General features: G+C 32.0%; 8 protein-coding genes across 15 annotated transcripts in view; 6 read left to right on the top strand and 2 right to left on the bottom strand.

Annotated features, from left to right (window-relative positions):
- LOC148602824 (apolipoprotein D-like) overlaps positions 1–935 on the top strand; it is an 8287-nt gene extending 7352 nt beyond the window's left edge. The window contains exons 4-5 of the mRNA XM_088553799.1: positions 263–358; positions 664–935. Coding sequence (XP_088409925.1) covers positions 263–358; positions 664–920 — 353 coding nt within the window. The 3' untranslated portion in view covers positions 921–935. The remainder of the gene's footprint in view (positions 1–262; positions 359–663) is intronic.
- Positions 936–11046: 10111 nt separating this feature from the next.
- Positions 11047–14789, top strand: LOC148602825 (apolipoprotein D-like). Its single transcript, XM_088553020.1, has 5 exons — positions 11047–11265; positions 11631–11761; positions 12510–12589; positions 12882–12977; positions 14528–14789. Exons 1-5 carry the CDS (start codon positions 11149–11151, stop codon positions 14710–14712), a joined length of 609 nt encoding a protein of 202 aa, XP_088409146.1. The 5' UTR covers positions 11047–11148; the 3' UTR covers positions 14713–14789.
- A 2656-nt stretch (positions 14790–17445) lies between these two features.
- LOC148602826 (uncharacterized) lies at positions 17446–24598 on the bottom strand. Its single transcript, XM_088553103.1, has 5 exons — positions 24449–24598; positions 23418–23554; positions 21648–21727; positions 20963–21058; positions 17446–18219 (listed from the first exon to the last, which is right to left on the bottom strand). Exons 1-5 carry the CDS (start codon positions 24566–24568, stop codon positions 17678–17680), a joined length of 975 nt encoding a protein of 324 aa, XP_088409229.1. The 5' UTR covers positions 24569–24598; the 3' UTR covers positions 17446–17677.
- A 3584-nt stretch (positions 24599–28182) lies between these two features.
- Positions 28183–77203, top strand: LOC148602827 (integrin beta-PS-like). 6 transcript variants are annotated; one of them, XM_088553104.1, is made up of 25 exons: positions 28183–28291; positions 31067–31141; positions 37034–37137; positions 39173–39277; positions 40073–40154; positions 41751–41882; positions 42468–42564; positions 45931–45948; positions 48246–48330; positions 48745–48831; positions 51258–51341; positions 51960–52037; positions 53684–53869; positions 54516–54592; positions 55746–55803; positions 57188–57343; positions 59239–59259; positions 62547–62692; positions 63863–64020; positions 64927–65036; positions 65853–65951; positions 67514–67640; positions 70793–70900; positions 72879–73045; positions 73766–77203. In XM_088553104.1, exons 2-25 carry the CDS (start codon positions 31084–31086, stop codon positions 73829–73831), a joined length of 2409 nt encoding a protein of 802 aa, XP_088409230.1. In that variant the 5' UTR covers positions 28183–28291; positions 31067–31083; the 3' UTR covers positions 73832–77203. The 6 variants fall into 6 exon arrangements, with proteins under 6 accessions (XP_088409230.1, XP_088409233.1, XP_088409232.1 ...); XM_088553105.1 differs by lacking the exon at positions 28183–28291 and adding an exon at positions 28606–28666; XM_088553107.1 differs by lacking the exon at positions 59239–59259.
- A 1327-nt stretch (positions 77204–78530) lies between these two features.
- On the bottom strand, positions 78531–86295 carry LOC148602828 (uncharacterized). The gene is made up of 8 exons (XM_088553111.1): positions 86241–86295; positions 85329–85470; positions 84336–84459; positions 83480–83655; positions 82019–82103; positions 80545–80723; positions 79063–79207; positions 78531–78783 (listed from the first exon to the last, which is right to left on the bottom strand). The coding sequence occupies exons 2-8, from the start codon at positions 85454–85456 to the stop codon at positions 78673–78675; spliced, it is 948 nt and encodes a 315-aa protein (XP_088409237.1). The 5' UTR covers positions 85457–85470; positions 86241–86295; the 3' UTR covers positions 78531–78672.
- A 77-nt stretch (positions 86296–86372) lies between these two features.
- Positions 86373–93362, top strand: LOC148602829 (C-type lectin 1-like). Of its 3 annotated transcripts, XM_088553113.1 has the most exons (4): positions 86373–86514; positions 89697–89786; positions 91140–91322; positions 92783–93362. In XM_088553113.1, exons 1-4 carry the CDS (start codon positions 86508–86510, stop codon positions 93016–93018), a joined length of 516 nt encoding a protein of 171 aa, XP_088409239.1. In that variant the 5' UTR covers positions 86373–86507; the 3' UTR covers positions 93019–93362. The 3 variants fall into 3 exon arrangements, with proteins under 3 accessions (XP_088409239.1, XP_088409240.1, XP_088409238.1); XM_088553114.1 differs by lacking the exon at positions 89697–89786 and having other exon boundaries at positions 86388–86514; XM_088553112.1 differs by lacking the exon at positions 86373–86514 and having other exon boundaries at positions 89464–89786.
- A 5724-nt stretch (positions 93363–99086) lies between these two features.
- On the top strand, positions 99087–103808 carry LOC148602830 (ependymin-related protein 1-like). The gene is made up of 5 exons (XM_088553620.1): positions 99087–99277; positions 99611–99721; positions 101014–101098; positions 102614–102861; positions 103298–103808. The coding sequence occupies exons 1-5, from the start codon at positions 99140–99142 to the stop codon at positions 103355–103357; spliced, it is 642 nt and encodes a 213-aa protein (XP_088409746.1). The 5' UTR covers positions 99087–99139; the 3' UTR covers positions 103358–103808.
- A 32860-nt stretch (positions 103809–136668) lies between these two features.
- On the top strand, positions 136669–141426 carry LOC148602831 (uncharacterized). The gene is made up of 3 exons (XM_088553547.1): positions 136669–138428; positions 138931–139135; positions 140998–141426. Exons 1-3 carry the CDS (start codon positions 137604–137606, stop codon positions 141414–141416), a joined length of 1449 nt encoding a protein of 482 aa, XP_088409673.1. The 5' UTR covers positions 136669–137603; the 3' UTR covers positions 141417–141426.
- Positions 141427–144179: the final 2753 nt, after the last annotated feature.

The following is a 144179-nucleotide window of genomic DNA, read 5'->3' on the forward strand; positions in this document are numbered from 1 at the left end:
AAAAGTCAATAGAGTCTACGTATGATCTCAAAGACTTCGAATTTTACATAGTCTTGTGCATTTTACAAAAACGCACTATGCATCAAAGGTAACTTATTTTTGGTTAAATGTGTATGATTTTTCATAAGGGCCTTTACTTAATGCAAATGTGCTCTTTCCGTTTAATTGTACACATTAATACTTTTTAGTATTTCCTTATTACAGAAAAGGAAGTGTGTTGGTTCTTAGTGAATGTAAAATATGACTGACTTTTTTGTTGCAGGTGGAACTCCCGACGGTTATGTTGTTCCAGATACAGATTACACTAATTATGCCGTTGCTTATTCATGTAAAGAAAATGGACGGGGCTTGTTGGCAGGTAACGAAAGTTTAAAGAATCATTCATAATGTCGACGAAGAAACAAATATACCCTGAACAATGGGGTAATATTTAAGCGGAATAATGGAAACTCAACGCATAGAAACAATAACAATTTGTTTTCCTTTACCTTCAAATACAATTGTTTAAATGTTCTAAGTTATGCTACCATTTTTAGGGTTATTTCTATTGCTATGAAGTATGCAGAATTAAAGCAAATTTTGAACTTTTTCAAGAACAGTTTTCATTCACAATTTTAATCAAAATGAATTAATGGAAAATACACTATACTCTTTTTGTTACAGAGCAAGCATATATTCTAACTCGACGACCATTTCCTCTGTCAAAGAAACTTCAGCATCGCATCTATTCTGATTTAGCAAGACAGGGAATTGACCCAGCAAATTTTATTACTGTTGACCAGTCATTTTGCCCTTCGTATGAACAGATTCAAGCTGCTCCTTCCTGTTCAGTCATACCACAAAGGCATGGTATATCGATTGGACCCAATATAATGCATTTTATTTCAAGACAGAACATCGGCAAATGGTTAAAGCTGTAAATAGTTACTATTGAATAAAATAGTTTACGCAGTTGACTTCATATATAAAATTGTCTATGAAAAAATAATGACAGTTTTGTCATTCTTGTTAGCCAGTGTCCTTTAATCTAACCATGTACTGCTTCTAAGTGTGCTAAGAATTTAAAACAGATCATGATTATTGCTATACAAACGTATGGTTATACCTTTTTGGTTCCAATGCTGCTTACGAGAAGGTTACTCCATGAAACACGTGTACCGAATGCCGTTCGAAGTGTCCGTCCATATTTACATTACGTACTGTTTTCCTTCCAAACGAGTTATTTAGGAATCCTTAATTGAGATTATATTATTATTATTATTATTATTATTATTATTATTATTACAAACATTTATATAGTGCATTATCACGACTAAAACAAATGATAAAAATGATATTATGGATGCATAAAAAAATTATATATTTACACAGACCAATTAAAATGAATCTTAAGGAAGAATCAAGATCAAGAAGCCATTAATAAAAATGATATGGAAACTGTCATACAAAATTATAAAATTAAAAATATAATTATTCAGATAAAAATGAATAAAATGTATGTTATCTAAAAAGCAAATTTCAAAAGATGAGTCTTGAGATCTTTTTAAAACGTCCAGGGAAATCATATTTCGTGGTTTGGAGGGCAAGCTGTTCTATGAAGTGGCCGCAGATTTATCAAAACGTCTCTCTCCGTAGGATTTACTTTCAGCACCTGTAGTAGGTTGCTATTTTCAGAACGCAAGGTTCGTACAGGTCTATAAACAGATATAAGTTCTTGGAGATATGTTGGTGCTTTCTCATGTAGAGCTTTGAAAACATACATTAAGATCTTGTACTGACAACGAAACTCGACCGGAGGCCAGTGGAGAGCAACAAGAACTGGAGTTATATGTTCATGGTTTTTCGTTTTTGTCACTAGTCTTGCAGCGGTATTTTGTATTCGCTGAAGTATCGTTATAATCCCTGCATTAACACCATACAATAGAGCATTGTCGTAATCCAGACGAGAAGTTACTAACGAACAGGCTATAAAGTTGTACAGGCGTCCTCTGTTATATGAGATCGGGTACGACTAATATTACGCATATGATGGAAACACGATCTGCTGATGGCACATGATTGATTTCCCATACTCAATGTATTGTAAAAGAAGACACCAAGGCTTTTAACACATGGTACATCAGTCAGTATAGTCCCATCGAAAGCAAGCCGAAATTCTGACAAGTTGGTTAAACGATTTTTCGGAGAGAAAATGATAAATTCAGTTTCGTCTTTGTTTAGTTTAAGTAAATTTGAGCTTATCCATGCACTTATATCGGAAAGACATCGCTCTAATTTCGCAGACACCTCGGACCAGTCATCAAGAGGCTTTATTATCAAATACACCTGAGTATCGTCAACATATCCGTAAAACGACATGTTGTGACGCCTGCGAATTTCGCCCACCGGTTTGGCAAACATGCAGTAAAATTGATGCCCAATACTGAGCCTTGAGGCACACCAAATTGAAGTGTCATATCATCAGAGAGAACATTACCAACGGCTACACATTGAGTTCTATTAGATAAGTAAGACCGAATCCATGCAAGAGCACTGTCAGAGAAACCATATGCAAATTCAAGTCTTTTGAATAGAATGTCGTGATTAATAACGTCAAAAGCTGCAGATAAATCGAGCATTAGAAGAACTGTACAGCAGTTGTTGTCCAAAACAGTTGTTATGTCATAATGGACCAGTATGAGGGTGGTCTCGGTTGAATGATAAGCTCTATAAGCTGATTGTAGTCGATCATTTAGGTTGTTTGATTCCACATGATGCTCAATTTGAGATGCAACTACATTCTCGACAACTTTCGATATGAAAGGTAGGTTTGAAACAGGCCGAAAGTTTTTGACACCTCTTTGTCTAGATCCGGATTCTTCAGCAGTGGTCGTACTATAGCCCTTTTAAATGTGGATGGAAAGATTGCGTCGGATAGCGATTTATTCACTAAGCTAGTGATGGTCGGAAGCAACGCATCTAAACATGGTTTAATTAAGGAAGTTGGCATCGGGTCTAAATCGCATGATTTACTTGGATCAGATAGTATGATCTGACGAATTTCTTCGCATGACGTCGGTGAAAACGAAGTTAGTGTTTCGTCTGTAAATTCGATGTCAGCTCGAAGAACATTATCATCAGTTTGTTTCTCACTAAGTTCTTTACGCATAGCTTCAATTTTTCCAAGAAAGAATTCTCCAAATTTATTTGCCAAGTCTTTTTCACTCGTGTGCGATGGAAGGATCGTTTCTCGCTTATTCCCCATTAGATGGTTCCTCGATCTTGTTTGAATAATAATCTCGCTTACATTTGAGAAGAAGTTTGTTTGTTTGTATACACTGTTCTTTATATATTTCATTCAAATTGTCTCCTATGTCCGCCTCTTCTCTCACGATTATTGACTGTTTTAAAATACATATATGACCCGGCAGAAATACCAAACCTGTGACGCAATATCATTCTCTTTACCTTCCCCCTTTTCCATCTTGCACATTTACGTTCGTATATCGCTCCGCCGCCGATCAATATGTGATGCTTTATTTTCCGTAAGAGATGGAAGTATTATGACATCAAAGCTTTTGTAATATTTGTTGAATTGCAATATTTCTATGATTATGTGCTTATCTTAAATTATTTGAATTTTGTCTTAGCGAGCAGGACTATTTTTCTATCAAACAATATCTATCAAAAGAGGGATATCTAGTAAAAAATTAGATATGTATATGTGCTTTTAGAGTATAAAGAGTCCCCGCTTATGCCATTACTGCTGAAAGTTTTCCTAAATACGTTAAAAACGATTTGATTACATTTTTATTGTATTAGAAATTGCCCCATTCTCAAATTTTCAATCATTATCATTGTGGCTGACCTTTGATTTAAATACCCTATATCACACCCCTAGACTTATATTGCATACCCTAAATCACAAGCCTAGACCTATTTTGCGTATCCCTAAACATATATTGCATACTGTACAAATGTATATCACATCTCTAGACCTATATGGCATACTGTATATCACACCCTTAGACCTACATGTATATCGCATACCCTATATCACACCGCTGTATTATATCACACCCTTAGTCATACATAATATGCACATCATATACTGCATATCACTCCTCTAGACCTACATATATATGGCATACACTATATTACACCCCTAGACCTATATGGCATACTATACACCACACCCTTAGACCTACCGGGTATATGGCATACCATATATCACACCCCAGACCTATATTGCATACCTTATATCACACCCTACACAGAACACACTTGAAGTATAATTAAGATATATGCTTTGATGAACATGATATGCCAAAATCTGTATCTGACGGGGTATCAATTCTCGACCTATATCACCCCGCGACCAATAGCCCTAAGTGGGTTGACATAAAAGTCTTTTGTTGATACCGCATGTGATACAGATTTTGGCATGTAATATTCAGTATGGAATGTACATGTGTATTATATCTATATACATGTAAATCATAATTGATTATGAATATGATTCTTTTTTGTGCATTGTCAAGATATACATTTGGAATGCAGATCTTAAAGTTAGATACAGGATTCTCATGTCACATGAAGGACGCAGTCAATTAGGTTAGAAAATCTGTGTCCATGAAAGTGGATTGAAAATATGATGGATATCAAGGTACCCAAAAGTAGACCTTTCCTAAGAGCTGATTTTTCAGGGACATTCATACAGGTACAATTTATTAGGTAAGTGAAGGTATACATAAGTTTGTTCATATACTTCCAATGTACACAATGATTTAAAATTTTCAGAACTGGTGATAGGTATACTGTAAACATTGCTAGTGTAGAACAGTTGTTATATGTCTTAGTAAAATTTGCATTTTACATTTGTAAGTCTGTGAAAAGGAAATGTATACTGAAAACTTCAAAAATACATGTGCATGTACTCTAACTATGGTTCCTGGCATATGCAGTACAGTATTAAAGATTTCATACATGAAATTATGATATTTGTAATATAATGGTATATGTATCAAATTTGTTATTTACTTTACAGTGTGACATTAATTGCTCATAAATAAATCAACATACAGGGATTGATCCAGATATTGTGAAATGGGGGTCCAGATATCATTATAAATCATAAGGTAACTAGAAACCGTACATGGGAGAATCCCTAAAGCAATACCATTAGTAAACTTTCCAGTTTCTGTATTTGGAAGTTTTATCTAGTTCATGAAATGGCTGTAATTTATTGTTTTAAACTCATCACTTCACACCACTTTAATGATCTTCCTGGTTATGAGGGGATGTTGTTTTAACAATGACCACCTGTCAGTCAGGTGAAAAGTAACCTATTCTACTCTTACTTATGTTACCTGTTATTAACAGTTATTGAAACAAAGATGTGCTCATGAAGTACACTGTACTACATTTTTGTAAAGTTTGTTATGTTTTATTTAAGATAAATTTGAATTATTTTAGAGAAAAAGTGTTTATTTTTTCTTAATTAAGAGAGCTGATAGAGATATTTTAAGAATAACATTTCAGAACAACCAGTACTGACTAGGTGACTTAAAAACCAGTAAAACCCTGGGCCAACGATAACCACCCAACCTCTATTTTTGACTGATTTTGCACACAATTATATGTACATGTAAGAATATTTCTCATCAAAAGGAGGTTTCTGTACTTCCTATAGTGTGGCTAAAATACATGTATATTTTCATGCATTTACATATTGTACATTTTACATTTTGCAATTATCAAAGGCACGGTTATCGCCCAGTATAAAAAGGTCCGAACCTGACAGCAGATCGGACACTGTGCTGTCTTGTAAGTATGTGGTTTCCCAAGATGGGAATCTTAGCACACTCAAATCTGGTATGGAAAGTGCCCCGACCAATTCAACTAAAAGTACTCAATCACACGTTCAGTCTACAGCCCATCTATTCCAGTACAAATATTCTGACTATTTTAAAATAATCAAAACATGTTCCATCACCTTAAACGATATATTTGACTACAACGATAACGAACCACATTGTACCATATCAAAATGTGGCATTAAAAATTTCAAACCATACAACATTCTTATAACCGACCCTTACTTCTCCAGTTCCCTTACAAACAAAACCTTCCATAAAAGAAGTCACGATGACTTAAGTTGCAAATCAACAAACTTAATATATGGATTAGAATGCAACTTATGTGGTTTAATATATGTCGGAGAAACACAAGAACGATTAAATAAAAGAATCTGCGGTCATCGTTTGGGAATTAACACCACCAAATTCCCGACAGTTTATCAACACTTTAATCAACAAGATTATTCAATCCACTCCATGAAAGTTCGTATTTTAGAAAAAAAAAATACCATCCTACGAACAGTCCCTCTCTAAGTAAAAACTATCGTAGGGAAAGAGAGGAGTACTGGATACGCAGACTAGGTACTGCAATACCTTACGGATGCAATGACAACATCAAAAGTATAGGAAACCTTTCAAGCCAATATAACAATAGCATGAATGTGATGAATTTATTTGACAAAAATCCAAGACGGGAAAGGAGTCATGGCCATCGCCACTATACGTGACCTAACTTACATGATTTCTCCATAGATGGTCTCCTTCCTTCCATACAAAATCCTCTTGGACTTCATCACATTAGAACCAAACTTTATTCTATACCTCTCACTCTACTACACTCCCTTTACAAAACAAGTCTTGACAGTCCTGTTTCTGACCCCATCTCATCATTATACAGACTTGCTGCCATCATTTTGGATATTAATTTCCACAGACTCTTTAGACCAGTTTGTGTGAAAAGTCAAGATGAAGAAAAACGATCATTTCTTCCACTACCGTTTGTCAACAAAGGTATAGATGCAATTAATTTGGCTAACATCCTCCATCACAAAAACGTTATCAACAAAATTCCCCCATATTTCAAAGACAAATCCATACCAATTATTTCATATTCCTACACTTTACCCATTGCATCCAAAATTTTCAATTATAAAAGGCTATTGCAGAACCTCGAGACTGAGGACTTAAAGGCTAAACCAACTGACTGTTCTAGCAAAACCTCTCCATTCAAGTATGGTCCTTCTAGTCACGTCGTTACGGGAGATTTAACCATTATCGAAAATGAATCTCTACGTAATATCCTTTCTAAAGGTCCCAAGTACCGTGAACCACGCTCCATAAATTGGAATTATAACTTTAAAGTTCTTATGGATGCCGACGAGGACTATGCAAGAAAATGGATAAAACGAGAACAAGAAGACATTGATTCTCTGTCAGAGTGGTTAAAGGCCGTGAGGTCTTTAATTTTGAAACGAATGAATGTTTTAAGTAGGTCAATGAGTGCCAAGGCTACATCAGTTTTCAAAGACCCCGATGTAGCAAAAACATTGTCTACAATACATGACAAATATGTTGTCGTACCAGCAGACAAAGCCCAAAACAACATTGTTTTTGTCTGCAAAACGTTTTATATTCAATGTTTATTATCCGAGGTAGACGTAGAAAATAATAGCAGTGATAAGACCTATACTGCTACCACTCTCTCCAAAGAAGAGATTGTGGAAAACCATAAATCTGTGCTATCCTCTTTTGGTCTCTCTACCAAGGACGATGATTGTGATTTACCGTCTATGTATTGGATTCCTAAACTTCACAAGAATCCATACAAACAACGTTTCATAGCTGGATCTGCAAAATGTACCATCAAACCTGTTTCAAAACTTTTAACTTCTATACTCATAACTGTCAAAGAGGGTCTGCAGTCGTACCAAAACACTTGTTACTCCCGTAGTGGTATTAATTCAATGTGGATCCTGAAAAATTTGAAAGATCTTTTGGAGACAATCAGTTCAAGACTATTATCAGAATATAATAGCATTAAAACCTATGATTTTTCAACACTGTATACTTCTATTCCCCATACTCAATTAAAATCCCGACTTAAAAACATTATACATCGTTGTTTTTCCAAAAAAAAAGATGGTACACCTAGATACAAATATATAGTTCTTGGTAGAGATTCCTCATACTTTGTAAGAAATACTTCCAAATCATCTTCCAAATATACAGAGGAAGATGTTTACAAATGCTGGAATTTTCAATCGACAACATATTTGTCCAGTGTGGTTGACGTGTTTTTCAACAAACGGTCGGCATCCCAGTGGGAACAAATTGTGCTCCTTTACTTGCTGACCTATTTCTTCACTCTTATGAGGGTGACTTTATATCTGATTTGATAAGAAAGAAAGGATATCGTTTGGCTAGATCCTTCAATCTCAGTTTCCGCTATATAGATGACGTATTATCTTTAAACAATCCTAATTTCGGGGATTTGATACATCGCATCTACCCAAAAGAACTTGAGATAAAGGATACTACAGACACTGTGAAGTCAGCCTCATATATTGACCTACAATTAGAAATCAATGGTATGGGAAAACTATTGACCACATTTTACGACAAACATGGTGACTTTTCATTCAGAATTGTCAACTTTCCTTTCATCTGTGGCAACATCCCATCGGCTCCTGCGTATGGAGTGTTCATATCACAACTCATACGTTATGCCAGAGCTTGCCGAAACTACGTAGACTTTTTGTATCGCGCTAGAACTCTAACAAATAGGCTTCTGGAACAGGGTTATGTTGCTACAAGATTGAAGTCATCACTACACAAGTTTTATGGTCGTCATCATGAACTCGTGGATCGTTATGATGTATCCATCAGCACCATGAAAACTGATTTATTCAACGGGTCATAGTTTACCTTTCCTCGTTTGTCTACCCCGGACTTGATTTTTATGAGCAACTCGGCGGGTGTTTTTAGAAAAGCAGAGGACGCTTACCCTACCGGTGCACCTGGTCCATGCTCCCAGTTTTTAGTGGAGTCCGAGTTGCTCATTTACTTTTGTTACTTTGTATGTATGATTTTAGTTACTTTATGTTCTTTGTTGTGTATGTCTGTTTTCCATGTGTGGTTTTTGTCCCTGGATTACATTCTTTTGATTACCTCTATAACCTTGGTTCCCTTGATTACTCTTTATCATCTTTTCCTTGATTTCTTTTCAGTGGGAATCCCTTTTAAAGTTTCACTAGATGTAGCGAGAAGAAAGCAAAAGCAAAATGAACTATTTTTGTGCTGGGACATTATTTAGGCATGAAACAAAGTTCATGATTCTCAAGTGCTGGTAGATGTCAACATCTTTTAATAAAAACTACAAATATGAAGTCTGATTTCGTAGCACTTATTTGTTGGCAAAACATAAGAGTCACTTGTATTTTAATATAATACATATCGGTGAAACAATCATGCAGAAAACAATGAAAGAAATGCACATACATTACTGAAGGCAGACAGGTATAAAACACTCTGCTTAAGCGCAATAATGATTCATCATAAAAAGTGGTACTCATGGGGTATGGGTTCACAAGTAACCTTTTTGTTTTGGAAAGTAGAAAAGATGGATTTATATTCAAAGTGCATTTGTTATAAAGAAAGACAAAATATTTCCTATTTATTTTTTAGTTTAAACATTTTTAAACTGCATAGTAGTTTTGATAACAAGAGTTTGTATTCTTGTTTGATTTGAAAAATTCCTAGGGAAAGGTAATTATTTATTGTAAAAAAAGTGTATAGTATTGATATTTTCAACACAGGCCTAATCTAGACAACAATGATAAGGACAAGCTTTAGTAAATTCTATTTAGAAACTAACAATATTGACATATTTGTTCATGTAATCTATTACAAATCGCTGTCAAAGGGAGCACAAGCAAGGAGAAGTTTTTTTGCTCATTTCCCCCTTTAGATTAGGTCCTTGGTCAACCTATCTCCCCTATTCCACAGGATTCATTTCTACTTCTTCATGCATCTCCCACCCAGAACTTAAAAGTGTGGATTTTTTCTTACTTTGAAAATCCATATAATATTGATAGTCAGTGATTCACAGTGGAGGTAATACTTTTAAGGAATGCTGGTGTAGGTGTAAAGTGTCAAGAAATTTGAGGACTTTGACGTACACAGCCAGAAATACCAAAACCAATAAAAGAAAAGAAGATTCATAAATGCATTAATAAACAAGCAGTATTGATATGCATTTCATTAAAATAGATGGTTGTCTTTAAAATGACTAAGTTTTTCATCATTTTTTTGCTTGCAATTTGGTTACATGATAATTCATGAGGTCTTCCTTGACTCAGTGCCTCAGGACTTTGATTATATACCTCTTGACCTGATATCTACTTAACAATACAGTAAAACCTCTCTAAACCGAACCCCTTTCGGACTGTAGAATTTTGTCGGTTTGGACAGGTGCACGAAAGAGTAATCAAGGTTCAAAATACAAAATACAACTGGCAATGGAACTTCAAAAGTTGTCTGAGGTAGGCTGGTGTTTGGTTATTTCATGGTTTGGATTAGATAGGTTACACTGTATATGCAAATCGTTTTACTTTTTAGAGAAGGTTTTATATGAAGTAAGTTCATTCTATTTGGGGGATGTTATTAAAAGCTGACTATTAGATGTATTCAGAATTTGGTTTCTATGATATTCTGTGGCACCTTTTGTGCAAAAAGATATTAAGGTTCATAATTCACTATATTTTTTTTATCATTTAGAAGTTTCCGGTTTTTACTAAAAAATTAATTTATCGGATCTTCTGGTTAAAATATCAAATTATTATACATGTATAATACAACATTTATTGAAGTCACTATAAATGTACAGTTGCAGAGTAAATGTTCTTTGTATACAGTAAAACAGATCTAATGTTTGAAGATCGACATTTTATAAATGGAAAAAAAACTAATGCTAAAATAAGAATTCTGCGCTTTTTAAGAACATTATAATATCAGAAATAAAACAAGTGACATATATGGCTACAATTATATAATATAATATACTATAATAAATATTTCAAAGCTATTCTTTGAAGTACAATTTAAATGCACGTGTTGCACAAGCAACGATTCAATCAAAGAGTCTATTGCCATTAAGGCCTTCTAAAGCTTTGATCACTTGCAAATTACATATAGTCCACTCAATCAAACAAATGCAAGTATACTAGTATCTCAAGTAGGAAAAATGTAAAAGTTGTTGGAGTATTCTATATTCTATACAAGTCATCACTCTTACCTGCTGGGAGTTGTAATCATGTTCCTTCCCATTTTTGTTTGTTTAATTCTCAATCTGCAAATTGGTGTCGGTCAAGTTGCAAGGAAATGTAAATGTCCGGACATACAAACTCTGCCAAATTTTGATATCAATAGGGTAAGCATTTAATTTGCATTGTTAGAAATACATTTAGAGTTTATATATTTGGTGTAGAATATTAAATGTGAGAGAATTTGAATTTTAAAATACATTGAAAATTTGTATGCGTTTTTGTCGCTTATTATATATATATTTAAAATGGAGCTCTTTAGTTAACAATCCTGTCTATTCTAAAGTTTAAAGTCTCTCTGATTCTTGAATTTGATTGATTTGTTTTTGACAAACAATCTGATTTATTTATAATATTACGGACTGGGCACGATGATTCATGAAAACAAGTAAAACTACTTTGTTACTTCATTCGGTGAAATACACCTTACTTTTTTATTTTGAGTCCTAGCTTAGTAGGAAATATATTTTAGTTTGCAGATGGAATCTGGTTGAAGAATCAGAATTCTTTCGTAGACCCGGAGTTTACACTGAGATGTACATCGTTCATGTTGACCTTACAAGATGGCACTATTGACGAGAAACTTGCAGGAATTGATTGGAAGTATGTTGTATCACATTATTGCACAATGACAAAAATTTAGGAGATTCTATACGTGTCCGCTGTTGCCCGATAAAAATGAATTAGTAAGATTAAAATTCGTCTTCTGTCCGCTTTACAATTTCTTTCTCGTTACGTTTTTCTCTATTCTGTTTGGAACTAAAAACTATTTGAATATAGATTGGTAAATGGATGATTTTGAGGTAAAGGGAAATAGTTTCTTTTTGATTCACAAAAACTAAATTTACTGTTGTTAGTGTTTTTTCTCCTTTTGATGGTCAGGTCAATACAAGACAAAACACTTTGTATCCATCAGACACATACATGCACAAGGGGCATCAGCGAGATACAAACACAAGCAACTACGTCAACAACACATAATCTTTCCTGAAGTGCATATACTAGTTACCACACAAGTAATATCAATCTAAAACTCGAGAAAATGTAAATAATGCAGAATAATCGAAATTGATTTTACTGTCAAACTAAATTGTGGTAATAAATCATTGTAAATATTCTTTGACTTGTCTTGTCTTTTTTTTTATCTTTTGTCGTTGTTGTTGTTTTTTCTTCTTCTTTTTTTTTATTAAAGTAATTAGAAATCGGTTCATTTCAATTTGTCAGGAAGGCAAAGCAAACAACGCTAATCACTTTGTTTTTAACATTCTATACCTATATAAAATCATGCTATGTTCATTTTCGGAAAATGCAAAAAAGCATTAACGAAAAATCATACTATTATTTTCATTAGTACAGGAAAGGTCGTGTCTTTTCCGCGTCAGTATGTAATTAAGCCAGAAGAAGGAAAGTTCAGAGTCTTCTCATTAAAAGGTAACTCACCAATTTAACATAAATAGTAATTTATAAGTACGATATTTCCTATGTCATTCGGGAAGTAAAAAGTGATGAACTAAATACAACTGGAATTGAGAGGTATCTGGTACTGCAGATGATATTTAGAAAATTAGAATCCTGCAATGAATATACAATGTATTATTGGTGTGTTTGTCTTTAAAAAAATACAAACATAAAATAGTTTAAAAATCAACGCAACCATAATATAATATCGGCATTTGATGAGATTTTATAGATATTATTAGTATGTTGCTATATATGGTTATAGGTGCGACACCTGAAGACTTTGTCATCCCAGATACAGACTATACCAACTATGCTGTAGTATACTCCTGTAGAAAAGGTGGAAACGGTCTCATTTCAGGTAACTGCTTTTAAAGGAGAAGACCATGTTATTATGCAAGTCGTATATATCAAAACTAACCTGTTAAATATTCATGAAAATTAAATTGAAACAAATAAATTTCCTTTTCTTAATTAATAAATCGAGATTTATAATTAGTAAATTTGAATTTCCCGCGTCTATGGGCGCCACCATGACCGGTTGAACTGTGACGTCACGAATTCGGTTTGTAAAGTTAAAGTAAGTTAATTGATTGTGATGTCCGAAGAAATCGCCAATTTGGGACTTTTCCCCTATAATTTCAACCCAAAATGAATAGAAGAGATTGAGGAACAACATGTATAAGCAAATGTCAGACATCACCGACGAACAACAGGATTTGCAGTCAGATGACTGGTATTTGTAGGGAAAATCTTATGGCTACTTCCGAAGAATGTTCGTGTTGCTGGTAAAAAAAAACTTTAAGAACATTTCTCTTTTATCATTCGTGCAATCGTAAGCTTGACAAGTCATCGTGTTTTTTGGTGATTAGATAAATATGATCGTAGAAATATTTACGGAATATTTTTGTTTACATATTATTTGCAGTATTTGTATCAGCAAATCCGACTATGATCTTCCTTCAGATAGGGGAGTTCTGCAAGATGGCTATCCATTTATATTTCAAGGATTTCGAACTTTTCATAGCCTTGAACATTTTATAAAAGCGCATTTTGCATTAAAGGTTTTTTATTTTTGTTTACGTGGGTATAATTTATCATAAGAGCCCAATTTAATGCAAAGGTGGTCTTTCCGTTTAAATTTGCTGTATACATATCTCAACAGACAATGTACCAAATGAAACAAATCCTTGCTTTGAATTACCTATGATGAGTGTTATAATAAACTTGTTTGTGCTTATATTTAATCCTCTTGACCCTAATCTTTCAAGGAGAAACCCTTGGACAACACAATACCCGAAACGCACAAAACTAACATACAAAGAACAAAGCGTTTAGTGCACAAACAAAAAAGAACAACTAAAAATTTAAAAAACAGAAAAAACAAAAAGTTCGACTCCTTAGACAAGCGGCATAAATTCGGGTGCTCCGGTAACGCAACAATGTTCTGCTTCATTTAAGACACCCATTGTGCTGCGCTTTAAAGATTAAGTCCGATGAAAGCGAAAAGATCTTAACGACAGCTAAATGTAGTTGTCATAGTAAACGGACATGCAGTCATATCAGTCATACGATGAAAAATTAAATTAACCTCTGAAAAACTATAGCAATGGTTGTTGTATAGTTGTACACAACGACTACAATGAAGTAAAAAGAATAATTTCAGATCATTTAATTCCAGAAGTAACACGCTTCCTGATTGGATAAAAAAAAAATCGGTCTATTTGAAATAACCTCAATCACGTAGTGCACAGTTGAGAATAACCTGTTACGTAGGTTATTTAGTGTGCACCACGTGATTGAGGTTGTTTCTTAATAGACCGAAAAAATATAAAAGTCATTCATTAACTGAATTGACATTATTGTCAGTAAACGGCACTTATATATGCACGTTTTTTCTTTTTATCATAGAGAAAGTCTACATTTTTTCACGGAAACCACGTAAGCTGCCAGAAAGGTTTTTGCGCCGAATTAAAAGAAATTTAAAGTCACATGGAGTGGATACTACCAACTTCTTAACGATTGACCATTCGCATTGTCCTCCGTATGAAATAATATTGAGTGCTCAGCCGGGATCAATGATTATTGTTCAGTAACCTAAGTTCAATTAAGTCCATGGCCAGTTGTCATGACAAATACTCGGTTTATAAATGAAATAAATCTTAAAACATGAGACTCTATTATTCTTTTTATAAACCATGTACCAAACTGGGATTTGGTATCGTTGACCAGGTAGTGTTTAACTGTCGAGTGGTTGATGATAACAGATTACTCCTGTAAACACGTGTAAAACATACAGAACTTTGCCTTATTTGGATTACAAAAGTTCAACAAATGAAGCTTCGTTCATTGTATTGCACATAGTAGAACTTTTAGGTGTTAGATTTGCTTTTAAGCATTTCATAATTATATCTATATTTCACTTTCATATTCACAGCTGTCATTAAGGGTATTCTGTCTTACCACGGCATTTGCTACTCCCGTAGTGGTATCAATTTAATGTTGGTCCTGAAAAATGCGAAAGATTTTCTTTTTCTTTCAGTCCTTTATACTACTATTTTCCATATTCAGTTAAAGCTCCGACTTAAAAACATCATACATCTTTGTTACTCCAGAAAAGACGGTACACCTGGATACAGATACATAATGCTTGGTTGAGATGCCTCATACTTTGTAAAACACCCCTTTCACGTCATCTTCCAAATGTACCGAAGATGATGTTATCAAAATGCTGGAATTTTCGATCGACAACACATTTGTCCAGTTTAGTGGAGGTGTTTTCCACAAACGGTCGGCATTCCAATAACAACAAATTGGACCCCGCTACTCGTTGACCTCGTATTTTCACAAAATATTGCTAGTTTTCGGAGATTTTATAAATCACATCCACCCTAACGAACTTGAGATAAAGGACACTACAGACGCTGAAGTCAGTCCAATATCTTGACTTGCACTTAGAGGTCAATGGAAAAGGAAAACTATTGAAAAAAGAATTATTCGACAAACGCGATGACTTCTCATTTCGTATTGTCAACTTTCATTTCGTCTGTGGCAACATCTTTTCAGTGCGAGCGTATGGGGTTTTCATATCACAACCCATATACGATTTGCCAGAGCTTGCCGTAACTATGAAGACTTTTTGTACTGTGCTCGACTTCATATAATTAGGCTTCTGAAACAGAGTTATGTTGCTGCAAGATCGTCATGATGAACTCGTGGATTGCACCCTGAGAACGGTTTTCAATTCTATGAGCAACTTGACGGGTGTTTCTATAAAGGCAGTGGACGCATACTCTACCGGCGCACCTATCCATCCTCCCATTTTTAGCGGCGCTCAATTACTTTTTTTACGTGTTATTTTGATTATTATATGTTCTTTGTTGTGTGTGTCTGTTTCTTTCTGACTAGTCTTTATCCTTGGAATATATTCTTTTTAATTTCCATTTGAATCTTGATTCCCTGGATTAATCTTTCCTATGGATTTAGATAAGTGTATTTATTTAGCTCTAATGCTGCGGGTGATATGTTACGCCTTAAATCACGAAATTTGTAATATTTATAACGAGCACAAAGTGAGCTCAACAGCAACGTATGTGTATGTGAAAATAGCATTTTGAGATGGTCCCCAGTGATAGCTATCAGCCTAACTGGAGTACGTTCGGTAGTCATTAGAAATAGCCTTGAAATAGAAGTTCCGCAACAAGAAATTCAGAAATTTACACTCATTTGGATCAATAAACAAAAATAGATGAGAATTGATTTTTATCATTGAAAAAATACACAGTCGTTTTCAATGCATTCCTGCTTCATGAAATATTCATGAAAAAGTTCGGGAAAGGTTGCATGCGCTGACAAGTGTACCTACGCGTCTCTCTTCGATGTTCAACTTGCTTTGGTAAAAAATACATTATACAAATTTTGATTAACGCTATAACCTTGGTTCCCTTGATTACTCTTTAACGCATAAGCACAACGTGTGTTATAGGAGGTATCGCAAATTCCCGTTGGTAGAGACATCGGCGATATAACAATATAGGGTTGAAGTTATCAACAGTCTTAAAAGTAAACATTAGCTCCGTCTCTCACCCTACCCTCATATTAAAAGGTAAATTGCATCATTTCGATAATTTATCATTCGTAAATGGCCGGCCCGTGGTAAAACAGTGATAAGATGGAGTTTCCGTGATTTATTTTTTTAAATAAACATAGATAATTAAAGGTCTAAAACGGTTTAAATACAAATAATGGTAATGTGGTTGATATAAACCTAGGTCTGATCTTGGCTACCGTCAATATGCAAGTGCAAAATGGGTTATAAAAGTAATTTAAAAAGTAATGCTTACTTAATGTGACAAAGAAATTTCTGCCTTTCCATCTGAAAAATAGCTCTGACAGTTATTCATTGCTACCTAGTTTTCTGACGGATTGTTATAACATTCAATACGTAACGTACTTTAAAGTTAAACAAACACTGATTCACATTGATCAAGGTCACAATGTTGTGTAAATCTATGGAAACATATTATATGGAATGAAGCACTTTAGCGCAGAATACCTTAACGACGTTTTTAGCATAAGTAAATGTAGTCGCCTTTTACGGTTCTACCTGAAGGTTGTTTGTCAGATTCTCTTACGACGAATAAAAGTAAAATAAAATAAAATCTTCTTTAGTTAGATTCCAGCTTTCCGTGTGATCGGGTTCATGATTACGTTTCTGTTTCATGATATGCAGAAAATCCAATTTTAATGTATCTTGGTCTTTTTGTTTGTTTGTTTTATTTTTGTTTTTGGTTTGTTTGTTTGTTTGTTTGTTTTTTTTTTGGGGGGGGAGACAAATTCACTTGGATATTTGCTTTATATTTCCATTAATTAAAAACCTAAACAGGAAAGTATTTTGGCATTCACATAATCATCTTTAATTATAAATCCGACCTTGACAACATGTACAATGCAAATTATGGATATGTCAAGCTCAATCTGTGCTGTTAGAAGTCACATTATACAAATCGTAACAGACTGCCCAACGTTGTTTATTGGTATACTACGTGGGATCATAGATTTTTATAGGAAAACTGTTTGCTTGAATATATTATTTGAGTTTTGAGTAATTAAAGGCGCTAAAGCACCGCCCACTCCTGTAGAAGGAGAAACGAAAATGTTTTCTCCCGTAACAGGTAATGCTTGTTCGAGTACTGATCCACCGAAACGTACGGAACCCAAAGATGTTGCTTTTTCATTTCCTGTTGTTCCTAATTCAATGTCTACAGCTCTATCAATCCCATGTGAAGAACCAATGCTTATTCGAGGAGTGAACATGCCCCCTACTGATCCTCCAATTGATAAACCAAATCCTCCTCCTCCCGCTCCAAATACTGGACCATCGTCTGCTCCTGCTCCAAAGCCTGATCCATCTCTGATTGCTACTCCAAATACTGCTCCACCTCCGCCTCCTATCACATTCGGCACCGGAAGTTCACATCCTGCTTGATGAACCGGTATTAGATTCTTTGGATTGATTCCATTTTCCATTAGGACATTGTACACTCTTTTTCTGATAGATGGACTAAAACCATCTGGCTGTCTGGTCACAACAAACGCATGTTCTAGAAGATTATTGAAATTAGGCAAACTTTGGTCATTTCTTGAAATTATGAGGTATAAATATTTGGATTATGCAATTAAATGTATGCGTTTTTTTTTCTTCATGTGCCACACCTTACACGCATTTTGCCTTAGATAGAGAAGTACTCAAATATTTTCCTATGATGTAATCTTTTTTCATGATATTCAGGAGATAAATGCAATATCCAGAGAAATTTTCATGCATTGATATTATTTTAATAAGAATATCTATGCGGATTAAAGGTGTTGGTGTTTAAGCTTCTAACCGGTCTAAATATGTTCATGAAATATAAAAATCAATATTAGTATTGAATGTTTAGTGCCAAAACAAATTTGATGAATGACCTATCTGTATTCTCTCTTTTTTTTCAAGGCAAAATTTCCATTGTTTGATTCAGAGGTCCTTTTCACAAAAAAATCGTAAGTGTAAAATTAGTCGTAAGTTATGACGCCATAGTAAATCAGAGTATTGTGAAGTCATAACTTACGACTAATTTTACACTTACGATTTTTTGTGAAAAGGACCACAGATTTGTAATGTGAAAAAGGCTACACAACAATCCCCTTAATTTCCAAATATATAAATGCTTGATTTATACGACAAAACACAAAACAGCTTCTTGTATATACTCGCTGGGTTTGCCTTCCTACTTTTGTTTGCATGCGTGCTTCTTAAATACAATTCAATTTTGAATCTTGAATTTCCTACGTGTTTAGTTCTACGTGTAAAACTGCTGATAAGAAGTTACTCCTTGAAATACTGTTTTGTCTATATTATTTTCCGTATATACTATATTGTTTTTGGGGTGAAAATGCAAACAGTATGTAGAAAGAAATGTTTGAACTTCTGTTTCAAAAAAAAAAATCAAGTCGAGATTCTACTCAAATCTGATAAGATATATGAGTGTTTTACAGAATTTTCAACTTATTTTTCTTCGACAATTAGCAATGAAATCGACAAAAGCTTTTTCTGTTAAGTACCAGTATAAAAGTCCGACACTGCCACAGAGGTTCTTGTTGCACAAAAGGAAAACCTCGAAGGCACTGGGCGAAACGATCTGTCTGGATTTTGACCGATCCGGTTCTAAGGTTATATTTAAACCGGGTGAATTTTAACCATCACTTTTTTTCTTACTTATTAGCTCCTTGCTTCACGCCAAAATTCTTGAAAGAGTCATTATTCTTTATCTCTAGTTATATGTCACTATTTTTTAGCGCCAGCTGATGGATAGAACTATTTTGATTCGCTTATGACTACAACTCCGGCAAATTTTCTACGAAGAAATTCTCCTTTGTATCCGAGGTTATTTTTTAGTTTTAATGGAAATGGACGAGTAGTTCCGATTGCTCAAAACGCTGGCTCCGAATCCATTGAAACTTTTAGGTTACAGACCACCAATTCAACCAATGAGCATTTGGAATGTACGCAAAAATAGTCCTACGCAGAAATTACCCCTGTTCCTCATAGTGCTGTGAAAAAAGTTCTCATCTTATTTAAAAAATTTAAACAGTTTCTGAAAGGAAAAACATTTCTGTACATTTTATAGGTGCATTTTGCTTCTTGTGATGTGAAGCCTAATCTCCATAATGATTTTTAAATATACCCCTATCTTGTGAAAACACTGGGATTTCCCATGCTATTTATAGACCCTTCACTTCCGGTGACCAGTACTGCACTGCAAGTCTGCTAACCCCACATGACATTCTGAGGATTGTGAGCTGACATATGTAGAATCATGCTGATATATAGTCCTCTGCTGGTTAAAGTTAAGGTAAAGTCCAGAGAAGCCATTGAATATTGTGAAATTAGCATAGAAGCCTATGGAAAGTGGAATTAGTGGTTTTTAGCCAAAATAAAGGAGTTGGAAGCTTAAATCCAATTTTTCGTTTTATTTTTGAGTTATTTGAATTTTTTTCATGAAAAGGATGATGCTTCCGGTTTCCGCACAAAAATAAATAAATAAACAAATAAGTAAATAAAAAACGCTTTCACAAAATACTGTGAAACTTATAGAAAGTGTATATAATTAAATCCATGTGAGAATCTCTCTTTATTTTCTTTTTGAAAATATCATTTAATTTGAAAACATGCACTTGCAGCAACTTATGCGATACCTATGACTTTTCGTGATAATATTTGCTCCAAACCAGCTTGAAGAAACAATTCGGTCTATTTTTTAAGTATAAGAATTTCAATTTTATATAGGTGTTTTTCTTCATGCACATGTTAATGATTATGGAGGACTGACAGAAAATCTATTTAACAGCTATGTGCAGTGTTGTTTCTTTATTGTATTACCTAAGTGTCAATACAAATCTTTCGAGTGCGGGGGCATTGCTTGTGTCTGTGTCTCCCAGACACGAAGATGTTTCTGTGGTAGTCCTACTCTGAGTAGTCTGGCTTAGCCTAGCTAAACAGCTGTGACCATGCGGTGCATCAAACTTTTAAACAGTTTATATTGATACACATGTAAAAGCAGAGGACGCTTACCCTTCCGGTGCACCTGGTCCATGCTCCCAGTTTTTAGTGGACTTGCTCATTTGCTTTTGTTACTTTGTACGTATGAATTTAGTTACTTTATGTTCTTTGTTGTGTATGTGACTTGTTTGTTTTCCATGTCTGGTCTTTGTCTCTGGATTACATTCTTTTGATTACCGCTATAACCTTGGTTTCCTTGATTCGTCATGTATAATGCAGCAATTTTATCATGAAAATATACAAACCTGCAATCTGTTTTCCGTTTCCACGGCAGCTGTACATGACTAGAAAGTTCACAACATCAGTGTCTAGTAGTATTAATTCTTCGTCAAGATATGCAGCTGCAATCACAGTTAACAAAATAGTCGGTATATAATGGTCAGAAATGACGGTAACATTAAAATGAAAACATCAACACTTGAAGTTAAACCACAGCTTGAAAATTAAACAGCAAGACAAAACTTTGGAATCTAAGCAAGAAATAACGTCGAAAAACTTTGAAAAAAAAAGAAACCGAAAGTAAATTGGCCAATGTTATGCTTGGAAAATGAAAACATACACGAGTTTAAAAAATGATCTTAAGGGTACCGGTGGAGACGGTAATGTAATGTATACCCGCATCAAAATAAAAACGCATATGAAAGATTCGGAATAAAATGTCACTGTCGCTTGATTCAATAGGGGTAATATCGATTGAAGTTACTGTTCCTAAAAATCTACTCACAGAGTTTGATTAAAAAGAAAGAAAAAATGGATTTTCTGGAATTAGTACTGTAGGTCTATCGCATTCATGTAAAGGAATAGTGTCCCGAACAGATAAATGCACGTGTTCCCCGAAGTTTTGAGAGTTTACATTACGAACTACCAGAAAATTCATTGCATAACGCGTTGGCGTCCCATATTGACGAGAGACGAAAGAAAATTACTTACGAACGTTGAAATTTAACCTCAGTCCTGCATTTCCTGATAATGCATATGCCACTGCCGAGTACGACTTCCTTTTCTGTGCACTGTAATTATATATTATGAGAAACTAAGTCAAGTAAGCATACTAATTTCTTTGAAGCCTTCGAATCGAGTTACAGTGTGTTGGTAGAACGGTTTAATAATTGAAGTCTGAGGAACTACAAATATTCCGTTTTTATATGTAGTTTGGCATGTCGCTAGTTTTCTAGAATCATTTTTTTTTTCGTTTTCCTTTTATAAAAAAACTTTTTTTGTTCCTTTTCAATTTAATCATTAATTTTATTTTCATTTTATTTTGATTTTAACATAATTTTTGTTTTGTTGAAATAAGTCGAGATTGCTCTATTGGATAAAAATAGTGCCGTAACTCCAACATTACAAGAGGAAAAACATATCTCCAGTATCATATTTTAATTTAAAAAATAATGATATGAAGAAAAAATAAGAAATAGCGATAAAAATGAAAAATAAAACAGTAATAAATAATGCAGGAAAGCTTCCACGAAATAATCAGTGCCCGGTTTCATAAAACAAATCTCAAATTGAAATTTTTCTCAAATCCTTCCTCAACTCAAATTTGGATCAATCAAATTACTTGAAATTGAAAAACTAAGAGATGTGAGGAAAATTGCAATCTTAATCTGACATTTTCCATGAAACCCGGGACTGATTTACCTTATTCATATCTTGTTGAAATTTAAATTAATATCAGCCAAAATCACCGATGCATCAAAACAGACAATTCAGATTGATCAAAATACCAAAACGTAGAAACAAAGAAGAAATCATTTAGAAGACAGAACAAAGTACAATCTCATATAAAAACTGAAAAAAAAAACACAAACAAACAAACAAACAAACAAACAAACAAACAAACAAAGCAGCGTGAATTTGCCATGTGAACTCTCATGAAAAAAAATAACAAGGACAGTGCAGTGTCATCAGGTGCTCATTCAATAATGAACCTCTCTCTCCCAAAATTAACAGGATCTTTGAAAACTATCCAAAAAATATCGGCTAATTGCTGTACACAAATACAATTGTATATTGTTACATACGATAGAACCAGAATAGGTATGGTGAATATGTCAAAGAGACACCAATGCCATATAGGCTATATAAAAATATAGATTTCGCTGGCCAGATCATTCCTCCTCGTAGGATTCTAGGGCTTTCAATTAGTACACGATGTATGGTAGTACGGGACAGTTCGTCTAGGTGTTATTATGTAGGATAGAGGATCAAATTAATGATGAATGTCACAACAAATTAATATTATACAAACGTCTCAGAATATGACGACTCTATTCGCTACATTGCTCCATCAGATAAATTGATACGGGGAAGATAATGTAAACTTATAGAAGGGTCTGAAAAATTCTCAACGATGTTAGAACTGTTACATTGTATATATCTGGCTGTTTCGAAGCGAGTACAAATAAATGTACACCATATTGGTATTTTCGGCAATGTTTTGTAAAATAAAACATGCAAAATTTGTCTAAAATAGTTTATTTTTTCAGCAATCATTTACATTTGTTACCTGTTTCCTGTTTTTAACATTGCTCATAACTGAAAAGGTAAGCGGGAGACGATATTATTAAAAAAAAGCTTTGCGTTATTCGTTATTACCCTTTATTTGTATAGTAGAAAGCTTAGTTGCAGGATAATTTGCGCTATTGTGATATGTAGTTACTGCATAATGGTACTGATGAAGTTATATATTGTACTCACATGGGGTCGTATCCACCGACTCTTACATTATATACAGACCCGGGTTCTGTCCCGGCACTGACATCGAAGGTAACACATTTCAGTCCATAGTCAGGTCCGTAAAAGAATTGCTCTGCTTTATACCAAGTTCCATACAGCTTAAGCAGATGATAAACAGGATTAGAATATTCAACGACGAGAGCACAACAAAGGGACAAAGAAAATAGACAGAATAGACAGAGAACACGTTATAACCAAACTAAATGAATAACCTGGACTCGGTTATCATAAAACAACTAAAACATTATTATTGTCTGCGGCGATCTTTACAGTATGGAATTAGATATATTTAAACCAATGAAATTGCTTTGTTTTGATTTGCTCAATGTCAATATTTTCCTAAAATAAATGCGGTATAGAGCAAATTCAATTACTGCATGAAATACATAATATTAAGGCCTAAAACAAATATCAGTGTTTCCGCTAACCCTATCGAGCCTAATGTTTTGTGCCTACCATAAAATTTCTTGTCCTTTATTTGACCAGCACTTTAAGTCTAAATATGTCTCCAAAGCAAAACAGTCAAAATCTTTAAAAAAAAATGAAAGTTTTGACTATACCGACTGACCCTAGTATTTAAGAGCATATGTCAGCGGAAACGTGTATATTTTTTCTTGGTCTATATGAGATATATATGCTAAAAAGTTAGAATGATAAATATGTCATATTAATGTCTTTTTTCTTTTCCTAGAATATGGGAAAGTGTTCGAACCAAATTGGTTCTATGTGTTAATCCAGAAAGTTTGGAAAGGGATGTTCCACAAAAAAAAAAATCATTTCTTCATTTGTTTTAAATTGTGCAAAAGATTTTCCAACAAAAGTGAAGTCTTATCTACGAAACTCGCTGTATTCTGTATTTTGTGATTTTACAATTAGTTATTACTAAAAAAATAATATTTATCTCAAGTCTTAGTATCTGGATTCGAATTTCTGTTGATAATCTTAAATTACTCCACATTCCAATCTTCACGGCCAATTAAATGAATTCTTACCCTTGTCGGATCTCTCCCTCGAAAAGGCCGAACTTTAGGACATTTTCCTTCGCGGACGACTTGGGCTTCTGTAAGCTGAGATAATCCAGTGACACAAACTAGAAAGAGCAACCAAAACATGGTAAACTGTTCGCTGCTAGTACATTTGTCCATTCGCTAGAACATATAAAGGGTCAAGTGTAATTTATGCAGTAATATTGACAGATCCATATAACGGTCTAAAGTGACACGACTGAGTGGATTTAGTAGCAGTCTTTCTACACTCAGGCAATAGGTACAGGGCTCCGAATGGGACTTTTGTGGTTTTGTACTCAAAATTCAATTTTGTACAGACAAAAGTGCGTTTTGTTCTATAAAAATGAGTTCAGATTAACAAAATTATAGCATACTATAAATTTTAATTTTGTCATACTAAGTAACCCAAATTGAATATTTAAATTAGGAAACAAAAGTAAAGTTTGTGATACAAAAAAAAGTAAATTTTGTCATGACAAAAGTAACTTTTTGTATCACAGACTTTACTTTTGTTTCCTAATTTGAATATTGGGTAACAAAAGTCAATTTTGTATGCAAATTAGTATGACAAAACTAAATTTTAATAACCGCGGGTCTCGCAGACGTAGGTTTCCGATTACATCGAGCAAGGGCATATCATATAGGTGATGAGCTATTTTGCAAAAGTAAATAATACCTAATAAAGTATTACTTAATTTTGCAGAATAGCATATCAACCATATGATATGCCCTTTCCCGAAGTAATCGGAACTGCGAGACCCTCGGTTACTATATCCAGTGAGAGGACCTTTTTGCAAAATCTTGAAGAGAGAATTCATTTGCATATCCAAATGATTCTGTAAACTAGTTTGCATACAATTGACTTTTGTTATAAATTTTCACTGTCTCCACAAAAATTAATTTTAATTACAAAATCACAGGATGCTAACTAATTTAATAAACATTTTGCATACAATTTCAATTTTGTCTCACAAAATTGACTTTTGTTATTTAATTTCCATATCAGGTAACAAAAATCGATTTCAATGCAAATGAGTTAATATTTGCATATCTATTTGACAAAATTTCAAGACAAAAATGAATTCTGTCTACAAAATTGAATTTTGTCATTACAAAATTGGGTGATCATAAAACAAGTCAGTGTAACATATTTTTGTACGAAAATAATGATTTTGTTATGACAGAATTCAATTTTGTGTAAAAGATCAAGTCCCATGCATCCAGCGCTACGTAATAGGGGAGTAACGAGATTAATCTAAAAGCGAGGGAAAGTTCTAAATATTTGGCATATAGTGAAAAATTAAGTGAAAAAAAAAAGTTATCTTAATTTCAAGGGAGGGGCGTAAAACATGCCTGCCTCCTATGAATTAGCTCCTTGTATTCTAAAGGGATCGAATCGTACCATTGACTGGTCATTGACTCTATGTCACAGTTGTCCATGCATTATTCTTTAAAGGAGTAATACTAAAAGGTCAACCATAAGTCATAGCTAGTATATCTCAATACATTATTGTCAGCCTTTATGGGACTTATGAATCGACTTTATTGTTCTTCGAAATCAATATTCCAAAAAAACAGTATCAAGGTTTTGGAAACTTTACCTCAAGTTGTCCTCATTATGTTACGCATTGACCATAACTACAATTTATTGAATACTTACACTTACTGCTCCTATCTGTGTCGACCTCATGATTTAATTAGGGTGATAGCATAGGCAATTGAAATTTCACATATATCCTGACATTACAGCGAATAATATAGCAGTTATAATTTTCATACAATTAAAATGCATGAACTTCCTTGATTACAGTTACCTAGACAATGGACAAAGGGATTAACTTTCTATCAAACTTACAAAGTTGAAATCCCCTAACTGACCACTTAAGTACCATTCTGTGTAAGAATCAGGCAATGGGTGGCACATCATATTTCTAAATTTGGTCTGTTTAGCCTCAAATATATTCAATTCATCTAGAAGGCAACTGAAAAGCTATTTAAATTTATCCTGAAGCATCCGTGAAATATATATTTTTTGACTGCTTATATAAGGAAAAAGTGCGGGAAAATTTTCCTGCCATTTTTCTATAGTGCATTTTAACTAAATTTGACCTGTCAAGTTCTTAAAAAGGCAAATTTTACAAACACTTTGATGGTCATTTCTGGAGGTTATAGGGTATAAATACTTGGTTAATGCAATAAAATCTCTGTTTTTTTCCTTCATGTGCAACACCTTATACAAGTTTTGCCTGTTTCTTAGATGGAGAAGTACTTAACTACCTAAAACATTTCATCATAAAATGGTCATTTAATCAAAAGAAGCACATTAATCTGATATTGGTTTTGTTCCAAGCTTGATGTTTGCTTCCCCAGGTTTCTTTCGATCCTCATTAAATGAGAAATTAAGGAAACTGTCGAGATGGAAAGTTTCTATCATTGCTAGGAATAACCACCTCTATAAAAAGCCATTTCTGTATGAACAGGGGACATTTACTGAAGGAAAACGCAAGAAGGATGGACAGATAAAACGGGAATTAATTCAACAATTTTTTTTTCATTTCCACATTATATATAAACTGTAGACGGAAAGGGGGACCTTACGTGTTATAAAAAAACATAGAACCCGGAACGTTAACAGAGACAACAGTGTCAATACATCTTTACATGGTATAGTAAGTAAACTCTACCTGCTCCCGATTTATGACAAAGCGAATCATACATGAATGTGGGTTTGCATGCCATGCTAGAAATCCTCGGATAAATTTCAGGGCTGCTAATTTACTTACAGCACGGGATAGTACAGACAAGAGTTAGCAAAAGTTCAATAATTTGCTCAACGGGTTTCATTTACTTCTGATCGGAGCGGATTTTTACCAACACTTGTATACCAAAGTAGGATACACATTTTTAAAGTCTTCTGTAAAAAAAATATTCGAATTCCTAATAATTTTTTTGGGAACACAGTCACATAGAGAACAAAATATATGTCTTTATACAAGACTTGAATAGTAAAGAATTAGCAAAACATCTTTTTTCTAATGGGATTGCCCGACGATTTTGTACATGGGCCTATCTATGGGTGAATCTATGGACAATTAACCTAGCTTGCTATTATGAGTACACTGTAGTTTATTCCTTGTCAGTTAATGTTTTAAGTTGTTCCAAAAAATTCCAAAAAAAAGAAAAAACAAAAAAAACAAAAAAAAAAAAAACAAAAAAAAAAACAAAAAAACAAAGAAAAAGAAAGAAAGAAAGGAAGAAAATTCATGGAACTTTGTTTCACTTGGTCGGTACTCTTAATTAATTTCCTACTTAGATTGTTCATAAAGGTTTCGGGAGACCAATTATGCGGACATACACATATATATCTGTGATATTGCACACAAAATAACAAACGTCTAATTTCCCAAGGCATGTAGCTTAATCGTCTTAATTTTATAGTCATTAAAATTAATTACTTTGGTGGTACCTCTCATAAAGCTGATATATATTACTGTATGATAGACAGTGCATCGTGTAAATTCTGCTGTTAAAGAACGCAAACTTTGCATAAAGTAACAATTGAGTTATCTTACGCCGGGGTAATTGAAAAAACATTGGCAAATATATACAAACAATATTTAAATCCGTTATGGTTCGTTCATGGTTCATTTCAATATAGTCGCAAGGACTGGTCCCGAGCTTAAAAACTTACGTCCAGGTAATAGGTATATCACCTGAAAGACATTTCCTGTTACGTCATAAAACCTAAAACCGGAAACGCCATATTTAGCTTTGGGGTGACTAATTTTAGCTATACGGGAGGAAAACACTGTATTTAACAATAAAAAGGTATGCTATTTATGTACTAAATAAAGTTTTAAGGTCGCAAAGATATTGTGAAATAAATATTTTTATTTAAGCGTGCAAAGAAAGCATTCGTTTTTATGTGATGTTAGAGAAAGAAGCAGGTGTTCGTTTAACAGACGATGTCTCTTTTGTTTTCAAACATGTATTTATATTTTAAAATAGTTTACGTCTATATATTTAGATGTTTTTGTCTGGTAATGTGTTTAATAAGCAGGAGTATAAAAACGTGTTCACTCTTACTCACAAATGAAAGGGTGTAACCAAACAATTATTCATCGATCACCACTCCTTCTGTCTTAATGCACTTGGATGCCTGTTCATAATAAGAGAATCTAAGATCAGTTGGACAAACATTGGGTAAATAATGCTTTAGTATTTGTTTATTGAACCCATTTTCAATTTTTGATGTCATTTCTTACAATTGACTGAGCTGAATTTTCACTCACTTTCTCTACAGAGTAGCATTACCTCAGTAATTTTAACTGAATAAACAGTCATTGTTTTTGTTGTTGTTTTAAAAGTAAAATTAAGGCAGTGGCTGCTCATCCATGCATTAGTGGACAGGGAGCCAATTCAGGCTTATCGTGCCATGTACATTTTTGTCCTAAGATTTTATTACAAATTTTTAAAACATCTGGTTAAGACAACACATCAACTTTGGCACTAGTCATCATAACTTCTGTGACTTGTTCTGTGTCTGACCATCATAAAATCCATTTATTTTCAAAACAGGACATGCTTGTACTATCAAATATGCAGTCCGACTGTAATATATAACACGAATAGGAAACTTCAGTTTTATTAAATGTGAACACTGTTCACGAAGCCATCAATAGTCATACATTTGTGGATAAGTTTTTAACAATATTTTCGTAACTAATTGGGCATTTCCATCACGATTCCATATGTTTTTGACACGAACTGGATGTGTGGACAATTAACCTGATGAGGCTCCCTGACCACCAGTGTGTGGATGAGAAGCCACTGCCTAAATTTTATTTACTGAATTAAACCATGTTCAATGTAGGTTATTACATGTGCCTTTGAATACTCCAGAATTTTGAGAATTTCTGTTTCCCATGTGGAAAAGTTTGATATGTCACACATGTTGTAAATTTGCTCCACATAGCCCAAAAACTTTCTCCTTATGACCTTCTGACATCTGATCAAAGAAACAAATAACATTTTCAGTCTATTAGCTGAAGGTAATTTCAGAATGAAAACAACAGATATTTAAGTATTATATGTATTTTCCACAATGGCGTCCACAAGGCACTACCATAAATATAATTTACATATACATCCAAAATCAACTTACAATGTACCAAATACAGTACAGTGTACATGTACTTGCACAATGTAATATGAGACAGGTGAAACTTGAAGGGTTCCTGAAGAAACCTAAATTTGATACTACATGTACATGTACCTTCATTTTTTTTTTATCGTAATTATCTCAGAATACACTTAAAATTAAAAAATAATTAAGTTTAGTCCTGTGCAATTCTCAATGACCACCACATTTGTTATTTTATCCAAAAAATTCAAGATCGAAATTTTATGGGTTGGAATGATTTGGGATAAAGAAGCATATCATTGGCATGCACAGTATGAACTTCTGGTTTCTAGTCTATGTTCAGATTGGGGTAACAGTAAAAATCACTGTCAAGGTAAACAAATACACAGTATATGAGTGTAACTTTGGTCTGTGTAACTGATTGGTTAATATTGGACCGAACTCCTGTGAAAACAGCAACTGGACATCCAGTGAGACAGAATAGAAATTTCTACCAGACCTAACACCCACTTTGTCATAAGGTCTGATCAGTCTACTATGAGGGATTTTGACAACTCTGCTTTAGGCTTATAAAGTCTTTTTGTAAACATTTGGGCACCATACTTTTGACTGTTTTGGCCATCATCTATGATTCTATGTGTACTATGTGTAATCATTGAAGCTAGCAAATTTATGTTTTTTATGTCAGGTTTGGTTCTCAATCATATTTACCATTATTCCTCACTGTATATGAAAATGGATCTGGCATGGTGCTATTTTGTAAGATCCTGAATGAAGGTACAAACTAGATATACATGTACAACATTTGGAAGCTTTAAAAATATCACCAATAATGGATACTTTTTCTTGAAGTACATGTAAGTATAGTGGACCCAGGTGATAAAACAACCATTTACACTCCTAAAGCAATGCTGCATATTACCTGTACACTCTCTGGGCTGAGGAAGGTGTAGCCCTAACCATGGTTAATAAAGTATTCATTTCATTTTTGAAGGAGGAATTTTGCTAACTTTAGCACAGCTTTTTCTCTAGACCCAATGTGCTATAGAAAAATTGCTGTGTAACAGTAAAGCACAATGTGTTGTCAAAATATTTGGCTATAACGGCTGTTGCTCACAGGGGGATTTAAATTTACAGTGATCTTACAATTTTTTTCAGTATTTAAAATAATCCCAATTTCAGGCCAGTAATACATGTATAATTGCATTTGTAGGTAAAGTTCTCTACAACAAGGTTTGGACCTGTGGCTGCCGATTTAAATAATTACTGTGAAGACTGGTATTTTGTGAATTCTGTAGCTTACATGTATTATACATTATTGAGACGAAAGTTGTGTATTTAGTACACCATATTAAGTTGGGTTCAAATTCAGATGAACAACATTTTTGGGTATGGCTCATTTAGGACTTTCAGTATTCTAATCATCAATTGATTAATCTACATGTATATTTGTTCTTCAGGATAAAGATAATATTAAATGGATTGGCAGCTGGTGTTGGTGCTTTTGACTTGCCTCAGTGTCGCAAGTAGTCAAAGTAAGTACCAGTCAATTTTATACAGAAAAAAAATATTCATATTGAATGGGCATACATGTACATACATGTGTATTTTGTATGACTTAAGAATTGTATAAGTAACATGTACAATGTACATGTATTTCCTTTACAGCTGTGTTTACATTTAACAGATTCACCTACATTTGTACATTTTACAGATCAGTCATATTAGTCTAAAAGTAAGGACATGTTCCAATAAATCGAAAAGACAGATCAAGAAATTTCCAAGTGGACAAGTTTTGCTGAAATTTTACTGGGAAGATGTATAAAGTAAATTTGCCTTATGATACAATGTACATGTATATTGAACATAAAAATATCCAATTCATTTAGATGATCCAGCAAGCAAGCGCTGTTTGATTTTGACTTGCCCATCCTGACATTAGCTTGCAACAGACCAGTTGGAGAGTGCTTATTTTTACCTTTGTAATTTAAATTAATTTTTCATATTATATCACAAATAATTTGTAATTCAGTATGATTTGTCAGATATTCTAAGGGTACTTAGGTTTAAGAGTTACATGTATTTTTAGAAATGGCCGTACAATGTATCATTGTTCAATTAACTTAGCCTTTATAAGAGATTTAAATAAAAAAAAAAAATCAAATTGCGATTTTAATAACAAAGAGATTTCCTGAATAGATTTTGAATAGACCAAAAACAGTAAACACATTGTAACAATGTTTTTAGATTCAAAGATACATGTACCTGTACATGTACTTGTAATTCATGATGTATAAAGACTTTAAAACTATACACTTACACTGTAACTTGATTTGTTCACAATTTAATGGTTTACTGTTTCATTTTGATCGATTCATATGTTCATACACTGTACATGTATCTGCATGCACAGTGTTCTGCATGCACAGTGTTGCAGGATATGGGAAAATTTAACGTTTCCACAGCAAGGAATTATCTTTCCTTCAAGTGTCTGCTTTTCAAACTTAACAAATTTTTTTTCAGAAATTTAAGTTTTCTACCTTCTGAAATCTGGATGGGAAAGTAGAAATCAACTTTCTATCACCAAAATTTCATTTGCCGTGGGTAAAGAAATTTTAACCCTGGACGCTGTTTCTAAATAATAACCAATTTTATAATTGTTTGCACCCTATGAACTTTACATTCAATGATTCTGTAGACAGTAAGTGTTTTGTTGTGTTGTCTTATAAATTTATGTACATTGTATGCAAGAAATGTCATAAACAAGTTTGAAGTCAAAAGTCAAAAAGAATTTCCTGAGTCAATTCATCTGCTATTGAACTATGGCTGTTTTAACATTTTCTTTGGGTGTGTATATGAAAGGCAAAACAGTGTACCAGTAATAATCTTGTTACCTGCTTCCAGCAAGAAAAAAATAGGGTAGATAGATTGGGAAATTAATTTATTTTTCAAAAACATTTTACATGTACATTGAGTTGATGGGGTAACTGTCTAGACTTTAACAGTGCTTGCTCCAAAATGGCCATAAAATGTTTAGGGTACATGAAGGTAGGGTACATTGTAGCAGGAAACAGGCATATTATCTTGTTAGCCTAAAATTTCTTGTTCAAGGACCTGCTTTGAATAGCACTACAATTTTTATACTTGTTCTTGTAACTTCTTCTTGTAAATTCCATCCGTAAAGAAATTCAGGAAGAGCTGGTTCATGTATATGTACACTGCACATATGTGCATGACTACATGTACATGTACTGTACATGTATATATGCCAGTCAGTGAACAAAAGTGACATGAATTGTTAAGAAAACACAGAAAGTTATGGAAAGTGATCAGATGATACTGGTTTTCTGGAACTATTTCTATTAAAGTGATAAGTACATGTACCTGTATATATTCATCATGTGAATATGATCACCCATTTTGTGTTTATTTTATATTTAGAGCTGTGAAAAACCATGGTGAATATTTACATTGGTTGACTCATCACCCCATCATAACCATGTGTAATATTGAGAGATGATTCATGTATTGTCATTAATTAAGAAAATGTTAAATTTTTATCAATGATTATGGAAAATGTCATATCTACATATTATACAGCACAGCTGCGAGCCTAAGTTTGTAATTTCTGTATCAACTTAAATGGTCTATAAACCCTTACAACTTTATGTGCTTTGTTTCTGAGCTGACTCACCCAGTCAGGCCAGTGCTTCTGTGAGGAAAGTGAATGCTAATAAGCTATTAAGAGAATCACATAAATGTAAAGTTACTACAATAAAAAGCGTAATGTAACACAATTTTTAAATTTGGGTTGTAATTCTATTTAATAATATAACACAACAATCTTTTTTCACTTGCGTTTGTATGCTCATTTTTTTTCTCAATTATAATTTGAATTGTTTCAATTTCATTTACTGTACTCTAAGCATTTTATTTGATAGCTATAATTGTACACATACATGTATACGTAATTGTTGTATGGCCTGAGGAACCAACAGATTTGCAACATAAAACATGCAGTCCATACACAATATACATTGTACATGTACGTCTTAAAGCAATTCAATGTGAGGAGGGTAAATGTTTTTTTTTTCCGTGCAATGCAGTGTAGAAATTTCTGGGCTCTTAGAATTCTGATTTCTTGTGACATATTGAGTCTGAAGTTAAGACACAGTTATGTGTATATTGTAAGCTGAACAGTTCTGCACTAGGGAAGTGAATTTTCATGTCAACCCTTCCAATTGAAAATTGCTATTGTTTTTATACACTTGTCAGACATTTGTACAGACAGCAGGGATGATTTTTTTCCCACTTTTTAGCGAAACTGTGTTATTTCAAATCTGGATTTCACTGCTAGGACTCTTTTTTTACTGTATATTTACTTTTTTCCCCTTTGTTTTTAGACACCATAAAATCATCTTTGAGACAGGATGTACATTTTACATGTACATGTATTATGGTATTCCAGTGTCTCTGTGTCCCTCATTCAGACTTCACACAATTATTCAAAATTGCTGCCATCAATTTTTTTGTGAAAATTTGGTGAATTGCTTCCTTCTGGTTCTACTGATACATGTATGAGCTCCCTTCAGAATAAACTTTTTCTTATTTGATTTATGGTAATTGATTCACACAAGAATGGAGTGATTTTATGTTTTAGGACAGTAACTCAAAAAACCTAGCAGCAATGTCTATGAAACTTTAGTGAATTGTTTATCAATATTGATGACAGATGTAAGCTGCCTTTTACTTTTTGTATATTTCTGATTCCACAATTCAGAGTTATGGGACTTCGTTGATAAAAAAGGGGGATTTCACAGCTTTCAGGTTTTACATATAACTCAGTATTGGTTGCACCCATTGTCATGAAACTTCCAAAAGATAGTTAATTACAGTTGATGTTATCTCCCTCATTAGTTGTTATGAATGTCTGATTTTCCATTTTTAAGTTTTAAGGACTTATTTATTCTGAGAAAAGGGGGAGAATTCCCATAATTACACAGGAACTCCAATATGCTTTAAGCAACTTCTCCTGAAACTTTGTTGTTTTGTTGTGTTTTTTTTAAAGAATGTAGATTCTTTTTGTTTTTGTTTTTATATATTTTGTGTCAAATACATATGTACAATCACAATCAAATTAAGAGCTGTATCAAGCTTGGACTTGTGTCCATATACATGTACATGTATGCCCCATATGTTTAGGGTTTGACCTCTGCTGGCGTACATGTACATGTGTTTAGCTGCACTCTATGGGGCACTTTGTTTCCTCACTGCTGACATTTACATGTATTCTACCAAAACTGCATTTAATACATATTTATATTTGTGTACTAAAATGTAAGTAGTAAATTCCAGGGAGTGCATGTACTTGAAAACTTCTTTATTTAAAAAATTAATTGATGAATGCACCAATGATGTAAAGGATGACCCCTCTCAAGTCTAGTTAAGCTGTTTTTTGTATGAAAATGCTGTATAAGTACTAGTGTACCTATAATTAGCTTATCTACCAATAGTCTGGCTAGCCCCATTGACATCTGGATGACTTCTATTTAAACAAGATAGAAATTTAATCCCACCCCAAGGACAATATTAATCCTCTTTTTATCAAAAATGTTGCTTGACCTGAATGAATAGATCATGGTATGATGATTTTACTATCCTTATGTTATGCTGATAAAAGGCAAAAAAAAGATATTATGTCTGTTTCATATTACTCTACATACTCTATTTTTTTTTGTTCGTACATGTACCTTAAACATTTTATGGCCATTTTGGCTCGAGCACTGTTGAAGACTGTCTAGATTGTTTCCCATTTACTCATCCTAAAATATTTAAAAAAAATGAAATAATTTCTATACCTACCCACCCCATTTTTTTCTTGCTGGTAGCAGGAAACAAGACTTATTCATTTTGGCCTAATATGAAACATTTCACCACCTGTTGGCATGTAGTTCTACAGATCATTCATGAAATATTTTAATATTTTTCCAAAATCAGAAATTAACAGGACATTTTATGTAGATGCAAAAACCTTTCCTTATGAAGTTATGTATTAAATTTTATCACATAGTTTCTGGTTGAGTGACTATTCATTGAATCATATAGTTTCTGAACCCATGGCCACCCTAAGTGTACATGTTTATGTAAAATTGATAGATTATTTTGGCTTTGTTTTTAATGGTATCTGTAACGTCATTTCATGTGGATATTAGTCCTTCTCCGTAATATGTATATGTATTTATATATATAATTTATTATTATTATTAATGATATGTTATATACAAGCAGAATTTGTAATGAGTATGGGAATGTAGGACTGAATTAACAAATTAAGTCAATTAAATTTGTTTTCCTGAAAGGTGGTTATAACTCATGACTACAGTTGGGGTCATATTTATCCAATTTTACCAATATGTCGTTACAAATTCTGCTTGTTTGAAACATACCATTAAGATTTTGTTACTTTCCAAATGAGTATGTGAGAATTTATCTGATACTCATTATTTTTATTTGAGTAAACTGATTAACCAAAGTCTTATTTTCTAGGTACATGTACCACCAAAACAAATTGGAAAAGGTACACTGCCAAATGTGTCACATATGATAATCATATGGTAATCATATGAAAATCATGATATTTAACATGTGGTAGTCACTTGGTGATCATATGATTCTCATATGATAATATGGGCTTGAAAACATATGATAATCATATGTTTGTGAAAAACATGTGATTATCATATGATAACCATGCTATTATAATATGTTAACTGAAACATATGATTATCATATGGTGCTTGATTTATATGATAGTCAAATTTCAAAATCAAGGCAACCACTCTAAAATTATGCAATATATTAAAACATTAAGTAAAGATTTTGTTACTTTCCAATATATATTGTATAATTTTAGAGTGGTTGCTTTGATTTTGGAATCTTGCGATTTATTCCGAAACTACATTGTAGTACAAAATGTTTACAGAAACTTGTGTTTGTTTGAAACATGTCAGTTTTCTCCATAGTTGTGTCACAAAGGCAGTTAATTTGCATATTTTTGTGTGAAAGCTGGATTAAATTTAAAAGAAAAAATTGTGACTTTCATTCAATTATTGGTGAAAGCCAACCACCTGTCCAAAATTCAAGTTGGTGGTTTTATACATGTACATGTAATTATAACTGGGTAAAACAATCACTTATAATGGGAAAGGAGAACAGGTAACAAACAAGAGCTTAAACTTGCAGAAGATGAGAATATTTTGTAAAAATTCGAAATTCAGTAATTTTTTGTGTGCGTCCAATTTCATACTTATATGTACATGTCCTTAGATTTATATTCACTGTTATGAATTTGTTTCTTCCAGTGTAAACAAAGGAATCATGTTCAGGAAATGAAGTGTATGATGTTCAACTTTTGTTTCTAATTACAGGAACAGGAAGTTTAACTCCCACAGCTAAGAATCCATGCATAGGACAAAAGTTATGTGGTGACTGTATAGCAGTTGGTAAAGACTGTGCCTGGTGTCAAGCTCCAGTAAGATAAACAAGATTTAAACAATGCTATCAAATATATGAGTTTTCTTAAGCAATACATTTTCTGTCTTATACTGTATGGCGAGTTTCTAATTTTTTGCTATTTTCATGGTGGATAGAGAACTGTGAAAGAGTAATCAAGGAAACCAAGATTGTAGTGGAAATCAAAAGACTATAATCCAGGGACAAAGACAAGACATGGAAAACTGACCAACACAACAAAGAACATAAAGTAACCAAAATAATACATACGAAGTAACAAAAGTAAACGGGCAATTCGGACTTCACTAAAAACTGGGAGCATGTACCTGGTGCACCGGTAGGGTAAGCGTCCTCTGCTTTTGGAAAAACACCCACCGAGTTGCTCATAAAAAATCAAGTCTGGGGTAGACGAAAGAGGAAACAAAAACTGACACATTGAACAAGTCAGTTTTCATGGTGCAGATGGATACACTGTAACGATCCACGGGTTCATGATGACGACCATAAAACTTCTTTAGTGATGACTTCAATCTTGTAGCAACATAACCCTGTTCTAGAAGTCTAATTGTAAAAAGTCTTGCGTGATACAAAATGTCTGGTTAGTAACGGCAAGCTCTGGTATAATGTATGAGTTATGATATGAAAACTCCATATGCAGGTGCTGAAGGGATGTTGCCACAGATGAATGGAAAGTTGACAATTCTGAATGAAAAGTCATCACGTTTATCATAGAATTTGGCCAATAGTTTTCCTTTACCATTGATCTCTAAATGAGGGTCACGATATGAGGCCGACTTCACAGTGTAGTGTCCTTTATCTCAAGTTCTTTGGGGTAGATGCAATGTATAAAATCCCCTCACCTAGGATTGTTTTACAATAATACATCATCTGTGTAGTGGAAACTGAGATTAAATGATCTTGCTAAACAATGTTCTTTCTTTTGGATTAGATCAGCAAGTAGAGGAGCACAATTGTTCCCATTAGAATGCTGACCGTTTGTTGAAAAAAGTGTTCACCACACTGGACAAATATGTTGTTGATAAAAAATTTCAGCATTTTGAAGACATCTTTTTCTGCATATTTGGAAGATAGTACCCGCAAAATGGAGTTTTTAACACTATATAACGTTAATTATATTTATGAAACCATGAAAATTGATACCCAGAAATACCGGTATGTTTATTTGATGGAATCCTCAATGATTAGCAACCACAAAAATTAATATGTCTACAGTATCTTGGTGGATGTAAAAAATGACAATTTTTAGGCAAATATGTGTTGAAAAAATTACGACGCAGTGGCAGATCGGAGGGTGGGGGTTGGGCAAGGGGGCCTTGGCCGCACTCTTAGAAAAAAAGATTGATGAAAAATTTTGTGTGTTAAGTCATAAAAAACACTCACTTCTTGATCCTCACCGGTGATCCTGTCAAGGAATTTTGTTTGTACTTATCCTGATCAAGCTTCCTTTTTCTATATATCTGATCTGTCAGACCATTATTTTTTTTTGCAATAATTCAAGAGCATTTTACATGTTTTATGTGTACATTGGAATATACATTTAATATTCTGCTTAGGAAATTGACCATTTTTTGAAAGAAAATCAATAGTGTCAACATCATCAACCTGCTATTACCTAGGTAGGTAAAAGATTGACACAATTGTCTGCTGAAATTAGATAAAATGTCCGACATGGGCTGTCAAAATTTCCGGACCCTTGATTGAGATACCATTTAAGTATTTCAGTAATTAGGAGGCATGGCTAGAAAACCAAGTTAGATTATATAAAATGTCTTTATGGACAATGTTTCTCAATGACACTGAACTATTAAGCACTTTGTAGAAAAATAAAATATTGACAGAATATATTTGTGAGAACTTCAGGACCATTTGTTTCCGTTGAGTGGATTTATTCTAGATTACTGGTATCTTCTTTCTCAGTGAATCAAGTTATGCAATACATGTATAACTGAGAACTTTTTCTTTGCAAAATGGGAATAACAGTTTGTATAAAGTTAAATACTTTGTCTTCTAAATCAATGTCTTTTTTCCTTCAGAATTATGATGTAGAGAACAAAGAAAGATGTAACTTGCTATCAGAACATAGTAACTGTCCGTCAGAACATCTCATTTCACCTAAAAGTGCTTTACAAAGGACTGAGGTAATTAAATATTTTATGAACATGGTGGTTTAAAACACTCACATCATTATGAAATCACATTTCAGTATGGAAATTTTATGACTACTCTTCATCTTGTTTTTTCTCTAACACAAATATTTTGTGTTTGATGTAGTCAAATAGACAGCAGTGCAATATAACTTGTAATTGTTATGCCAAATGTGCAATATCATAAGTTATGGATGTGTCAGAAAAACTAGTTGTAGTGAAAACAAGTTTTAAATATAATTATCATTGTTAAATGCTACATAAGTTATAGTTCTGTTACATTTTGCAGACACGGAACTATTCACTCTTGAGGATTCGCAGTTGTTTCTAGGAATTTTGGGTGCAAATTACACTTTACCTTTTGTGAATCTCTTCATAGTGTCTTTGTTGGAATTACACAAAGTTCAAGATTAAATATGACAAAAAATATCGCTTGTCATTAAGCCACTTTCAAGATTATGTTCATTTCCCCTCGCTCGACCCTATCTCCTAGCTTTGGGTAGGTAGGTAGGAAAAATACTTTTCATATGATTCTGTAAAAAACCATGATCAAATAAGTGAAAAATGATGGTTTTTTTCTTACCATGTTTCACCCACTGCCTGATTCTTACCGAGACTGACACTTAATAATGTTTTGACTAAATTAGGCTATTTTTTTACTTACTCAGTGTGTAACTTACAAACGGAATCAGAAATTTATTTTTTATTCATTCTTTGTATTATTCAAATTTTCCTATTTTTAGCTTTATCGTTTGCCCTGTAAAATCATGTGTGTGGAATATTTTGTAGGATGCTACACCTAAGGATGGAAGTAAAACAGAAAATCCTATCCAGTTACAGCCACAGAAGATTAAACTTAAAATGAGACCAAGTAAGATAATGATGAAATATTCCCTTCCTAATTATTTGTACTTATTTGATTTACTGTCAAACAGTTGTAGAATAAGCTCAAATTGAGTACAGCTAAATGTTAAGTCTTCTTAAATTGACATACAGTAAATATTGATTGCTCAAACTAAAAAGAACTGTTCAAATGTTTTTGATAGGGGGCAAAAGATCCACTGGTGCATTTTTGGTTACGATACGGAAATCGATTCCAGGGCTATTTTTATGATTCCAATCTGATTCCTAATTTAGCTTAACCAGAAGTCAAAAACGAAATAATGACCGCTACAAATTTTGTTTACAATCACAAACCAATTTATCTGCTGTTTTAAACACTTTAGATTTGCTTAAAGTGTAATGGATAAAGGTGTATGCGAAACTAAGTTCTTTTTCGCATTTCTTATTTCCTAAGCAGTGAAGCCAACAGTATGGCCCAGTTGGAGTTAGTGAAGATAAGTTTTTAAGATCTGTAAGCAACAGGATCTGCACCCGAGTTTAAATGTGTTGAAAGTTATTAGTCAAGAAATTAGAGGTCATCAGTAATGATAATATTTGGATATAATGAAAAATGTTGGTTTCAGGAAACATGGATGTTTGATGGCCAACTGTATTTTGATTTAACTACCCTAATATGTTATTTTACCAGCCATTTTATAGGAATTATCATACCCTATTGATATAATTTTGGAAATAAAGATAATCATTATGTTCAAACTTAGGAAATCTTGTCAAGAATGAGCCTAGCCCTATGTGCTAGAGTAACAGTTGATATCTATACATGTAGGCTCATGGTTCAAAATCGAAATAACTCATTTCTGTCTAGTTAAGTGTCAGTCTCTTTAAGAATCAGGCAGTGGGTGAAACATGGTATGAAAATACCCATCATTTTGATAGTGTAATTACAAGGAAAAAAGACAATATTTTCCATATCATTTTGGGAAATTGAGTTATAATTTCATTGAAATGAACATTTCAAGGGCAGATAACTCTGTCAAAAATCTCATTTTTCTATTATTCGATAGAAAATTTTCTGAACAAAGCTAGTGATGCAGAGATCAAGTAATGGTCTTTTCAAATAGAGAAATCATCCTTGAGTGAAATTATATTGTCAGATCGGTGGGGTTTTGACATGCATGTATCTGATTTTTTTCATTTTACTTGATTCTTTCAACCACTTACACTTAATTGCATTTTCCTCCCTTTTTCTTCAACAAAATAGGTCATAGCAACAGAATGGAAATGAGATCACTATCTGGTACTGTGAAAGTACTTTAATTAGTGAACACAATTTTTTGTGGGTTGGGAGAGAAACACAGATCCATGGATTCCTGAATTCCTGAATTCATAGTTTTGAGGTTTTCATAATACACATGAGTGGAAATCTCCTTTTCCTTGGGAACCAAATTTCATGGATTGGCCTACCTACGAGAACCAAGAAATTTGGTACCCCGCAAATAATAGTACTTTCACAGTAATAGAAATAACAACTATTTTATAGATGATCCAAAGAGGTTTATCCTAATTTTCAGACTTCACAACAAATACATACTGCTTTGTATAAATATGTAACTGTATTTTGTAGATGATCCACAGAGATTTACTCTGAACTTCAGACTTGCCAACAACTACCCTGTAGATCTATACTACTTGATGGATCTCTCCTACTCTATGTTGGATGACAAAGAAAAATTAGCTACACTTGGTGTTCTTATTGGTTTGTATCTAGTTGGTTGGGGCCATGTGCTATATTCTTTGATAAGGCTTTGGGTACTCATTATCATAAACTTATGGATACCTTAAAAAAGTATTATTTCAAAATACTTGGTAATATTCTCAAATTAAAATAAATTCTCAGCATTTGGCACTGTGGCCTAAACTGACATTTCTTTTCAATATGAACTGAAAGAAGGGAAACACAGACATGACTTGTTTCCTCTTTTCAGCAGAATTCCGCTATTTCAAATCCAGATTTTACCATTGGGATTCTTTTTTTACTGTATATTTACTTCAGATTTTGCCAATTTCCGCTTTGTTTGTAGACCTAGTAAAATCATCTCTGGAAACACATTTCCTTAAAATTCACGAAAGCACTGTAGTCAGTATGGATTACAGAGATAAGACATCCTTATTGATCTGTGGTCAATTTTACAAAAAGTTGTAAAAGATATGCAAAGATATGTTTTGCATATTAAAGAATGCTTGCCATATTGGATATTTAAAATATACACATATATACTATGTACAAGTCAGTAATGTTTAAAAACAATGGAAAGCTAATAATTTTCTCTTTTTTTTCCAGCAAACAGAATGAATAATATTACAGAAAACTTTCGTCTTGGATTTGGGTCATTTGTTGACAAAGTAGTAATGCCATATGTCAGTATGGCACCAAACAAGTAGGTCACATGTATTGTAAGAACACGTGTATTGACAGGGTACATTTTATGGTATCGGGTTACATGTCCTACCAAAATTTGATGTTGTGTTGCAATTTTTTTTTAAAAATGAGGTATATGCTAGATTTTAATCTATACCATTGTTACTACAACTAGAAGTATATTTCTAATCAGTAAGAGAATTCATTTTTAAGGAGGTAAACCTTTGGTAAGGGAAATAACTCTTGAAATCAGAGATCTGTTTTTGTCAAATTCAATTTCACCAAAGCCTTTCAAGCTTTCCTTTGAAACAGAGTGAAATCAGTCCAAGTTACTTCGATGCTTACATATGATTGATGTCAAATGCTGAATACAAATATTTCAATGATTTGTAAGAGTTGTGTCCCTTACCGTAGATCTACCTCCTTAATTGCTAAATAAACTGGAAGCTCTCAAAACAATTAGTATTTGACTACTGGATAGAAATTACTTGTAGTGGGTTACCCAGACATATAAAATAAACGGAAAAAAGTGAAAAGTATTCAGAAAAGGTGTTTGCTAGATTTTAACAAATTTCTTGCTGTTTTAGAATTGGAGTGTAAGTATGGAGACGTATGGAGTGACATGTTATCAGAGAATGTTATTTATGTGTTCTCTATGAGTTTATGTTGGGTCATGAAAACATTATATTTGTCCACAGATATATGAAATAATTTGCTTATTCTTAAAATTGGTTTTCAGCTACTAGACCATTTAAACTTCTTGTGACTGTGCATTTTGTGCAATTTAACATCCCGTCAAATAATAGCATGAAAACCTTCTGCATGAGAGTTGATTTTGAAGAATGATCTTTTGACACCAATCCTAACCCTGTGTATGATAAAATTGCATGTTTTCCGATGTTAATGTAAAAGTCCACTGTGTGATGTCACACTGTACTTAAGGAGGTAGACCTAGGGTAAGGGATATAACTTCTGAAATCATTCATATGTTTGTATCATATTCTATTTCACCAAAGCCTATCAAGCTTTCATTTGAAACAGAAAGAAATTAGTCCAAGTTACTTTGATGCCTTCATGAGATTTTGAGGTAAATGCTGAATACAAACGTTCAAATGCTTTGTAAGAGTTGTGCCCCCTACCTTAGGTCTACCTCCTTAAGTATTATGTACAACACTCCTAATTGACTTATTATGTAAAGAGTATAAATATCTCTAACACTTACCGCAAATAAATATGGTACGATGGCTTCCTCGTCGTTCATTGAAGATCAGTGAGTAGCCTTGGGCTGACATTTTCATCCTGGTCGGGTTGTTGTCTCTTTGACATATACTCCATACCTATTCTCATTATATTGTTTATAGTAATAAATTTTTACCTTTTCAATTCATTAGAAATTATATGTGCAGTATGCACTAATATTTTACCATGTTTTACCTTCTTGGGAAAAATATATATATGTTCAGAATGTCTATTTTGTTGTCCAGTACACAAATAAAATGGCGGAGCAAGACATCACCTATCTTTTGAGCAGAAGAGTATTCTAGCCTAACCCCTAGAAAATGAAAAAAGACAAAAGTAGACAAAAGTGAAGTGCAGGTTTAATAGATAACCTTGAACTTTATACATGATGTACAGGTTGCTGGTTTAGAAGTTTGTTGAACTTTAACAACTTTTTCAGACAAGATTTAGCGTTATAACTGTATATTTGAATTAAATTTCAATTTATTATCAAAGCATAGGAAAATTTTTGCATATCAACTCTGACATCTAATATTTTACAGGAGCCTTGAAAATCAATGTTAATTTATCATGTTTCATTTAAAAGAATAAAATGAAATGATTAAACATTTTTTTATACATATTTATTGAATATAAACATTGTCAATGATTGATTGATTATTGGGGTTTTATGCCAAGCATCAATTTTTCAGCTATATTCAAGCGATGAACATGAAAAGGATGATAAAATGAATGTGAAATAAAACACTATCAAAAGAAATATACAGTCATATTGCACTAGTGCTTATATCACTATATTGGATGTAGTGAAATATTAAAACAGTGTGTACTTCATGAACGCGAGAAAAATTGTCACTACATGTATATAGTAAAAGGGTTAGTTCATGGATATTTGTGAATATTGGCCCTCACGGAGTATCGTATTGCATGCTCATACAATGTGATATCTGCAAGGGCCAATGTTCATCAATACGCTTACAATTAGGAACAAATTTTTAAGTTACATGTTCTCAAAAACGGGTACAAATTTACTGTCAAGGGTGGAAGGTCCTGGACTTTTTCAAACTTCCAATCAGTGGTCCTTTTAAGGTGGACTATAAGTCCTCAATAAAGTGGAAATGAGATCAGTTGAAGGTCGTCGAAATATGTACAGAGGTGTTTCTGTAGTTTTTTCTAATTTCGGAATATACTGTACAGATTGTGAATCTCTACATAGAACCTAGGTTAAAATTCATGAATTCACGGTAAAAATATAGATTCTCATTAAGTGGCATAAATAAGTCAGAAGACATTTCAAAAGTCCTTGGAAATAAACTGAAGGTCCCAGATATCAGACAACCATTAATTTGAATCCCTGAAATGGTTGAGAATTTTTTGATAAGAAACTTAACCAAAATGGCAAAAGCTCTTCTCCTGACCCTTCTATATGTATTGAAACATGTTAATATATTTATTGGTAAGGAATTACGATGACTTTGTACAAGCTCTTTTCCTGACCTCTCTACATGTTTATATATTTTTCATGTAAGTGAAAGACAGGTCAATGTAAACCCACCTTTGCTTTTTATGTTACGGGGCTTTTTATTCCCGCCAATCCCACAACATGCTTTTAATTCCCTGTGAATGGTGGAATCACTGCTTAATTTATTAACTGCAATTTAATCAGGTTGCAAGTTGTCATTTTAAATATTTAACCAATACTGAGAGTGATTTTTTTCTTGAAAGACCTATCTAGTTTTTTTTTCAACTTTGGTATTTGGATGCTTTTTTAATATTTTACATTATGGTGAGAGTTAATTAAATGGACATATAGTTGCATCAATTTACTACAGGCAGTAAATATATGAAACAATTTCTGAAGCGTGTTAAATGATATGACATGGACATAAATAACCATTCAACTTACTGATAAACCTTTTTATTGTCAAATTCAATATAATGATTAACCCTTGCCTTCCTCTTTACATATATATGTAATAAAGAAACTTTGTTACCAAGAGATGGTTATTTAACAATATACTTTTTGCACAGTATTTTCAATGCAGTTCAATAAAACCATATAATATCCTGCACTATGTTGTGTTTGACCCTTGCTTGACCTTTCTGTTGTTATTTTTGTGCATCATGTGACTTTCTTTAATAACAGATCTGCTGGTGACCACACGTAAGTCGAGGAAGTGATATAGCTTGCACGTTACCTATAGCTGCTCTCAGCCAATCATATTCTTTGTTTCTTGCTGAATGGCTTCCCATTGGTTAGGGCCAACTGATATCTTGTATTTATATGGAGGTTTCTTAGGGTCTTTCTATTTTCCTCAGTGGCTTTTGTAGAACCCAATAATGGAATTCTCAGGAAAAATTATCCTCAAGGCCAATTGTTTTCTCTTCTTTTTATATTAATACATGACCCTATTTTTTATTCACAGGATTTTTATTAAATGTTTTGTTGTTGCAGTGCAGTATGATATAACAGCTATTTGCAGTTTAGATAATCATTTGTGAATTCTCTGTTTTTTTACAAAGTTGTAAAATATGTAAAGGAGTTTACAATTTAACATCTGAGATCAATGAAGCATTTAATTTCTATTTTGATTTTATAACTTTTTCAATAATTGTTTTACAGTATGAATATGAAAACAGAACTTAGAATCTTGCCTAGCCATTGAAAATGGTTTTCTGGATGGTAATCAGAGAATTCACACAACAAGATTTAATTGGATGAAATGTTTTGAGTTTTTATTTTGTAATTAATGGCCTGATAATTTGTTCAGATCCAGTTTCTTCCATTAATGGCATTTTGACCTTACTATTTTCAATATTCTGTTTATATAAAGCCTTTGACGATGAGAATGTACTGTTAGGTCTAACGTTGCTGTGATTTCATGGAAAAAGACATTAGAGAGTTTTGCATAGTTGTTCAATCAAAGCATTCCATCCAAAGTTTAGGTAAACCAAACTCCGGAGAAGTTCTATAAAATGTCACAACCCGTAACAAGTGCTGTGTAGTCTCTTATGTTTAAGTACCGCTCCACATAAGAGTCATGCAAAATATGATTCATGTCTTACATATTTTTGTTTTGATATTTTGTTAAAAAATTCATAGTAAACAGAAATTGACATGTGGCTTTTCATATAACCTTTTTTCTTTGGAAATAAACATTGTATATAGAATGCACTGTATTATTCAAAATTATGGGAGATAACTCTGTAAATGACATTAAAATACCATAGGTTCTGTTAGATTTTCAATGTTGATTATCTCCTAAGAGCTGACAGATTTGAATGAATCATTATACATTTTATTATGAAGAGCCATTTACCAACTAAATAACAAAAATTAAAATGTGTAGGCTTCTTTTTTTTTTGAGGTATCACGTATTACAGAATGTGCATGGCTCTTACAAAGACTGCTACTTAAGTGTTTAATTTTTGAAATAGACACATACATAATTTTAATATGAAAGTATTAATTTTGTTACAGGGATTTTCCCAGTGTAACAATATCAGTATAAGTACATATACATGTACAAAATTACATTTTTGTTTTTATTCTTGAACTTTGACCTGCTTTAACATCAAAATTGTTTTCTCTTATGATATACTATATTGGTGAAATGGTTCTAAATGAAAATGGTGTTTAACGATTGAATGTGATTACTTGTATTTGACTACAATAAAATATATCAGAATGTATTCACAGACATGATTTTTTTTTTCAAAAATTTTAAGTCTGGATTTTACTTCTGTTTCCTATTTTACTGTATATTTACATTTGTGCTTCTGATTTTTTTTGTTGGCTTAGTAAAATCATGTCTCTATACTAGTGAATGTTTTAGATGAAGGAGCTTATTTGCTTGTTTTATCACAATATACATGTATATAAATACTGGTGTATTCAGACAATATACCTTAGTTACTAATGTTCTAATGTAATAAATTAAACTTTGTCACAGTTTAGTTTTTTTTATTATTTTAAGGAGTAGTTTGCATGCAGTTATAATAAATGTTTTACAGATAAACTCTGCAAATCTTAAATTTCCCCTTTTTCATTAGGATATAAGGTGCATGAAATAAAACATAAACCATATATGTAGAGTAAAGAGCTTAATATTGCACAGTACATCTTATTGCACAGAAGCTTTTTAAGAGGGAGATTCGTTGCTACTGTTTAAGTCATTTGAAACTTAGTAAACTGTATGCCTTTTTATTTGATTAAAGAAAGTTTTTTTGTTAATCTTGGATTTTTTGCAAACATAGATTTTTTAGTGTAATTTTTTTTACCAGAGAGCATTCATTTTCCATTCATTTTCTATCTATTTTTTTTTTTAACAAATTAAGTTTGTAACTTGGTTGAAAGTTACTAGACTTTGTACATGTTGTAAAACTTTTGTCATTTACTTATTGGTAGTCTTTTGAAATTTTATTTTTCTGTTTTTCTATTTCAACTGATTTTAATTGCAGATTAAACAAACCTTGTAAAGACTGTGTACCAGCCTATGGTTTTAAGAATCACCTTCCACTGAACAATGATCCCAGCAATTTTGAGGTACATATATGGCTTTTAACAATATACATGTATACCGGTAATTATGTAAATATTAAAAGTTTCATTGGATGTTATTAATCTCCCCCTTGGAAGGAGCATTGGTATACTGTTCTACTCTTCCGTAATAATTTTTTCTATCACAGTATTCTCAGCAACTTTTCATCACAGCGGCTTGAATTTTTTTTTTTTTTAAAACTTGTTCTTCCTTTAGGTATTCCATATGGTGAGGTCCATTGAAAAGAAAAATCAACAACTTCCTGATCATAAATAAGTTTGAGCATTATAGATATTTTGTCTTTGCATATATCTATTAATGTTATGATTTTACGTTTTTTTTTTAAAGTTTGAAAAACTGACATTGCTAGCCAATTGCCAATTTATATTTTACATTGTCATAATTTTTTTTTATATCAGAGAAGAGTGTTGGAAGCCAACATTTCTGGTAATTTAGATGCTCCAGAAGGAGGCTTAGATGCTGTAATGCAAGCTATAGCTTGTGAGGTAATTTATTTCATTACTACATGTATGATAACAAAACTAAATTGTAAAGGGAGAGGTTAAGAGTGCTATAAAGGTGGTTTAACCCACCATGCATTTTGAAATGTCTTCAAGTTAGGACCATTGTGGTGGTTACCAACTTAACAGTTTTACCCTGATATTGCCATTTGTAATATGTCTTTTGCCTAGATTACACAGGAAAAATTATTTCACATGATTTTCTCCTGAACTGAGCAAATTAACTTTGTGACAGAGTTCATATGAAATTCGGATGAATCGAGCTTTCACATGAATTGTTGGCATACAATTCATGTTCAGTGAATTTAATGGGAAAATCATGTGAAAACCATGTGAAAACCATGTGAATTTAATGTGAAGTTCACGTGAATTTCATATGAAGCATGATTAATATGAGTTTCATGTGAAAAATATCTGCCTGTGTATAGCTGTGAGATAATCTTGTTATTATCCTTCGTGTAACAAATTCCAAGGCTTGTGATATAGAAAATATCTATGCACTCCTTAAATCTATGCAGTTTTAGTAATTTACTTGCATTACTGATCATATTTTGTTTCTTAGTGCTTTCTGATTTAGTAGCTGTCTTTGTAAGAATCATGCAAAATCTGAAAAATGTGATACACCCTGAAAAAGGCTACATATTTTTATTTTTGTAATTAAGTTGTTTAATGGGTCTATATTATGAAATGAGTAATTATTCATTCAAATCTGCCTGCTCTTAGGAGATAATCAACATTGAATATCCATTAGATTCTATTGTATTTGAGCGTCATTTACAGTTATCTCCCTTAATTTTGAAATCTACAGTGCATTCTATATAATTTTTATCTCCTAAGAGCACGTGTTATATGAAAAACCACATGTTATTTTCTGTTTACTATGACAATTCAAACAATATCAAAAATAAAAATATGTAGGCTTTTCACCCATGAATCACATTTTGCATGATTCTTAGCTGGAGTGCTACATAAGTAGGTTTGTAAGATGTTTAATTTCACTTTCATTATCAGAATTTTCCATGTAGAGTGTATTGAAATCTGAAGGCTGATCTGCATTTTATTTTTCACCGCCAGGATCTTGAAACACCGCATTACAATGAAAAATCTTCTGTTTGTTGCATTTTTAACACTCATTATATAGAAATAGGTATTTGTCATTTTCCCTCAATACACAGGAGAATGTTCTGCTTTTAAACCTAAACTAAATGCTCTAAATAACAAATTTCTATGCATTTGAATGGTTGACTGAGGACCCATTCTCATGAAACCACAGTCATGTAATGAGACTTTCATACTCTATTTATCTTTGAATTATAGCATTGACCTGCCATTATGGTGCAAATGTATGTATGTATGATTGGTATCCACTATTGAAGTGCAATTCTGATACATGTTTTATATTGTACAACATTCATATACCTATAAGAATGCTTCAATCTTTAATCTAGACCTTTAAGTTAGACAATAGGTACGTGACTCCGTTATTCAATGAGAATGGGTCCTTGTCTACCGTTTAAATGCATGGTGATTCGTCATTAACAAATCAATGGATTCAATATTAAAAGCAAAATGTTTTTTTGTGTCCAAAAATACTGATAAAAATGACAAATAACTAATTCTACACGATAAAAATGATGAGAAAAACATAAAGATTTTGTATTGTGATGCAGCTTTTTGATTTGCCGGAAGTAAACAATAAAATGCAGATCAGTCTTCAGGTTTCAGTATGTTCTACATCGGAAATTCCAGAAGGGAAACTGAAACTAGAACGAGAATTACAAACCCTATTGTAATCAATAATTATTTAAATAAGTGCATATACGATATATAAGGACATAATATTGGAAAGAAAACCCATTTAATTCATATCATTACATAATAAAATGCATGTATATGTATAACAGGCTTGAAATTGTCTTATCATGTGTAGATTTCACATCAAGTACCATTCTGTGTATGAATCAGGCAATAGGTGGCACATCATAATTCTCAATTTGGTATTTTTTGCCTCAAATATATTCAATACATCTAGAAAACAACTGAAAAGCTATTTAAATTTATCCTAAAGCATCTGTGATGTAGACAATTATTTTACTGCTTATAGAAGGAAAAAGTGTGGGAAAATTTCCGGCCATTTATCCATAATACATTTCAATTAAATTTGACCTATCAAATTTTAAAAAGCAAATTTTACACACACTTTTATTTTATTTCTTGACATTATCAGGTTTAAATATTTGGTTAATACAATAAAATCTCTGTGTTTTTTTCCTTCATGTGCCACTCCTTATACATATATATTTTGCCCGAATCTTAGACAGAGAAGTCCCAATTTCATATACTATACACAATATCTTTGCATTATTGACCTTGCTTGGGATATTTAATTCATTTAATCACTTTAATTGTAGAGCCAGATTGGCTGGAGAAATCCTTCAAGACGAATGTTACTTTATTCAACTGATGCTGGTTTCCATTTCGCTGGTGATGGAAAGGTTTGTTTTGACTGTCAAGTCATTTACATCAATAACATGAAAATGAGTCATGTTCGCCATATTTTTTAGTAATACATGTAATGCATGGAGAACTATCTACATGTATGTGTAAACATCAATTAAAGCTGTAAACAGTTATAAAGAGGATGTCCATCCAAAAACCAGGCAATGGGTGGCACATGACAAATTTATCTCTTTCAAAAAATGTTCACTTATTTCATACCACAAAGGCATCCTTTCTCTAAGTTGGATTTTGATTTTGGATTTACTGCAATGATAAAAGAGAAATGAATTACACAGAAAGCATTAAAATTCATTGAAAAAAGGGAGATAACTCTTTAATTTGAGCAAAATTTGGTGACTTTGCAGGAAAGTTTAAAATCATTTTCTAAATCACCTCTTGTCAATTCAAAATTAACTTTATACTTTTCAACATACATATGGTATATGTGTTATATTGGAACATAAAATTCAGTGAGATAAAATTTACTCAGTGCCATTCATATAGGATCTGTCTGAGCCTCTTTATGCCCACTGCTTTTGATATTGGTTTCTGTGTCATTTACCCAACATAAGTGTAAATATGCTGAAACTTGAAACCTTAGTTATATATTTCAGCTTGGAGGTATTGTGAAACCTAACGATGGAGAGTGTCACTTAGATAACAAAGGAGAATACACAATGAGCACTAAACAGGTAATTCATATAACAAACCAAATACAATCGCACCTGGTCCATTCTCCCAGTTTTTAGTGGAGTCTAAGTTGCTCATTTGCCTTTGTTACTTTGTATGTATGATTTTTGTTGCTTTGTGTTCTTTTTTGGGTATGTCTGTTTTCTATGTCTGGTCTTTATCCCTGGATTATATTTTTTTTATTACTGCTATAACCTTGGTTCCCTTTATTACTCATTTTAAAGGAGGACTCCAGCTAAGGATCATGCAAAATGTGATTCATGGGTAAAAAGCCTGCATATTTTTATTTTTGATATTTTGTTTGAAATGTCATAGTAAAAGAAATTAAGATGTGGTTTTTGATATAACCCGAGCTCTTAGGAGATAAAAATTAAATAGAATGCACTGTAGATTTCAAAATTAAGGGAGATAAATCTGTAAATGGCACTCAAATACAATAGAATTTACTGGATTTTCAGTGTGGATTATCTCCTAAGAGCAGGTAGATTTGAATGAATAATTACACATTTTATAATATAGACCCATAAAACAACATAATTACAAAAAAAAAATATGTAGCCTTTTTTGGGGTGTATCACATTTTTCAGATTTTGCATGATTCTTACAAAGACAGCTACTTAAATCAAATTAAAAAAATAACAACACAAAGAAGCATTAACAGCCATTATCTGCTGGTTGTTGACAGATACATGCAATTTGTTGTTGGGTTAAACTAGTTTTATAAGGCCTTAACCCTCCCTCTTTAATGTAAGATGAAAAATGGAACGTAATTCATTTTGGGCACTAAATCTGAAAAATACTATGAATATGTAAATTAAGATTTGGTGAGCGAATTTGTTGAGCTTAGATAAGTTCTTGGCCAGTTGTCAAGAATATAAATGATTGCTTTTTAAATGACATCTTTCTTACAATATCACATTGCATCCACTATTTAAAAGTTTTGACCTGAGGAGAAAAAAAAGGTATTTTTTTTCACAGTTTTACAACAATTTTATAAGCAGTGATTTGTTTTTACCTGACAGTGTACACATTTATAACTATGGGGCATGTTTAATGTATAATATGTATATTATTGTTTGGTAATGTACTATATGATGTATGAAGAAAAGTTATTGAAATTTTAATTTAAATAATGATTAATGACAACACAGTTGTTTTACTGAGAGTATCAAAAAGAGGTTGGTATCTATGTATTACTAGTGAGTCTTTCCTCACATATTTCTTGTTTGTCTTAATCTGTTATGTTTTATTGTAAGTGAAAAGACATTTCTGTATTTATAATGTAGTATGATGTAACCTATTATTTTTACAATTATTTTATGCTTTTTAATTTAATATGTTGGAAATTGCAATCTCCTACTCTTCAGTAATCAAACTTAAGGGGAAATACTTGCAAGAAAGTGCAAGTTGAAACTAAATTTAGCTAGTAGAAATTATTTCCACTTGCTATAATTTACTAATGGAATTCTGTATGTCATATGGATGAAGTCCAGAAAAAATCTAAAAAACTTGAATTTAGCGAGTGTAAATTTTCTGTACTTGCTTAATTTAGCTAGTGGAAAAATTTCTGAAATTTAATCTGTGCCCTTACATAATTTTTGCTGTCCTAACACAATTTACAAATAGGAATATTGTATTTGTACTTTAGGATTACCCATCAATTAGCCAGATTGCAGCCAAGATAGAGGATAAAAATGTCAACATGATCTTTGCAGTGACAAGAAAACAGACCGATATTTATAAACAATTAGAAAATCTCATACTGGGCTCTGTCACAGGAGAATTAGCTGATGATTCCTCTAATATTGTGGACTTGGTGGAACAGAACTACAAGGTGATAAAACTTTTAAAATAAGATTTTCTATATATACTCTACTTAATGAGTGGAAGTTGAATATCACAAAATATCAACTGAAGTTTTTTAAATGCAACATCATAACAAACAAGCCTTGTTAAATTTGTTATGATATTGAAAAAAAAATAACACAAGTTGATATTTTGCATTATTCAAATTTCATTAGTTATGAAATCTTTTTCTCTATGGTTCCTTTGAAATATTTGGCCTTTTGACATTTAGCATATACAATGGTTGAAATTTTAGCAATTATGTGTCTTTGACATCCATCACCTGTTGTTATGGGAAAACAATGTAAGAAAGATTGGGACTTTGCTTTTGACCTTTCAGATTTTGTAAAAAATATTTCACAACCTCACAACTGATCAGAACAACCAATTTTTCATATGACATTAACCCATGATTTGAAAATACAAATATCTAGCCATCTAAGAAGTAGATAAAGCAGTCATATTATAAGACAAAAACAAATGTGTAATTTGTTTTCTTAATGTAAACAGGCAAAATACACTTTCAAAATGATGGGTTTTTTCATACCTTATTTCACCCACTGCCTGATTCTTGCAGGGACTGACAATTAAGAAGTTATTTTCTGTCATTACTTTATAAACTGTAATATTTGCAGAAAATCACCTCTAAAGTGGAGATGAGCTCAGCTGGTGCTGAAGATGTTATCATCAGATACTTCACCAAATGTTTGAAGTAAGTAATCATATTCTCTTTAATTGAGTCACTGACCTTGAAGTGTCAATGACTTACTGTTTTTACTCAATTTATTGCTATTTTTATTATTATTATTATTTTCCCGTCATCTTCCATCTTCCTATCAATGAATATTTCTGGAGAAATTATCTGAAACAGTATGACCTACTCTTATGAAACTTTGAACACATATCCGGTACCATTTTGAGTTTGTGAAACTCACAAAAATGTAGCCATTCTAAAATGGCTGCCAAATAAGGAAAAAGGTTTTCCCCTATATTTCATATAGGACATTGAATATTTCAGAAATCTAGGTGCCTAGGAACTTCGAAACTTGGTACAGTGGTACAGCTTGATAAGCCAAACAAGATTATGTAAAAATAAAACTGTATGAATATGTTGCCCTTAACCATGGCAAAAAAAAATTCAAAATGCTCAGATTTGGATGAAATTTGGTAATGTGAAAATGACATCCTGAGTTTAAATTTTGACATTTCATGAATATTTGAAAGTTGCTATTACCATGACATTGAATTTTGGTTTCTTGGGTGAAAATGACATGCTGAATATTAATTTTGGAATTTCAAGACCATATGAAAGTGGCTGTTGCCATGGTGACTTATTTTCTCACTAAAACTTCAAAGTGCTCAGATTCGGATATAATTTGCTTTTTAGAGTGAAAATAATGTGCTGCAGCTTTATTTTTAGGTTTCGAAGCAATATATGTAAAGAGGTGACTTGTCTTACGTTTCTTGAAATGTAAACTTTAACAAGTGATACTGTGTTTGCAAGCAAAACACGGAAGTCTCCAAATTGGCAAATAGTCGTGTACAGTCAAATTCTGAAGCCACCATTAAATTAAGAATATAATGTTCACCCTTGAAATCAATTTTTATTGGCATATCTCTTTTCTTTGCCTGTTGAAAATATTATTTTGCCTCATGCACAGAAAAAGAGCAGTTATAACTTTTAAGTACCAATCAATGTGATATTTAGACACTGCCAATTGTAGATGTGTTACAATTGACATAAAAAAACCTATTTAATGAATGATGCTTTTTGGTCTGCATACTCTATTTTTTACATAATCGTAGTACTTTCTGTATACAGAATAAAGACCACTACTTTAAAAGTTTTTTTTCCTCTTTTGTAGTAAAAATGGAGAAATGCAGGAGACCAATGTCTGTGATAAATTGCGAGTTGGAGATTCTGTAAGTCAAAACTCGTAGTTGCGTTTTATATATGCAAGATGGCAAAATAATATATGTATCGGTTGCTGTTTGATCCTGGCATTAAGCAGTAATCATAGTTTAGAATTGTATATGCAAGATGGCAAAATAATATATGTGTCGGTTGCTGTTTGATCCTGGCATTAAGCAGTAATCATAGTTAAGTTTTATATATGCAAGATGACAAAAAAATATATGAATTGGTTGCTGTTTGATCCTGGCATTAAGCAGTAATTTACTTGTGTAGCTATGAATTGAGTCTAATATTGGTAATATTTAAACCTAGTTATGAAAGGAAGCCACTGCTACATATATAAACTGAAGATTTAAGTAAAAAAAACACACACACATACAAAGTGTAAATTGTGCAGTTAAAAAACATTCACATATTATGATATTTGTTTACTTGTAAGATCAAAAGACCGCCCAAAGATATTGGAAGATCATTCATGAGACAACAAAACCATGAAGTCTAATATACCCCTTGTTATATTCAAATACAACACGATGGCGCCATTGAGCCTGCAACAATAAGAAAGACTCATCCTGAAAAAACACAATTCATATGTGTCATGAAAAATATCAATAAGCTTGTTTGGTTTTTGTGACTTACTACTGAATCGTATAAATTTTTTTGAGGATTCTGTCGTTAACATGTTTGGAAGTAACAATTGTTTCCATATATGGATAATGATTAGCATTGCAAAGCGCTGAAAATTCATTTTTCAGGTTCCATTTTTTATGCTTATTTGTCCACATTAAAAATAGTCAAAAATGAGTACACTGCAAAAATTAATACATTAACAGTATTTCTCTAACCACAGTTCAGATTATTACCTAATTATAAGGTTTTATCTTGTTTATTAAATAAACACATATTTTTCTCTATTTTCAAAATTTATTCAGGACAGGGCGATCTATTGCACTGTCGATGTACTATTGCACGATGCAATAGTCTCCTTGAGGAGTCTATTGCACTGACCCCATAATGACCTTTATCTAAGCCTTTTGATTGGTTAAGCGCTTCATTGAATTTGAATTTACACACAAAAAACTTGTGTGTAAAAACGTAGATGTGACTCTTGTCTGCCAATTCGTAAACATGGAGCGGTCAATTTCCTATTCCTGGTCGAATGGTTGTCTATTTGACATATTTCCCATTTCCATTCTTTCATATATCTCATAGACAAATTAGGTAATAAAACAGTTATTAAATGGGTTGGCCTCGTGCAATAGAACACTTGATCATTCTCAGTACCTCAGGATGAATATTCTGGTCTATTGTATCCAACCCATTTAATAACTGTATACTATTTACCTGTGAATCTTTTATCATTCACCGATTTCATCAAAATGCATTTTATAGGTAACATTTGAAGTTGAGATTGAAGTGAAGGAATGTCCTAAGAACTCACCTGGTTACAGTCGTAAGTTTGATATCAAACCAGTTGGACTGGCAGACAAGTTAGAAGTACAGATGGAGTTGATCTGTAAATGTGATTGTGAAAGTGAAGAAATAGCCGTAAGTTTAATGTATATAAATTGGTAAGATAAATTTATACTAGATGTGAAATCTATTACACTTGTAGTGGTAAAATATATTTTTACTTGAAGTGGTAAGATGTATTTTTACTAGAAATGGTGAAATATATTTACAGGGAAATGTTCTAAATGGGGTTGTCAGAATGTATTGATTGTAGACAAAATTTTAGAACAAAGTCACTATATTAAAAAAAAAACTATATTGTTTACATTTACAATGACTTTGAGCTCAAATAGATATTGTTTTGCATTCTCAGTTAGCTTAGGCAGGTCAATAATGTAAACAATTTATAACATTGCTTTTAAAAAAAATAACATAATGTAACACTAGCTGGAATAAATGGTTAATGGGAATTCACATTGGCATGTGAAAAACTTAATCTTGTACAATAGGGTAAGTAAGTCTCGTTCTAGTTTCATTTTCTTTACCTCAATTTCTGATGTAGAACGTATTAAAAACCGAAGACTGGTCTGCATTTTATTGTTTACTCCTGGGATGTCAATACACTTTACAACAATGCAAAATCTTCTATTTTATGTTTTTTCTTAATACCTTTTTCATGTAGAAATAGATATTTTTTTATCAGCATTTTTTACACAAAAAGATGCTTGCCCTTAACACTGAACTCAACACTCTCTAAATGACTTATCTCAATGCTTTTGAATGGTAGACTAGGACCCATTCTTGTGAAATCACAGGGTTACATACTCCTACAACGTAAGAGGTTGGAATTCTGTTCCTCCATACCCCAACCTCTTACTTCCGATCACCATATTGCATAACGCTCATTCCGCCGTTTCTTGAAATCGGCAGAATTATAGTAAACTGTTTTCCATTTAAAACGTTTTATACAGTTTCTTTACCATAACACGGGAGAAGGTGAATAAACTGAAGAAAAACAAATGACCTACCTGATGAGAAAATCCAGCAATCCTAGAAATTCTTTGTAAAAGCAGTTGAAATGAACTTCTTTTTTGGTTTTTATCTTTTTGAGTGTGTTATTCCGGTTGATGAAATTACGGATTTTAAAATTTGTGAAACGAACATATCAAATTAACCATCGAATTGCCTTTACCCACTTTAGGTTCGTTTTGTCAAAAATATATTGTATTCCGTAAAATTAGTGACCTTATTCAAAATTGCTGGTCATTTTGACAACTGTCTTCATTACAAATGTTTTCTAGTTATTTAACAAATATTTAGGAGTTTATCGTTCGATTTCCGGTAGGTTAAACTTCCTTTATGTAAATAAAAGTTATAAAGTATTTTAAAACATGTTTAGCTAATTAACATTTGCGGTGGCTTTCAACAAGTGAGATTAGGGGTTAGGATGTCACGAAGTCAGAAAATAGTTTGCCAGACAACCTGTAGCATTGCTTGAGTAAGGGTCACATGACGAGACTTATGTACCCTATGTATAGTAGAACATAGAGACTTTATATTTACTTATTCATGATGACTCTAATCCATTTCAGCACTTAGCTAATTGGCATGTTAAACTTGCATGGATAGATATTAAATGCAATAGACCAAACTTTTTTGCTATATTTGTTGTTATATAGTTTTATCTTTTCTTTGATCATTTATTACAATTCTCTATCAAACGCTGTATGTTAAAAAATTACTACTAAGTTTTAATTATTGCAAAAGGGCAAATCTGAAAGTAGTTGCAGAAATTAGATGGCAAAGCATCTTTTGATATTTACCTTTTCAGGTAGATGTTATTTTTCTTGGTTACAAAATACAAAATAAAATACTATTTTCAAACTAATCAATTTCCATGAAAAATGAAGGCAATCGGGTCTGAATTAATTGTAAAAATACCTGATATGATTATTATTGTAGAAAAAAAATGTTTTATTTCTCTGCTATAGTTAACTATAGAAAAGGCCAAGGTAGGCAAGATATGTTGACCCCAAAAAATGGCATTGGAAAATTTGAGCTTGCAAAAATTGTGAGAACATTTTTTTAAGCATGGAATTTGGACATGACTAAGTTTTTCTGTCTGGATTATGATCATGATGTAGTTCAGCATACATTGCAGAGAGTAATATAATTAACTTAAGGAGGAAGACCTAGGGTAAGGGACACAACTCTTACAAATCATGGGAACGTTTGTATTCAGCATTTGACATCAGTCTTGTGTAAGCATCAAAGTAACTTGGGTTGATTTCATTCTGTTTCAAATAAAAGCTTGATAGGCTTGGAGAATTGAATATGATACAAATATATCACTGATTTCAAGAGTTATGGAAAAGAATGTGTATAGTCATTATCGGAGGAACTTCTTCACATAATGATATGGACAATGAGATTTAAACTTTCTATCAAACTTTGCTTTAATAATAAATCATCAAAAAATTTAAACTCCATGTTATCTGTCCAGTTAAAGTATCAGTCTCTGTAAGAATCAGGCAGGGTTGAAACATGGTATGATAAAACCCACTGTTTTGAAAGTGTAATTTAACTACTGCACCATCGGAGTCAAGGACAAAAGACAGGGTTCTCCACATCATTTTGGTAAATTGAGTTATGATTTCATTGAAATGCCCTGAAAATGAACTTGTCAGGGACAGATTACTCCGTCAAAAAACTCATTTTTCTATCATTCTTTTTAAAAATTTCTGAGCTAATCCAGTGATGCAGAGGTAAAATAATTGTGTTTTCAAATAGAGAAATCATCTTTGAGTTAAATTAAATCGTCAGATCGAGTTTTGGCATGCATGTTCTGATTTTTCCCATTTTGCCTGATTCTTATAAAAACTGACATATTTAAGGTATTCCTTCTGATAATAGTCATTAAATCAAGTGAAGACTATATCTAATTCCTGAAGTTAACTATGTAACTCTCTGTTATTTCATACTTCACCAGTATTGGATTATTATTTACCGCTAGTTGAAATAGACTTGTTCCAATTTCAATTCAAATTTAGGTAGGCTAGTGAGTAATTTAAATAACTCTGTAGACAGAAATCTGCCCTAAATTGGTATAAAGTAGGGCAGATTTCTACCCAAAGAGCTATTTAAATTACTCACTAGCCTACCTAAATTCGTATTGAAATTGGAACTGGTCTATTTCAATTAGCTGTAAAAGTTTTTCTAAGGAGAACATGCTTCATGAAGTATCTCATTGTACTGTCAGTTTAAAGTTTATATCATAATACATTTTTGCATGCTTAAATTAAAAATTTTTATATCCCATTGTCCACAATGTCTTTCAGCTTTTAAGTTGTGTTGGCTTTGAAATATTTTGTATCTCTTGTTGATGATTCTCTGTTGCTTTTGCCCTACCTACTGTAAGGCCATATTAGAAAAAATTCTAGATTCTCATCCAACTTTTCTGTAAAATTTGAGTGAGGGACAAATTTTATTTAAAAAAAAAAATTTCTTCATTAGCTGTTATTTGCGTCGAAAAACTGGCGTTATTGTTATGACCATCTATGTGTGCTTAGTGATCGATTTTACCAGCACAAATGTATCGTAAAAGTATTTATTTCCTATTGCTACACCTATACCAGTTTTCATCAAAATTTGAACCATTATAAAAAAAAAATAGAAGCAAAAAATTATGATTTTCAACCAGAAGTTATTACCGGTAAATAATGATAAATATAAATCAGGTCCAACCAAGACATCAAATATTTCTAGAAATTGAGTTGGGGAATATTTTAAAAATACATTTTGAAAGTAAAATTAATTGGGGTGGGTGTAAAAAAAATAGGGTCAGGCGGGAATGAGAATCTATAAATTTTTTTATTATAGCCTAATGCTGCACTACATAAACAAAGTAAGCACATATAGAAAGCTAAAATTACCAGTTACTTTTCTTTTGGTAATCCTGTTAATTCTTGAAAAAGAAAGGTACAGAGTCAACTGCAGGTAGTAAGTACAACATGACCATTTTCAACAGAACTTAATTTCTTCCTCTTTCAAATAGAATTAGGATTTTTCAAGTCAAGATTTTAATATTATTTTTACAGTATATGTTCTTCTGATAATGTACATTTCTGTTTTGTTTGTTGACCTCACAAAGTCAGGTCTGATCAAAAGAAGTTCCTTAAATGTACATGTTTTTTGTAATAAAGTCATGGAAACTTATATGCTCATAAACCAAATTAATACATTTTAAGACTATCAAGAAAATTTCATCAAATATATCATATTATTTTTGTAAGAAATGCACTACATGTATATACTGGTACAAAATGCACTGTCAAAATTTATGAATATTTTTTTCTTTTTTTTTTTTGGAAAATCTACGTTGAAACACTCATTTTTTTTTGTTTTTGATTTTTTTTAGTATCCCCTTTATATTATGCAGTTTCAGTAAAAAAAATTAATTTTGATTTACAAATTATGAGACAAAGTCCTACTTTTAGTTTGTGGAGTCATTAAAGCTTTGGTGTATGACTTCCTCATAGAGATTAATTTTGAAATCTAACTGCCTTGGTGGTCTTGTGATGGCATGCTAGCCTGAAGATTCCAGGTCAAGTCATACCAAAGACTTTAAAACTTGTCCTACACAGGGAATAAGATTAACGGTCACCCAGTTGCCAATGGGAGTAAAAATTCTCGCCCATGTGGTGATTGTAATTATTTTGGGAATTTATCGTTTCCAAAAATAGAAATTGTTAGTCACTTCAACGAATGAAAGCCCAGATTTTACAAATCTAGTAGTAAAACAGCTGATTAAGGTTAGTAAATTGATCAGTAGATAGAACGGCCATGGAAGAAGCTGTTCTAGTTCTTGGTGCGCATGAGTATTGAATTCATCAACCATATTCGATAGATTTTTTCTAGTTATCCAAATAAACTTGTTTTTTTTTTTTTTAAGAATATTTTTATTTAATTGTTCAAGTTATACAGAATATTTATCGCTTCATTTTCGAAAGTTGCAGCGTATGTTTACTTCTTGTGTGAAACTTTATAACAAGGGTTGAAGACCCCTTAAAAAAAAATGCAAATCCCAAAGTTCCCAAGATAATTTATTATCATCTGGGCTTCTAAATTTTATGCTGGTCTCCAAAGATTTCTAGATTTAGAAGCCCACCTGGCTCCTGGGTGAAAAATGTTAAGCCTATTCCCTGCCTACAGTACATTGAGTGATAACTGGTTGGCATAGAGTCAGAAAGGGGTCAAAGTGAAGTGGCATGTCTTTATAAAATCTAAATCTTTATTGCAGCTTCAAAATGCCAACGCCCCAGAGTGTAGTTACCAGGGAACATTCATTTGTGGAACATGTGCCTGTAATGATAAATACTACGGGAAAACTTGTGACTGCTACGTTGGTAATGTTACCCAGATTGAGTTGGAGGAAAAATGTAAAGCGTAAGTTACTGACAAATCAAATGTTACATGAATTCTAATTTCTGTATCTTGAGAAAATTTATGAAATGCTTTTGTGCATTTTCATGATTCTACTGGTTTGAAGTTCATGATATTTTAAGTAGCTGTCTTTGTAAGAATCATGCAAAATCTGAAAAATGTGATACACCCCAAAAAATGCTACATATTTTTATTTTTGTAATAAAGTTGTTTTATGGGTCTGCATTATCAAATGTATAATTATTCATTCGAATTTGCCTGCTCTTAGGAGATAATCAACATTTAAAATCCAAATATTCTATTGTATTTAGGTGTCATTTACAGAGTTTGCTCCCTTAATTTTGAAATCTACAGTGCATTCTATATAATTTTTATCTCCAAAGAACACAGGTTATATGAAATTCTGAATGTTAATTTCTGTTAACTATGGCAATTTAAACAAAATATCAAAAATAAAAATATGTAAGCTTTTTACCCATGAATCATATTTTGCATGATTCTTAGCTTGAGTGCTACTTAACTTCAGTTTTTTGTTTGTTTGTTGGGGTTTAACGTCCGAGCAGCAATATTTCAGCTATATTCAGACCATACTTAACTTCAGAAGAGTAAATGAATGCATGATGTGGGGTTGGGAATGGGGGTTATATTTCTAAAGAACTATCTTCTCAGTATTTGTTTTGCAGTCTGCGACTATGGCCACTAGTCCAATATCCCTGACTAGTAGATTATGATTTGGGCTTGTTATTTATTTATGCCACTGGACCGGTTGCATTTGTAGAAAAAAAAATACTCCCATTTTTTGTTTGTTTATTCTAATGATGTCTTTTTAGCTTTGGTGGACAGATAGTAATTAGCAATTCATTCTTGTAAACAAATAACTGTTGAGTTTTCACATGATTTGTTCAGAAGAATAAATAAAATTATTAACCTCTCAAGAATTATTTTGTTATGGACTAACAAGTCAGTTTTTGAACTAGTGAAAGATTTTGTATACTTGTCCATGCTAAAAAAATTTAATGGGACAAATTTACTCTGTGCCACCCATGTCATAGGATCTGCCTAATTTTTACCTAGACAGCCTCTTAAAAAGTATTTGGTGCAGACTGATTTTGCTTCTTGAGCCATGAATGTATAGGATGATTCTTTAGTCTGTATGATTATATTTATTGATAGACCTGGTAAAGAATTGATTTGTTCAGGGAGAGGAGAATGTGTTTGCGGTGACTGTATTTGTAAGTCTCGTCGGGGAACCAATGGAGAGTTCTATAGTGGTGAATGGTGCCAATGTGATGATTACAGCTGTCCATATTTTAATAAAGAACGATGTGGAGGTTTGTGGATATAATAAGGAGATATTAGGATGGGGAAAAGAGTAATCAAGAGAACCAAGGTTATAGCGCTAATCAAAACAACGTAACCCAGGGACAAAGACCAGACACAGAAAACAGACATACACAACAAAGAACATAAAGTAAAAAAAATCATACATACAAAGCAACAAAAGCAAATGACCAACTCAGACTCCACCAAAACATGGGAGCATGGACCAGGTGCACTGGTAGGGTAAACATCCTCTGCTTTTCTAGAAACACCTACCGAGTTGTTCATTAAAAGTCACGTCCGGGGTAGACTAAAGAATGAAAAAGAATGAGTGTAGAGGTGTTTACCTTGACTCATTCTAAGAATTTTGTCTGCAAAATTGTGAATTGCATCTTGTTGTGGAATATTTGCATTGATGGGTTTTGTTTTTCTAAGACGTATGATTGCAGTTCATTTAGGTATGAAAACAATCAGTTTAATCAGTGTTAATGAAATCATTTGGAAGATGAACTTTTTTCTTGAAAAATCCTTATTTAAGTGGAAGTGGACGATAAGTCGAGGCTGATATTTTCGTGAAAAAAAAATTGATTCACTGTTGAAAAAAAATGGTAGGTACCATAACTAAGGAATCTATGTATTTTTTTGTAGTTTCTAGAAATAGTTTTTTTTTGGGGGAATTTTTTAAATGTATTAATTTCGGTCGCATACTAGTTTTTCTAGTTTCGTGGTTGACAGAAAAATGCAAAAATTATTACCCGAAAATTGACTTTTTTATACTTTAGAACCCAAACAATTTCTTGTTACTGGATGATGCTTAGTTCATGTGACAGAATCTGTGAAGATATGTTTTCAGTATTTCGCCAGTGTACTTCCTTTTTGCTCCTTCTTTCTGATTAGAGTTTGTTGTGTATTGACAGGTCCACTTCATGGAAAATGTGATTGTGGAAAATGTAACTGTACTTCCAACTACACAGGAGAATCTTGCTCCTGTTCTACTTCAACCAGTAATTGTATTGACAGTAAAGGGGTATGTATTACTATTCCATAGGAAAATCCTAGCCTAAATACAAGAGCTTTAAGAGGGTAGACCTAGGATAAGGGACACAACTCTTAAAAATCATTGGAACATTTGTATTCAGCATTTTATATCAATCTCATCTAAGCATCAAAGTAACTTGGATTGATTTCATTCTGTTTCAAATGAAAGCTTGATAGGCTTTTTTGAAATTGAATATGATACGAACATATCACTGATTCTAAGTGTTGTTTTCCCCTAGCCTAAGTCTACTTCTGTAAGAAGTTTGCCTACCAAATTAACCTTATCATGTACTGTTTTTGAGATTATAAGGTACAAAGTGCTCCATGAATGCTCTTTGAAGCAGACTTTTACACTTACGATTGAATTTCCAAATATTGTGCAATATTCCGTCCAAATGAGTTGTTGTGTTAATAATGAAGCATCAGTTTATGTTTAACCAGTTTTAAACTAATACTGTGAAAGTACTATTGTTCATTGGGCACCAATATTTGTGTTTTTTGTGGGTAGGCCACAACCACAAGAGTTGGTTCCCAACAAAAAAAGGAGAATCCCATTGATGTGTGTACTGAAAACCTAAAAACCACAAATTCAAGAATCCATGAACTTGTGTTTCTTCCCTTATCCACAAAAATTGCTTTCCATGAAATAAATTGCCTTAACAGTATTGTGTCAAGTGAATAGAGTTCAACTGGCAGTGGTCGTTTTGTGCTGCGCTCTGCGAAGCTTTTTATTTCTAATTTTGTTGTAACAAAATCTGAAGAATAAAGTTGTCTACCTTGTTATGAAGTCTTACTATTTTTTCAGGGATTGTGTGGTGGAATAAATAGAGGAGAGTGTATATGTAATGAATGTAAATGTAAAAAGGAGTCTAAGTATATAGGCACAACTTGTGAAGACTGTAAGGTTGGTTACTCATCTGTTCCTTCATCTGCTTTTTAGATAAACTTGCCGAAGGCCATGTGAGCTATTGCCATCACTTGGCGTCCGTGGTCGTCGTCCGTTAACCATTTTTCAAAAATCTTCTCTGAAACTACTGAGTGGAATTAAACTTTGCACAGATGTTCCTTAGGGTATCTTGCTCAAAAGAGATTTGATTCGTCAAAAGACAGGGCTGCCATTACTAAAAATAGAACATAGGGGTCAGACTGTAGTTTTTTCACATATATCTCCAAAACCTTTAGATTAAGCCAAATTCTGACTGGGTAAAAGTGTTCAGCATGATGAGATCTGTGTTCAAATTTTCATTTTAATCTGTTAAACCATTTAGGAGTTATTGCATTTTTTCGATGTTTTTTTGTTATTTTTGATGTTATTTCTTTAAAAAATCTTCTCCTCTGACCCTACTGGACCAATCGGAATTAAACTTAGTATGAATGTTTCTTAGGGTATCTTGCACAAAAGCTATGTTTAGATTTTTGATCCATCAAAAAACATGGCTGCCATTACTTAGAATAGAACATAGGGGTCAGACTGTAGTTTTTTCACATATATCTCCAAAACCTTTAGGTTAAGCCAAATTCTGACTGGGTAAAAGTGTTCAGCATGATGAGATCTGTGTTCAGATTTTCATTTTAATCTGTTAAGCCATTTAGGAGTTATTGCCCTTTTTCGACGTTTTTTTTGGTAATTTTAATGTTATTTGTTTCAATAATCTTCTTTGACACTATTTGACCAACTGGAACCAAACTTTGTATGAATGTCCTTGGGGTATCATGTACAAAAGTTATGTTTAGATTTTTGATCCATCAAAAAACATGGCTGCCATTACTAAAAATTGAACATAGGGGTCAGACTGTAGATTTTCGATTATATATATCCAAACCGTTAGGTTTAGCCAAATTGTGACTCGGGTAAAAGTGTTTAGCATGATGAGATCTATCTGTGGTCAAATTTTCATTTTTATCTGTTAAGCCATGTTTTGATCCTTATGATAAGTCCTACCAAAGTTTTCTTAGGTTAAATTTATTTAGTAAACTTCTTGTTAAATTTATTGCCATTGAAAGACAAAATTTAACCAAGTGAGTGATTCAGGCTCCTTGGAGCCTCTTGTTCATTTATGTGTATACTTTGCTTTAAGCTCAAAAAATGTTCAAACCATCTGTTTTTACATTGTTTATAAAAATGTAGTTTTGCACTATAAAATCTGTTGGTTTATCTTCTATGCGCAACAAATGGCTCAAAGATTGTAGCTTCTTATCATAACCCCCTCTAATCATGCACCAATTGTGTTTTTTTTTCCTTCCTTTTTTTGTTTAGTTATGAACTGTGAAAAATTCATTAAAGATATTGGTAGAATAATTAAATAAATGCTTGTGATAAATATTTTTAGGAGATTTCTTCTTTTTATGTGAACATCAAAAATGCATTTTATTTTTAATTTTATTTTCTGCAAGGACTCAATTTCTAAGTTTCTGATAAAAATTGAATAGGAGAAAGTTTTATTTACTTGTTGTTTTGTATTTTAGGACTGCAACTTAGTGTGTCGTCAAAACAAAGCCTGTGTACAATGTTTTGCTTATGGTACCGGGGAATTAAAGGATGACTGTGGACAGTGTGATGACAAGAAGATCTTAGTCAAACCTGAGCTTCCAGGTAAGGTCATACCTTTGGTCACATGCTTCTAAAATAGGTCACTCCTCAAGTTAATGCTTTAAAAAAAAGGTGGCACCTAGGGGTCACAATGCTTCTTAAATACATCATATTCCATGGTTACATGCTTCTAATATAGGTCACACCCCATGAGACAATGCTTAAAATAGGTTGTACTCCACAGTCATGATGCTTGTAAAATTGGTCACATACAACAATCACAATGCTCCTGAAACATGTCACACCAAAGGGTTACAGTGCTTCTGAAACAGGTCACATCCAACAAATTCATGCTTCTGAAAAAAGGTCGCATCTTTCAGGTCAATTTTTTTTTTTTTAAAATAGGTCACATCCTAGGATTACAATGCTTCTAAAATAGGTCACATCTTAAGGTCAATTATTCTAAAGTAGGTCACATCCTAGGATCACAATGCCTCTGAAATAGGTCACATCCTAAGATTAGAATGCTTCTAAAATAGGTCACATCCTAGGATCAGAGTGGATCAAAAATATGTCTCTCCCCACATGTACAATCCGTATTAAATATGTCATATCCCAAGTTCATATTCTCAAAAATGTCACATCCCTGGGTCATGCTTCTTAAATTGATCATACATGAGGATCACAATGCTAAAATAGGTCATACCCTAGGGTCAAAATGATCCTAACATAGGTCTCATCCCAAAGGTACATTGTTTCTTAAATAGATCATTCCCCAAAGGTACAATACTTCATAATATTGACATTTTTCTATTGTTCTTATGAAATTAAAAGTGTTTTAATTTTAGTTAATCACATTTAAAATTAAAATCAAGTAGTAACTGGTGTCAAGGACAGTTCCTAAGAAGTCAGACCTAGGGAAAGGGACATAACTCTTGAAATCAGTGATGTATTTGTATCATATTCAATTTCACCAAAGCCTATCAAGCTTTTATTCGAAACAGAATGAACTTAACCCAAGTTACTTTGATGCTTACATGAAATTAATGTCAAATATTGAATACAAACGTCCTAATGATTTGTAAGAGTTGTGTCATAAAAGTAACAAACTTTCTGAATTAAACATATAGCTCACCTTATGAACTGCATGTATTTTCCATCTTTTTTCCTTACTAGATTTCATTGCAGTCACATAAACTTATCACAGCCTCCTAATATTTTGACACATATATAGGTATGCCATATCTATGGTGACAAGAAATTCCTATTTGATTATTTGTTAAAAAATTAAATTTCAGAAGTAACCGGCTTTTTGATTGGATATAACCAAATTTTGTAATATGCCTGATGTCACCAACCATTTTAAGCTCATCCGGCCAAAGGCCACGTGGGCTATTGCCATCACTTTGCGTCCATCGTCGTTGTTAACAATTTTTTAACTCTTCTCCTCTGACACTACTTCACCAGTTGGAACCAAACTTGGTATGAATGTTTCTTGGGGTATCCTACATAGAATTGATGTGGGGATTTTTGATCTGTCGAAAAAAACATGGCCGCCATTATTAGAAATAGAACATAGGAGTCAGACAATAGTTTTTCGCATATACAGTCGACTCCACTTAATCGCATATCGCTTTATTGCATATTTCGGTTATTAGCATAATTTTCTCCTGCACAAAACCATTTCCTATTATTCTATTAGGGAAAAAATCGCTTATTTGCATAGGCCTTGGAGGTGCATTTCGGTTTATTGCATAGAGAATTTTGCCTCGTCCAGGTAAAGACAGGTTTTCCCAAATTCTATTTTAAGCCTTCGGGTCATAAATATGTCAATCATATTTATTGTTGTAAAAACTAGATTATCATCAATCAGGAGGTGTTAATAATGGATTAAAAAAATCATGGACATAAAAGACAATATAAATGATTTCTAATTACATTAAAATAAACAAGCACCTAGGTGAACAATGACTTCTGACGACATGCCGAACATCACCTTATGATGCGGCTTGAGGTTCGGCTTGGGGTATTTTTTGTCCCTATTTAAATTCTTCCGACTACAAATGATTATCAATGTAAATTTAATTTTCTTTAATGAGCTGAACAGTTTTGAGTGAGCTTGGGTTACTAGGCATAAATATTATACGAAAATTAAAAGTCATTCATTCAGTACAATGTCTAATGAAATTCAACTACCCTAAGGTGCCCCATACTATTCACACTTCATAGGAATATATCGAGGTCAATGACGCGTATAATACACAACTATCAGTTTACAATGAACAGAGGAATAAAAACACACAGACCATTTCAAAAGCCCACAAACTGCAAACAATGATGAATATTACACTGAATCCTGGCTGAAATATGAAATATGGGATTTGTTTTCGTAGAAAGGTCAGGCAATTACTTGACTATTTATAGATGAGAAACACGTGGTTTTACTTATAAATACACACAACGTAAAGAAGGTCAATAAACAAGACAAACACAATATATATAATTATTTATTGATAAAAGAACAATACAATGAGAAGTCAGAAATGTTGAACAGTGATATCCCTGGTTGATCCACAGTATCGTCGTCTTACCTGAACTCACACTTCCGGTAAAATCGTAATTTCGGTTATAAGAATAGCCCGGTTATTTGCATAATTTTAACTGGCAATTAGGCTATGCAATTAAGCGGAATCCACTGTATCCCCAAAACCGATAGGTTTAGCCAAATTCTGACAGAGATAAAAGTGTTCAGCATAATGAGATCTATCAGTGGTCAAATTTTCATTTTAATCTGTTAAGCCATGTTGGAGTTATTACCCTTTTTCTATTGCTGAAATGATCATTATGATTGTCCTACCAAAGTCTTCTTGAGTCAAAATTGTTGGACAACTCCTTGTTAAATTTTTTGCCCTTGAAAGACAAATTTTAACCAGGTGAGTAATTCAGGCTCCTGGGAGCCTCTTGTTAATAATTTACTCCTTGAATTTTGATATTTAAATTAAATTTTAAGGAATGGCTATTATATTTTTTCTGTCTATATGAAATAACCTCAATCAATACCTGTGGAACACACTTGAAAATAACCTGCTACAACGGCTTTTGAATGTTCACCACATGATTGAGGTTATATCTTCATTGACTGGAAAAATATAACAGTCATTCCGTAAATATTTGTTATTTTATGATTGATGCCAAGGATATTTACTTTTTTTCAGAGGGTGTTAACAGCTGCGAGTTCAAAGATGAGGATGATTGTCTTTTCTTCTTCACATATTATTACGATGATGACAATAAATTGACGATTGTTGCTCAAGAAAAGAAAGGTAAAATGATTTGATCATAGAAGATAGAAGATGGATAATATTAGATTATTTAATATTTTTTCAAAGAGAGGGAGATTCACATGCTTATCCAGTAGACGAGATGAGCACAAGAAACTCCCACGAGTTGAACAAATATTAAATGATCAGTTAATCTCGGTTTTGCTGAAGTGTAAGGTATTAGTTTTCATTTATTTTCAGTTTTCCTAACCTAAATATTTTCAGTGTTCCTAACCTAAAATGTAAGTTTTATATATGCTGCAAAGTTTCCTTTCAGGACTGCATGACGTCACATATGTTGTGCAGCCATACAATAATTTTCATTCTCACTCGGCTGGCCTGAGATTAAAAGTTAGCAAGATCAAAAGGATATTAAACGTATTAGTAAAATAATTTTTTTTATTCTGCAACTAAGCATTCTGCTATACAAACAAAGGGTGTCGAATAACGTAAAGCTTTATTCCTCCACTGCATAATATCGTCTCCTGGTAACCTTTTAGATATGAGCAACGTCTGAAACAGGAAACAGGTAACAAATTTAAAGGTGCCCTCACCCTTCGCCGCACACAAAAGATTGCTAAAAAAAAAACCACTATTTTGGACTAATTTCGCATGTTTTATGTAATTATTTTAAAAAATTTGGTTGCAGGATAAAAACAATTCATGAACATTGTTGAAAATATCAATATATTTATTTTGAAAAAGTCAGATTACCTCGGACAGACCCTCATGATCTGACTGTTCCTAAAGCTCGTCGAATTAATTTGATATTTTCCGGCAATGAACATGAAGTGACACAGGTCTTGTTGTCAGTCAGTCCTTACTGTAAGAATAATAATTTTTGTGGTAAATATAATTGTGCACTAATATCAATCCAACAATGACAAAATATAAAATATATGCTGAAAATAGTAATAGCTTATTCGGAAATATATAGTTAATAAGAAAGTGAATAATTAAAATATAATCACTAATGCCAGTAACGCGTTAAGTTTTAATTCACACGAATTAAATCTAGGCGATGTATGGAATTCATGATTATATTTTAATTCACGCTCATTAAATCTAGGCGATCTACGGAATTCATGATTATATTTTAATTCACGCTCATTAAATCTAGGCGATCTACGGAATGCATGATTATATTTTAATTCACGCTCATTAAATCTAGGCGATCAATGGAATTCATGATTATATTTTGGTTGTTCACTCTATCCAATTAATTACAATGTATATTATATATATGATAACCAAACAAGTACTATCTTTAAAAAGAAGATAGCTGACGCATTAAAATTTTCTTCATTTCTTCTAGGAATTACGGAATATATATAAATCCTTGATTTCTTTCAAGAAAATAACAAATGGCACGCAATTTCAAATTTTCGATTCAGTTTTTTCTAACACAATTTCAAATTTTCTATACAGTTTTTATGAATGCCACTAAGTTATCAGTATTTGGCCAATCAGGAAAGAGAAGTGCTCTCTGGTGACTTGTGTTTCCATAGAAGAGCGTCCTTAAGGTCTTAGGGTAAAAAAAGTGAAACTATACTGACTACGTCGGAAAAATTAAACTGCAGCAGCAGGTCATACACACTAGTAGTGTGTATTTATAAATACCGTAATCGTATCAATTTTTAGTGGATTTTGTCAAATTTTCGCAGTTTCAAATAATGATTAGTGTCATATAGTGTTGAATAATCCGTTTTGCGGGTACTATTTCCTACAGCTTTCTGTTCACTGTGAAAGCAGTGACATTTTGTACATTTAATAAATTTACAGTAATTATAAACTATGAACAACTTGTAAATTGTTTTTAATGCAGAGAAATTGAAGTTAATTATACCTGTTTGGACTGAAAAAAATTTGTTTCGTTGAGACAGGTGTTTGATTATGCAGGCATTTAAAAAAACATTGAAAACAACATAGACAAATTTTATGTTTATTCAGTTCAGGATCAAGTATTACCTTTTATTTATAGAATGTCCAGAGAAGGTGAACGTCCTTGCCATAGTCTTAGGGGTTGTTATTGGTATAGTTGTTGTTGGATTAGCTTTATTGCTGATCTGGAAACTGGTTACAACAATTAATGACAGAAGAGAACTAGCCAGATTTGAAAAGGAGACCAAAGATGCTCGATGGGATACGGTAAGTCCCAGACTGATTTGAATTTTTTCCACTTTAAAAAGAATTCGGCTTTCTTTTTTTTTTAACTAAATCATTAATGTGAGGAGATGTAAGAGGATGAAGTTGTCCAGCCTCAACAACAGATCTTGTTGGTACAGTCCTAGTAGACTTGGGACAACTTGTCTGCATGCCAAATTGTTCATAAAATCGTAATTGCATGGCCATTTTCTGTACACTTGTGTGTAATTCGAAAGGCTGAGTAGTTTGTCATTAGGTTATTTAAGATAGACAGAGAAAATGTTCGTCTTTCCTTATAATTTAATGGATCATCAAAAAAGTTGATCACATCAAAATTACCTAACAAAAGTTGGTCTATGAGACGATAGACAAAATTTTGTTCAATTAGAAAGAGTGTTACTTCTGAAATTATTATGTTATTTATGTAAAAGGAGAATTTGTATTAAACTTCCACTCGACTTACTATTCTTTCGTTAATAGATAAACATATAGAACTAAGATTACTATCTCAATAAACTTTTCACAGTTTGGACAATTAGTATCAAAATTACAGTCCTTGCCGAGAAATAGCACATTATATATCAATATGGACAATACATTTGAGCAAATTGTGAATACAAATAAATAAAAATCATGTTTTAACATTTTTTCAATATTTTTCATATCTTTGTCATGTTAATCCCAAAAATATATAAACAATTAATGTATTTATTTATTTAAAAGGGAGAGAATCCAGTATACAAGCCAGCTACATCTACTTATAAAAATCCAACATATGCAGGAAAGTAGAGTCAAATTAATAGTGGAACGAATCCAATTAGAAAAAAAAATGAAAGGAAAGAATTGAATATTCATAATGCTGTGTTGTGAAAGCTATTGCTGTGATTATCGAAGTACGTATAAAGAAACCCCACCGACATCATGGGTATCTGTAACAACAGGTGTGATAAACCAGTGGATACTCATCCATAGATATCTTATGATTACTATGATATTATGAGAATTTTGTATTCATTTTGTACAAAAGGTTTAAATCATTAATGAAACATTCTTTATGAATTCATTAACATTGTTATGATAATACTATGCTTTTCATCAGTTTCTAGTATTCTAGAAATCATTTAATGTAATTCAAGTCCATTTTAAGATGAAGATCTGAGCTCATATTTCCTGAAAACTCTACTTTGAAACAAGTTATTTATGCTCACCATGGAAATAATACGTACATGTACATGAACTGTACTTATCTTACATGTAGGCTGATTAGAATTATCCAGATTCCTCTCATTCAAAATTTTGTTTATTGTGTTATTTTTATAACAAAATTATTCTGTAGTGAAGGTAAACAGCTGTGAAATCAAACATTTCTATCTGATTATAGACTTGTTAATTTTTTCTTAAGGAAATATACTTTTTTTTTTTTTTTTTTTTTTTTATATGTTTGTTTTGTATGAACTGTTGTTACATTTCTTAAAACTATTATATGTTTTATTTATAAATTTAACATTAAAGGTTGTATGAAATTTAAATTTGCTTTTCACATATAATGCAGTTAAGGACTTGAGAGAATGGCCAGCATATTTTTATTTCTTTATAGACCACATTATTTGTGTTCATTGTATAGTTAAGCTTAAATTGCTTCTTACCTGCGCAAAATCCACGATCTTTTTTTGTTTAAATGAGAAGGTTGATAATGGAACACTTCCACATTTTTGTAGCCATCATGTCTTGATAATTTATTTTAAAGAGATTTTTCAATGAAAGCCAAAACTTTACATTTTTGTAAGTGTAATCCACATTGTTTAACTCAGGATTGATAAATTTGATTTAAAGTTGTACAGGAGGTTATCATTAGTATTATTGTTTTAAGTGTCAGTCTTTATAAGAATCGGGTAGTGGGTGAAACATGGTATGAAAAAAAAACAACCATTGTGAAACTTTACTTTGACTGTTCAAGGCAAAAAGATTTTTCTTATCATTTGTTGTATTTAAGAAGGTAGACCTAGGGTAAGGGATTTAACTTTTGAAATCAGTGATATGTTTGTATCATATTCAATTTCACCAAAGCCTTTCAAGCTTGCCTTTGAATCAGAATGAAATCAGTCCAAGTTATTTTGATGCTTACATGAGATTGATGTAAAATGGTGAATACAAACGCTCCAATGATTTTTAAGAGTTGTGTCCCTTACCCTATGTCTACCTCCTTAAATTCAGTTATTATTTCATATAAATGCACTAAAAAACGAATATTTGAAGAGCAGACAACTCTGTCAAAAACCTCATTTTTCTAACATTCTATTGATAAATTTCTGAGCAAATTCAGTGATGCGGAGATCAAATAATGGTCTTTTTCAAATAAAGAAAGCATCCTTGAGTGAAATTATATTGTCAGATCAATGAAGTTTTGACATGCATGTTTGTGGTTTTTCCCATTTTGCCTGATTCTTACTAAAACTTACACTTAAAGATGTATTTGTCATGTGTATAGATATATTCTAGTCTTCCAGTTTTAGAGATAGAGCTCTTACAATAATATCATGTTAGTTTCTCATTTTAACCTGTTAACCATCCCACATCCATCAAAATTGAATGAAAAATTTAGAACCTCCGACATAAAAATGTAAGATTAGTTGGAGATTTCTGGTTAATATTACTATTTTGTATGAAAAATACTAGATAATTGAATTCTTACATCAAAATTTTGCATTTACGTGCCAACGGTGGAGAACTCCCACATGAACTGTTTCCAAAGGTTAACCAGATGTCATGTTGCATTTAAATTTTAAACTGAAAGCAAGACAACTTTAAATTAACAATGTAGATACATGTATGTCCGTATACTATTGAATATTGGCAATGTGAAAGGGACATCATGAAAATACTTAGAATATTAGAAGAAATGAAATGAGAAATAGCTTGTAAAATGATGGCCACTAACTAAATATACTTGAAATGAATAGGAAAAACATTACAATGGTTTACCAAAAGTAGGTTGTCTAGTCTCAGGAAGCAAGTTGCTGTTTGAAAGTAACATATTTTTCCATGTGAACATTCTTTGTTTGAATAAATTTGGTGTAATCTGGTTTTGGTTGTAAAATTTTCAATTAGAACAATGTTAAGACTCTATATACTATCTCAGATGAGGTCAGTCCATGTGCTATTTATAGATACTAGTGCCTTTCTTTGAGTATTTACTAAGTTGTTTTAATTGTGTGCCATTTTGTGTGGATGTTGTTGGTGTAAATTACACACAGAACTTTGTGTATATGTGTATTGTGATATTTATAGTATACATTCTTTTGATACATAATAAATCTATGCATTAGTCTAGGTATAATGAAAATCCATGTATGTTGTTTAGGCTTTCTAACTCTTCCATAAATTAAGACTATTTTTAACCACTATTTTTGTTTTACTTGCCTCTCAAAATATTTATATGATCAAATTTGGAGAAATTGTGTATTTTTTCTGATTTGAACTACATTTTTGGTTATTTTAATTATTGGCATTTTTAAACTTAATGTATACTATAGTTTGTATAAGATTGTATGTAGATAATAGCCCCAGCTGTTATATAAAGATATACAGTATATGCATGTTTTTATTATTAATGCTGCCTTTGAGGTTGGTTATGTATATTCATATTTTAAAGAAGTTTCATGCAATCACTGATCACAAGCTATTTTACATGTATTTTTGCTATTTTGTCATTTTTGGTACAAGTCAGTTTTTGTGTCATTAATTCGGACTGTTTTCTCCTAAATTTTCTGCTGAATTTTATTCTTTATTATGCAATGTTGGAGATCTATTAGCAACAGATGTATTTTTTTTATATTTATTTTAATATTTTTCTTTGTTGTTGCTTAAGAATTTTTGTTATCAATTTCTTTGATATCAAAATAGAAATGAAAAAAACCCAAAGAATTCTTCCTAATAATTTTACTATGAAATTTATATATATATGCATTTTAAACTCTTTTTCACTTGATAAACCAAAACTGAAGCATTAGGTCTTTACTCTTTTCACTAATTTAAAAATGACATATTATTAATGCTAAGCTATGTAATTGATTATTTGGAAACCATAATGTTTTATGCAGTGTCACCAGGACTTGCTTTTTACAATCATGTATCTTTTAATAAATAAAATACTATGTTAAAGTTGTATGTTCTAATTATACCCCTGGTCCAAAGGAGAGGGGTATACCTTGTCCATGTTTCTATCCGTTATAATTATACCCCTGGTCCAAAGGAGAGGGGTATATTGTTTTACCCTTGTCCATGTTTCTATCCATACAATTTTTTTCCATCACATTTCTCTGAGCAATCACTCATCACAGCGGCTTAAATTTTAACACATTCTTGCTATAGGCATGTCATATGGTAGGTTCCATTTATAGGAAAATTAGACCACAACTTTCTGTTTAATATGGACTTCGTTTATTTTCCTTGTATGGTGATTGGAAGTGGGGGTATCAATAGCAAGCAAGTTCTTACATATGTCTTGTTAGTTCCCTACTGGCTTTAGCCGAAGGGTACTTTAGATTTGCACTCCGTCCTAAAGTCTGTCTCTCTGTCTGTTAGTCCGGAAAAAAATTGAAGTTTTCCGCACTTTTTTCTATATGCTTGCAGATATTGAGCTGACTTTTGGTGTGCGAGTCTACCCTTACAAGTTACAGATCTCATTTACATATTGTTTCACTTTGCTGATTTTTTCCAAACTTTCAAAATCAAGATATTTCCTCAGAATGTCATGCCAGGGTAGTATTTGGGTCAATGATATAAACAGCCGGGGACTATGTATTGTTTTGCAATACTCTCAGAATGCTTGTTATAATTGTGAAGTGCACTGTCCAACTATTTTCTTGCACCATTTTCCATGTAGTCGATGATATCAAGTAGGATAAGGTATTAACTGTCTCTCATCTTGGACTGTCATGCTAACTCTTTTTATTAGCTCTTCTTTCTCATTTCTTTGGGCATCAAAGAAATGTTGCCATTATGAATAGACAATAACCGTACACTGACTTGACATAAAACTGATTAACAGATGAGGCTAAGAACTTGGGGAAAATGCGAGACTGTGCTGAGCATTGTCACAGATTCGAGTCTAATTTGCATACCATTGCAAGTCATTGCACTGTTATTATCTTTATACTGCATTGAAATGGTGTTTTAAGCAAGGAAAACAACGTTTTTTTTTATTCAAGCGGACGACATCCTGGCATTTTCAAAATGACGTAACGTTTGTGACCTCACAACATGAAGTTCATTCCAGTCGATGACCATATATCACTTGTTAATATACGGTCAATGCATTTTGACTACTCAAATGAAATGGTTGCAGTATAAATAAATCTGTCTCACATTTGTTAATGGCATGGTCGGTTGAAACTTTCAATGCATATAGACATACTCCATATTGGGCATTCACACATACTCTTTGGGAAATAAAACTACTTGTGAAAATTTAATATTTTTAAGAATATGAACTTTATTGTACAAAAGAACATAACATTCGAAAAAAGATATAGATGGTTATTCATAAAAAAATAAATAGTTTTAATCGGTAGTTTGTTGAATTTTACTTATACTGGATATTATATATACACATTATTTCAATTGATTGTTTACAGATCTTTATATTTTTCTGTTGCTTCTACCAACTTTTTCTGGATTCCATTTTCCTGACATGAATGGCCTCCTTTCTGCACAATTTCTAAACAAGCATTGGGTAATTTCTGAAAATTACAGACATAGTCATGAGAACAATTTAATCCTTATGTGAATATCAAAATTGGTATTCCTTTATTCAATTGATTCATCTTACGGATGGCATTTTTATCATTTAAACAGTCACCAGACAAAAGGTTCATTTTTGCATATCTACTAGTGTAGATCAATTTTGGTACGACTTTGAAAGCTCACTTGCTATCAATCCAAGTTGTCCAAATTTCTACCGCTGAACACCTTTGTAAAAATTTACATATCTTATAATTACATTAATGAGTAATGAATACCTGATACAAGAGCCAAGCTGTTTCAGGGGGACACATGACGTCGTATCGTCCCTGTACAATTGTAATTGGAATATCTTTTAATTCGACAGCGTTGTCAAGAAGTTGTGAGTCCCACTTAAGGAAAGCACCATGGACAAAATAATGACTAGAAAGAACAAATAACAATAATATTTTCCAAATACAATGAAACCCCATCTAAAAAGTCCTAAGTAATCCGAAAACCTGGTTACACTTTTAAAAGTCCCTTTATGTCAATTTTGAACCTTATGCACTGTCTGTTTTTTTTTTTTGCAATGGTTGGGGGCCTGGGATCTTTTTAATGAAAAATATATTTTTTGTATTCATCCAAAATATAAACAATGTTTTCCCCATTACTTAACAAGGTACATTTCAACAAGGCACATTTCAAATAAAAAAAACTGATTTCGGTTGCTGTTTAAATAAAAATAAAAAAATTGTGCTTGTTCGAAAAAAAATCTTATCAAGCATCAAATCCCGGTCACCCTCAGGAAAAAAATGGTCGATGCCTGAGTAATCTGAACACCTGTCTAAACCGAGGACCATGTTTTGAGGAGGTAGACTTAGGGTAAGGGACATAACTCTTACAAATCATTGGAACGTTTGTGTAAAGCATTTTACATCATTCTCATCTAAGCATCAAAGTAACTTTGATTTATTTTATTCCATTTCAAATGAAAGCTTCATAAACTATGGGGACATTGAATATGATGCAAACATACCTCTGATTTCAAGAGTTATATCCCTTACCCTAAGTCTACCTCTTTAAGGTTTTTAAGCGAGTTCCGTTTAGACCGGTAACACTGTACTTTCACAAGTAGTAAAGTCGATTGCATCATTCGGTAATTTATTGTTGAATGCTCTTTGCAATATTGCCAGTGCCGCTGGCGGAGCAGGACATGCTTACCCTTCCGTAGCATCTGATGTAAATCCCGTCTTTTTGTGAGAGTTTATATTGCTAGTGATTTAGTTTTTTGCTTGACGTCTTGTTTCTCTTTATCTGTAGTTTTTTTTATGTGTAATCTTTTTATTCGGTTTCCTACATTATGTTTGTATATCATCTAAGTTTTATGTGTTCACGATTAGCCCATGTTTTTAGATTTTGACTATTTGAATCATCCCATTGCTGACGCTTTGGTATTGTTTTGCCTATATTTGTCATTCAATTGGTTAATTTGATTACGAATACACCAAAATATTATATTGATAACATAGACCGTCTTTGTTCGTCTCCAAACTCTATATATAAGCCTTATTTTGTTGGGTCACAGACGCATTGATACAGAATAGAACATTGGTGTTTTAAAAGCTGAAGACACGGCTTGCTTGTCCAGCTCACCTTATCGGGATATCATTTAGTTTTGTAATGCCGATTTAAATTTATTCCTAATGGCAATCTTTAAATAGATTCAATAAAGATTGAAGACTTGTCAGATCGAGATACGACCAGTTATACTAAATTACCATTCAATCAATGCATAGAGATAGTCTGTGTCATGTCCGCCTGTGGACCACTCTTCAGGGACCAGTTTCGATGTAAAATGTTCCCAATAAGCCCAAGTTTTAGCGGCTTCCATTTTGATTTCTCTATCATTACTCGTCAGCCTTCTGTAGTAGGCGCTCATCAAGTCTCCTCTCTCCGCCTATAAATCATTAAAATATAAGGAGTTGCTCTATTAAATAATATTGTGTAACACGAAATTACTTAAACTATTTGACATAAAACATTAAGCGAATTAACATAACCAGACTGGCTATATATTACCAAGGAATATGAAAAGGATGAGTTATTTATTGCATATACTCGCAGTTTAATGGAACTAGAATTGCTCAGTTGCTTCTCATATAGACTGTACCGGGAATCGCCTGTCCATGCTCGCATAGTGTGTGTTTTTGGTTAAAGTAAATTGTTTTTTTTCTGGCTTTGTTCATTTCTAATTCTTTTGCGTTTTTAGTCATTTTTTTCTTCTTGTTTGTATCTTGAATTTCATTATTCATACCCTTACTATACTAACGAATGCGAAAGAAACCGAAAACAGTATTTTTTCATATTCATTTTTAAAATGAAAAACGGTTTTCGGGAGAATTTTGCTGGCTTAGCACAATTTTTTATACTTGGTAAACAAATTAATACATAAATTTGTAAACTTCCCATGAAATCGTCATACAGAATGATATAACTCGTATCAACGATAGAAGAAGAAAGAAAAAACAAAAACAAAACAAAGAAAAAAAAATAATTTCGATGTGAAATAAATTCGCTACTTTCACACACAAAAACGTCACAACACGAAAATCAATCCGCTGATAAACAAAATTGAAAATTCAAAAGGCGGTAAATTGAGAAAATCTAAACAACAAATAGTTATCGTGAAAAACAAAACAAATATATTTAAGCGTGCCAAGATGGCTTGAAGAATTAATTTTTACACAGAACAAGTTCCATGCATTCGTTAAATCAAATGCAATACAAGAAATGAAGCCCGAGTGTTTTATTTACCAAAAATATGCTCAAGGACTCGCTCTGCATGGTTACCAAAATTAACTCGCTGGTTAAACAGTCTATTGTACTATATATAGCTGGCATCTCATATAAAAATGGATGATTAATATGATTATTGATTGGAAAGAGAAATAACCAAAATATTATCACGAGTGCCGAAGAACGCCTTGATTTTACGAGTGCGCGGAACTTAATTGTTCTGCGCACGAGTTAAATCCTCAATTCTTGGAACGAGTGATAATTTTTGGTTATTCACAATAACCAATTGAATATCCTATTTATTATAGAGATTGATATCAAATTCCTGACGTTTTGGCGGGAGAAGTCCGAGAGTAAAATTACCGAATTTATTTTACAGGTTGAATAATCGAAATTTATTACACTGGGAACATTCGATAAAATACTGCTATCAAAACAATAATCCATCTTCCATACCTCGGGTATTATTTCTTGAAACCGTTCAAACTTGTCAGGATATATCATACTAGCCCCATCCTGGTATAACCATAAAAACTCTTTCCTAGTATGACAAAGGACACATATATACATTTGTACGGAGAAGGTCAAACACATATTTTGATATGACGTGCTTCAAAGCTCTTTATACGACAGCCGTGGTAAAAAAATGATAGACATATGACCAACGTCATAGATTGTGTCTATTAAGAACTATGAAGAAAAGAGTCCTGTTAGAATCCAAATAAATCACGGAAGCTCCATTTTATCATTGTTTTACCAAGGGATCGCCATTTATACTGTTATTTAACCCCTCGCTATTACTCAGGGTAAAACAATGTGACATAGATGGCCAGCGCATGGTAAAAGTGATAAAATGGAGTTTCCGTGATTTATTGCTTTGTCATGATTTTTTTAATTTGTTATGATGGCTTAATTACTCAGCTATGAGGCTATTTTCAACGACAAAAGCGACCCCCAAAATACCAATATTGTTTAAACTTGATTTTTATCTGTTTTGTACAGTTGTCTAAATGTTTGTATAATTTTGATCCTTATAATGGACACCATAGAAAAGGACATAGTCATGAAAGTGGTATTCATCAGTCTCTATAAATACCAGGCAGGAGGCGATTTATGCCTGTCAAACATTCAAAGTTCATTGTTTTATAATTCAGAATCATTTATATACCACATAACCGGCCATAGTTTGTCACTCAATTGTTGCTCTTATGAGATATCAGTTATTTAAATTGTGCATAAATTTGGCCATTTGCAAAAAATCTCGTTCTTTATTTGGTTGGTATAAGTGGGAGATGAATACACGGTTTTCTCCAAAATACAGATCTGTGTACAGAAAGGACAATCATGAAGTAAACTTTTGCATATGTATTCCCCAAAACATCGTTTTATTCAAATGGGTTTTGAACAGTCTACCATTGGGAGTGTCTGAATTTTATATAGATTGGCAATTCAAAATGTTAAAATTGTTGAAAATCTCTAATCTTGGCCTTTTGTTACGCTTTTACTTTCTTTCACAAACAAAAACGTTAATGTTTAATATGTAAAAAATAAAACAAATTTGAAAAGAAAACTTTTAAATAAGACTACGCAATTTTTTATTTCGAAATAAAACGACAAATAGATTTATCTTGTGTTTTTCGATAGATAACTCACTGTGGATGGTGTTATGCTGCGCATAACCAAAAGTATATTTTATATGAAAGTGTGAGGTTAGGCCTAATAAAACTTGGCAGCCAAAATCTAATCAGTACTTGGTTCGCCGACAAAGTCAGTCCTTTTTCGTGTAATTAGCCCATGTATATGACAAAAATTCGCACATTTGTTTTGTCTTATCAGGAATGGTTTCTGCCCTTAACATTAATTAAAACAAATAGTTTGTTTATACATTTGCGAATAAGCATATGAAATGTCATTTACCTCCTACATGCAAATACACCCCTCAAAATCATGGCTTTTACTCTGCTAGGATGTGTTTCTCCATATGCCAATGCAAGTGTAGCTCCCCAGCTACCACCAAACACTACCCATTTTTCGATCGCAAGATGTACTCTCAGTTTTTCCATGTCAGAGACTAAGTCCCATGTAGTATTTTCCTACAAGGTAAAAACTCATTAAAGGAGTCGATATCGGGAAACTACAGTACTTTTTTCATCAACAATTTATCATGATTTATCATTTTCTACACATAGTTTGAATACGAATAGTATTTCTATAAAACGACCATAAATAATTGAGATTGCATAGACAACGAAAAATGATACTTTCTGAAGAATGTTCCGTATAACGACGAAAGAAATTGATTTTCTCCAATGTAGGAATGTTTGAATGTTTGAAAATGGTCTCGGACAGGATCTCACAATAGTTAGTTTAAGTCATATTTTTAACATGCAAGCTGTACTGATCGCGTTAAAGTATATTTTTTACTCTCAAGAGTTTCGAAAGACTTGGATGACATAGAATATGTTTCTTCCATGTGAAAACCATAGAAAACACGGAAGATATTAAATGACATCATTTTTAATTTCATTAAGAGTTTTGTAAGAATCTCCCTCAGTCATGTCATTATTTTATATATAGCAATATTCTCTCAGAAATTTGCATCTTTATTATCTTTATATGACTTTCTCGTGTAACGAATTGTTTAATCAAATCCCACCTGAACGGGAACCCATATTTCCTTTCCAAGACTATATAGGTAATTACTGTTTTTGTTTTATTTGGTTATGTAATTTGATTCTTTTTGGTAATCTGATAATAAAAACAAGCTAGTCACTCTTAGTTCATATGATGGTGTTGATTTGCCTGCTCCTCGTTGGTCCATTAGAATTATACGATAATGTCTTGGGTTGAAGAACCGCCTATCGCCAGTAGATACACCTCTTCCCGGACCACCACGTCTATGAAATGATGTGGGCATTAACACATTATAGTAATGCTGATATAACCAATAATGTACACACAATTAAGTGTATGCGTTTGTAAGAATCGAGCATTATGGGAAAAATCAGCAACATGCATATCAAAACCCCACCGATCTGACAATAGAATATCACTCAAGAATGCTTTCTCTCTTTGAAAAGATTATCATTTGATCTCTACATCATTGGATTTGCTAAAATTTTATTCAATATAATCTGGGAAAAATGAGGTTTTTGACAGAGTAACCTGCCCTTAAAAAATGTTCATTTTCAATGTTCATGTTCATTGTCTGTTTTCCTTGATTCCAATGGTGAATATAGTCAAATTAAACCATCAAAATGGTGGCTTTTTCATACCATGTTTCATCAACTGCCTAATTCTTACAGATACTGATACCTGTACCTATATTTTTGATGCAATGCAATGCAAGAGCAAACTAGAATGTCGTTTATCTTTCCTGAGCTTTATATTTACATATACTGTTGATGTATTACTGTTCGCAGGGTACCAATTTTCGTGATTTTCGAGGGTTCAGTAAACCACGTAATATGGTTCCCTACGAAAAGGAAATTTCCCATTCAATTATATGATAGAATTGTCAAATCAACGAATCCAGGAATCTATGAAATGGCGACTTCCACCGAGCACAAAAATTTGTATCCATGAATACGAGTACATTGTACTTTCACAATATATAAGTAAGCGCCACGATGATAGAAAAATGTACCAAGTACATCATAAGACTGGTAGACCTAAGCTACCGATCATTTTACCTAGTGAGATGGTGCATGTATATGTACATAAATTTTCAAATTGTAGTATATGTCATTGCTATGATAGTACGTACAAGAAAATGACAGGATTCCCTTGTCTATTTCCACTCTGTTCATAATATATAGAATGAAGCTTAGAAACTGGTAACATTCCTGAATCAAATGGGTCAATCTTGGGAAATAAGGGTTCTGTTTCGTCCATGATATGCTAACGATCTATAAAATCACAAAAACAAAGAAAGTCCTTAACCAAACCAAAATTACTAACTAGAACAAAAAGCTAAAAGAACAAGACGTAACAAAACAAAGATAAATAAAACGAAACCGATATAACATTATAAGAAATTAAAAAAAAACTTCACATGTTGATAGCGTTAGACATTGCTAAATTGGTAATGGATTTCGCCATTCTTTAAGTTAACAATTAACCCATATATTTGCGCAAAATCGAAATTAAAATAAATTGAAATACTGGTTTTCATAATAAACACTTAAAACTCAACACTTAGTAAACCAAACATCTCGTGCAAGATGTTTTTTTTATATACTTTTTAATTGCTTTTACAACAAGCCACGATGAATTTTTAATCAACCATTTAGCTAGAACAAAGTATATGATATTATATTATTGGTTTTTAATTGCGAGTAACTGTATTCCAGGGAACGCGAGCGGAAAAGAAAAAAAATATATTCAAAGGATAAAGGCTAGACAAAGAAAATAGACACACTGAAGAACATGAAATAACTTAGATAACACTGACGGTGATCATGAAGACTATTATAAAACTTCAGCATTGATGATTGATCATGTAACAAAAACCCTGTACCAGAAGCTTAATTGTCAAAAAGTATAGCATGGTATAAAAAGTTTCGACAAGCTCTGGCATAAAGTATCTGTTGTGATATGATAACCCCGTACAAAGGTGCTGAAGGGATGTGAAGAGGGTTATATTTTCAATGACAAGTTAAAATGTTGTTCATCTTACTGTTTAAAAGGTTTAATCCTTCACCTGTCGTACATTTAGATTATGTGTCTTTATCTTTATAACATTGTAGAATGTAGTTGAATATTTAAATTTGACTTTCAAGGTCAGTATATAACTGTGTTAGTACACATGTAGACCTATGACGATGCATTGATAAATGCTCATTACAATTCTGTTTTCATTCTTTATTATACTAAATGCTATACTGCATATGGGTTCATTGTCATGGCAGAAGTACTCTAGCGGGTATGAGCTTTTAACACAGAAATGAAAAGTAAGCATGTACATATTTAAATGCAATATAATAAACTACTAAGCAATGTTAGCAACTATAAAAAGAAAACTTTAAAAAAAAAGTCGCTTCGGATTTTAAATATATCTTCAAAGGTAACACAATTGACTTATACTTCCTAAATTAAACAGTTGCAATAAATTCTAAACAGGTTTAGAAATATAGAAAAATCGTACATAAATAAACATGCATATTTTACAATATTAATGTACAGTTGTTGAGGAACAAAATGGCTGAATGAGAAATTCCATTTTTTGTATTGATAATATTGTTACATTGACAAAACTTGCTGAGTTATAAGACTTTTTATTGTGGCATACTTTAGTTAAATGTTAAATTGTTGCAATTCACTATGTACATCTTATCTATAAATACTTTTCTGTCTATCGTGAAGGCCTTGCATTTTATTGTTTAATGGATATTCATACCTAAATCGCCATTCCCGTATCGCCATATCTCTAGATATGTTTCTCCATCTTCCACTTTCAATAGGAAATGTATGATTTAAAAGTCGAAATTTAAAAATAGTTCCAATATTTTACATAATAATAAGAACAATATAAATGATAAAACAAACGATAATGTTGTAGCGGTGACAGCATACAACATGTGCACCATTTTAGTCAACTATTTACTTCCAGGTCTAAGCTTGATTTTCCATCAACAACAGACAAAGAAACGAACAAAAAAACCCAAAAAACAAAACACCAAAAAACAACAAAAAAAAAAAAACAAAAACAAAAAACAAAAAAACAAAAAACAAAAACAAAAACAAAAACAAAACAAAACGAGGTTCATGATAATACAACAAAATTTTATTCGACAAGATGTTCTTGATTTCAAAACGAAACGATCGATATGATTTTCTACTGGTTCGTTACACAAGATACAAAACTTTGAAAGTTCTATTGTTCGTGGGGTACCAATTTTCGTGGTTTACGTGGGTAGGCCTAGCCACGGAATTTGGTTCCCAACGAAATAGAGATTTCCATTGAAGTGTATACTGAAAACTTTAAAACCACGAATTCAAGAATCCATGAACTTGTGTTTCTTCCATAATTCCATAATCCATGAATTAAAGTACTTTCACAATAAAACCTGTCTAAATCAAACCTCGAACAATGAAAAACCTGTTTAAACCGGATACATTTTGAATCCTTTCATGTCAATTTAAGGATATAGACCTATGTTGAGGGATATAACTCTTTAAATCAGGGATATGTTTGTACCATATTCAATTTCACCAAAGCCTTTCAAGCTTTCCTTTGAAACAGAATGAAATTAGTCCAAGTTACTTTGATGCGTATATGAAATTGATGTAAAATGGTAAATGCAAACGTTCCAATAATTTGTAAGAATTGTGTCCCTTACCCCAGGTCTACCTCCTGAACTGTATTTTAAACTGAATAAACTGAAAACCCGTCCAAACTGACCACATTGTGCAGTACTAATGGGTTTAGACAGATTTCACGGTATCAATGTGTAATGATCGTAATGAAGCACAATTAGAAATTAAATTATAACTTCTTAAAAATGATTTTAAAAATAATAAAACAAAACATTAGAAGTTAATAGCCCAATACCTGGTTTTGTGTGGTGATAAACAAGTAACAATGGAATCATCATAAAAAGGACACATCTATAATTATCAATAAATCACCTAAAACAAGTAATAGTGCAAAACGAAACTCGATTTGCATATGTCACCACAACCAATGCGTCAATGAGGTTGAAATAGTCTGTAATGTGTAAGCCTAATTGATTTCTTCATGTTTTAAGTATTTTGCCAACTAAGCAGAACGTATTTTAGGTTCCAACATGACCTTTCTCATTAGTTTCATATGTGCACACACTTTTCTATTAGGGAACCTAACATTGTCATAGCCATGTCTTCCTATGACAACAACCATCTGTGTAAAGCATGGCAATTATATTTTTTCTGTCTATGCAGAAATAACCTCAAATACGTGGTGCTCAAATAACCTGCGTAGATACTAGTAATTTTAAAGGGTTGATTACGTCAGAGTCACGTTACAAGATCTTGTCTATGATATGATTTATCCAATTAAAAATCGTGTTACTTCTGAAATAAATTTGAAATTAAAACGAAATCCATAAAGCCGCTGAATATTAAAAGAAAATATAAAAGTGATTAAAAACTAAAACAATGTCATCAGAGTTCACGTTCATGAAATCTATTTAATTTATGCTGACGCGTATGCTGTGACCGAGTATGTGTTTCATATTATCACTTATTGCCTTGTATTTATCAGTTGAAAACTTTTAAATGTTATAAACGGTCTATTTAACCAATAGCTCAATCTTTGGTTATATTTAAGTAGCTGTCTTTGTAAAAATCATGCAAAATCTGAAAAATGTGATACACACCAAAAAAAGGCTACATATTTTTATTTTTGTAATTAGGTTGTTTTATGGGTCTATACTATGAAATGTGTAATTATTCATTCAAATCTGCCTGCTGTTAGGAGATAATCCACATTGAAAATCCAGTAGATTCTATTGTATTTGAGTGTCATTTACAGAGTTACTTCCCTTAATTTGAAATCTACAGTGCATTCTATATAATTTTTATCTCCTAAGAGCACAAGTTATATAAAAAAAAACCACATGTTAATTTCTGTTTACTATGACATTTCAAACAAAATATCAAAAATAAAAATATGTAGGCTTTTTAGCCATGAATCACATTTTGCATGATCCTTAACTGGAGTGCTACTTAAAAACAAAAACCGATTTTGATTTAATTTACACTGATTAGAACCAAACTTCATATTCATTATTCATTCGATAATAAACAATAGAAAACATTGTCCGCGTGTGATTTATGGGAAACCAATTTTTGTAACTCTTTCTACTTGAATAAATGAAATTCGATTACGAAGCATTTGATCTTCTCTTGTTCAAAATAAAGACTGCACCAAGCTAAGATTGAAATATGTTGAAATTTACCATAACAGCTATTCGGAATACACTGCTGCTTATGCTTTCAGTGAATAAGTCGAAATCGGCATTGGAACGATTTAAAGAAAACACGAATTTTCGAAACAATCTGTTTTTGGTCAAATACATTGAAAGCACTCATACAATGAATATTATTGAATGTACAAGACGATGCCTACAAATGACGTTTTGTGAATCTATAGGATATAGATCAGTAGACGATACATGTATCTTGTACAACCGATCTGAAACTGTTGGAACTTATCAAGAAGGCTGGATAAATTATGTAAGAGGTTAGTGCAATCTCCCATATAGTTTATTCGATATTTCAAAGCTCTTACACCTTTGTTACTAAATCCTTTTAAACTTTTTATGCAAATTAGTAAAGCACACTCAAGAAAACTGCGCGTATTTGTGATGACCAGTGTGTATGGTTTGTGTAACTTTTCACATCATGTACAGCAGAGTATGTTATTTATTGGAGTAATGTGTACAATGCAGTAAATCAGGAAGAGATTTTAGGTTTGAAGAGAAGACCATCACATTTCATTTTTCTTGTTTCAGCACTGTTCTTCCAAAAGCACATGACAATACTACCTTGATCCTTGACCACAAAATGTTCTTTTCAATAATCGTTTTTTGTTGATTTTCTCCTCTATGTTTTGATTTTTGTATTGCCTAATATTTGAGATATAATTTATGGATTTCACTTAAAACGGTAACCATTTAATTGAAATTATTTACTTACAAATACTTATCATAGGTTTTCCCTGCTAAGAAGTTTAATCATGCTCTGCCAACTGAAAAAATTTCGATACAATCAAGAGTTATGATATATATTTTGCTTGCCATAAGTTCTTTGCATTTATTACATGTATTAACCATTCCTGCCAAGTCTGTACACAGGCAAATATTTTTTCACGTGAAATTCATATTAATCGAGCTTCACATGAAATTCATCTGACATTCACGTGAAATTAACATGATTTTCATGTGAAATTCACTAAACACTAATTTCACGTGAACATTTCGTGTGAATTTTACGTGAAGGCTCCATTCATCCGAATTTCACGTGAACTCTGTCACTTAGTTTATATGCTCAAATCAGGTGAAAATCAAATGAAATTTGTGTGAAAATCGTTTTCGAAATAATTTTGCCTGTGTAGTAACTAAATATAAATTCGTTTCAAATTTGTTATGTTGTTAGTTTTGTTTTGCCTTTGTTTTCGCGTATACATATCTTACAACTGTTGTTTAATATATCATGAAAGTTTTCTTTTCGCGAAAAGTCATAGCAAAATCGTTACAATAAAAATAAAACCCAGTATATTATGAATATCATTTGCAATTGTAGCGGGACATTGATGAATAATAACCACTTTAGGCGCAAAACAGGGAAATCTTAGACTCTCAATCTTACCCGAGGGTACCTTAGATTTCCTAGTCTTGCTCTGTCTGGTTGTGTTTGTTTTTTTCTTCTAACTTTTTAATTATTTTTTAATTAGTACATTGATTCAGACCGCTCTACTTGCAGCAATTCCTCTCATTTACAAGACGTCATAAAACATATTTCTGTGACGTCACAAAGTTTGCATGTTTATTAGGAGATCTCACATGGCTATGTAATAGGAATTTTCTTATTTTAGTAGGAAGTGCTTGTCCTGTTGCTGATGGTTTCTTCTATGACTCCAGAACAATGTTATGTATAAAGTTCTATCGAAAAGCAGTAAACTATCAAGCAGCAGTAAACTCATGCAATGGAAGTGGCAATTCCTTGGTTAAAATTGATACACCAGAGAAACAAGCTGTCGTATACAACTATATTCTGAGTAAGTTATCTATTGGGTCAAAATCAAACAACTCATTCTTTATCCTTCCTTTATTATTAAAATTAAATTTCAATTAGCTTTTAACTAACTCTTTACATACCCTTTATGACTAAAATTAAATTTCAATTAGCTTTCATTGAGTTTGAACGAGACAATTTCTCTGATGTTTGCCGTTAAAGGTAGATAATGCATGCACCTATCACAGAGGGCATCTTTTCGGCCTAGAAGTATGTACTTAAAATGATCACACAGTTATTGAAGTATAATCATTATTTTTAAATTGTTTAAGAAATGTTTATAAATTTTAAAAGACTATACAATATAAAATGATTTGCGACAGTTTACACTTAGAAACGGCGAGACATTCCTTATCATTTAATTTTTATTAGAATAAAATCCAGAATTTGTTCAAAGCCTAATTTTGTTTGGGATTATTTGAAAAACGCAATGCGAACCAATCGACGTCAACGACGTCCCAGTACCAAAGTAATCTATACAAAATAACTTGGTTTGCTTAAAGAGATCCAACCAATCAGAAAACATTTTTTGAAATCAAATTGAATTATTTAAAAAGAACGTTTACTCAAATCGACATACGATTCCATTGCAAATATTTATTTTTAAAGAACTGTTCCTGTTGGGAGTGATTACCGAAGAAATGTTCAATGGAAATATAATAGAATATTCACTTTTTGACTAAACAGAAAAAAAGGTCGGTGGTCGCGACTTCTGTTTTACGAATATTAAAGAATATACGCTAAGTCTTCTATTTTACAAATTTTAGAAAAGTTCTACAAAATTGTGCTCGAAATACGAACAATTCCCTGCGTAATCTTTATAAAAACATAAATCACAGGGAAGCCTGACTAGAGCAAACTCCTTTGGGTTGTAAAATGTCTTCGGCATAGGTAGGTTTAAAACAGATTCGAATAGATATAAAGAGTATCGGGTTTTGACAGGATTTTTTTTATTATTTAGAGTCTGGTTTTTATAGGCTTCATTGTATTTATTTAAATCATTGTATTTCATTATTCCGTTGAAAAATATTATTATTTTTTTAATATTTGTATCGATTTATTCCATCTTTTGGTGCTGTTGACTATTTCTAGATGTGCTTGTTTATGCATTTGTATAGTTAGTATAAAGGTCGAACTATTGAATCGATGCAATTGAACTCCTCCTGTGCACCTGGTCCATGATGCCAGTTTTTAGCGGCGTCCGAGTTACTTGTATGATTTTGTTACTTTGTATGTGCGTTTTGGTTATTTTATGTTCTTTGATGGTGTGTCTGTTTCACATGTCTAGTCTTTGTCCCTGGATTACATTCTTTTGATTTCTGCTAGAATTTTAGTCCCCTTTATTACCCTCCGACGATCTGATACATTTAGAGTCAACGCCTCCATCAAGTTCGATATTTGAAAAAAAATAAAAATAAAGTAGAATAAATCCCATATTTTCAGACGACAACGATTTTAAAGGTTTCGTGTTCATACAAGGCATTAGGTCAAACATGAACTTATATGAGTGGATATTCGACAACGGCAAACAAATAACCTATACCCCGTGGAATGATGGTCAACCAGAACATACAGATCAATCAGTTATTGTCATGAATTCAACAAAGAAAGGATATTGGCATGATGCCAAAACAACACAGACTGCAACATACATTTGTGAACAAGACATGTTTCAATAACAAAATTATATTTTGTGATTCATTGAATATAAATTTTATTTCACCAGAAGGTACGACAAGAACCTGCTCCGTAGACCCGCTAGTAATAATAATTTAATGTTGTTTGAGATACTCAGAGTTCGACAACTTAATCATGTTTCTTGTATTCTTTCCATTTTCTAAGAGGTCAGTGGCCTTGTCGATAAAATGTCAAGATTACTTGGCTTCTTGGTATCAATAACTTTATATTAATAAACTTGCTTTATGCCTCTTTCATATTTTATAAAACCAACATCGACAAAATAAGCAAAAAAACAAAAAAACAAAAAATTCAAAAAATAACAAAACAAAATATCCCCCACAAACCCCCCCCCAAAAAAACAAAACAAAAACAAAAAAAAAACAAAAAAACAAAAAAAAACAAAAAAAAAACAAAGACAAAAACAAAAACAAAAACAAAATCAATTAAACACAGAATTCACATCAAAATAAGATCAAGATCAAAATAAAAACAAAACAAAACTAACAAACAAACAAAAACAAACAAACAAAATCAACCCAAAGAAATCCAGCAAAAATAAAAAGCAAAAAATAAAAAAAGTACACCTAGTAATACTTGCTATTTCGTCTTAAATTTAAGAGTCTTCACATCAATCATATTAGAACATAAACCAATTATGTCTAGTACTTATATAGTACTTATAATTTTGACGTTTTTCGACGATAAAATGTTGAAACAAGAGTTTACTGTGGCATTCACCGAATCAAACATATGGTGTTTTTAGTTGTATTCCAGACAAATTATGACAAATGTAAAAAAAAAATGCTGCAATTTACTAAGCTTGCAATATGGGAAGTTGAACTTTATTATCTCTACTCTTCACCTTTTATTTCAAAGTAAAAAATATGTTACAAAAAAGTTTTATTCATCTTTTGTTTTAGGTCGACCCTCTCTGCCCTCTCAGTCGTTCTCTGCCATTTCCCTATTTTTTGTTTGATTATAAACTCGAGTCTTTTCTAAATATTAACGGCAAATACCATAATGGAACATTCTGATTTTACAATATAGAAAATAGATAATAAATATTGAAATAGTGTTATTAAAGTCTGTAAATGGTTGTAGATGAAGTTACCAGAATGACTAAAGTTATCATCTAGTTAGGTGAACAAACTCGCCATTTGTATAAAATGGTCCGCAATCCATTATTCAAATAATATTAATCAAAATAACGTTTTTATTGCGATCGAATTATTAAGATATGAACTGTCATTCTTTATAAATAAAATTATAAGTAATGTTTCAAATTTTTGAACTATTACATTCAATTTATACACTTTGCAGTTAAAAAAACTGTCACAAACAAGGTAAAATCTGTTAAAGAATTATAAACTTTCCTTAAATATGCTCATCCAAAAAATCTTTTGTCTAGACATTTATTTACGTCATTTCAAGCTATTTTTATAATTCAATATTTGTAAAATCGAAAATTTCTATAACGATATTTGCTGTAATTATCTAAAAAATATTTTTGAATTGAAAATTTAATTTTCGAAAATACAATTATTGTAATTTTGTTTCACTTATCGGTTTTCTTTCTTGCAAGAACACAACATTACGCATTTTAACTTTGACACAATGTTATCATATTGTATTTATTTCATTACAGTAACTGTAGTGACAGTTGTTTCATTAGATCAACTTTATTATTTCTAAAATTGAAATTAAAGGTTGAGACACGAAACATGTTTGCAATATTTTTACGTCCTCTTAGACTTTTACTCACAGAGACAATAAATAGAATTTGTCAGCGACAACCATGACGTAGTTCAAAATATATATTTGTAGGGATAAAAAGAAGCTAACCATCCAATGATGGCAAATTTCTATTTCGGAAATATTTGTTTCAATACAAAAACAATAAAAAAGTACAGTTTTAAGTTGAGATCGGGTTGATTATTTACTTCTGATTCTATATGCGTATTATTTTGTTCTTTGTTTTGTGTCTTTATCTAGTCGTCACTCCTGGGAAATGTTGTTTTTTTTTAATTTCAGTTTGAATAATAGTTCCCTTGATTTCCTGTTCACTAATGCATGCATCATTATCACACTCATGTATTATGATAGTATAAATTAATGAGTTTTGCCATAATAGTCTTTTTCTATTATGAAGAAAACGCATTTCTTAATACATTTGTTTAAAGTTTAAAACATTATTGATAGTTTCATAAGTCAACACATGCGTGGAATTTTTGTAACAATTAATTTTCTAAATGCATATCCTCAGTTCAAAATGAAAAATATTTTTTGGCCTATTTCTAGAAAGTGATAATGAACGGGTCCGAAAAACCATATTAGGTCACAATGTCCGGCCCGAGAAGTCAAATTAAGTCGTAATAACCGGTTAAATCTATATAAAAGGCCGCGCAAGGAAAATAATGCACAGTATGTTATTATAATACCCAGACAAATGTATCCATAATATAATCAAAGGGTTAACACAAATGATACTTTGCACACACAGTAAAGGCAGGCTATTAAAGAACGCGTCACCTACGACACGACATATACGGAGTGTATAATTGTAGGAAAAAGTTCCCGTCTTCGAAAAAAAAAAAATCAAAATCAACTCAAATCAAATCAAGACGAGTGACATTGGACGCTTGGAAGACTGTGCATATCTTGCTCCACCAATGGCATCCACAATATTGCAAGTGATTATCCGGTAATAATCTAGCAACGATAATGCAACTCCGCGATAGCTGTCAAACACTATTGACATGAGAGCGTAATCATTCATTTTTTACCAAGTATCATGTTGGAAGCCTAGTAGAGAACTTGGAAATAGTGGACACATATCCGAAATGTACAAAATTAGATTAAGGTAACGAAAAAAATCAATTATTCATTGAACTTTGAGAATTTGGTCTTGAAATTGATATCACAAAGCTATAAGTCATGAAAAAAAATTCAACATATGGACAAAATGTTACTTGGAGATTTGAAAAGAATTGAAACTTATATCTCTGTGAGCCCACTGACACGGTAACACGATGTTTCCAAATAATAGATAAAATGAGATTACAAAAAATGCAATATTAATAACAATATTATGAAAATGTTAACATTTATCTTAGCCAGACCTCCGTATGGATATTTCTGTACTTCGAATATTGGTCATTTTCAACGAGCATTTTATTAAATTAAGTATAGAATAAAAACATCATGTAACTTAAGTTCAAATCTCGAAATATAATCAAATGTTATCTTACTTTCTAATTAAATGAATGACACTTTGAGTTATCTTTAATAACCTAGTCGGAAGGAGAGAGTGAAGTCTCAAATTCCATGTTGGGTGGCACATCATTTTGTCTCAATTTAGCCTTTTTTGTCCAAATATCTTTAATACATCAAGGAAAAAAAAACTAACTAAAACGTTTATCCTGAAGCATCTGCAACGTAGATAATTTTTGACTGCTTTTATATGGATAAAGTGCGGGGAAAATATTTCAATATAGCATTTCAACTATGGTTGACCTGTCAATATCTGAAAGTAGAACTTTACTAACATTTAAATGATTATTTCTTTAGGTTATGATGCCGCACTTTTTACACATATTGCCCGATTCTTAGATAGAGAAGTACTTACCACCTATCTTAGTAGTAAAGTTAATGTAAATATGTCACACTGAATAATTACCATACGTATCTAACCCTATAATACAAATAGAAATTGTTTGTTCAATGAAATACACCAAGATTGTCTCTCTTTTACCGCAATTATCATTTATTTATGTTTAGCTTGTAGGTAAAGGCAATAAATGACAATTCTCGAAAACGATATACATACCATGGTATTAAGATCATAAAGGAAAAACTTTTCGTATATTACATTTTGCAACGAAATAAAAATCTTTGAAGGACAAGAAGCTCAAATATGACACATTAATTTTCCTAAGAATATTATATCTTTATACAGTTACGTAACAAAGATATTGTTTGGTAAGTGTGCAATTTAATTCATATTTAACAGAATCGCGAGGACTATTACCCAGTTTATTTAGTATATTGTTTCGGCAATGAAGACCAAATGCCTTGTTTATAAAATGTGAAACTTTTAATCTTTTTCTTTCTTATTGTTGGAACGGATATTATTATAACAGAAAACACATGGAAATCGATATAATTGCCAAATAAAAAATGAGTTTACCACCAAACTGTATATTTTAAATTTTATTGTAAGAGTAATCAAGAAATTCATGATTCGAGCGGAAATCAATCGAATAAATTCCAGTGAACAAAGTGGTTCTCTTGATGCAGATGAAAACACCATAACGATCCTTGAGTTCATCAAGACGACCATAAAACTTATGTACTGTTGTCTTCAGTCTTTTAATAATCATTCTTTAAATATTTGCATACTTAGCCTGGAACGGTATAACAATAAGCAGAATAGGCAATATCTATATAATTCCCATCATTGTTGACCTTTGACATAACAGATTACATTCAAAACTAAATTCAGGACAGTACAACGTTTTATAATAATTTAAACGACAAAATCTAAAAAAATATATTTTATTTTAAATAGAAAACTTATGGTGGATTATTTTGTACAATTCGTTTTTCGTATGTTGTTTTAGGGTCCTCAGCATTGTTTTTTTTCATAGATTTTGCCTTGTTTTTACCTTCTGCATTGCTATTTTTTCTATTGATTGTGATAAATTATAAGTAAAAAAGTCTTTTTATATTGTATAATATAATTCTTCAAAAATACATATTTGGAAACAAACTTTGACACATTTGTTGACGTTTACCAAATATATGTAACATTAATTATAACATCGCACTGGTGTTTGTTTTTAGAAGATTTAGTCAAGGGTTAAGTTGCGAACACGATGATATGAATAATAATATACTCCAGTTGTGACAAAATTCCGACGTCGTCCTTGTTTTTGACATATTTTTGATCGGAGCAACCATTCATTTATCTCATACTTCAGAATTTGACGGAAAGGGGTTTAGTTTATATACAGCTGATTACATCTCAGACATGGTTATATATATACATAATTAAGACCAAATCTCAGGTATTTGCCCAATTTGTAATTATATGATTATATGAAACCTGCAAATCAACCATATTCAAGTTTGTTTCTTATCTTAAACAAAATACAGTTTAATTTTCGTGGTCTAAATCATTGTATACATTATAGTGCAATATTAAGAAATACAGTTTGTCTGTAGAAACTTGACAAAAAAATATTCAGCGTTTCTTTTACTTCCAGACAAGTATGCCTGTAGAAGTTTTTAATAGACAACTAGAAGATGTTTGGTTGTAATATTAAACTTGCTTGTAGTTAGATACACATTGTAGGCGAGTAATAAAGTTAACTTCAGGAATAGACTTGATCTTTAGACTTTTCTTTATCAAAATGACAGGTACATAATGAAATCCTTAGGTACTTAACCATAAAATAGATAAAGAAAATTTAACATCCTATATATAACGAGAATAGGTATTGTGAATATGTCAAAGAGACAACAACCCCACCTGGATGAAAATGTCAGCCCAAAGCCACCCCCCTGGTCTTCAATGCACAATGGGAAACCCTCACACCACAGGACAGGCTGCAGCTGGTCCCGAAACATCATTGTACGCAGGTATAGCAGAAGAGTTACCTCTATAAACTCAAGTAACGTAAAAAAATAACTAAAGGAGAACACGAGACAAGACATACGGAGGCAAGAAATTCCTAACTTGGGACCAGCAAAAAACATGCGGCGGGGTTATAGAGCTTTGGCGTAACAACCCTCTTATAACATAGATTAAACTACAATGCACTCATGACGTGATGGAATCTCCCAGTTAATTGTCCAATAAATTACCCAACATTTTATAAGGTTATGTTCATTCAAACAAGGGAGGACTAACTTTATTAGTTGAAGATCACTCTATTACTCGCTATAATAACATATCTAAATAATCCATGCTGTCATCGACAATACAGGTAAAATGGTTTCCTAATACCAAATGTTTGTATATCGTATAAAACTATGATATCACAGAGCACAATCTAGACCTGGTATAGATAAACTACCATATATATAAAGACGAGTAATCTTTAAATCAAGGCGGTCAGAATGGTTCAAATTCTTGCAGGTTTATTCATAGCAGTGTTTATACAATTAGCAGCAACATGCTGTGCTCCAGTAAAAATGCAGGGTTTTCAGGGTGTGTCCTCAGGGCTGATGGTAAATGGTATCGGAATATCTGCTCAGGTATGTAAACAATCAGAGTATCAAAATATCATAAAAATAAACGATCTAACAAGTGTCGGTCAGTCAATAATGGACGATGTAGATCTATTGTCGTATTCAATTACATTAAGATGTAATTCCTTTTTTTATTTTCAAAACATTTAGATCTTAAAGACCTTTGATTGGTGATGTTCTTAGGATGTTAGTAGCGGTATAATCCACACATTTAGACGTGTACTTGGGTTGATGTTTCCTAAATTTTGACAGATCTCTTAATCATAGAAGCACGATTAATACCGTGCACTATAAAGGATAAGCAAGATAAGATACATATTTAAATTCCTTAAATTTTAGGGTAACAACTTTGTTTCCATAGATGGTGAACGTAACATGATATCAATCACGGGAAATTCTACAAACAATGGAAAACTGGTGACGCTCCAGCTGTTGTATGACTACAAAATGGTAAGTATAACACATGCAATGAGAAGAAAAAAAAAGATATCATTTGTAGGCAAAACATTTTGATTGCATTAAAAAGGAATTAGCACAAATAATGTGTCGATGAGTTATAAATAAAAAGGATAATAAATTTTAAGTAATTAGTGTAAAACTGATAATACAGTGAAACATGTCTAAACCGAACCCGTATAAAACTTTAGAGTTTGTTCGATTAAGTGTCAGTATCCGTAAAAATCAGGCAGTGGGTGAAACATGGTATGAAAAAAACTGACCATTTTGATAGTTTAATTGGACTATTTTCACCATCAGAATCGAAGAAAACAGACAAGATTTTCGATATCATACTGGCCTATTGAGTTACAATTTCCTTGAAATGCACTGAAATTCAACATTTTCCAGGGCTGATAACTATGTCGAAAACCTCATTTGTCTAACATTCTATTGAAAAATTTCTGAGCAAAGCCAGTGATGCAGTGATTAAATAATGACATTTTCAAATAGAAAAGGCTTCCTTGAGTGATATTCTATTGTCAGATAGATTGGGTTTTTACATGGATGTTTCTGAATTTTTTACATTTTGCCTGATTCTCACAAACACTTTCACTTAAGCAAAGTATTTACCAAGATTAAAATTATATTTGATTTGAAATTAAGTAAGTAAGTCGGAATTTTTTACAGGCCTTTGTTTCATTCAGTATTTGGATTAAACAGGTTTCAGTGTAATAAGATTTTAACCTTTTGGACACAGCTATTTGTACCGATAGCGCATCACTATCTTGTTATATCGCTAATGTACCGACAAACGGGAACACACGAGACTTCCTGTAACACACGCTGTGCGTATGCGTTAAACGTTCAAAAATTCAGCACCTTACTGCATACGTCATTTCGGAAATACCTCGCTTCCAATAGAACGATTTTGAGTCGTTCATGTTTCAGAGCATTTAGAAACTGACGCTGACGCTCCGTCCCTATTACTTGATTCGTCATCTTATACATTGGGCGTACACATTATTGTCTAGAAATTTTAACGTTCATAGTTATCACGGAGAAACCAATAAAAGTTAATAAAAAGAAGAGAAAAAAAGAAAACTTTATTCGAGGTCATTAAATATGTTGGTTTGTTTGAAGAAGATTTAAAAGACGGTTTCCTTCTTTGATTCTATGGTTTAAAATGGATATACAGTAGAGACTAAATGAATATAAATAATCTGTTGTGTATCAAATATGAAATATTCTAGTTTTGACCTAATCTTTAACATAGTACTATCGTCATGCAACCATTATATTTTCAGAATAAACAGTACAGTGTCTATAACGATGTTTGTCAAATTGACAATATAGCAGGAATAGACCAAGGGACAGTTAACTGTGTACCAGGTAAGGTTATCATCGCAGTCATTTAACTACACTATGATACGCATTAGTGATTGTTTGTTTGAATATAGTCAAAATACAGAAAAAATAGTTTAATGTTTGGAAGAGATCATCTGTATTCAGCAATTATCTGTCTAAAAAAATAACGCGTAGATGTCCTTATGTAAGACCCGGTTTCTGAATAACTGACTCACGGGAAGTATGAACCAGAATATTGTGTATAGTTTTGCAGCAATGAAGACAAGATGCCACGCCTTCATTGCACACCTTTTTTTCTTTTTCTCGCAGTAAAATGATATATTGTTATAATGTATTAAATATTATTTAAGAAACACTGCAGCTAAGAATCTTGCAAAATGTGATTCATGGCTGAAAAACCTACATATTTTTATTTGATATTTAGTTTGAATTGCCACAGTTAGCAGAAATTAACATTCGGTTTTTCATATAACCCATGTTCTTACTGGATTTAAAGTATATAGTATGCACTGTATCTGTAAATGAGACTAAAATACAATAGATTCTGTTGGATTTTCGATGTTGATTATTTCCTAATAGAAGATTTGAATAAATAATAATACATTTCTTATTATAAGACCTATAAAACAACTTAAATACAGAAATAAAAATATGTAGCATTTTTTGGGGTGTAACACATCTTTAAGATTTTTCATGATTCTTACATAGGCAAGCTGTGTTATATTGGTACTGTGTTGGTCTCAATTTGAAGTTAATACAAGGCAGATGTGATTGTATCTCACCGTTTGCACTATTTTGAATCATTTATACTGTAAAATACTTTTAGTTGAGAAGTTGAAAAGTAATTGAACTGAACATTTTAATGCTAAGCTGGTTAAATATTTTCATTCACACATATATTTCACGGACATGAGCAAAAATACGGAAAGGCCAAGATAATACAACCCAACTTCATACATAATTGTAACGCCCATGTCACTCTTTACCGTGTGTGTTGATGTACACAATTCAGGTTTTATATTTTGTATGCAAAACTGATAGTAGCTCTGACGTTCGAGTGCAAATCCACTACGATCATGATGTTGCACTGATTTTCAATAAATCATTATACATATAACAGTTCACTATTGCATGCTCCCTGTGTTATAAGTCTCGAATTTTAATCACATGTGCGATTGACTCCCGAACTTCCTCCAATCGAAGGGTAGCCATTCCTTTTCTCTTGTAACATTCAATTCATTCAACGTCACCGAATGATTTGAAATATTTGTGTTTTCCTCGGACATTACACATAATTACCTATTTACCATCATTTTACAAACCGAATTTGTGACGTCTCAGTTCAACAGATCATGTTGGCACCCACAGGCGCGGGAAATTCAAATTCCATAAGTATGAATCACGATTAGCTAGTTAAGAAAGAGAAATTATTTTTTGCCAATTTAATTTTAATGAACATTTAACAGATTAGTTTTGATATTCATGACTTGCATAATAATATAATCTTCAAAATTCTTTTTTTTTCTTTTATTACACCAGGTTCCGCTAAACTTGTTCAATCGACATACTATGGATATGGTAGTGAGAAATTTGAGGTTAACATGTATTCATACATACTGAACGGCGAACAACACTTAGATGTCAGAACAAAGAACTCTTGTATACCTATCTCCGGTCAAAACCGAGTACAGAATGGGTTCAATGATTGGGCTTATTCTGGTTGGACTGAGGGCATTAAGGATGTTTCAGTATTTGATGTTCCAACAGCATGCAGACATGTATCTCCGGTAGGTTAACAAATAAGATGTTTTAGTACTTTTAGTGGTATATTTGAACATAACGGCAATACATTCACTTACAATGAATAGTAACTGCTTGTTTTGAACTGTGATAAACAACGTAAAATGACAAAAGTTGTGTATACACAAATACTGAAACAATTGAAACAAAATAAATAAATAAATAAATAAATAAACAAATAAACAAACAAACAAACAAACAAAAAAATAATATAAAATAAAATAAAAGCCAACAACAACAACAACAACATCAAAACAAGACAAAACAAAATAAATTAAACAAACAAATCAAAACTAGTGGTATTTTGATTCAGAATGCCATCGCAAAATATTACCAATCGTTATGTAATTTGTGGTTTACTTTTTTTCTTTATTGCCAATGGTCAACATATTCAAATACTATTTTTTTCCGCTTTTATTTTAGAAAATGAACCCAAGCACAACAAGAACAACCATTAGAGTGGACCCAAACAACATCATCTAGAGATTACTGACACGACGACATTAGAGTAGACCCAAACAACATCATCTATAGATCACTGACCCGACGACTTTGATGTATTTTAAACAATGAAATATACATATACAGATGTTTTATATTGATTTTTTTAAGTACCAATCCATATAAAGTTCAGACACCACATACAATTTATATGATATAGAAAATCCCACTGAACAAACAATGTTTTGTCTTCTATAGTTGCCTTATTGTTACGTAACGAAAGTTCTGTATTCATATATATATATCTATAAAAAATCATACATTCGTCTTTTATGTAAGTAAACCATATCTAGGGAAAAAACGCTCTTGCTAAGTGGCTGTATTGCATATCTTTTTGATTTTTTTATCACAGTAGATTAACTGACTAAGACTGGTTATTTGATTTTATCTGTGTGTTGTTTTTTTATTAAAATAAAATTGATTATGGTTGATATTTTACACGCATGAATCATATCCTGTATGATATATATATAGAGAGACTCATTCTGTAGAGCTTTATTAATATGACTTCGTAGAAGTATGAAATGCACCAATATAGATCGTTGTTTTCTACGTTCCCGTAGTAACTTTCGTCTTTTTTTCATGTAGCAATCTTTCTGTGCCATCATGCCCTTTTCTATTAAACTGAAGCGTTACTTTTTGAGCTCTATAGATGCAAGAGTAATCAAGGGAACCAAGATTCTAGCGGAAATTAAAAGCATGTAATTCAGGGACAAAGACCAGACATGGAAAGCAGACACACATAAAGGAGAACATAAAATAACCAAATTAATACATATTTAATACTGAGAGCATGATCTAGGTAGGGTAAGCGTCCTCTGCTTTTCCAGAACCACTCGCCGAGTTGTGTCTGAATTTCCCTTCAGATCCCCAACTGTACGGACAAAGAGAAATAACTTTCAAGGTTTGGCGTTACGGAGCAAATCAAGCATTCACAAAACAGATAAAATAAATATTCTTATTGTTTTCATTTAAAATCGACGTTATCTTTCTGGCACTTCTTTAAAGCCCTTTTTGTTTTTATCAATTATCCCGATTTAAACAGGGCAGAAATCGGCGTTTTTTTTTTTTTTTTTTACATCAAAGCGAGTTGTTTGAAATTCCTTCCCGCAAAAACAAATAACTATTTGTTAAAGTATTTCAAAATATCGCAGGGTCCAATTTCATAAAACAATCTCAAATTGAGATTTTTCTTAAATCCTCGAGTTTGTCCTCAAATCTCAAATGTTCAATGTCAAGTGGTTTGATTGTTTAGAAATAAGAGTTGAGGAAGGTTTTAAGGAAAATCCCAATTTGAGTTTTGTTTTTATGACACCAGACCAAGATATTGCTTATCGTGGTTACATTATAGATTCTTTATCCACATTTTATGAACAAAAATATTCGAAATCCGATTTCACATAGAATGGCGGCTATACATGATCTACATGTGGCATCATTAGTTGGTGGATTTTAAGATCAAACTCATAAAGTTTTCCCTGTCAATATCATGTTCTGTATTAAATACTTTTGGTGAAGGCATCAAATTACTAAAATAATCTTTCATTACGTATGTTAATAATGTCATTATTCCAACAACGAGGGATTCAATCAGACGAAATCCCTTGTGACAGACGATTTCAAACCGATCATGGCGAATTTTGACCCATAATCATAATGCATTTAATAGGACCATCCTAAAACATTTTAGCATTGATTATTCAAAAATTCAGAGAGCTAAAAACAGCCACAACCCTGCAGCTTATAAATATAATATATTTCACCTAAACATGCCAAGTGTGTTACTGTCTTTAAGCTTAGGTATATTGATTATATTGAGGACAATTTTTTTTTAATCAAAAGAGATAATTAAAATATGTCGGATATGCTATACGCTATACATGTGTCTACAGGCACAATGTACTTGAATACAGGTTTGTGTGTTTCTATGGAATCTAATGTTTTGCCACTAAATGGGGATAGCTAGCAGAGAGCTCTTCGACAACATATAAGCACAAGTAGATGGGGCACAGAATGATACGAATATAAATTCTACATCTGGAAGTGATATGTGTTTCCATTATTTTCCAAAAATTAAACAATTTAAAAAAAACTCAAACAAGGGCATCCCTTTTATTTATACCCCGAATAGACAGGTTAAATGTGAGTAAAATATTGATACGATGTTAGAACTGTCAAATTTGCGAAGCAAATTTTTGGTCGTTCCCTCCGCGGGACTCGAACTCATACCGCTGTGACATCACATAATCCTATTCATAGCTCAAATCAGAGAGCAATACACATCTATAAAGGTGCTCACGCTTGTATTATAAGACTTAAATTGATAATAATTTACCTTTTTGCAAGCATGGCATTTTCCTTGTATATATATATTTATAGATATGTATTGCTCTCTGATTTGAGCTGTGAATAAGATTATGTGATATAAATCTATATTGTATGGAAAATTCATATTTTTATTTAGTTCTTATGCTGCTAATAAGAGGTAACTCCTTTAAGCATATGTGCAGTATACTGAAATTTTTCAATAAATATCTGACTGATATTTTAGCATTGGGATACAAATGGGTCGATGCCACTGTTGGTGGACTGAAGGCCACGAATGCAATACTACTGATGAAAGGTTACTCCTTTGTTGTATTAATCTTGAGCCGATTTTTTTTTTGTATTTGATAATTTGGCTATTTTGTTAAATTTTACTTTTACCATTGCATGTGTTATTTGCTCCTATTGGTGTCTGTTATTCTTAGCTAACATTTTTCGTTGTTGTCATAATAGACTCACTTTAGAAATAACCCGGAACATCTTTGATTTCACCTTTGATCACTGATGTATATTTTCTGTCAGGAGAGAGCGGCTATAACTCAAACTGCCATATTCAATTTCTTCCTAAGAAAAGTTATTTGTATCTCTAAATTATTTATATCAAAGCAAAATCTGTCAGCCGTTTGCAATTGTTACTTCATTATGTTTAATTTGAAATTCTCCAAAGTTCTATCTATTCAAAATTTGCAATTCTCGTTCTGCATATATATAACTGAATTATCTTTAAATGTGATTCCCGTCCTACATAGGTCGCGAGAGTGACTTTGACCTTTCAAAACTGTACATCAAATGAAAACAATTAATCCTGAGGATAAAAGATAATTTCAAATAAAAATATCTTACCGAGCTGAAATGAAATGGATTTGGGTGAACGCAGAAGGAATAAAAATAATTTAAGGCATTTTCGAGCTAGCTATTTACCCACTCGTACAAGTACTCAAGATTGCGTATAACGTATGCCAACTCATCTATTAAAAGCCGACATTGTCGTGACAAAACTTTCTCAATCATTCAAAATAGTGAAAAAATGGCATATCATACAAAACACCATGGAATGTTTATCGGACACAACAACGTTATATAAAGTCATATACCAAATTTGAAATAATCAATTCGTTGCGAGCTGCGATAATTGCGACGAAATTCGGAATGACGGACGAACGACGTGGTTCCAATATACCATTCACTAGTTGAGTGGGGATAAAATATCTGTTCCCCATGGAAGGCGGAAATATTTTTCAGTTTATTAAATCATTCAAACATATTTAATTGTTTTGCTTAAGAAAAGGTTGAATTTTCTCAGTAAAGATTGTAACTTTTTGCAACTTCCGGGTTATGACTTTTTGTTGTTATATTTGGGAAGCTCACAGGAAAAAGACATACATATAATACCCATTCAGCTCACATTACTCGTGATACTCGCTATAAACTGTTGACTTCAATTTGTCAAAGAATAAAGAAGAATACAAAAGAGAGAAACAATTGTTTGGGAATTTGAAAAAATTCTTTCTTTAACTTAGACAAATGTAGGTTAAACACGCTAATTTTGTAAAAAAAAATATTTGACGAAAAGTTCTTCGAATAATAATAATAATAAAAAATCAATATTCTAAAAACGATATATTTTGAAAATGAATGTTTAACTAATCAAAAAAGCGATTTTATTTAATTCATGTACCACATTTTGCTGCCTGTATTAAGAAAAGTGTCTTTTACATAGTATTTAAAAAAAAATGTAGGTGAACTGTGCCTATTATATCTGTTATTAGGAGGTAAATCTTGGATAAGGGACACAACTCTCCAAAATTATTGGAACATTTGTGTTCAGAATATTACATCAATCTCACGTATGCATCAGAGTAACTTGGGTTTATTTCATTCTATATAAAATTAAAGCTTGATAAGCTTTGGTTAAGTTGAATATGAAACAAAATATATCACTGATTTCAAGAGTTATGTCCCTTACCCTAGATCTTCCTCCTTAAACCGAATTCTGCAATTGTCTGACCTCGAACAACATAAGATTTTATTTATCATATTTATAAAGATTTGCATGAAAGAGAATTTCAAAATACATAAAACACTACGACTTCATTCCTAGAGTTGCACATGGTAGAACCTCTCAGTGATGGATCTGGCTTCCCATTTCGATAATTTTGGCTTTGAGTACTTCAAGTATACAATTATTTTTTTTGATGGATTACTTCTTGTATACAACTACTGTGTCGATTGAGATATCCCTTTTTATAATGCTAATGCTGCTGATGAGATATTACAAATTGTAACACGTGTACAGCATAACAAAAGTTTCAGTATATATGTAATTGATAGTTTTGTATTTTCCATTTTAGATTCCATCCATTTTTTAAATGCTCAAATGTTCTGATTCATCAAAAAAAGAAGTGAAAAGCGAAATATAAACAATTCTTATATTTGTTCTTGTCTCAATTACTGATAGATGTTATCCTAGTTATAAATGGACAAAATTCGGGAAATGAAAGCAATTAGTGTACTAAAAGTATCATAAAGAAAAATAAGTCTCGCAAAAACCATTTTGTTTCCGAAATACGATTTCCGCAAAGGCATTAAACATAGGAAACTGAGTAGTTAAGAAGATTGAAAGGTTTTTATTAGGAGTGGTATGTCGTTCTACAAGTTACATAAGACTTCAGTTATCTAAGACTATACTTTTGTCTCAAACCCAAAGATTTGAAAATTGGCTGCAGTGTGAATATTTATATGGAAGTGTCATCGAAAAACGAGTATATAATAATGTTTCTTAAAGGGTGTATAAATGGAAACATAGATGAGAGCTCCTTACTTCGTTTTATTTTTCAATGGAAATGACATTTTTATTCCTTGTCTGGTATATAGGTTATTCTAGCAATGTGTTGTTTAATAATTGTATTACATATAAATGATTTCTTTTTTTCGGTTGCAGGATTTACAAAAAAAAAGATCACACAGGAACAATTGAAACATATGTTTTCCATATGTTTCTAAAAATAATGTAATACATCTGCTTTCAGTTCAAATATTAATATATGATTCTCTCTTATTAAACTATTTTTAGGTGAACAGATGTTACCCAGATTATTTCAGTCATTAAAGGCATACGTTTTCATTAGAACTGAGGCAAAATATCAAATTCATGAGATTTGATTGGCAAAAATAGGTATATTTCCACACCACTCCTCAACATGTGCTGTAATTTTTCATATGAACAATTAAATATCACTGGGAATGTTAATATAATATAATTTTAAAGCACACACACACAAAACAGAAAAAAAACCAGAATAATGATGATATTAATAATAAAAGTCATAATAGTCATAACCAGAATAATATATTAAGCACACATCATTCTGACAATCTCATACTATAAGGTATGTATTCCACTTCACATTTTTGATTTAGGCATGGTCCTATTTTTATTTCTGCTTTGGACTCCAAAATCCAAACTCAACATTAATGCTAATGCTAAGCTTATCTATTAACTTTAGAGAAATTTGATCACTATAAGACCACATTGATTTCGAAGTGACCAAACAGCAAAACTAGTTAAACACTATTTTCTTAGGGCATTTTGTTCATTGAAAGTAAAACAAATCTCGTATATAACCAGATAGTATTCTGTATAAACTATTTGTTCTGTCATAGCCGTGTATGAATGTGCGGCATTGAAATGTTAGTTAATAATATACTGTAAGCACATTCATTTTCTTGGCTAGACATTTTCACAGATGTTTTTTTTTTCAGATGAATATATATTAGCGGATAATATTCATCAAAAATGTATTAAGCAGTTGAGTAAAACAAATTTTTCGTGGTGTAAAACATCAATTTCACGCGAACAATTTGTTACACTTCTCTCACAACCGCCCATGTATTAACGTTTACAGTAGATAAGTGATCAAAGTGGCGGGTCCAGAATATTTCGGAAGGTTGGGGATTCACTGGTCTGAGGAGAATTCGTAGCGATGAATAACAGTATTTTCTCTTCAATCGTCTAAACCCTTCCAACAAAATGGGGAGGCAATTCCCTATTGGTCTGCTGAACGATATATTTACCGTATTCAAAACTATTACGGGAATTTTAATTGCATGCAATAAGGAACGTCTACATCGTTAAATAAATGCGTTTTAACTACAGCTGAACTTGCACATTAAATCAAACGTGGAAATTGAAATCGTGATTTCTAAAAATTAAACAAGATATTGTGCACTAATACCATAACTAATTATGCAGGCCAATAGTGAGTTAAATGAATTATTGACGTCCTAATTGTTTTAGAATGGGATTATTTCGGAGAAAGAGAAGATTGAATGTTATTAAAATGTTCAGTTATACAATTTCACGATCAATAGTTGTTTTAGGAAATTATCAACAGCACATGTCATATATTTCAACAATATTGTTACGTTTGACAAAATACTCCACTGAAATTTTATGTTTTATGACATGAACGAAGCGTAGCAGTAGTAGCTTGAACGAATGGAAATGTTATACGTACGCAATCGTATTCACATAGGAAAAAAGAAAATCATATATCACTTTTTAGCCACGACGTCATGTTCTTAATTTGGGGTTGTCCATGAAATATCTAAACAACCCATATACAGTTCTATAGGCCGGCAGATATATCTAAAAACAAACAAACAAACAAATAAACACTTTGAAGTACAAGTCAATTCAATATTTACATTTAAAGGATTTTCATAGGTTGGTTAGAAACTTGTTATTTTCAGTTTTCGTACTAAGTTGAAAAATATCATAAATCCTTTACAAAATGTTACTTTCACTGTATTCCGTACAACTAGACATTGTTTTTTTAACTAAATACTACACCTAGTTAAGCTGATCAATGTCTGCAAAGTACAGCCGCTTACACAATCATTACTTATATGTATCAGGCTTCTGTTGCTTAAAAATAGCAAGGCTATGTAATAAATCAGTTTAATCTTTCCGCTAAGGACATAAAATGTACCCCAAGGAAATCATAGAATGTCCGTATTGATGACGTTAATGTACATAAACATTCTGTAAAAGTGTATCTGTGTATAGGCGAACAAAGTATAGGCTTAACTTGCAAGGCTGCAAGCCCTAAAATAAAATATATTGAATTGGTTAGTTTCACTTCATTTATTGTACAGTATAGATCACAATCAGTTGTCTACATGTTAAATTTAACCAGGGTATGAACAAAAAAATGTTTCTTATTGTGTTTTAATTAAGCAAGCCGAAACACCTGAATGTGAAATTTGCATATAAATGCTAGTTCAGAAATGAAGTTAACTCCAATACAAATTTCGATAGATTATTTCATAGTTACAAGCAAAAACAGAGAGAGACATGGAACGAGACTAAAACAACATTTGGGCCTAATAAAAAAAATCGATGCTATATCAAAGAAAAAAGTTATTTGATTATAATTAGATTAGAGGTTTGGTAAAAATGTTTTGCACTTCACACATCTCTCGTCGTGCAGCTTATTTATCTTTATTGTAATGAAAACATTTATGACCTATAAGAAATCATATATAAGTATTGGACACATTCACATTCATGATTAATTCAAGATTATCATTATATTTAGATTAAAATTATAAGGATTAATGGATGTGAATTTATGGATGTGTATAATCGGACAATCCACTCACAAACCTGACACAAAAGTCCCTCGGACTATTTTTCGTTTCTGTTAGTAAGTGGTCCGATTTAAAAAAAAAGTTTTAATCCTATTATAAACCCAAAGTAAACAAGCAAACTGGCCACAAGGGAACCATCACGAAGATTGAATTATAAATTGCATATCTTAATTTAATTCAATACATCTACTTTAGTGATAAACCAGTATATCGATCGGACATAATTATTATGCAAAATTCATTTAAGATTTCGTGATAAACTTTGCCTGATCCTTTGATACAGTCAACCGAAGACGGAATGTCTGCATTACAAGTCACTATATCTGCATGATCAGTTTCGTACAACAATAACTATTATTAAAGTATTAAAGTAATAAAAAAAAAACTTATTTTCCAAAGGCACAAATTTGTAGCAAATTACAAAAAGGATAGACTGAAATTTAAAGGAAGAAAATATAAAGAGGTATCGTAAACTACATGTGGTTGCCATTGATTTTAAAATATTGAATATATTTACTTCATAATATCAGACGACACAGATAAGTAGGAATATTCTCAGACATGAGTATTTTTTTTTAAGTTCAATATCGGCAGGGTCAGGTGCTGTACCGTAAAATGTAAATGTATTAGTTTTGCTACTTTCGCGGTGGAGAGAGAAGTGCACAGAAAAAGCACCCGCAAAATTAATTTCCAACACTTTAAAAAACTTATTAATTTTATCGCCAAAATTGATATCTGCGAATATGTTCACTTGATAAAATCCGCGAAAATCGCCAACCCAGAAAATGAATCCGTTTACAGAATTCTTTCCCTTCTATTTAAAAGTTGTTCTTAATGCAGTTTCGAAATATCTATGTTAGCTATTCCTTTAACAGTTGTTTTTGTTGAATGAGTAATAAAGGAAACCAAGATTCTAGCGGAAAGAGTAATCTAGAGACAAAGACCAGACGTGGAAAACTAAGAACATAAAGTAACTAAAATAACACATACAAAGAAACAAAAGTAAATGAGCAACTCGGACTCCACTAAAAGCAGTGGGCATGGACCAGAAATTAGTTGAACATACTCTCCCTATGGAATATTTGTCGATTACATCGTTTACCACAACTATATCGATCTATAATTACCGGAGTATCGTTTAAAGAGACTGAAGATTGTACCAGTTTCTTATGATATTGTCTATGGGACTTTTCAATGATATCTTGAAATCGCGAATTAATATGAATGTTGTAATATAACAAGTGATGCGACCTGCTACGTGCTTATAATAATGGACATAAATAAAAGTGACAGTTGTAATACATCAATGACTATCATTACATAACGATTACATTAATGATCGTTGTATATTACATACATGACCATTAAAACATTGCTGATCGATAAAAAATTATAATGCAGTATGTCAAAACTATTTGAGAACTTCACATTTTGTTTACAATTTAATACTGGATTTAATTCTTCCTTTATATTTGATTTAAATGCTGCTGATTACCCGTTGAAACACGTATACCATATACATATTCTTCATACCAAAATTTGCAATATTATATAATAGGTATTTTGGTATACATTAAAACGCCAATAACATTTGTATCAAAATTATGGCCATTAACACATTAACACACTGAAAGTTAATGATAGTGACATTTACATAAAATCCACCATCATGAACACATTAGCACAGTAATACTAAGTTATAAAGACAGTTGTGTTACACCAATGAATATAAACACACCGATGCCTCGAAAGTAATGGTCGCTGTCTTACAATCATAAATGATAACTGAAACTTTACTGTGTTCACCACCTTTTTATATGTCTAAACCTATTTATGAACTTATAAACGGCGGAAATAAAATTCAGTTGTCAATGAAAACTTGTCAGATCGATGTCGTTCAATAAAAAATTATCTTTATCACACTATTCCACTGAAGTTTTTACGTAGAACCATTCGTGCTTTATATATTTTATTTATTAAATATCTTTAGAAATTATTTTTATCATTTTTTTTGGCTTCTGTATGCAAATATCTATGTCTTAGATTTCCTGTTTACATAAATCAATGTTGCAGTTTAAGAAAAAAGTTAAGTTATTGAAATAGAAATTGATTTTCATCGGATCCCCTTTGTCAAAATAAGAAAGCCCACGTACAAGCATTATTATGCTAATGACAACGTGCATTTTTGATAGAATTGGTAAGGTGTTAGGTGAAATAAGGCGTTTGTTTAGTTTACCGATCAATGTTCTGAACTTATTCATGTGCTATACTTCACCGTATTAAGTCTAGTTTTATAACAATGCTGTGTTGATGTACACATTTAATGAATTATTTTGCTGCAAATAATTTTGAAAGTCTCGTCATGTGTCTCCGCGGTTTCACGAGAATGGGTCCTAGCCTAACATTTAAATGCATAGAGATTTGTCATTTTCAGAACGATAGGTTCAGTATATAAAAGCAGAACATATTTTCTCGTAAATATACCAATAAAAATGACGAATATCTATTTCCACATGATAAAAGTGTTTAATAAATACGTGAAATAGAGGATTCTTTATATACTGTCAAAATTATAATTTAAGAAAACGAAGAGATATTGTGAAGAACACGCTACTACTATTTGCTTCGTATAGGTATTTCATAGGACCAAGTGCTTATGACAGTTGTTAATAAAAAAAACCATTTAGCCTGAAATGATTCAGTATAAGCAAAAATATAATAAAAAATTGAATAAAAGTATAATGACAGCTAGTTATAATGTAGGAAGGGTTAAAGGGAAATGAAGGGAACTAAGATTTTAGCGGAATTTTTAATGGACAAAATAAATACATAGTTGGATTATTAAGAACCCCAATATATGTCAGGCATATCGATATGCACTATTTGTGCACCTATAATAGCAGGTAATCAGTACACTTTTATGATATAGATTGGAAGTGTGGTAATCAAAAGAATGTAATCCAGGGACAAAGACCAGACATGGAAAACAGACAATCACACAATAAAATAACCAAAATAATATGTGCAAAGCATCTAAAGTAAACGAGCAATTCGGACTCCACTAAAAACTGGGAGCTTGGTCCAGGTGCACCGTTAGGGTAAATGCCTTCTCCTCTTCTAGAAATACCCACAGAGTTGTTTATAAAAACAGTTTTAGGGTTGACGAAAGAGAAAAGGAAAACTATGACACGTTGAACAAATCGGTTATCATGGTGCAGATAGACACACCGTAACGATCCACGAGTTCTTAAAGGTGTATCGAACAGTAGCATTTAAGTCAATTTGCTTTAAAAAGGTTTGAATTATTTGTTTTAATAGATAAAACATACATAATACTTTGTTAATACAAAAAAAAAAAAAAAAAAAAAAAAAAAATAATGATATACTATTGGCTATTGATTCTAATTAGGCATTGCTATCCCCTATTTTGGCCATCCATAGCGCAAAGAGACCAGACAAGCGAAACAAAAATCAAGGTAATAAAATGTTTTATTTGTTTTAAAGACTTGAACTTTACAATTTCACAGCTCTTAGTCGGACTTTACAAACTATTTTGGGTTTATTAGTTGTCTTTACTACGTTTTGTCTTTTGTTTTATGAGTTGATCGATGTAAAGCGGATTTCCATTGTTCAACCTTCAAACCTTTTATTGCAGTGAGATTAACATTGATATATTTGGTGATTGTTAATTATTTCTATTCATGTTTTTATTTGTCAAAGATCTGATAAATAAGTTTTTAACTCTGAATCGTATAGTATGAAAGTTGACAACTCGGCGGGTGTTTCTAGAAAAGCAGAGTCCGCTTACACTACCGGTTCACCTGGTCCATGCTCCCCGCTTTTACTGGAGTCCGAGTTGCTCATTTACTTTTGTTACTTTGTTTGTATGATTTTAGTTACTACATGTTCTTTGTTGTGTATGTCTGTTTTCCATGTCTGGTCTTTGTCCCTGGATTACATTCTTTTAATTACCGCTATAACCTTGGTTCCCTTGATTATTCTTACTATGTATACATTGAAGACGAGTAGAACTGTTTTAATTAGGTGTGTCCTAATGAACCAAATGATATCTAAATTGTGCAACCACGAGATTAGTAATAAAGTTATCGTTTAATTTAAAAAAAACGTGTTTAATTTTAAATCGAGGTTTAATTTAATTTTGTTCGGTTTAAGGTTGATAGTACAACAATTGTTAATTTTGAATTTTTATCATATCACATCAGAGGTTTTACTCTTGAGAGTTTACTTACAATATATCGTGTTATGGTAACAATTCAAGATGAAGTATTAAGCAAGGCCATCCTACGGGCGACCGAAAAACACTTTCCGGTCAACTAACATGATGTTTCTTACATTGAATGACAGGAATCCAATAATTAAATGCAGTCACAGAGTATTTCTAAAAGGAATGTTTTCACTAGATGGGTTCTCCCTAGCACTTGAATGAAGTAATGAATTTGTTTCCTGTAAGAAAACTGATTTTGGTATTAATTATTTGTCCTGTTTATAGCAGATTTCTTAATCAGTTTTTCTGTGGCAGACAGATTCATGTAAAACACTGAAGCAAAACTAAATTGCTCCGCTTAGAATTTACAAAAATATGATATGCATTCAAATAATAATATGCAATCTTATTTCTTAATAACTAAATAAGGTTTATCTTAAGGTCATGTACAATGAAAATTGCATAAAGATGAAATTAGTGAATAAAGTATAATATAAAATGACAGATTCCCGGTGATCATGTAATTTAATTGAAATCTTAGACCATATCCCTGTGGTGACCTCGGGGTATGCAAACGAATAAAAATATAGATTGCTCTTATGGATAAGTAACCAGAGAGCATCTTTTTTGTCAATTTAAACATTTAAAATTATTGAAAAAAATAGTATGTTATCATATTTTATGTTAACTTGATGCGTAAACGGTGGAAAAATACGTTTATATTTAACACCGATGACGTGTACAGATTTGTAAAAGAAAAGCAAAACAAAATCGCTGAAACGGTTGAATTTTATTTGTATACACTCTAGTAGGGGGTGTCTCTAGTGATTTTAATTGTTCCTACATAATCGACTCAATTTTTAGCGGATCTAAAAGAGTCGGATCCTCTTGAATCCGCATGTGGCTTAAATTACTATTTAAGTACCACGAACTTTCGAACATTTAAATCCTGAAGTAACTATGTATAGTGATATAATAAAGTTATCAACACAATATCGACAGAAGGAATGAAACATGTCTTGCAAAAGTAATCAGCCAATTAACAACATCACAATAACAATTTATTTGATGTCAAAAAATCGATAATGACATTGAAATTAGTTCTAATGTTCATTAGTTACATCACTGTATTGAAACACAAGAAGATATTAAATTGTATCGCCCAATATTTTGTGAAGTCCGCGATATCCTTTTAGTGCTCGGTAATCTCAAGCTTGTGCATGTTGTTTCGGCTTTAGGTCTCAGTTTTACTTCCTTTAACCTTTGATATTAGTGTGGTATAATTTCAGACATTTAATTGAATTGATATCAAATATTTTATTAATGAAATCAACTGTCGTATCAACAGTTGCTATAGAAATGAATTCACGATAATGTTTCTTCATTATAGCAAAACAACGAATTAGGCTATATCAAAATAATACACACATACCAGTCATATATATTGTAAGAATTACAACATGCTGTACCCATTTCTCAGCAGCATAAAAATAGAAAAGAGGAATATCTAAATCCAAATTTAAATTGTATACAGGTATTGAAGTTCTCAGAACCACACCTATCCTAATACGAAGCCAATCCACCACCGTCAGGTTGTACCAGGTGCAATAGTAGCAGTGAAATTTGAATTTTGAATATATCTATGATGACAGGAACTAATCGGCATAGCAATACGCTTAATTCATATTTCAGTAAAATTTGAAATTGTTACAATGCAAGTTTTGAAAACTACCACTTTCGTTGTGGAAAGTGGTAATTTACTAGCAACTGCAGCCTATAGAATAATCATTTCAAACTTGATCAATTTTTGTTGTGCATGTGGCTTGTATACAAAATTTTATTGTAGATCGAGCATACTGTCAAATAAGCTTCCAAAAGCAGGGGCATATTCAGCATTTGTTTATTATTATTATCATTATTACTGATGTATAAAGGTTACCATTATTTGGTTAACAGATATGAAGGTTACATCTCAGAGATGAGACGATATATCTCTAGTAAAGGAGGTAGACCTAGGATCATGGGTATATTTGAAATCAGTGATATGTTTGTATCATATTCAATTTCACCAAAGCCTATAAAGCTTTCATTTGAAACAGTATAAAATTGGTTAGTTGAAAGTTACTTTGATGCTTACATGAGATTGGTGTAAAATGCTGAATACAAACGTTCCAATGATTTGTAAGAGTTGTGTCTCTAATCTTAAGTCTACCTCCATAAATGCCTGTCTTGATTACCTACTGGAAGTCGTCCTTCTCTTTCGATGTATTGGTATTTCTGTCGCTATTTGGAAACCACAGAAAATTGAAATCAGATTATTTTGTTCATTCAATGATAATTAAAAGAACTTCATATCCTGTATTTTTTCCCTGTACAAGTATGTGTATACATAAAACCCGGTAAAACAATGCCCGGATCATTAAAAGAAAATCTAAAAACTTTTCCTAAACCTTTTCCTCAACTAAAATTTGGTTTTGAGTAAAATCTGGATATGAGACAAAAGTCTTCAACATGAGAATTTTCATGATTCAAAGTCTAGATATATGAAGTACATTGTACAGTAGCGTGATTTATCATGAAAATGATAGCTTCAATTAAAGTAAAGGACGGACTGCAATGATGTTAGAATAAACGAAAATCAGTGAGAAAAAATGCATTCCTAACAAGGCGTAAAGAAAGGTAAACAATGGAACTAGTAATTGTGTTGATATACCAACAAATCTTCTCTACATGAAAGGTAGGATTGGTTGCAATGTACTTGTCGATTCCTTTGAAATTCAAATAAATCCGTTATTGCCGTTTGATCTATTGAATTGTACTTGCAAATATTTAAGTACATCTCTGTATAAGAATCAGGAAAATGTGCATAAGGTGTGGCAGGTATTGGATTATCCAAGTATTCATACTTCATACCCCCCTCCCCCGGAAATTTCAATGAAAGTTTGCCTATTAAGGTATTGATTCGTCAAGTTTAGTTAATATGCACTCCGCACAAATGGCAGGGAAATTGTCCCAAACTTTTTCCCAATAAAAATAACAACTACGTCACTGAAGCTTCAGGGTTCATTTAAACAGCTTATCGTTCTTTTTTTTGGGATGTATTGAATGTATTTGAAGCAAAGAGACCTAATTAAGGGAAAACATAATGTGCAATCTATTGCTTGATTTTAAGACAGAGAAGTACTCAAATCTGTATTTTAAAGTTTTATTTGGTTCCTACGTGATAGTAACATGATCGTGTTTGTACAGAAGAGGAGAGATTGACTTGTTTTACCCTACACAATATAAGTAATAAGAATTTGAAACATTGATTTTCTTCATTACTTCCAATTGGATATAGGAAGCATGTCAGGTCTTATAAATCAATTTCTCTAATTAATGTGTCTTGTGTATTTTTTTTTCTATTGCTTCTTAGGTTTAAGTAAATGACATTCATTTAATTGTACTTGTCCAAATAATATTGAAACCTGTTTTAACTGAACACTGGATAACCATAGTACTGTAAAAACACTTATGACATCCATTTATCCCAATTGTAGTGCGTTGTTTACTCATGTTAACTGAACACACCACTGAACAGAATGAAACCTGTAGTCCTAGGGAGGTTTGGTTTTGAAAGAATTGAACAATTTACTATCTCTTTTTTTGGGAGAACGAAGTAGTTACTAGATATACAATTATACGTAAACGCCTAGTCGGTACTTGTAAGTGCTGTATGACGGGTGTAAACTTTGGCGATATAGACGCAAAAGAGTATACTTTTCAAAATTTGGCGGATGCTATGTAGTGTACTAAGTATGTGAACACAAAGAAATTATTTTGTTGAATTATTTGGCATTTTTAAAAAAGACAACCAATAACGTCTAAGTAAGCATCTTGTGAAAAATATATCGTACGCTGCACTTACACCCTTGACTATATCTTAGCATCATCAGATCGGGTACCGAAGGTTTTGTGACATTTGAGATGTTTTTCGTTTACACAGCTGTTATCTTGTCAGAACATAAATTAGTTTGAACTCTTGCATCATGAAAGTTAATTTAATGAATTGGTTAATCAGTCGAACGAATGCTTTCGGTCTGCAATATTAGAAAGCCAATAGATTTATTCCAGTCTTGTACGTTATTTCATCTCATTTCATTTGCATGGTCTAATTACAATTCACAACAATTTATTTTTGATACAGTTTTTATGTTATTTAAATCAAGTTTATGCCGTAGTTATGAGAGTTGTTAAGGTTCATAAAAAGTAGCGCATTTTCTGTATCCCTTTCAAATTTCTTGATATAAATGTACCTTCGAAATCCGAACTGGGACATTTCTTTACTAAAGTATAAGAACGTTAAATAGAAAATGTCAAAAACTTCACGGGATTTTGCATTTCGTTGCAAACTAGCCTACGACCAATATGTTAAAGTTGGTTATCATTAGCCTGATAGCGATGTCAGCCATAAAATGAAAATGTCTTCGTCAAATCATTAAAGCACTTGTATTTGACGGAATATCGATGAAAAGCAGGAAACATTAAGATCATTTGTATGATTAAATCAGAAGGACCATGTAACTAGCGGCATTATGTAACATTTAATAGCAGCAGAATCACGGAGCTTCAGGGCTTTATCTTGTACCTTAAACTTTAATTGCAAGTATTAGAGGTAAGTTGCAATTAATCTCATTATTCAAGGAATCAAGGGTAAAGTTATGTCAATATTATTGTTCTTAAAATACAAATAAAAGAAGGAAAGAAAAAGTTATGTGGCATTGTTCCCATTTAAAAAAAAATAAAATTGCTTCATTGCGCAATTCCATATTCCAAAGATAAAATATTTTTACCATGTTTTTGTTAACCGATCATTGTTGTTTCGTTTTTACCATTTTACAATAATTTCAAGTGTGTTTCATTGTGTCACGTAGAAAACAAAAACGAAAGGAAGCCAGAAAAGTAAGCAGGCAGCATTAATTCATATACTCTTTTTTTCTTCAATTAATCCAATGTTTCACTGTTTCGATTAATTTTTCTTATTGCATATTATATAAGTTTTGAAAACATCTTAAATTTGTAATCCTAGGAATTGTTGATCACCATAAGAATGATTAACTTTCCTGTAATTGGTCTCTATCATACGGTAATGCTGGCACATTGGAGACTTCGAAAAGTCATTTTTTTGCGTAGCATGCATCATGTAAATTCAGTCAATTCGTGACTCAATTTTCAGAATTTCGGAACCAGAGTGTTGACCAAAGATTTTATTATTTTAAATATTGAAATTTTCTCGGCATTTTTATTTTCGCTTTTTTTCACTGTGACAGTTGTGACGCGAAAATAAAGCTGTCGTGAATATTTGTTGAGTAATATTTTACTACCAATTGGGAAAGGATGTAAGAATGTAAACCTGCATGAAAGTAGATTGATCACAGAAACCGCTTTTGGAATGTTTTAATTTTTCATTTAAAAATGACAATAAGTACAGAACTCGGTATTTCAAATATTTATAAACGAGTATTGTTTAGTATGTTAAAAGCATTTTAGTAAATTTACTCTAAATCATTTAAGGAGGTAGACCACCAAGGGTAAGAGACACAACTCTTACAAATAAATTGGAACGTTTGTATTCAGCATTTTACATCAATATCATGTTAGTATCAAAGTAACTTTGACTGATTATATTCTGTTTCAAATGAAAGCTGGACAAGCTTTGTGAAATTGAATATGAAACACACATATTACTGATTTCAAAAGTTATGTCCCTTATCCTAGGTCAACCTCATTAAGTATTGACCATTTGCCAGAAACTTACGTTGTGTAATTTATACATATCAAACTATAAATCGTCGGGAAGTAGCTTGTTGCATCATTTTATCAAACATAAAAGGAAACGTCCGATCCTTTTGAAATTACCATTATTTCTCAGATATCAAAGGTTGCTTTGTGAAATTCACCTGTCGTTTAATCTTTGTAAAGGTAATATGTCACCATTGACATTAATATGCTGTGCTGAATTTGAATCTTGCGTATATCATAAAACGGTGTTAAAATTAGATAAAATTGTTGTTATCTAAATCATTACTTTAATGTTACGATTTGAATTCCAGATTGATTGTCGGCATTTAACAAAATCAGTTTCTGTATTCGAATATGTTTGGAAAAGGAACACTATACATTTGATGTTTTAACTTTAGAATATTGATAATTCTGAACCAAGGGGTTCTGGTTCCGCCTGGAATGCTTATGATATTCCGAGCTGAGTTTAGGGAAAATGTAAACTATGAAGAATACCACGTGTAAACAGGATATATATGTATATATATATATATATGTATTAAAGTTGTGTGAAATTCTGTCCATTAGCCGAAAAAACTGATTTTTAAAAAGCGTAAATGATCAATTTATATAGAAGCAAGAAATAAATTGATAGAAACTGCTGATTGAAGTCATTTTAGCATCAGTATTAGACGGTGTATTGATGTTCAACAGGAAACATTAAGATCATTAGTGAAATTATTTCTGAAGACCTGTGTAACTGTAGGCTTTCCAAAACATTCGATGACAATATTTACATAAATTGATAGGATGAAGTACCTTATTTGAAGACATAGCTGTAGGTATGTTGATATTTTCATTAGATATTTTTCTTTACTTCTTCGAACAAAATTTCTACAAGTTGGTTTTGTTGGTCATTTTGTACAAAATACCAATCATGTAAATAATGCAAAGTTCGGTATGTTGTATACATGCTTCAGAAATAACCTCTCATCGGCACAATCACATATATACATATACTTGGAAAGTTCAAAATTCAATAGTAAGTTGTATACATGAAGTACTCAACACCAAATATCGAAATATAGGACTTCAACTCCAGCATCAATAAATTCCACCTGAGTATGTCAAAGGGGCTACAGCATTGTAGATATATATTTCACACAAGATATTAATGCTCGACGTTTAATCGGTTTTGAATTTTGTGTTATGATATATTTCGGTAAATAATGTATGATATATAATTTATCAGGTAATTGATCTCAGTACTCATATTTACTGTCACATTTACATATGAATTAATTCTATATTTTTTTAACCGCCATCTCTAATGTATATTTTGATAACAGAATTGCTTGAGCTATCTAAGATATGAATGGTAAAATACAAACATAGCAGTAAATGTTTTTATTTGCTTTACTTTGATATACGAATTCGAATTCAAAATGTTGTAGAATCTATTATTCAAATCCATTAATTTTTCATTTCTTCCCCTGAGGAAGCATACTTCTCAACAGTTATGTATGATATTCCCATTGAAGAATACACGTCTTCATGTTATTATTAAAACCGTTTTTTTAACCGTGTCATAGTTTGCCTTTCTTCTTTTGTCTGCGCAGGACGTGCTATAGTATAAGCTGATCGGCAGAGGACGCTGTCCACGGTGCATTGTTAAATTAAATGAAGAAATTCTCTGCTTCCCTTTTCACGTTTTGGCCATGTTTTATGATCCTAACTCCTTTTATCGCCCTCCTGTTTCGAAGCTTTGGTACTTGGCGATAAAAAATATTATCAGCAAGATCCTTGTTATTATTTGTGTCGTCGATTCCTCGATATTGGTCCATATTGTATACCTTTTGACTTGGTATAAGGGGAAAATAAACTTACTATTCCCCCGAATATACAGTCAGTAGGTGTTTAATTATACCGAAAGAGACAATAAACACAATTTTAAACCAAAGACTCGAAAAGACAACATACTGGATCACAGGAAATTAGGAAATCTATATACATATTCTAATATAGTATGTAAGTCTGTTCACGTGACTCCGTGATTCCATGAGAATGAGTCCTCGTCTACCATTCAAATGCATGGAAATTTGTCATTAAAACATGAATGGGTTCAATATTAAAAGCAATTTTTTTTTGTGTGTAAAAATACCAATAAAACTATAAATATCTTATTATACTGGATAAAAATGACCAGAAAAACATAAAATAAAAGATTTTGCATTGTGATGCAGCGTTACGATTTCCCGGAAGTAAACAATAAAATGCAGATCGGTCTCCGGATTTCAATACGTTCTACATCGGAAATTACGGAGGAGAAACTGAAATTAGAACAAGACAAAATTGTAACAGGTCACAGCTAGTTTACCTTAATGAGACAACAGACACGCAAATCGACCTGCCGACTGGGCACGTTCCATGAAAAATCTGTCATCTGACTGAAATTTATATATCTTGACTCGACCTTGAATAACTATAAATGCCGGGAATTCCGAATAATAAGTTAAAAACTAGCCAATCCTATAACAGCAATGAGCATTCTGCGAAATATAATTACGCTTGTGGTCAAATGGTTTCAAGCTGGGCAAATAGTTGAGGAACTATTTACTGGTCAATAGTAGAACTATTCGCATAAGTTTTGTAGAGAAAAAATATATTGAGGTATAAAAAACTCAACTGTGCTGTTTTGTTTATGCTCCCGTAACTTATTTTTGTTAATATGTTGGTTTTCTACTGAGATAACGAAAATGGGTTGGCCAAAGTAAAGATTAATCATACAATTTTGTCGTCTGATAAATGATGGTAATAGATTCAACATGACACGTCCCTCGTGAGTTGGCTAGATCTCTGTCAATAACCGTCATCAAAGCATCCAATATATAATTGGGAGTTTTGTTACAATTTCTATAAGGCTAACAGGACATTTATCCGTAAGGCTTTTATACAAGCTAGGATTCTTTCCGATTTTTTAGATTACGTGTGCCTACGTCTGGTCACAATCTACAATAAATATCTCGTTATGCTGTATCAATTTTTGAGACAACCGGAGATTCTTGATTATTCAAAAACTGTACATTACTTTCATGTAAGTTGAGACTCTTCCCTTTTATCCGTGAGGCTTATTTATACCGTTGTTAGTAAAATTAAGACATTTCTTTAGCAATTCCCATTAGTGGCATTAGTCATGGATATGATATGTAACAACAGTATATAATGTTATCTCTGGCGATTTGAATGATCAAGACAAAATATATGGTTAATGCAATTCCATGTAACGATCAAAATATAAGACTTTTATATCTAGGTAAATCATACCTAATATTATCTCCATTTTAATATTTTACTTACTGTTTTGCGAGATGTTTGATGTATATACTTGAAGTCTAAACTTAAATATAAAATGGATAGGTATGATGAATGTATCAAAAAGACAACAACCCCACATGGATGTCAGCCCAATTTCGCCCTTCACTCTAAAGAAAACAAATGATCCAATTGTTCTATTCATGTTGCAATTGTCTTTCAAAATCCAAAAACAAATCTATTTCATTGAAATGTTTATGAATACAAACTTGCATATTGCATAAAAAGAAATTTCGTCGAAATGGTGTGGTGTAACTTGCAATTAAAACTCGAGTCAAATCAAAGAAACGCTTTACGACTTAATGCATAAACATCATTAAAATTTATTATAAAAAATAGTTATTTTGAAAGCACATTATCATCATAGATAAATAATAACTAATATTAAATCCAAATGTTGATAATTGGCATATTTTCCCTGACTGAATGAATTTTAACTACTAAATGGCAATGGGATATTTATCATTGATTTTGCATTTTACACTTGCCTACCATATAAAGATCAACTAAGTGGAGACTTTCTCAGATATCAACATCAGCTTCCTTACATAATGCGCGCTGTGACATCTTCGTAAAAATAGCAGTCATATTTGTTATGGACTTGATTGCATATATATCAAATATCTGTACAATCTTTTACGGGGCTGATTGTGTGTACATTAATGACGTTAATGTACTATGGTCATACTAAGGTGTGTGAAATGTATGGGATCCTATTTTTTAAGAATAATTTCTCATAGATTTATAACATAACTTTCCTCATGTCGACCCCATATTTTTAAATGATTTTCGTTTATCCTTGTTCCGTTGAGTTCCCTCTCATTTTTCATATCTATTACTTAAGGATATATTGAAAAAAACACGTTCTTCGTGTTGAACACATATTTTTAATTATTTCTCACCCAAAGAATTGTTATATGATTATTACCAATGTACAGTATATATTCTTTATAGTTTTCTTCTTAATTTTGTGTTCATCCAAACTTGATAGTAATCGTTAGTTTATGACTAATCCCATTTTCATTAATGATATCATTTCCAAAGGTTCCCACAGTAAATGGATTGAAGTGAATTTATTTTTTTGTATTATTGTTAAAAAAATATTTAAATTTTGCAATTTTTTTTGTTATAATCAAGAATTTTATAGATATCAAATTCAGTTATTTGAACCAATCTATAACCAATTTGAAGGCTATGACAAAGTTTAAATGTTGCAATTTCTTATTTTAAACGATGTAAGTGATCAGTACTGGACATGTCATGGAAGTCATAGATGCAGTGCTATTTCTTTGGAAAAATCCCATCTCATTTTGGTAGATGCTTTCTTATAACATATTTTTATTACGAATAAAATGGTGCAATAGTCCTTTTTCACATTCCCGACTTTGGCTTCGTTTTGAAGAATTTAAGCAAAGAGGAATACTTTTCTACACTTCATCATCCAAGAGACTGGTTTACTGTCAAATTGGAGCAATTGACATTAGCAGACTTCAATTTCAAATATTCAATTATTAGAGCCGCGGTAACTACTTGGATACTTTAAAAAAAACTTATTTCAAGCCATTTAGGTACTTAACGAAGTGAAAATGGTCCATGTTTCCAAGAAAAATGTTTACTGTTTTCCTTTTCCCAATAAGACCATAAACAAGGTTGGCCGGTGTTGGTGGGTTACGTCCCTTTGAAAAACTTGCAATCCATAAATATGAATAAGACTATCGGGATCAATTAGTATATAATCCCTTAATGACACATTATATAACATTTATCTCATTGATGACGTATTATTTGGGTGATAAATATTTTAACACTCTATGATTTCTTGTATTATTTTTTTTTAAATTTATTTCTGGCTAATAAAAAAAATCAATTAAATAGTCCAATCCCCGATCATATTCTTTCAACAACTTTATCAAGATGTAAAAACAACATTTCTTAATCAATGGCAATAAAATATTTATTGCTAGTGACAGAAATCGGATAATTGATTTAACAAACATAAATGTATTTCCTGAGTTGTAAGATTTCACGAAAACGTATAGATCCTAGGCACGTTCATTGACACGTACTCCGAGAAATTGTTGGTTTACTGTTAATGATTGCCTGGAAGATAAGATTGTGTCATACATTTACATTTTCTGTTTACTTGTGAAAATCAATTTGTTCAAACGACAAAAAAGAGTGAAATGAATTATCCAGGACTACGTAAATCATTTTTTGAATTAAGCAACGTGCTTAACACACGATCAGGAAAACAACCGAAAAACCCAAAACATTAAGAGAACAAACAAACAAACAAACAAAACAACTACAACAACAAAAATAATACCAAAAAACGAACAAAAACAAACCAACAACAAACAACAACAACAAAACCAAACAAATTAACAAACGAAAAAAAGGGAATTATTAGGAAGAAATAAGAAATTTAAAAGTTTTGCAGGACAAAAACTGTCTGTCTTCCACACGGTACACTTTACCCCTAAAAATATTTTTCCGGATTTTTTCCCTTTCAATAATTTTAACAAAAGAACCAACTAGGTAATTCTACGAAGAAACAATATTTGTGGCAGATGTGCTAATGAATAATGAAAGAAAATTCTTCTTAATTATGTTTATTTAGGCTTAATATGACATGAATGGTCACTTAAAATATGTTTTTAAAAAAAGCATAGACAAAAGGTGATTGTCATTTTCGGTGAGATTTCCAACTTATTGGCAGAATGAATGTTTATATGAATAAGGTAATACGAATGATATTTCTTGTTGATGTTATACTGAATATCAGAACCTTGTTCTAGCGTCACAGCGAGTAAAAAAGTTTACTGCAGAAAATAAAGTTACTCTTTGATTGATTAAAACATAATTGACAATTGTCAATGAGATTTCAATTTTCCATTAACATTAGATTATAACAGTAATGGAATAATCAACTTGAAGTTCATTATAGTACTCGCTGTAAACGAATGCTTATGATGACACTAGGTAAGTGTGTTCCACTCTATCTCAATATATGTATAGATTTGTAATGTTACAGCTTAATGTACACAACTGCTTGATGTTGCGTACACTTCATAGAAATTTTAGAATTTTTTAACTGAACGTTTATGATAACTATATACAATATATAATCCAGTTTTTCACTTCTCTACTAAAAACTATTTTGTAATGAAACTAAGCTTATGTTCGTCTAACTCTTTAGGACGACAAACCGGACAATACACTACCATTTGACCCATTAAATTCCAAATTTTAAATTTTAATCTTTCTGCTGTGGACGGTTTGAACATATAATACAAATTATATCAGGAGTCCCTTTTCCTGGTTTAAAAGGCAAGCAGCACTGTGTTCTTCTCTATTGCAATGTAAAGCTTTTTTGAACTACCTGTCTGTGTAGCTCGTCCAATATGGGTACCTATTACATTGAAAATGTGTGCACTGTTACCATATCGGGTAAGGTAAAAAGTATGATAAAAGCATCATACAGAGTGGAAGTTTATTAACGCACCATCAGTTTGATTTTTTGAAATATTCATGTTTCACGCGTAATAAAACTTCTTTTTTCTGAACGGTTCTTTCGGAATATTTTACATTCTAAAATTTTAAGGTGTAAAGGTAGTTCAATAGTTGTACAGTTGTTTTCTAACAAATTAGAGATAAATCTACTCAATGACAAGTCATAACGACGAGCTTTCAATATCAGTTGTTTGTATCAAATTTCCCATGGTGTGATATCACAATTATCTAGCCGCCCCAAAAGTAGATAGAAAAGCGACAAAATTATTCAATGTAAAGAATTTAAGAAATAAATCACGGAAACACCATTTTATCATTGTTTTACCACAGGCTGGCCAATTATGTCGCATTGTGTTACCTCGTGCAATAGCAAGGTTGTTAATAACGATATAAATGGTCAGCCCATTGTAAACTAATGATAAATTGGAGTTTCTGAGATTTACTTCGATTCTAAAAGAACTAGTTTCTTCATACTTTTGAATAGATACAGCCTATGTGTTGCACGAAATGTTGGTCATCTGCTAATTATTTTTTTGACCATAGCTGCCGTCGAAAGAGCTTTAAAGCACGTCACATTAGAACTATTAATACAAAATAAGCACTCTACTAATAACAAAAACATGTCACAAGACAATATGATGAAGCAGAAATTGACATTCATTAGGGTTTCATCACTTATTTTCGTGTTAGGATTTTGAACTGTTGCCCCACGTCATTTAAGATTATACAATATGTATACAAAGTTTATTGATACAGTATCAAATGTGCTTTGAGAATTGCTTGAAACACTGTCAATAATATTTTACAACATTATCGAACATACAGTGGTGTGTTTTAGACTGTCATTGCGTCAGTGCATATGGATCTAAAGTTTCAGGTCAATAACATTCTTCGAAAAATGACATTCTAAAATACTCGTTTATATATAATATTTCAAATCTGGTTGCTACTAAATAATAGGGTTTGTAAGTCGCGTTCTAGTTTCAGTTTCAGTTCCGGGATTTTTGATATAGAACTTATTGAAAACCGTAGACCGATCTGCATTTTATTGTTTACTCCCGGGGAGTCAAAACGCTGCATCACAATGCAAGTTATTCTATAGTATGCTTTTCTCAAGATTTTTATCCTGTAAAACTGAATATTTATCATTTTTCAATCCAAATCTTTACACAAAAAATACGTTGCTTTTGATATTGATTTCAATTCTATGTTAAAGACGAATTTCAATGCATTTGATTGGTAGACAAGGACCCATTCTCTCGAAACAACGGAGTCACTTGGAGGACTTATGTACCCTATAGCAACAATGGTTTTATTTATTGAAAATAACACAAGAATGAATTAAAAAAATCTTTTTATAAAGAAATGAAAAACGATTTAGATGCATTTAAGATTGTCAGCCTAAATTCATTACCAAAAGAAAAAGTGTATTTTTGTCTTTACGGAAATTTTAGGTGAAATGTCACTTTTTTAAACACAAAATAATCAGTGAATCAGAAATAAATATACTATGATCGTTTGTAACTACATGATTAAAAACCATTTCGTTTCATCCGAACTCAGCATACGCTAAAAATAGTTTTATTAACAAAATAGAGTATTTCAATAAGATGTGTCATAACTGTAATGAACTATAAATTTTGGGATATAAATCAGATTGTCTACCTTACATTTAACAAATAAAAAGATTGTATTAAAATTTGTCCTTACAAACAGGACACAATTTGCTAACTGGCTATAGTTGCAGATTAATTGTGTACTGCAGAAATATGATAATCGATTTATAGGTTAACGGTTTTACCAGTCAACCTTACAATGAGACAATATAGCGTTCCGTTCAGAGATGCTTAATCAAATTAATGTGCTTCTTTGCATTTTGCTTTCCTTTCATGCGAGAAGACAAACTATCATTCTAGTCATGAAATAGCTAAAACACCTAATTAATCTTTTCATGGAATGTATACTTTAGGGTATTCACTTCACTACATCGACAAATATACCATGTATTGCATCTTTGAAAATTCGTACCATATAAACAACGAACCACACATGACTTTGTAACATTTTTCTAAATCTATTACAGTTCAGAATACTGACATATATAGTTGCAGTTTTTAATACAATGCTGCTTGCGTTTTTTCTCAACATAATGGAAGTTAAAGGTATTTTGTGAGTCATTTATAAAGATATAAAATAAAATTATACAAAATATTTCAAGGGCGAGATCTTGATGTTCTAATCGACGTAGCAATGCTTGTTTCAAATATAGATGTGTAGGTGTCCAACACAAAAAATATTAAAAACAATATGTATGCAGACAAAAATTGTAAACACTAATTAACTTACCATATGAAAGGTTCTCATTATCTGAACTATTGAATCGTTTATACAGCTCTTTTACGTTATAAACTTCCAAATTGTAACATATACCACCCCCTATTCCCCATTGTCCCCATTCCCCTTCCCCAATTTATACCATATTCGCCATCCTCCATAAACAAATTCCGCATTACAATTCCCATTGCGTATTTCTTATCAAGAATTTACTTTTTCAAATAAAATTCTTTTTTTTATATTCTTCAATATTTGAGCTGTTATTTTAATTTAGTTCAATATATTTCTTCATATCAAATACTGTATTAACTTATTCCCCCATAGAATGAGAAGCTTTATACAAATACTGTATCAGTGAAACTCCTATTTTAAAACAATGAAGAAAAAATTACATCATTGAAGTTCTGAAATTCGAAAAGGTCAAAAGGTCAAAAGATCAAAACAAATTGCCATCCAAATAATTTTAATCAATCCTTCTGTAAGCGTGTTCATTTTGGTCCTTTAATAGCTAAAATGCTTTAATCATTTATGACTTATGTATTTAATGAAAATTTCTCATATCTTCGCTTGCAATATTTAACAGTCTCTAAAAAACGGAACCAGAACATAAAAGAACACATCAGCGTCCAAAACGATAAGAATTTTGAAAACGAAATCTTGAATGTATATTCCAATCGATCGATTGTAAGGTTTACGATTAATTAATCGCCGAACTTAATTCAGTAAGAACATTGATGTTCGCGTTTGATACAACTTGTCTTAATTGGTCCCAAGACGGTGTTCAGATTAGACTGCATGTCTGGTTGAGATCAATATCATGATTGTCATAACCTTATGTCTGTAGTCATCTGGTTCCACCGGTGCTATGGGAATATCGACCCTCGACCGTTTCAAAACAGAACACGAAGTGTTTTTCAAGGGTTCAGACCAATATATATAAGATTTTTAAACTATTTTTACAATTAAAATTAACATTGCTAAGAAAATAATACCGAATTACAATAATATGTATATTCGTTGGACAATATGTGTGTTACAGTGTATATAGATCGACCCTGCTACTTCTGCCGTTTTCCAATGTTTTCCTTATCTTGTAGTCGATATTTTTCCTTTTTTATTGTTGATTGTAGGTTTACACATGCTAGGTGTATTATTTGATCTTAATATGAGATATTTTCTTACATTTGTATGTATTATTTGAGTTACTTTATCGTGCTTGTCCGTTTTCCATGTCTTGTCTTTGTCCTTCGATTACATTTGTTTTTATATCCGCTAGAATCTACATTCCCTTGACTACTCATACAAAAGGCCCTTTGAATTAAAGAGTATTTATGGGAACCAAGGTTATAGCTGTAATCAAAAGAATGTAATCCAGGGACAAAGACCAGACATGGAAAACCGACATATACAACAAAGAACATGAAGTACCTAAAATCATACATACAAAGTAACAAAAACAAAAGCAGATTAGCAACTCGGACTTCACTAAAAACTGGGAGCATGGACCAGATGCATCGGCATTAAAAGAATGACTAATTGAGTGAAGAACAGTAATTTTATTTTTAAAGTATTTTCCCTATTATACATGTGATACCATCATATAAGAAATATAAGCAGGCTTTGTAACCACTTCATTGATACGATAATACTATTAATAAATCAATAACTCTGAAATCCATGTTATATTATCAAAAAGATATCAATTGTAATTCGGAACAGATACTCTCAATCGTCATTTGAATGTTAAAACATCTAAGCAGTTCTCGTTATCGAAACCAGTGAGGAAGTGATTCATACATGAGACATGTCAAAACACCAACGAAGTTTCTCATTCAGAAACACTTTCAAACCACATAAATAGCCACTCTTTGTTATTCGGTTCCTGTACATTTGAGATAAAAAATGTATAGGTAAGGTTTGAACTTGGCAGATACCGATTTCGACCATACCTACAGAAATATTACATTGCACGACTGATTTGTTTTGTATTTATCTTTTCGATTTTTTGTGGGTTTCTTTATATTTCTTGTATGTTTTTTCTGTTAAGTTTTTATTTTAAATCATTTAATTATTTTGTATTTAAAACATATTATTACAATGCAATTTAAAATGTTCCAAACTTTGTAACTTATGCAAAACACATTGATTTGATTGATTTTTGTGGGAAATAAAACTCTTCTCAAAAATACAAATCTGTATGCAAAGGGAATTGTAGGTAAAAATTTAGCATACATGTATGTGGACTGCAAAAACAAAATAGAAAAAATTCCTAGCCCGATTCTACCATGAATCACTTCTACGATAGACAGTATCTTAATGTTTTTTATTAATTGGTAATTAAGCTCATTTGTATAGTATTAGATACATATTTTCTTTTTGATTAAAGGAGAAAGCATTATAAAGATGCATTCTATGAAATATGAAAACAATTTGAACTATATATGAGTGATATTTCTTCTACTGAGGGAATTCGTTAATTGATTTAACGGACATAGAGTATTTCCTAGATTCAATGATAGATAGAAACCCTACGACTGTTGTTAGGTACTTAGTATATTTAATAATTTTGAGTCCTTTCAGACAAACCACGGTCAATCTTAATAAGGAAAGTGATAAAAAAGGAAATATTCATGTCAAAACTCATCGATCAAAGTAGTTGTACAAACACAATGAACAACAGTTGAACTCTTTCAGGATGAAATATATTGATACACAAGAAAGCAATTTCAGATGACACTTGCATAGTTGCATACTACGTATTTTTTACATTACAATATTTCTCAGATATGTGTTGATTGAAACTGCAAATAAAATGCGCAATAAGCGTTTATTTTCTTTTATCTACGCAAATGTGCATATAGGGCATCATTACAACGTAATTATGAAAACATCGTTTAAAAGGTTATTCACACATGATTTTTGGCATGTGTTGCTGATTTAATGATTCAAGCAAAGAAATCCTTCATGCCAGATTGTGAATTTTAGTAAGAAATCGATGATGACATTTTCCTTCAGCAGTAATTTTGATTAGCAATTATATCATTTTAAATGAAATACGCAATTCTTGAAGTTTAATTTTCTCATAGTTTGTACAAAAAATAAATGATTTTCTTTATGGTATCTCTATTTTTTTAGGATGTTTTCTGTAAATATCTTGATTTTTTAAAATTTCTCATATCGATATGACTACAAATCTCTATGATAGATATGTGATATATAACGGGCATTACAGACCTGTCTATAGACCCTGTTGCACCCGGTGGCACATACGGCAATGACTAGCTTTTTCCATTCTCCTTGTTTTCTTTTCAATCTCAGCCAAGTCATTCCCACGTTTTTTTTATTTCTGCAGCGTAACATCTTAATATCGACATTTAATAGAAATGGTTCTTATTCGAAAGTACTCCAGAAGCTATATTATTATGTAAAGACTATGCAAAATAGCATTTAGATTCGAACTGTTACTTTAGGTGTCAGTTATAAATATGAATCTTAAATAATCTTATTAAATGATCTTAAGACAAGAGCCGTGGTTAATCTTTGATAAACATATAACTATCGACTAAGACCCATTACCAAGCCTAAGGCTTATCTTCGACGTCATAGATAATTTTAACACTATGTTACCGACGTCATAACATGATTCTACTTCATAATGCACATTTCGTGCAACACATAGGCGGTGTCATTTACAAAATACGGATACACTTGTCATACAAGAATCAAAATAAATCACAGAATCTACATTTAATTATTGTTTCAGCACGAACTTGCTATTTATGTCGATGGTTAAACACTCGCTATTCACTGGGGTACGAACATGCACTATTAAGTATGTAAAATACCTTCCTACGTGTTTGCGAACACAAAATAGGATGTCATTGTCAATTATGTATCCAATGCACGAAACCTAATCTTCATATGGTGTTGGTTGTTTCAGTTGATTTTTTACCTTAAATTGAAGGGGAATTGTTAAGGCCTAATGAAACTGGTCTATCTCTATGCCGGATTTCAAACGTCTTTTCAGTCAAGAGTTGTTGGTCATTAGCGTGTCTTTCTATCATTATACATTTGTAATTCTTTTCAGTTTAATTTTGAAGAGTTGTCATCGTTGGTGATCTTTGAAAGTGTTTACTTGTATTTAGGTTATATGCTAGTGCGTTTGATGTATGTCACCACACTCATTCTTTTTCTCATGACAGAAAAAGTGTATACGTTGTTTGTACCATTGATATAAATACTCAATCCTTCTATGTATGATGTCAGTCAGTGCAATATAGAACATCCCTTGTGAATCGCGTCGCCTTATCTAAGTAGTTAATAGAATTGTAAAGCATTCCATATGGGGCTATAAGTCATCCGGGTATAAAAATATAGGGAAACGTTGTTATTGTCACATTAACAACTATTTTTACGCCGTGTTGGATCTTAGTTCAAGAGATATTCCATTTCAAGTGAATTTTCATATAAACAGATGTGTTTGTTTTTGAGCATATTTCTAATTTCGTTTTCATCTGTGAATACATCCTAGATTAATACACAGATCATCTTCTTTAAGCGTAAAAGCTGCTGTCATCAGGTGTGGCAATTTATGAAATTGACATACGTTGATTTTAATTTTTCGTAGACGATACATGTTGCAGAATTTAATATATCAAAGGAAATAAAAAGTCATATCTGGACAAATCAAGAATCATCATAATAACGCAAGAATCAAAACTAAATCTTTTTATAATGTAGTAAAAAGAATGAAAGCCAATTTTTTTTAGACGAACGTTTGTCAGTATGAAAAGTTAATACTGACCATTATAAACACTTTTCAACGATGGAAAAAAGACACATTTCTTATTTGGCATAAAAATTTGTCATACCTTTTATGTCCAGAACAAAATATAAATATCATAACTTATTGAATACTGAAGTTTATTGAAATTCTTGTCTATCAACGGGTACTGTCTCCTTACTGTAAATATAAGTGTCGATCTTACTTGTTGGTGACAGTGGTAAGCCAACACATGTAATATGAAATGATTACGCATATGAACACACGCAACATGATCAACTGTACGGCTTGTTAGGCTTGTGATCACTTTATTTTTGATGCAGAATTTCAACTTTTGGAAGCATTCAGAATAAAAGGGCAATTTGTATTTAGTTTTCGTCTTCTGGATACAGTGAAAACATTCTAAACCGATTCCTGAATAATACAGAAACCTGTCTAAATTCAGACACTTGTTGAAGTCCCTTTGAATCAGTTTTAATGTATTTTTAACCTGGGTAAACCGAACTCCTTTCTAAACCAAACACATTTAAACTCTGAAAGGTATTCGGTTTAGACACATTACATTACTTATCAATTTGATGCTAAATTATTTTAATTTTCATTTTGGAACTATTTGCAGAAATTTTTACGTCATATTTTGACATCGTATTCATGCATAAGGGGTTTTCAGTGTAGTAGTAATTCTTTTATGCTTCTGGATAGTAGTAAGGGACCAATTCTAGCGAGAATAACATGGTCACGTGAGGAAACTAACAAGCGCTAGTGATTAAATTATAGCTGTACATTTACCCATAGGACCACCTGATCTGAGTACTTAAGATTTATCATTATACTGAGGGTTTAAATTGTTAAAAAGGAGCCATGAAACAAAAACACTTTTTGGTATTTTTTAAACCGAGATATGCAACTCCTAAAGCTAACAAATGTTAGTCAGTAAGACATATTTTGTATCCTAAGACATTTGATATTATATTTATTTGGTATCATGAAGGTGCTATCTCGAAACTATTTCTCTCAAACTTTACACAATCAATTAATGTGCCATTTCAAAATCAAGAAAACAATCTGACAGATTTCGTTAAAGCTTTGCACATTGAAAATGGAATTGGCAACCGATCTTCAACATTCTTCAAAAAGACAGACTGAACGACTATACATGGCCAGAAGGAAATTTCGAAGCATTTTGGGAAGCTTTAACACTCATGCGATCTTTTTATTTTAATTTTCTTGTGAAGTTGATTTTTTCGAATATGGAGTCACTGTCATAAATACAAGAAATGAATTAAACATTCTTTTTTTTCTATGTATCCAAGAAGACATATAACTCTCAAAGAACATTTTCTATGCAAATAATAAACAGAACATCATTGACATTATTCTTCATTTGGATTCAGAAGCAGAGTCTATGTCTATTAAACAGTAAAATATTTCCCCCGACTACTCATTAGTAATAATGAAATTCAATTTCCGATAAAAGATGGATTTGCAATGATGCCAGGGAAAGTTGCCTGGAATGCTTAAAGTCAGTTGCTCACTAAATTGAGCAGTAATAAATAGAAAATAGGCTTAGAAGGATCTTATTGAAGTTGGTAATGTGAACAGGATATATTGAACACGCTTAGCAATGAGATCGTGGATATCAGTTTTATACAGCAGAGTTAAATAATGCTGATATTAAATATACTGTTCATCTGTAATTCCAGACTACATACTAACGTAATGACCACGAACAGGCAGTAAAAAGATATAAAGATGGCATAAAGGATACGACAAAGGAAAAACTCCTAAAGAATGAAATTGGAGGCAATAAATGAAATATAAAGTTGGATTGGATTTGTTTCCTTGCCGTATGACAGATTACATAAAGACTATGATAAGAATTGTTCCATAGAAATCATGGATGATAACGTTCGATTTTCGTTGCTTATATGAATTTCTCTATAAAGAAAACGACTACTGTAGGATATTGGCAACTTCCTCGTTCGTCAGCTATTGTGCTGATAATTTTAAAGTTTTGAGTTGATGTTTTATTGTGCTAGTAAAACATATTTTAAGACATTTGAACAATATCTACTACATCAGGAATAAGGAAAAAGGAAGGGATATCTTAAAAGTACATTTACTGAAATTGGTACGTTATCAAATGAGGTATCTGCATATTATATTTTTATTCAATTTTGTGAACATATTCATGGTACGGAATTACGCATGGATGTGTTATATCTATCAAATATGAATCTGTACTTTTGAAAATTTGTAATGAAATGTTAATATTACATCAAACACTGAGCGATATGGATATCCATTCATACAGCGCGAAACGACATTCAGAGAGTACAACATTTCAGGAAATCAGTGGATCTTTTGCTATCATTGTTGAAGTTCTGATATTAATTGTCAACTTATTACCTCTGTTTGTGATAGTGCGATGGAAGAAATACAGCGAGAGAACTACAACAGATGATATCATTGTTGTATTAAGCATAACATATATACTGTCGGTTGCTGTTCCAACCCCTTTAGGTCATCTTAGTTATTTCAAGGGTATGTGGTATGGAGGAGAGGCATCGTGCCAGTTTTACCAAGTGACTACAAATTGGTTACGGTTAAGCGTACTCTTTGTTGTTTCTATTCTGTGCATAGACAAGAGTTTAGCATTACAGTTTTACATTTCACATAACTTTACAGCAAGATACCATGGGAAGACAAAATTGATATTTGCAATATTTATATCATTGACTATTGCACTGATAGTGTCTATTATGCCTGTGGTTGGCTTTGGACCTCTTAGAAAGGTAGGGACGAAATGTGGGTCCTGGATTAATGAAGATCCTACAGGACCGAAAGAATTCGCCTTCACAGGTGCTTTGCTAACATGTGGCTATGGTAATTTGTTATGTGCGATTCTGACAAATGTGTCAATGGCTTTAAATTTAAAGAAGGTGAAACGATCTTTGTACCGGGCTAATACTGGGACGATGCAGACTGATGCTATCAGATGGCAGCTGGAAGGTGTTGTTGTAGTACATAGTGTTAAAATGGTCATGGCTGTTTCATTCTTACTGTATATTACATGGTTTCCCGCCTTAGTAAGTAAACAATTTTGTTTGAACAACAACTTACTGAAAAATTGTTTAATTATATCTTTTAAGTCATAAACGCGCGTTAATGCTCGATGTAAGGGGTTTTGATAAACTTTTTTTCAATCATACACTCTTTTAATGTAAAGGAGGCATTTACCTTTCAAAGGCGGCTCCTTAATAAAATCTAGATAATACTAACTAAAAGATATAAGCTATTCTTTATCAAAGGACGACTTCCGACTCGATCACAACAGTCGCTTTCAGATTCCACCAAGTTGAACGGGTTAAAGAAATTGTTATACAAATGTAGACACATGCCATTTCGAGTTTTACAGTAGTAAAGTAAAGTTTTTTTCTGACCCGTAGCCATCACAATCAAATTTCATTATTGTGTCTATAACAAATTGTAAAGTTATACTTTTGTTGCAGATTACGTTATTTGATGCATTGGTAATATCTTTAGATATATATAAGTATATATATATATACTTTTTTAAATACGTTTTAGCTGCTGATAACATTACAGAAGATCGGTCTGACAGTGAGTGACATATCCGTCCTGTATGCCCTCCTCAGTACTTCATTGTCTGGTCTATTGAACCCTATATTGTACGGACTTTTTGATACAACATACCGAAGAGGATATAAAAACCTATTAAAATCCATCCGACGAAAGTGCTGCTGCTGGACAAGTGGGCAAACCTCCATACCTGGTAAATATGTAATTCTGATGTTATAGAAGATAAAACCTTGGTAGCCCGAACGCAAGGTGACGATCAAAGCTAGTCCGATAAATGCATGGTGTTTCAGTTATTGATAGCAAATAACATGGAATAATTAATTGTGGGAATAAAAAAAGTGTTGCAAGAAAAAGATCGTGTTTGGACCATTAGGGTTTGACAAATCGAGATTTGACAGTCAATATAATTGTTCATGTTCATGTTTTACCTGCCCAGCACCACAAAACTTAGAAAATATTTAAGTCTGAGAATATTATTAAAATCCATGGTAACTCCGATTAAAATCTTTGCAATTAATGACGTCACAAACAGTTAAGAATTTTCTCAGACTTAAGTATTTTTTAAATTTTGTGGGGCTGGGACCGGCACAAAAATAAAAATAAAATTGAAAACAAATGATGAAGAAGATGGAAACAGTGATTCGAAATACAAAACAGACAATATTGAGCAAATTATGGTTTGTAAGTATTAGACTGAGATAATAAGATATCTAGTTTTTAATAAATGTCGTTTACGTTCAACATTCTCCCTTTTCGGTGATTTCCCATTACATTTAAATACTACATCAAATTGATGGGTTTTGGAATTTTAGTTTTTTATAGAACTGAACATAGGAACCAATGTTTAGCATTTCAATTTTTTTTTCAATTTTAAACACTATAAACCATTTTGTTCTTGTTTCGCGAACAAAGGGAATGATTACACCACGGCAAATAGGTTCCTTCTTTATTGAATAAATTAATGTTGAGGATGTTCGCTGGTCATGTTCAGCCATTTTTGGCACACCCAAAAATTGTATTAATTTTTTTTTTTTTTTATAAAACTCGTGTTATCTATGGAAAATTTAGATTATTCCTTTTGCCCACCAAAATTCAAATGCTTATATCTAAAAACAGAGCACAATGACCCATCTTTATTTCTATTCACACTGTTCTAGGATTATATATTTTAAAAAAATTTAGTACTCTTTGCAATCCATGTTTATTCAAGACAGAGCAGCGAACATCCTTAATACGACACACAAATATATCAATGTAGACGCCAGAACTAAATATATATTTTTGTATGTACATGTACAGTAATTAAACTACATGTATGATGCACAGTTTAATATGAAGTTGTACCTGATTTCCTGCTAGATATACCCTATAATACAAACCGTATTAATTAGCCAAAATATTTTAACCCCGACGCATTGTTTACGCCTGTCTCAAGTCGTGATTTTCTTGCCTCTGTGTGTCTTGTGGTTCATTTTTTACTTTCAGTTTATTTGTTTTTGTTGTTGGATTCTTTAACGGCTTCAATTTTGCCGTGCCAGTGTTAATTGTTGTTATGGTGCATCTTAAGCCTGCCTTGTGATGTGAGGGATTCCTCATCGTTAATTGTTTTACATTGGGTTGCCTAGTGCTATTTTTTTTCATCTCGTTGGGGTTTCTTTAACATATTCATTCTTGTTATGTTTTGTTGTAAATATGACTGGTAACTCTTGATTTTACCTCCTATCTGGAAGGAATCATAAGTATATTTTTATAGACGCATGTATTACCAAACGTTTAAGCCTGTATTGTTATCAAAGTATGATAAAAAGTTGAAAATAAATACCCCCCCCCCCCAAAAAAAAAAAAAAAACAAAAAAAAAAATCACAAAATACAAAACAAAACAAAACAAAAACAAAAACGAAAAAGATTTTAATAAAACAAAAAACGTGAGACTATTTTTTTATTTCCTTGTTTTGAATGATACATATAATGTCAGAATAATATGTTTACTCACTTATTAGTCGTTTCTTTTATTTTTTTAGACCATGTACTTATTTTGTTTTCTATTTTTTAAGCTGTCTCCATGCCTAATGGAATAACTCAATCTAGATCAGATTCAACAAGTCTTTCAAGAAATATAGAAACTGATGTTGTACGTGGTCTGTCTAGAGTCATTGAAGAACCATCGGGATTAAACAACGATGCATTTTGTGTAAGCGACACTTTCCCTTTATCACTTGATAACCAGACGGCTAAACGTTCACTTTCGGGAATAGTACGGACTTTTAGCCGTGAAATAAATAACAGGGACGCAGATGAAGCAACGGCACTACTAGACTCCTCTCCGTTTGGAACCTCGAAACCTTTAGAGGAAGATGCGTCATCTTCGTCATCTCTTGTGTCGTCAGATATGGGTACAGTTGACGAAAATGAGTATGAATCTGATGAAGAGTTTGACGAAGATGAAGGTCTTGTCGCAGAAAGCCAATTTTGAATAAATTATAAATGCGTTTTATTCAGTTTTGTTAGACTATAAAAAAATTAAATATTTTAGTCGTCTATCTTTATGAACGTCTTTAAGCAGTGTTTAAAAAATATCTTTTTAGTATAAAAATAGTGTTTTAACAACCTGATGTAATCAATCAGTGCAACATTGCAAAAAAGAACTGATATACCGACAAAGCCACCCTAAACCTTACTCATGCAGACGAAAAAATATTGATAGGATAATTAATTGAAAAGAGTGGATAACCAAAATATGATCACGAGTGCCGAAGAACGCCTAGATTTAACAAGCGTGCGGAACTTGTTCCACGCTCGAGTTCAATCTTAATGCGTTCTTGGCACGAGTGGTTATATTTTGGTTATTCACGATAACCAATTGATTATCCTATTTATTATATAGATTTCCACCATTATTCATGTTATTTTCGACACAAATTTAAAATGTTGTGAACGGCGAATTGATATTTGAGATGTGACGTTTTGGCGGAAGAAACCGCGAGAGTGAAATTACCGAATTTATTTCACAGTGTGAATTTATCGAAAAAAAATTATACTTGGAACAATCAGTAATTCACTGCTACATGTATCTATATAATAAAAAGAGAGTTTGCATATCTTGGTATAAAAATGATACATATGTGATACACAAATAATTGAGTTTTAGAGCATCCGATGTCAAATCTTACATTAAGATGATGTGTACTTCGGAAACGAGAACTTAATTTGTAAATTTAAAATACAATTCCATATAAATTCTAAACACTGCCTATGGTAGAGTTGATTCATAGTGTAGAAAAATCAACGGAAAAAACCAGTTTTTTTTTTTGGTCTACAAAAAGGGTATATCTTATGTCATAACTGTGCTTTCTGTATCCATTTCTGTTTTTTTTTTTTCAACTTACACTAAAAACAACAAAATCGAACCAAGTCAAAGCCATTCCATCTTGCAAAGTGCCAATTTTATACATATATAATCTATTTTTTGTGATGTGGTGTGTACTAATTCAGCTCAAGCAATAAGGAATCTTTTCGTGCATTTAACGAAGGAATATACACGGTCCAACACAAACTGATATTGTTTTTTCTGATAGATTATCTGCAAAACCAACAAGTAGATCTAGGTCTATATTGCAAAATTCAAGAACCCAGTGTAGGTCGCTCATTAGTTTGGTTCAAGCATTGTTATAGAGAGGATGTACAAAAAGCAATGAAATTTCTTTCTTGGACTTAAATCCGTCGCTAACAAAATGTAAAATTCATATTGAAAATTGCAGTAATTAATGGAGGAAATTTATATTATAACAAGAGGCTCCCAGGATCCTGAATCGCTCACCTGGTTGAAGTTTGCCTTTCAAGGGCAATAAATTAAACAAGAAGTTGTCCAACAATTTTGACTCAAGAAAACTTTGATAGGACTTATCATAAGGATCATTTCAGCAAATAAAAGTTTAAATTTATCATAGTTTTAAAGACATGGGCTGAAAACTGTTACAAAAAAGTGTCATTTTCCCCTGTCAAGGGCAATAACTCATATAAGGAGGCGTCCGACAACTTTTATGCCTGAAGACTTGTAGTCCTAAAAATAAAGATCGTTTCAGCTATTCAGTATGTTACGTCTAAAGAATGTGTTTTGGTATCATAGTATCCAACTAATGACCGACTGCCTTTCGGTTAGTAAAACTAGTTGTAACGTTAAGTTGATAAAAGTGATATATAATCTAAAAAAGCGAATATTCATTGTCAGAAAGCATATAAATGTATCATTAAAAAGAAAAAACAAAAACACATAATCATTGGACGACTTCGTCGGCTCATAAAAAGAAGGTAATAGTGTTTATTTATTTAAACGTCAGGACCCACAATTTGTCATATCATATTTGCATTGTTTGTTCAAGGCTAATAAAAAGCGTTTTGACCGCGGAAACGTCCTTAGAAGGAAGTCGTTGAAGTAGAGTCTTTGTAAGAATCATGCAAATTCTGCAATGTGATACACTCCAAAATAGGCTACACATTTTATTTTTTGTTATTAAGTTGCTTTACAGGTCTATAGGATGAAGTGTATAATTATTCATTCCAATCTGTCTGTTCTTAGGAAAAAAATCCACATTTAAAATTCAAGAGCTTCTATTGCAATACCTCCCAGATTTTCTATAGGATTTTTATTTCCTAAGAACAAGGGTTAAATGAAAAGCAACATATTAATTTCTATTGAATAAAATATTAGTAACAAAATATCAATAACAAAAATTCCTTGGCTTTCCAACCATGAATCACATTTTGCATGATTCTTATCTGGAGTGCTACTTATTTGTAAAACCTAATAGGTTATAGCGAGGAACATTGTTTATTTCAGGTAATAGATGACAAAATGACGTGCCATTAACCTAATGAACTTAATGAACTGAGGTTACTTGGAAGTCAATAAACAAGCTTTTTGAAACTTTCAATAATTCAGTATTTATTTCAATCTAAGTTTCGTCTTTACATAAAATATCTTTGTCAATTGTCGAGCTTACCATCGTCAGTCAAGATATCGTTTATTAAACAACGTTGTGCGAGCTGCTTTGGGCACATCAACTACAATTAATATTTAGCAAAAGAACGACTCGTTTTTCTATGGTTTTAACCAATTAAACAGTACAATGCTCCAATGGTACAATAGCAGAAATAATTAGAGCAAACAAGGCTTCAACAAGCTTTTGTATTATAATGATGTGGCAAACTAAGAAAAAAAATTCTCTCGTTATTGTAT

This window comes from Perna viridis, chromosome 11 (assembly GCF_037379345.1).
Source record: "Perna viridis isolate PV_CMFRI_1.1 ecotype Kerala chromosome 11, ASM3737934v1, whole genome shotgun sequence".
Lineage (NCBI taxonomy): Eukaryota > Metazoa > Mollusca > Bivalvia > Mytilida > Mytilidae > Perna > Perna viridis.

Coding starts and splice junctions, on each gene's coding strand:
- LOC148602825 (XM_088553020.1), top strand. CDS start 11,149: ATGTTCCTTCCCATTTTTGTTTGTTTAATTCTCAATCTGCAAATTGGT. Junction 11,266..11,630: donor CAAATTTTGATATCAATAGG/GTAAGCATTTAA, acceptor AATATATTTTAG/TTTGCAGATGGAATCTGGTT. Junction 11,762..12,509: donor CTTGCAGGAATTGATTGGAA/GTATGTTGTATC, acceptor TATTTTCATTAG/TACAGGAAAGGTCGTGTCTT.
- LOC148602826 (XM_088553103.1), bottom strand. CDS start 24,568: ATGTTTTGGTTGCTCTTTCTAGTTTGTGTCACTGGATTATCTCAGCTT. Junction 23,555..24,448: donor GAGGGAGAGATCCGACAAGG/GTAAGAATTCAT, acceptor CATCTGCTTAAG/CTGTATGGAACTTGGTATAA. Junction 21,059..21,647: donor GAGGTTAAATTTCAACGTTC/GTAAGTAATTTT, acceptor CTGTGATTGCAG/CTGCATATCTTGACGAAGAA.
- LOC148602827 (XM_088553104.1), top strand. CDS start 31,084: ATGGATTGGCAGCTGGTGTTGGTGCTTTTGACTTGCCTCAGTGTCGCA. Junction 48,331..48,744: donor ATGATCCCAGCAATTTTGAG/GTACATATATGG, acceptor TTTTTATATCAG/AGAAGAGTGTTGGAAGCCAA. Junction 62,693..63,862: donor TTGGAGGAAAAATGTAAAGC/GTAAGTTACTGA, acceptor ATTTATTGATAG/ACCTGGTAAAGAATTGATTT.
- LOC148602828 (XM_088553111.1), bottom strand. CDS start 85,456: ATGGACGAAACAGAACCCTTATTTCCCAAGATTGACCCATTTGATTCA. Junction 80,724..82,018: donor TTCAAGAAATAATACCCGAG/GTATGGAAGATG, acceptor AATGATTTATAG/GCGGAGAGAGGAGACTTGAT. Junction 78,784..79,062: donor CAGCTTGGCTCTTGTATCAG/GTATTCATTACT, acceptor TGTAATTTTCAG/AAATTACCCAATGCTTGTTT.
- LOC148602829 (XM_088553112.1), top strand. CDS start 89,489: ATGTTGAAATTTACCATAACAGCTATTCGGAATACACTGCTGCTTATG. Junction 89,787..91,139: donor CTGGATAAATTATGTAAGAG/GTTAGTGCAATC, acceptor TTCTTATTTTAG/TAGGAAGTGCTTGTCCTGTT. Junction 91,323..92,782: donor CGTATACAACTATATTCTGA/GTAAGTTATCTA, acceptor CCATATTTTCAG/ACGACAACGATTTTAAAGGT.
- LOC148602830 (XM_088553620.1), top strand. CDS start 99,140: ATGGTTCAAATTCTTGCAGGTTTATTCATAGCAGTGTTTATACAATTA. Junction 99,722..101,013: donor TGTTGTATGACTACAAAATG/GTAAGTATAACA, acceptor TTATATTTTCAG/AATAAACAGTACAGTGTCTA. Junction 101,099..102,613: donor GACAGTTAACTGTGTACCAG/GTAAGGTTATCA, acceptor TTATTACACCAG/GTTCCGCTAAACTTGTTCAA.
- LOC148602831 (XM_088553547.1), top strand. CDS start 137,604: ATGTTAATATTACATCAAACACTGAGCGATATGGATATCCATTCATAC. Junction 138,429..138,930: donor TTACATGGTTTCCCGCCTTA/GTAAGTAAACAA, acceptor AATACGTTTTAG/CTGCTGATAACATTACAGAA. Junction 139,136..140,997: donor TGGGCAAACCTCCATACCTG/GTAAATATGTAA, acceptor CTATTTTTTAAG/CTGTCTCCATGCCTAATGGA.